The following is a 107,440-nucleotide window of genomic DNA, read 5'->3' as shown; positions in this document are numbered from 1 at the left end:
GTCCGAGCACCTGCTCCAAGAGGGCCTCCACTCTCCCCTTTTGCCCTGTACCTCCATCCCAGCCGCCGCCCTGGAGTTGAGAGCCTGACAGGAATCAGTGCTAGCTCCCCAGACACCCCGCTCTTCTAAAAATACCTGCACCTTCTTACCTTTCTTCAGCTCAGTCATCTGTTCTTCCATTTCCCCCATCAGACTCTGAACTCCCAGGTGCCAGTGTCAATGTCATTTTTACTTTCCAATCCCTTTATCGCTGGGAAACTGTAGATGCGTGTAGACCCTTTCTAAAATGCTTCCTCCTCAGCTAAGTTCAAGTGTGATGTCTGCTTTTAATGAGTTTAACATGTTCCAGCCTCACAGAACACATACTGAGTCCCAGTAAGAGCATCCACCATGGGTAACCACCTCACATGCTCTGTCGTCAGGTGCACTTAGCCCCGCTGAGCTGACCACGTAGTGAATGCTGTGATGAAGATGTGATGAAGATGTGTTCAGAAAGTAAGAAGATCCTCGGGTTCAGGCTGAGGTCTGTGTAAGAGGCTTAAGGGACAGCACCACAGAGCTGAGTCTTGGAGAGGGATTAGGAATGCATCATGGGGGCTGAAGCGGTAACCAGTGGGTGGTAGAGCACAGGCCTTTCAAGTCTGAGGCCCTGGGTCCCTCGATCCTCCACACTGCATGAAATGATGCAGCAGTGCTCTGCTCACTCTTGGGCATACAATAAGAAAACTCCACACGGGGGGTGGGGGTGTCAGGAGGTAGCACAGCGGGTTAAGCGCAGGTGGTGCAAAGCACAAGGACTAGCGCAAGGATCCCAGTTTGAGCCCCCGGCTCCCCACCTGTGGTGGGGGGTCGCTTCAAAAGCGATGAAGCATGTCTGCAGGTGTCTATCTTTCTCTCCCCCCTCTGCCTTCCCCTCCTCTCTCCATTTCTCTCTGTCCTATCCAACAATGATGACATCAATAACAACAATAATAATAACCATAATAATGATAAAACAACCAGAGCAACAAAAGGGAAAAAATAGCCTCCAGGAGCAGTGGATTCATGGTGCAGGCACCAAGCCCCAGCAATAACCCTGGAGGCAAAAAAAAAAGAAAGAAAGAAAGAAAGAAAAGAAAAGAAAACTGCACATAGCATGACCACTCCAGTCGGATGCCCTGGTTGTGCAAAGGCCCAAAGGCCTGAGAGAAGTTAACTGAATTGAATAGACCACCCAGGCCTCGGTGAGTGTCATCTAGCCTGGTGTGAGATCCCTAAACCCCCGGGCCCATCCCTGCTTTCCCTGAAGAAGCAAAAATGCCTTCCCTCTGCCTGGCTGTGGTACACAGAGTGCTCCCAGGAGAAGTGTATTCTCAGAGGCCAAGGGAAGCTGAGCGTGGACATGCAGGGTCACGCTCCTCTGTGGAACAGGCACTGCTGATGCAACCTCCCATCAAAGAGCCACCCCCCCCAACACACACACACCCCAATCAGAGACTCACGTCTGCCCACCTCTTCCAGCAGGACCAGTCTGCTTGGACCAGCCACAAGACTCCTGGCCTTTTGCACCACCAGTTCCTCTGAGAAGTGAATACAGAAATGCCTCCTGTCTCCTTTGCTCACAGACAGGGGCTTCGGCTCCATGTGGAGCCAGGCTAGGCCGCTGGAGACTATCTCCCCAGCCCTGCAGGTGGTGTGGAGGGTCAGGAGGAAGGGGATTTCTGGGGAAGCTTATGAATAGAGGACAGGAAACTCCTGGAAGGAGGCTTTGTGTTCCCCACCACCCCACCATTCTAGAATAGGGAAGTCCTGCTAGGGCTCTAGCTGTGCCTTGGATCCTCAGTGGCCTCAGCGAAGTCCACTATGCTGAGGGAGAGGCTCTGGAACATCACACCAGCCACAGTGGAAAATCACAGCTGCCCACCCCCAGAATATGCGCGCGCGCGCACGCACACACACACACACAGAGACACAGACAGACACACACACACACAGACACACGCACACACACACACACACAGAGACACAGACAGACACACACACACACACACACACAGACACACGCACACACACACACAGACACACACAGAGAGACACAGACAGACACACACACACACAGAGACACGCACATACAGTCTTGCCAACAATTTCCTGGGTTCTGTGAGCACTGAAACCAAAGCCTGAACCCCAGGTTGAGAAGACTGTCTGGGAGCTGTGGAGAGCCAGCACCACCCCCTCTTCGTAGAGCACCTTGGCGGAGGCGGGGAGAGCTAGGGTTGTGTTGTGACCAACCCCTGTAGCCTGAAGAGCCCTCTCTTCCACACACACACCCCATTCCAGCCCCAAAGCCTCAGTCACCTGGGCTTGAGAACGGTTCTGAGGTGGAGGGCCCTCTTTCCACCTCTCCCCAGCCTCCTTCCCTGAGCTGCCAATCCCACTCCAAAGTCACTTTCTACCAGGAAGGAAATTAGCATTTGTGTTGGGACAGAAAGTGACACTGCTCAGCGCTCACTGTCATTCTGCTCTTAATTAATATTTAACCTCAGAGATTGTGTAGCAGACGGATGCGGCTGATGGGAGAAGAAAGCCAGAGCTGGCTCTCCTCTGCAGCTCTGCCTCCCCCTCCGTCCGCTTCTCCCTCAGCCTTGGGCCACCTGGGACCCCAGGACCCAGTGGGGAAAGGGGAGGTGTAGCAGGAACGCCTGGGTGGCCCCTGGATCGCACTGAACAATGTGCTCTGTGGGCTCTTGGATAACAAGAGGCTCTTCTGGAGTCCCAGGCTCCTCTCAGCAACCAGCACCCCATAGGGGCTGGTCCACCTGGAGGAGGCAGAGACAGAGGGGAGAAACACGATGCAAATGTGCCCCTCAACAGATTATATTTAATGCACTATTTTTAGTTGCCTTCAATCCCTTGGGGCTGTCAGGGCGGTTGCAGCCCCACTCCCCCGGGAGAGGAAATGACAGGCATTATTACCCAGCCCAGAGCGCTGGTGCAGGCGTGGTGACTGGGGGAGGCACTGTGTGCAGGTTCCAGAATTTGGAAGCTTAACTTCCAATGGGAAATCGAGGACATGGAAGACACAGAGCTTCACAACAGTCATGGGAACCAACCTTGGCCCCCAGCCCTCCTGCCAGGCCTTTCCCATACCTGCCCCCCCCCACTCTGGGCCCACCTAGGCATGTAGGAGTCCAGCTCCTCAGTCCCCCAGTGTCTGAAAAAGTAGGTTATACAACATCCCTCACTGCCAAGTTCTCCCTGCTCTCTAATCTTAGCGCTGCCTTCAGGCTAAGCCGGTCCCCTTGCTCTGCAGGCAGAGGCAAAGAAGGACAGCTGGCCACCACCCTCGCATGGCAGCCTTCTTGCTCTGTCTGCAAGAGACTGGTTCCGTTTCCTCTGCCCCATCTTCTCTGCAGCCTGACTCACTCCAGCTCCTCAACCCTCATCTCCCATCACCCCCAGAGCCCCGCTGGGAATATCCTCTCAGGTCCTCCGAGCCTGCCTCCACAAGGCGCACAGAGCACGGGGTTCAGGGAGAACTCATCACACACTGCTCCGAAGAGCTATGCCCTGGCCTGGTTTCTGCCAGTTGGCAAGACCCGCCTCTGTGACTGGGCAGCACCTCTGCAGCCTCCCTCTGCTCATCACCCCCAAAACACGCCACTTCTTTCTCCTTCGGTTTTCACCCGAGCACTCCTCAGCTCTGGCTGTTGGTGGTGCCTGGTGTCGAATCTGTGTGCTACCGCTGGGCTATGTCCCCCAACCATAAATATGCCACTTTGCACATGGACTATTCTGTACTAGTCACTATAGACCCTGCAGACTTGGGGGAAGCTTCTCACAACTCCCATAATTGCCAAAGAGAGCCAGGAAAAGAGAGAGCGCCATTTTCTATCGAAAACACGCCTGCTGTCAAGACGCACATTGATCTAGCAAATACTTGCTCTTCTCATTCCCTCAGAGGTGCCCTCCTCCCCTTGTCCCCAAGCTCCGGCCCCCTCCTCCTTAGTCGGGAGGAAGATACAGACCTCACATGGGAAAGTCTGTTTTCCTTCTGTGAGTCTGTCTCAAGTCAGAGCAGCCAGGGGACCCAGCAGGGGAGAAGGACAGCGTAGTCCAGCACATGAGCTGAGGACAAGGCCTAACCACACCTCACCAGGCCTAGGCTAGAACACACACACGTATAGATTTTTTTTTCCTGTAATGTTATCATCACTTGCTTTGAAAGTTACACCACAGCACCTAGTGGTCGCTTTCTGCCTGCAGTGCATGCCACAGACCAAGGAGAATGTTTGGCTTTTCAACCACAGCACCACAAACCCTAGCCTGAACACTGCATGCAACTGAGAACTTACTGAGTTTCTTCTGTTTGTGGGCACTTGTGTTAGGTGCCGAGAGGTCAAGGTAAAGGACCAGATCTAGATCCTATGAAGGACCTGGTGCCTAGTGAGAGAACTCAGATATGCACATGCTTAAGGAATGGTGTCTGCAAACTGGGGAATTGCTCGGCAGTGGAGCATAGGACTCACACACCTGAAGCCCCCGGTTTAATCCCCGACACCTCAGATGTTGGAGCAGTGCTCTGGTCTTTCTCCCTAACTCACAATGAGTCAATACTCTAAAGTGAGGTAACTGCTAGTGAAGTACACTTGACAGGGCGGGAGGTCTAAGAAGGGTCAGGTGACCATGGCTCCTTCCTCTCTGGGAGTCACTCCCCCTCCCCAAACACTGATGTGGGGTGTTTCTCTGCCAGCATCTTTTCCTGGAGCTGTTGAGGTCCTAGCAGTCCTGTTACCTACCCACCCACATGGGGCCGCTCAAAGCCTTTACACAGGACTTGGTCCACAGTCCAGAGAGACTTGGTCTCTTTCATCTGTAGGTGTGGGTTTACCCAGAGCCTCCCTGCCATGCTGAGGGGAAACTGAACACAGAGGTCCATTTCTTCCATGAAGCCGTTCTTCCTCCTCCCAGACAAATGGTCCTGAAGTTCCCTGGATATCCTGAGGTTCAGCTGGCTGCTTGGTCGTGCCAGGAGGGTCAGTGATCGCCAGCCACAAAGGTCAGTGCAGCCCAAGTCTTCTTCACAGAGACTTCCAGGGATTTTCAATTATCATTAGCTCAGCCCGGGAGGTGGTGCATTGGATACAGTGTTGGATTCATGAGTTTAATCCCAACATCGCATGTGCCAGAGTGATGCTCTTTCTCTCTCCTTTTGATTAATACATACATTTAAAAAATATATTTTCAGTGAAGTGGAGTTGGCCCCCAAGGCTGCAGTGGCTTCTATGTGGAGATATGGGATGGCAGTGTTGTACAGAGCAACACAGAGACCAGAGCTACGGAGGGAGGAGGCAGTGCCAGTAAAAATCTCAGCTGCCTGCGACTGGTGATCCCCAACTCCCGTTCCACCCTTGCAGGGAGTCAGCGTGTCTGCCAAGGGAAACTGGGTTCCTATCCCTTCCAACCAAGGGTGTTTTACAGTACAGCTGGTGACATCTTGACATCTTTAGTGTAAAGCAGCTCATAATAGATGCTCATAATAAATATTTGTCACAGAAGGTACTCCTGGGAAAATAGTGTGAAGCGTTCCAAACATATAAAAGTCTTACTCTGAGATAAATTCACACACTCTTGTCTATTAGTATGTGCAGTGCTCCTACAGTAATAACGGCATAATGTATAACAGCAAGTGCTCAGGGCCAGGCAGTGGTACAAGTGGTTGAGTGCACAAGTTACCCATGTGCCTGGACCCAAGTTCAAACTTCCACCCACACCTGGGTGGGGGAGCTTCACCAGTGGTGAAGCAGGGCTGCAGGTGTCTCTCTTTCTCTCTCCTTCTCTATCTCTCCATCCTTATCAGTTTCTCTTTGTCATAGCAAATGAAAGAAAAGGGGAAATTAAGGGGAACAAATGGCTGCCTGGAGCCATGGGTTCGTCTTCTGGGCATTGGGCCTCAGTGATAACCCTGGTGTCAAAAAGGAAGAAAGAAGGGGCTGGGCGGTGGCACACGGGGTTAAGTGCACATAGTACTAAAGCACAAGGACCTGCAGAAGGAACCTGCAGGGGGGGTTGCTTCACAATTGGTGAAGCAGGTCTGCAGGTGTCTATCTTTCTCCTTTATCTTCCCGTCTTCTCTTAATTTCTCTGTCCTATCCAAAAAAAAATTGTTTTAAATGTCCACAGGAGCAGTGGATTTGTAGTGCAGGCACTGAGCCCTAGCGATAACCCTGGAGGCAAAGAGAGAAAAAAAGAAAGTCCCACAAGCCACTCCCACATAGTGGTTAAAAGCAACTCCATTAGGCTGACAAAATATTAATATTCCACTTGGGGATTAGAGAGACAGCATAATAGTTACGTAAAAGGTTTCATGCCTGGGGCTCTGTGGTCCCAGGTTCAATCCCCAGCACCACTATAAGCCAGAGCTGAGCAGTGCTATCTCCACCTTTCTCTGTATCTCTCATTAAAATAATAAAATATGGGGGCGGGCAGTAACGTACCAGGTTAAGTGCACATAGTGAGGAGCTCAAGGACCAGCACAAGGATCCCAGATCCAGCCCCATCCTGTTCCCCACCTGCAGGGGGGTGACTTCATAAGCGGTGAAGCAGGTCTATAGGTGTCTGTCTTTCTCTCCCCCTCTCTGTCTTCTCCTCCTCTCTCCATTTCTCTTCATCCTATCCAGCAACAACAATGCAAAATAGCCAACAGGAGAAGTGGATTTGCAGTGCTGGCACCGAGTGATAACCCTGGAGGCAAAAAAAAACAAAACGTAAATAAATAAATAAAATATAGTTCACTTGGACAGTGTGCTGCTTTGCCATGTGTGCATCCCAGGCTTGAGCTTAGCCCCCACCACACTGAAGGGGCTGTAGTCCCTCTCTATCAATCTCTCTATCCATCCACCTATCTAGATCTGTCTTTAACATAAAACAAAGCCAAGCCACACCCATGTTCTCTGCCATGTCCTCTTGCCATGCCATGGAACCAGCAGAGAATCTCTGTCCTGAGGTGATCTTATCACCACAACCTAGACTGACAACTGCACCTACAACAATGATGGAGTACGTGCCCTCAGCTCCAGAGGTGGAAAAACAAGACGTTCTTGGTGAACACTGCTCTACCTGGGTCAGCCTCTTTCCACTGCTGACTTGGATGGGTTTAATTTTTCCTGAACAAGCTGTGAAGTTCCTTAATTGGGTGCTCTCTGGAGTAAGTGTGTTTGCTGATGTCTGTCCCCTCCCCACCCCCCAAGCCAGAACACCACCCTCTTGGGTACAGATCAACTTCCCATGATAAGGAATTAAGGGACTGCCATCTGTACTTATCAAATGTTTATGAATTTATTTTGGGATAGGGTAGAGTGAAATTGAGAGGGGAGAAAGAGAGAGATAAATAAATAAGCAGCTCATGGAACATGATGGCAGGAAAGGACCTAGTGGGGATTGAGTTGTTATGTGGAGTATTGGGAAATGTTACACATGTACAAACTATTGTATTTTCCTGTTGACTATGAGCCATTAATCCCCCAATAAAGAAATTAAAAATAAATCAATAACCAGGGTTATTGCTGGGGCTCAGTGCCTGCACTATGAACCCACTGTTCCTAGAGGCCATTTTTTCCCATTTTGTTGGCCTTATTGTTACCCTTGTTGCTGTCATTATTATTGTTGTCATTATTGTATTGTTGGATAGGACAGAGAGAAATGGAGAGAGGAGGGGAAGACAGAGAGGAGAAGAGAAAGACAGACACCTGCAAACCTGCTTCACCGCCTGTGAAGTGACCCCTTGTAGGTGGGGAGCCAGGGGCTTGAACTGGGATCCTTATACCAGTCCTTGCACTCTGCGCCATGTGTGCTTAACCCACTGCGCTACTGCCTGACCCCCTCCCTGCCCCTATAACTTTTTTAGGCCAAGACAGATCAGTCACTTGACTAGAGATAAAATGCCCAACTTGATCCAGTCCTCATCTAGACAAGAGCTCATTGGGTCCTCGTCTCTGTTTTAAAGGAATTTTCCTTAATTGTCAGTAATTCTAATTATAGCAAGCCCACGCACTCGACATAGGACAACTGGGAGAGGTTGACTTGATAGCAATCAGGGGACACATCTTTGTGCATACAGCAACATTTATGGCCACTCAGAATTTTAGGATGTTTCCTGCAATAAAGCAGAGCCAATCTAGCACATCCAAGTAAGGAGCCAAGCTATGTGAGAGTCCAGATGCTCATGTCTGAATTACTCCGTGTTCCAAGGTAGAGGTTTCAGGTCTGTTATCAAGGACAATAGGCAGCAGCGGACACAGTTGGCCCCCATCCTGAAAACAGCTTAGTAGGTGCTTTAACCAGTGTACTGGGACACCACATACAAAGTTAGGGCATCCCCTGGATCCAAGGATGCAAATCTCACAAAAAGTCTAAGTGACGACAGATTATGCACATGAGGACTTTCCACCCTCGTGATTCCAGCCCAAGGTCAGTAAGTCAATAATAAGTTGACTTACTGCTTCCTGGTCAAAAGGGAGTAGGCTCTACATGGCAGGTGTGGATTCAAGGCAGAAAGAAGGCTTTACCCTGAAAGCAAAAGCATTCTCGAGAACAGATTTCTCAGTAGCAGCCTGGTTTTCTGTCATTGGTTACACCCAGTCTTGTGACCAGCGAACACTGGGTGAGAAGAAACAGGTCTAAACAGACTCGTGTCAGGTCCAGGCCCTTGACTACCCTGACGAAACTCCAGTTCTGACAGCAAGAGAGAAGGGGGGGGCAGTGCGTGAACACTGCATGCAACCATTATCCACCACAATGTTTTTATGAAATGTATACATCCATACATGGGATCTTAAAGTGGAACTTGTTGCCCAGCAGGTGACACAGCAGAGGAAGCATTAGACTCTCAAGCATGATGTCCCCAACACTGCATGTACCAGAGTCATATTATAGATCTCTCACTCTCTTCTCTCTCAAGTAAGTAAATGAATTTTTTCTCTTTTATCTTTTTTTGCCACCAGATTTATCAATGGGGCTCAGTGCCAGCACTAAAAATCCATGGCTCCTGACAGCCATTTTTTTTTTTCCTTTTTAACTTTCCATTCTATTCTTATTTGACAGGACAGAGAGAAATTGAAAGGGGGAGAGAAAGACAGATACCTGCAGACCTGCTTCACTGTTCATGAAGCATTCCTCCTGCAGTTAAGGAGTGGGGCCTTGAACCCAGGTACTTGTGCATGGTGATATGTGTGCTTAACCTGGGGTACCACTGTCCATCCCCATAAATGAAATTTTTTTTTTTTACCAGAGCACTGTTTATCTCTGGCTTATGGTGGTGTGGGGGATTGAACCTGGGACTTGAGAGCCTCAGGCATGAAAGTCTCTTTGCATAACCATTATGCTATACCCCCACCCGTAAATGAAATATTTTTTAAGTGAAACATTCCTGTTGCTGTAAGCTGACGTGTCTGTCTAGCGAATCATAATGTGGTGTAGCTTCACCAGTCAGTTCCCAGCAAAACAGAACATGCTAACTCTCCTTTAAGAATCAAATGTTTGGTTGGTGAGACAGCCTCATGCCTGAGGCTCTGAGGCCCCAGGTTCAATCCCCAGTACCACCATAAGCTAGAGCTAAGCAGTGTCCTGGTCTCTCCTTCTCACTCTTCTCTCTGTAGTCCACCTGCGTGTTAGCTCTCAAGCTCAAACAAAAATTACTAAAGTCATGGCCCTCTAGGAACATACCTCAAATAGACTTCCTAGCTTCTCCCCACCCTAAAATCCCTATTCTCATCTGCCCTATTCCTACTTTTTGGTTCCTGTTTATTGTTCAATTTTATTGTTTTGTCTTGCTTTGTATCTTGCCACCTTTTATCCACCAAGTTGAAGATGCTACTATGATTCCATCCTGACTTCCCTGGGCAGACAACCTCACCAATGTGCCCCAAAGTCTCACCTCTCCAGAGTCCTACCCCACTAGGGAAAAACTGAAACAGGCTGGAGGTATGGATCAACATGCCAACACTCAGGTCTATCAGAGAAGCAATTACAGAAGCCAGAACTCCCACTTTCTGCAGCCCCCCCCCCCCAGTGTGCTGGTACATACCCCTAGAAGGGGAGCAATGTTAGGAGAAGATGACCAGAGGGCTCTGAACCCCAATTCCACCAAGACCCCAAGACCTGGTTAGAGGAGAGGGGAAAAAAAGACATTTAGAAGTAGCAATAGGTATAAGTGTGACTTAGAAAGGAAGAGGGTGCTGCGTGGTGGTGCACTGGGTTAAGCGCACATGGAGCAAAGGACTGGCATAAGGATCCTGGTTAGAGCCCCTGGCTCCCCACCTGCTGGGGGGTCACTTTCACAGTGGTGAACCAGCTCTGCAGGTGTCCATCTTTCTTTCCCCCTCTGTCTTCTCCTCCTCTCTTGATTTCTCTCTGTCATACCCAACAATAACAATAGCAACAAAATGGAGAAAATGGCCTCTAGGAGCAGTGGTTTCATAGTGCAAGCACCGAGCCCCAGCAATAACCCTGGAGGCAAAAGAAAAGAAAAGAAGAGAAGGCTGACTCATAGGGAAAAAATGGGCAAATATATATAGATATAGATATTTACAGAAATAATAGTCAACCCATATCTGTGACCTTGGGAGAACTGTCGTGGTTTCTGACAGAGGGAGTAGGGACACAGAACTCTGGTGGTAGGTACGGTGTGGAACTATACTTATTGTCTCATAATTTTGTTAATCAATATTAAATCATGGGGGTCGGGTGGTGGCACACCCAATTAAACACACATACTACTATGTGCAAGGGCTAGGGTTTAAGCCCCTGCTCCCACCTGAAGGGGGGTCACTTCACAAGCAGTGAAGCAGGTCTGCATGTGTCTCTCTTTCTCTCTCCCTCTCTATCTCTCTTCACCTCTCTCAATCTCTCTCTGTTCTCTTGAATAAAATGATGGGGAAGAAATGGTCACCAGAAGTGGTGGATTCATAGTGCCAGCACTGAGCCCCAGTGATTGGAGAAAAAAAAAGTAAGAAAAAGAAAAATAATAAATCACTAAATAAAGCATAAAAAACAAGAATCAAAGGTTTTACTCTTTCACTTCTTGAGGAATGTCGAGTGCCTAGGACTTTGTCTATAGAACAGTTGACTCTGTCTCTGGGCTATATGAACACTGCATACCTGCAGAAAGACTAAGCCTGTGAAGGCTTCAAAGTCAAAAGAACAGAGCAGTTTCACCTAGCATGCCTTCTTCCTAAGCACAGTTTCCACTAAAACTCAATCCAAAAACAGCTCATGTTCCAGCACTCCCCACCCTCACCCCACTCCAACACACAATCCCACAGCAGGCAAAGCAAAAATAACAAAAGTGTATCGACCCAAATAACCACCAGTACTTTACTCATTCAACCTAAATCATCCACCCCAACTACAGAATAACAAAAGTTTGTGATTAATAACCCTCCTCATTTTTCAAATGCTTCAGTCTGGCCAAGAGGAGGAAAGAAAAAAAAAAAAAAAAAAAGGTCAAAGAAAACAAAGGTTCCACTCCCTTTCCAAGGTGAGATGTAGGATTAATCTGCCTAAAACCACTCTTATTCTTTACGCAGGGAAAGACTTTTGACCAGATGACCAAGTATCAGATGAGATCAGGTGTGTTCAGGGTGGTATGGCCATAGACCAAATTCTTGTATCAGGATCCTCTCGAAGGAATGTGTGATGTGCCTTTTGTGTTGGGTGGTGGCTTTTTTCTTTTTTTTTTTTTTTTATTGGGGAATTAATGTTTTACATTCAACAGTAAGTACAATAGTTTGTGGTGGCTTTAAGGAAGCTTGCAGATGGCCTGCCACCCGGGCCCTATGATGACTGAGTTCTAATATCTGTTCACCTACATCCTGGCCAGACTGGACAACTCTGCCAAGGTCTCGCTCTTTGGGATTCTAAGACCAGCACTCACCATCATCACAGAAACCCATAAGAACATTTGTAGAAGACTGCCAGTAAAACCATCTCCAGTCAGATGGCTAAGATGAGTGGTTAAAAGGTAGCAAGGACTGATAGGCCCTTCAGTGGCAGGCTCTCCATAGTCCGCCCTATAGGCCACTGGCTTATCTGGTAGGAAGAAGTCATCAATGAATTAATTTGTTTAAGGGAGATGGATCAACCATGTGCTCTACTCAAAGAAAGTTCCCACTCATTAAAATTTTTTATTTTATTTTACTGCCACCAGAGTTATCTCTGGGTTTTAGTACCACTTCTCCTAATGGTCCTTTTCTCCCTTTTTCTTTCTTTTATTTGCTAGGACAGAGGTAAATTGAGATGGAAAGAGACTCCTGCAGGATAGAGAAGAGGCCAGATTCCTGATGAGTAGGCTCTCCCCCTTGGGTTTCCACCCTGAGACTGAGTCTCTGACCCTCCCCAAAAGTTGCCCTGGCATGGCAGAGACAAAAGTGAAATATTTAATAAGCAAGAGGCAAGAAATAGACCAAAACATAACAAGATAGACTGGTGTATAGGCAGGGCTGGCTCCCCAGCCCTCTGCCCTGTCGTGTTCTGCCTTCCTGATGCTCAGGGATGAGGAGCTGACCCCAGCTACCAAGTTCTCCCCAAGTACACACATGGGCCTCTGGTGGCATCATGGCCAGTACATATGCCCTCTGATCACAGAAATACACCGTTCTTTCCTGCTCAATTCCTCCCGACAAGATTATCCACCCACTAATTTGTTCATCCTGTCATTCTAGGTTATTCCAAAACTATTTTTCAAGGTGCTGCCACATTCCAGACACTGAGCTTCAGTGGTAAGGAAAACAGCTCTAACCTCTTTCTCCACAGAGCTTCCAGATGAATAAATAGATTAAGAATAAAAGGTCCTTATGTATCAGACACAAGCTTAAATATTTATGGATACAAAGACAATGGGGAAAGTCACAGGAACTAGAGATGAAATAAATGGGCATGAACCAATGGTTTCATTTGTATATGGACTATAGATAATTAAAGCATATAGACTTGTAAAAAAGAAAAAAAAAAAAGGAACCAAACTGACTCTTAGACTTTGTGATGGGTGTGGGGAGTGGCACAGAGGTTTGGTAGTGGGTGCACTGTGAAACTCTATCCCTTTATTAAATCACTAATAAAAAGAAGAGAAAGTGGGTGATGTGTACAGTAGCACTTATTATATGCTATTTCATTTAATTTTGCATGTGTTCAATTTTTTCTAAAATTACAGTCTTTTAAAAGCATGAGTGCAGGGTAATGGCTGCCAAAAACCAGATGAATCCCAGTTAAGTCCCCAGCTCTCAAGTTAGACTGGGCATGGAGGAAGGGGAGGCCGTGGTATTGGCATACACTACAGAAACACTTGCTCTGGATGATACCTGGAGGGACTTCCTGTAGCAGAGAAGAAAGCACCCCTGGCCTAAGGCAGAGTATATGGGGAGGTGGCCTGAACCTCACCAGACACCGCTCTCAATAAGCCAGACATTCTTTTACCTGAGACTCCAGAAAGAACACCAAAGAGTCCTGAGGTAGATGGAGCAAGGAGACAAGAAGCACAGCTCACAGAAACCTTTTAGAAACCAATTAGGTGGGCACTTGTCTGGACCCACACTGAGATAGCTGTTAGATTTGTGCTAGAGTTTCCTAATAAAATATTGTCTTTCTAGTCCTTTTCCTAACTATGACACCATCTCCCCAGACAATAACTTGGGTCCACCTGCATATTAGATGTCAGGCTCAGAGGAAAACTAGTAAAGTCATGGGCCCTTTGGAATATATCTAAAATAGACCTACTAGCTTCTTCCAAAACAAAGACCCCAAATCTTCATCTACAATATTCTTGCCTTTAGGTTCATGATTACTCAACAATTTGTTCTGCTTTCTATCTTAACTCTTTTTTAGCCACCGGGTTCCAGATGATACCATGATGCTAACCTGACTTCCCTGGACAGAGAACCCCACCAATGTGTCCTGGAGCCCCGCTTCCCCAGAGGCCCGCCCCACTAGGGAAAGAGAGAAACTGGCTGGGAGTATGGATCGACCTGTCAATGCCCATGCCCAGCAGAGAAGCAATTACAGAAGCCAGAGACCTTCTACCTTCTGTACCCCATAATGATTCTGGGTCCATACTCCCAGAGGGATAAAGAATAGGAAAGCTATCAGAGGAGAGGATTGGATACAGAGTTCTGGTGGTGGGAACTGTGTGGAATTGTACCCCTCTTATTCTATGGTCTTGTCAATATTTCCATTTTATAAAAAATAATTTTAAATACATGGTTAAATTAGTTGTTTCCTGGGAGTGAGAAGATAGTTCAGTGCATTTGGAAGCACAGGAATTGCCAGTCCAAGGGCCCAGGTTCCACCCAGGCCCTCTGTATGCCAGAGCTGAGTAGTGTGCTTGTCTCTGTCTCTCACAAAGACAAATCAATACATCTTTGTAAAAGGAGGTTGGGGGGGCAGGCCGTGGTTCACCTGGGTAAGCACACATAATACTAAATGCAAAGATCTGGATTCAAGCCCCCAGCTCTCCACCTGCACGGGGGGGACACTTCACAAGTGGTGAAGCAGGTCTGCAGGTGTCTGTCTCTTTTTCTCCCTCTCTATCTCCCCCTCCTCGCTCAATTTCTATGGTGTCCTATCCAATAAAATGGAAAAAATGGCTGCTAAGAACAGTGGATTCATAGAGCCATCACTGAGCCCCAGTGATAACCCTGGAGAGAAGAAGAAAGAAGAAAGAAAAGGAAGAAGAAGGAGGAGGAGGAGGAGGAGGAGGAGGAGGAGGAGGAGAAGGAGAAGAAGGAGAAGAAGGAGAAGAAGAAGAAGAAGGAGGAGAAGAGGAAGAAGAGGAAGAAGAAGAAATAAAAGAAGGTTATCACCCTGCTGTAAATACTGTGCTGTCTTGCCCAGTGGTTATGGGAAGGATATGGACACCACAGGAACATACAAGCTTCTATTTGCAGGAAAGGTGGGGGTGTGAAGGCAGTGGGAAGGAGGGGACACAAAGCAGATGCTTGGGGCAATTCAGCAGGGGCCAGGAGCAAACCACACCCAGGACACTGAGCTCCACTCCATGGGCCAAGGCCAAGGGGGCAGAAAGCAGAGCCGTACATGGTGGGAGCAAGGGGAGGCTTGCATCAGCTGGCTGTACAGCAGTCTTGTGTCCCCACAGGTCCTGGGACGCTCCAACCCATCAGCTGATCGACCAACAGATGCTGAGCTGTGGCCACAGCGCTGGGTGTGAGCAGGGAAGCTAGCTGTCCTCAGGGCCTCCTGGGCAGCTCCAGCCACAGTGATAGGGGTGCAGTGCAGGGCTGAGAGGCCCTTTGCCCATCCCCGGCCCTATCCCCAGTACTGCCGAGTCCTGTTCTTCCTCCAGCCCAGCCCCACAAAGGAAGCCCTCCTCATCTTCCAGACTCTCAGCTGCCTGCCCTCTCCCCTTAGCTCTAGAACAGGTACTGCTTGCACCATTCCTCCAGCATCTATCACTTACCACTTTAGGAAACATAAGCACAGCTCGCAGATTTAAATACCAGCTATCTACATCTACACACACACACACACGTGTACAGACAGAACTATGCACATGCACCCATCTCCACATACATATTTATGTGCAGAGCTATAGATACACCACGCAGCCACAGGATGAATGCATACAAACCCACACACACATATATGTGCTTTCATCAACAGGTAAAAGACTCCAAGGGAGAAAAGACAATGTCCCATTTGCCATCCATGATAATCCAGTCCACCAAGCCCTGAGCCGGTGCTGAGAGCTGTACCAAACAATTTAGAGATGGAGCACACAGAATTCAAAGGGGATGTTTTAGACAGAGCTGTGCAATTCACTCACCCACGGGCTAATGCCAGACAAATATGCTCTCCTTGGACAAAGGGGTTAAAAATATTAATACAGGAGTCGGGCAGTAATGCAGCAAGTTAAGCACAGGTGGCACGAAGCGCAAGGACTGGCGTAAGGATCCCGGTTTGAGCCCCCGGCTCCCCACCTACAGGGGAGTCGCTTCACAGGCGGTGAAGCAGGTCTGCAGGTGTCTATCTTTCTCTCCCCCTCTCTGTCTTCCCCTCCTCTCTCCATTTCTCTCTGTCCTATCTAACAATGAAGACATCAATAACAACAACTACAACAACAATAAAAAACAAGGGCAACAAAAGGGAAAATAAATAAATATAAAAACATTTTTAAAAATTAATGCTAGGGGGCTAGGCAGTGGCGCACCTGGTAGAGCACATATATTCAACATGTAAGAGCCAAGGTTCAATTCCCCAGTCCCCACCACAGGGAGGAAGCTTCACAAGTAGTGAAACAATGCTGCAAGTCTCTATGTCCCCCTTCTCTCTCAATTTCACTCTCTTTATCCAAATTTTTTTTAAAAAATTTAAAAAGAATAAAATAAAATATTTACTGTGGTCAGAGAGCTATCTCACAGGGCAGGGCACAAGCCTGGTCGTGCATGCAACCCAGGTTGGAGCCCTGGCAACACTTGAGAGTGTCATAGCTCTGCGGGAAGGTCTAGATGGTGTCACTCCCTCCCTCTGTCCGTCTCTCCCTACCTGAAGAAAAAAGAAGTCAACATAAAGCATGCACAAGGCCCTATTGATCCAAAGGGGGGGGGGAATCAATATTTCTTTACAGTGTGTTCAAGGGCACAGGTGAAATCCTGGGCACAGAAGCCCCTTATAAAGTGCCACTCTGATTAGGGTTGTGCTATTGTGCTTTGATCTTTAAGCTGGACTCTTCTGTTTAATGATGGTGTGATGCAGGGTCAAGTGTTCAACCCCTAGAAGCATCTGCTTCCTCCTACGACACAGGAAGCCTAGTTTGCAGGGCTCTCATAGCAGTCACTCACAGTATGTATTTCCTGGGCATGGAGCACCAACCCCGAGCATCTCTCCCAGTACAGAGCCCCCTACACACACACCTTCCACACTGCCTCCCCAGAGCAGCCTGTATGCAGCATGAGTCCTAGAAGACTAACTCTGAGAACTGACCCCAGGACGACGTGTGCCAGTGACAAGTGATGTTAATGGTGCCCTAAACCTAGCAGACCTGAAGTTTCAACATGGACACTCTGCTTGAGCCAGGCCTTCTCCCCTTCTCCTCCTCACACATGGGGTGAGGGTAGGAGGAGGCCTCCAGCCTGGCAGAGGCCCCTTTAAAAATGTACCCGGGCTCCTCCTCTGCCAGCCAAGCTGCTAAAAATACTACAGCAAAAGCTGAATATTTGCAGAAAAAGCTGACTTTCTTGATGCCCCCTCCCCTCAGTGGGTGAAAGCCTGACCTCAGAAGACCCAGGCACCCCTGATGGCACAAGCCTCCCACTTGCCCACCCTTGGAGGCCTGCTGTGGGCTGCAGCAGGTGTCACACTGGAGTGGATGCCACAGCACGGCAGCTGGAGTGCATGGCACCCGGTTTTCCCTCTTAATGGACTCTCTTCTTTCCAAAGCCCCCTCCACCTGTCGTTAGAAGACCCCAGAAGCACCTGCTCACTCAGCTTGGATTCTGTCTGAAAACTCCTCCTCCATGGCTGGGGCTTCTAGGTGCTGTGTTCCACATGGGCTCCCTGGAGGAGCAGGCCACCACACAGCCCACCCCAGCTCCCTCTCCAGCCAACCCTCAAAGAGCTCACACATCTCCTTCCCAAGCTGCAGGGGCCCAAGACCTAGAGATCAGGGTCTAAACATTGAGGAGTCAAGGACAGCCACAGGGCCTACACCCAGCTGGTTCAGCGGTGCCATCCCAAAATGATGTGGGTGCCCAGGTCCTCGGCCAAGCAAGCTTCCTAAGGGAGTGTCGCCTGGCACTGCCTTGTCCCCCTGAAGCCTGGCAGAGTGAGGCATCTGGCCTCTCTATACAGCCAGACTCAGACCAGAAGCTAACTCAGTGCTACAGCACAGGATTTGCATACTTGAGGTCCCAGATTCCATCCCATGTACTGCATATGCCAGAGCTGAGCAGTACTATGCACTCTCCACCCCTGCCCCCCCACCGCCACCACACACACACACACACACACACACACACACACACACACAATCTTGGAAAATAAAAGATATGGAAGAAGCCAGACCCTGAGTATCCAGGGCTCCAACTCCACCAATGTGCTGGCCAAGCCTGACCCTGAGTCCAGAAGTGCCCCTCCTCTTACCAGGAAAGGTAGGTGTTTAGGGGAAATTTGCCTGGTAACCCAAGGCTCCACAGCTGCACCTGTGCTCACCTTGTGGAGGCCAGCCCCCAGTCCCAGAGCCCCATAGTTCTGCATGTACGCCTAGGGGTGTCTGCTCTCCCAGGGCCCTGTGTTTAGACACCCTCACCCCACACAAAGGTGTCTGAGTTAGAGGGAGGACTGCGCTGCCTATGTGGGAGTTGGGATGTGCTGTGAAGCTCCCCCCCCCCCCTTCTGCTCTGACCAGCAGGAAGAAGGGCCCAGAGGCAGCAGCAGCCTGCAGAGGGATGTTGCCTAGCAACTTGGGAGACTTTACTGCAAACTCACTAAATCCCGAATTCCTAGGCTCTAATTTGGGAAGAGATAGGCAGAGTCCAGGCCAGATACCCACTCCAGTCCATGTCCTCCTCCCCTCTCTCCTCTGGCCCCTGGAGTTGGCACCCAGCAGGAATCGGCACAGCCCCCACCCCAGATGTGCCCATGGGTGAGGCTGGCTGGGCCTGAGTGCCCAGGACATGCTGCCATTTGCCAGAAGCAGGGGTATGGAGAACTTGCCAGAGACAGACTGGGGAACAGATTTTCAGTTACAAGGGTGGGTGGGTCCCAAACATGTTGGGAGAGACACCCCTACACCCCAAGCCCTGGAGTCCCAGTTCAGTAGAGGGCCCAGCGTAACCTGCCTCTGAAATGCCCTCCCACTCATTTCCCTTCAGCAAGCAAAGCCTATGGCCCAAACAGGGCAGAAAGAAGCAGGTGACAGCCAGCTTGGGGCCAAGCTGCCTCAAGATTCCCTGGAGGGTCACGCAGCCAGCTCGGCAGCAGGGCACAGAACTTGTGCACATACAAGTCTGATCCCTGGCACTGCACATGCAGAGTTGAGTGGTGCTCTGTTCTCTGTCATCCATAAATAAATAAATATTTTTTTAAATGGTGGGGAGGGAGAGTCAGTGGTAGTGCAGCAGGTTAAGCGCAGATGGCACAAAGTGCAAGGACCTGCATAAGGATCCCAGTTTGAGCCCTGGGCTCCCCACCTGCAGGGGAGTCGCTTCACAGGCGGTGAAGCAGGTCTGCAGGTGTCTATCTTTCTCTCCCCCTCTCTGTCTTCCCCTCCTCTCTCCACTTCTCTCTGTCCTATCTAACAATGATGACATCAATAACAACAACAATAAAACAAGGGCAACAAAAGGGAAAATAAATAAATAAATAAATATAATGGTAAAAGAGCCCCCATACCCACTAAGACCCTCAGAGCATTTCCCCTCCTTGTTCTGCTTCAGTCCACAGTCATCTTTGCTCTGGGAAGGACTTGCTGGTCCACAACCACCCACCACACTGCCGGCGCTGGTGTCCTGACCAACAAAAACATGCCTGGAAGCCATTCTCAGCTGCTCAACCCAGTAACCTCTTGCCAGCCTCTACAAGGTGCACATTCCTCCTCCATGTTGGGCCATGCTGCTGATGATTTCTGACATCCCTCTACTTGGATGTGAGGTAGTTTTCTCCTCGCCAGGAGCAAGGATGAGAATGGCCAGTTTTGCCTTATTCTGAAATTGCTTACCAATAGTTTAGGGAGAGTCTGGTGTTTGTGGGAGCAGAAGATTTGGTCTTAAGGCTGTGTCCCATATAAATACTTAGCAAATGGGTGCTGTGCATATATGACTTTGTTTAATGCAGGGCATACAGATGATAGATGAATAAATGAATGGACAGATGCATGGACATGTGAGTAGGTCAGTGAATGGACGGGTGGGGTGATGGATGGATAGGTAAATGCACGTGTGAGTGGGTAGATGGCTAGATGATTGACAGACAGGTGGATAGACAGATAGGCAGGTACATTTGCAGAAGGATGGGTGGTCGCTGGGTCTACCAGATAGGACTGGGATGTGGACATCTTGAACAGGGTATGTGTCCACGTTGTACACATGAGTGCGTCCAGAACGCAGGGCCTGTGTTCACTTGCACAATGTGGGCAAAGGCCTGCGCTGCTATTTTGGCAGGTTTTATCTGTAGTGCCTGCATTTGCTGAGGCACTGAGCTGTGCTGGGTGAGCCTGCGAGTCTCATATCCCGCCATGTGGTGCATCTTCAGTGCGCAACAGCCTGCCAGGCTGGCTACCACAGCTTTCTCCTCTCTGGGCTGGGGCAGAGAAGATGGCACTTTTCTGTGGCATGTCCTGGGTGGGTGGGAGCGACTGGGAAGGAGGCAAATAGCCATCTTGCAGACTGGGGAGGTGGGGGAAGGGTGTCAGGGTTTTCTCTCTATTTTTATTAGTGACTTAACAGTGATTTACAAGATTAAAAGATATAATTCTATACCACTCCCACCACCAAAGTTTGTGCCCCCACACCTCTCCGACGGTAACCACCCCACCACAGTTCTCCCAAGGTTCTAGGGTTTCTTCTGTGGGTGGGAGGGCTGCTGCGCCCAGATGTGACTGTTTGTGCCGGGTTCTTGGGGGCCTCCTCCTGCCCGCGCCAGCAAACATCTGCCTGGCAGTCTGCCGCCTCAGCAATGGAGCTGGGGGTGCGATGCGGAGGCTGGGGTGCGTAGGAGGAAAGGATGGAAGCGAGTGGGCGAGGGGGTTGGAGCGGGAGGAGGAGCCCCCAGGAAGGCGGCGAGGGGCGTGGCCTTCCCTTCACTGTCCCCGCCCACACACCCTCCGCGCCTCCTGATTGGCTTCTCGGCCGCAGGGCTCAGGTTACATTCGCGAGCCGAGCAGAGCGCGGGAGAGAGGACCCAAGAGCAGCAGCGCGGCAGGTGCACAGGTTGGTGGGCGCCCCGCCGCCCCGAGTCCCCCTGCACCAGAGCCGGAGCCGCTCGACCCCGGCCCCGCCCTGCGCCAGCCTCCGTCCAGCCAGAGACCCCAGCCCCAGCATGGACTGCTGCACTGTAAGTCGGAGGGCCTGGGAAGGGACATCTGCTGCCGAGGGGCTCCCAGGACCACCAAGCCCGCCGCCCCCGTAGGACGAGCTAGGGATGCAAGTGGGCGCGGAAGACCCAGGAGCAGCCCGGGGCGCCTGCTGAGCCGTGGGTGGTGGGTGGTGGATGGCGTCCGCCTGATTTACAAGTCCAAGGAAAAACGCTCCCCAAATGGCGGGGGCATCAGGGCCCCCATCCCCAGTCAACCTGAGATGGACCGGTACCTGGGGCTCTGCCACAGCCAGCCTCAGACTAAACCAAACCCCCCTCCCCGACACTGGGAACCCACTCCCTGCCCCTGGCTTTAGGTCTGCATTCCCATTCCTCAGCCAGGTCGGTGGGCGGCTCCTGACCCGCACCCTGCACAGGAGCGTGGGATGGTCTTCAGATGGATTCTCTCAGTGCCTGTGACAGGCAGCAACAAAGCTCCATCAGTGGGGCTCCGGGGAGGGGGGCCCTGCCCCCTATGCTTCCCAGTCCTGGGGGTGGGGAGGGAGTGACCTCGAGAGCCAGCTGGAAGGGCTGGGCTTTTGCTGGATGGGCGCCCACAGGCAGACTTGAATGGCCAAGTGGGTTACTGCTAAGGCGACTCGGGTATGAAGGCACCTGGCATAGAGATGCACACTTATCCTACAGCTACACAATCTGTTTGTCCCCGTTTCTTTTCAGCCCCTACCTATGGCAAGTCCTCGTATTCTCACTCACTCAGCCAGCCAGCCCCAGCTAATGACAAGAGCTGATTTTGCCCACTCCCTAGTCCCCACCCCCACAGTTTATAAAAAGGAAAAACAAAGTGAGGTTTGGAAGGAAAGACCAGCCCAGGCTATAGGAGGTGAGACCACCCTCTGCCTGCACAGTCAGAGGCAGAAAGAACTCAGGGCAAGTCTTTGTGGTTGTTGTTATGATCTGGCCCTTACTCCTTCATGATGGCTGTCAGCTTATGAATGCTCACTGCATTCCTGGCACTTCCTATTTCCCCATTCCAGCAAGCCTGGGAGTAGATGCCACTTTCCCCATCTTACAGATGTGCAAGCTGATGTTCATGGAGATGAAATGATTTGCCCAATGAGGCTCAGCTTCCAAGTGGGATTTGAACATGGTCCAGTTTTTTCCCTCCCTGGAATGCTTCTCCAGAGAGTGATTTGGGGTTCTTACAGAAAAAATTAATTCTTAAGTGAGACTTCTGGGCTCCACAGAGGAAAAGCTCCAGATCGCACCCTACTTCCTTTTAAGCAGAGACAATACATGAGTGGTGGGTGCCGGAAAAGAAGGGGGCACACATGGGAAGCATTGCAGAGATGGCAAGGAGGATGGGGAGAGGAGAGGTGGCAGAGCAGAGATGCCCAGATGCCACCGAAAGGCAGTGGCTGGTGCTTGTATGGCACCTGCAGGGGCGATTAGGGGAAGACACAGGCTCTGCCTGCAGGCCTTCATCTGCCCAGACCCCATTCTCAAGCACCCAAGAACCAGACCAAAGGACCCCAGAGCCTAGACATGGCAGCCCAGGCCATGGCAGCCTTCCTCTCAGATCTGCCCAAGGTCTGCAAGGCCAGAGGACTGAGCAAAAGACAGAGACCTCTTCCCCCATGGTCAGACTACACATGGAGAAGACAAGGGAAATGGGCGGCTGGAGACATGACATAGCAGTAGCATGCATAACTTCTATTCAGGAGGTCCCAGGTTTGATCCCCAGCACTGCCAGTAGAGCAGAACAGTGCACTGGTCAAAATAAATAAATATAATATATATTTATTAGCAGATAAATATATATTATAAATATATTTATAATAAATTTTCATATAATATTCATAATATATTATAAATATAATATATATTAGAGAGAGGGGAGTGGCAGGAGCAGAGTGAGCTGGCAGGACTGGAATCACCTCCCCTCCCCCATTCCATGGAGGGTGTCTGGGTGCTGCAGGGAGCTGAACCTCAAAGAGCAGGGTGCATCTGGAAGCCCAGCAGGGCCTTATTCACCTTCCTTTCCGGGGCCCTCCTTGCTGACCCAGCTGGTGACTGGGAACCTTCTGGCCTTACCTTATTTCCTCACTCATAAGGAGGCTCAACCATAAATGAGCAGAAGAAGAGAGATATGTTGTGATCGTTTTTTAAGAAGCAGAACTGTTGGTTCACACGTTGCTATTTCTGACTTCCACAGTCTGCATGACTACCCTGTGGTCACTGTATCTGCAAAGACAACAATCTGGGGGCTCCGACCCCTTTCTCTGGCTTGGTCCCACAGACTCAAGATCTTGCTGACTGTCTGAGGCACCAGCTGCTGTGTGGCCTCAGGGGAGCTGCACAGCGGTGGTCTTGGCCTATGAAGTGTGTGTGGGGGGGGGGGAGAGAGGAAATCCAGGAGCTGACATGTGCTGAGTGCTCAGCCCACCACTTGGCACAGGCACTATGGGCGGGGACATCCATCCAGCTATTGAGATGTAGGTGCTGGAGGTGGTGGCCTTCAGGCAGGCCACATTCTAGATGCAGTTGAGGAAAACAAGACACTTGGAGCTGGCATGATCTCCCTGGTGGGGACCAGAAACCAATGACTCTTGCTGTGCCCACCCCTAGAGCCACCTCCCCCCAGGACACTCGGCACAACTAGGCACACACTCACAAATCTTGGATTTGGAAGGCACCAGGACCAAGGAAGCCCCTCCTGGACCTCTGTCACCCTGCTCCAGTTCTGCTCCCAGCATCTCTGGCTCAGACCCCAGGTGGGAGAAGACTAGACTAGGGAGGAGTAGTGGGGGGTGGGGGTGGCTTTGCCTGTTTTCTGGGTTCCCATTCTGGGTCCAGCTAGCATGGTGGTGACAGCAGGCTGGCATTAGCATGGTTGGAGGAAAACTCCCCTTGCCCTATTCACCTTCCATGGCAGCCCAAGAGAGGAGGGGCTGGGGTGACTTTTTCCAGCAGTTTCATCATTTCCCAAGGGCATCCCAGGAAAGGCTTGAGCTCTGAGGGTCCAGGAACCCTCAGAACCAGGTAAGGAGGAGGTGTCAGAGAGGGAACTAGACTTGGGAAAGACAAAAGGGAATGTCCCTCATGGTTGCAGGGGCTTGCCCGCCGCTGCTCTTCCCACACCTGGGTCAAATGTGAGCATCTCAAGCACATACTAGAACTGTGAAGCCGGAGGGGGGGGGGCACTTTGTCACTATGGGCAGGGGCATCTGGGGTGCAGGCCTGTGCTCCTGGGGCACATGCTAGTCAAGGAAGCCCCTTACCCTACCCCACTCCTATTAATGTGGGTGGATGTTGTCAAGGAGGGAAAAAGGAACTGGATTACTATTTCTACATGTGACTCGATCACTTTGCGCCTAAGAAGCAAAAACAGGGGAAGTGCTCTGGGGAAAAGTGAGGATGAATTTCTAGAATTCTGAGGTCCAGCTCAGGAGAAATGGCCGTCTAACTCCACAGCAGATTCAGGGATCAACCTTGTCCATTCTAGAGTCTTACTTCTGAAATCAATGCCATCAGTCCCCTAACCCTTTCTAAGCTCAGACTAGGCAGGCTGGGGGTTTGAACAGACAGGTTATTAGATGGTTAAACTTTATGAATTTGGTTTATGTGGCCACTTTTGACCTACAAAACTATCTCACATCAATATTTATTATTTAAAAGAATCACAGCAATCACTGCCACTAATTGGGTGATTGGCTTGTGCCAGGAACTTGATGCATGCTATACTTACTTCCCCCACTGCCTATCTGATTCCAGATGAAGGAACTGAGATAGGAAAGGGTTAAGTCACTGGTAAAAGCCATGCATTTAGCTGGGTCTCTCTTTCCTGTCCTTTCTTAGCCTGTTGTGCAGGGATCAAAAATACACTCAGGTTTTTGCTGCACTGGGGTTTGGGTCCTAGGTTCACTGCTGACTGTCTCAAGAACCCAGGGAGGTACGTAAACAATCCTAGTAGGCCTCGGCTTCATTATGGGTAGAAAAAGATGGCAATAACAGGTACGTCACAGCTTTGTTGCCAGGCCTGAAAAAAATTATGTCTATAAACACTGAGAGGTGCTTGGCACAGGGAAGTGCGTCAGAGGTAGCTATTGTCATGACTCCTTCGCAAGGCATCATGAAAGGACTTCCTTCTTCAGCTCACCTTGGCTCTGCCCTTTTTTGGCATGAAGGCTCTCCCTGTGGCTTCCCCAGTCCAGGTCCTCTTCTGATGGCCCATCAGGGAGAAGCAGAGTGGACAAGCCATGGGGAAACATCTCTGGGCTTCTAGTGATGGGAGCAGGCAAGGAGGCAGGGTGCCCCATCCTCACCCTCACACCAGCTTTGAATCCTGGTGTTACTACACTGGGCCTGCTGGTTCTCTGGGGAAGGTGGAGAGGGGAGGATTCTGAAGGGGCCCACCTGGGCACAGGGCACCCTCTAAGGACTGGCAGTGGGCAGACCCAGGCAGGAATCCCTGCTGCTGTTTACCTTGGTCCCAAACCCTCCAAGCCCACTTTGCAGTGGGCTGTGAGCTGCTCCCCCCAGCCGTCTGGCTGACCCGCGGGTCCCATCCACCCTGCTCCTCTCCTCCTGAAGCCTCACACAGGGCCCACCTAGTCCAGATCGCGCCCCCCCAACCCGCCAAGCGGCTCTCCACATCGGGGGGTTCCCCTCCGCAACCCCCACCTTCGCGGGGTCCCTGGCCAGGTCACTCCAGCAGCGTCCCCGCCCGCAGGAGAGCGCCTGCTCCAAGCCTGACGACGACATCCTGGACATCCCGCTGGACGACCCTGGGGCCAACGCAGCGGCCGCCAAAATCCAGGCGAGTTTCCGGGGCCACATGGCGCGGAAGAAGATCAAGAGTGCCGAGCGCGGCCGGAAGGGTCCGGGCCCCGGAGGGGCTGGCGGGGCAGGGGGCGCCCGGGGAGGCGCGGGCGGCGGCCCAAGCGGAGACTAGGCCAGGTGAGTGCCCTCGCCACCCCTCACCGCCTCTGATGGGGCAAGGGAATTTGGGGTGGGAGACTTAAACTCTGAGGAGTGGGGGGGGGTTTGAATGGGGATGCCCAGTCCCGAGAGAGCTCACTTGATCTGTGTCTCTTTCCACCCTCTGCTCTGGCCTGGAACGAAGAACTGAGCATTTTCGAAGGTAATGGTGGTTTTTTTTTTTTTTTGGGGGGGGGGTTTAGGGGATGGAGGGTTGCACTGTAGGAGAAAAGAAACAAATGCCCAGTGCCCCTCCACCAGCTGGAGAAATGCACCCTGCGCCCGCGGGGTTTCTGATAGATGGGGCGGGGGGAAGAGGAGTTTCTGGGAGCCTGGAGCCCCTGCGCTCCCGTCTGGGGTCCGGGTTCAGATGCAGAGAAGGGGGGCGCAGACAGGCGCTCACACGTTCTCCGCCCTCAGTTTTCTAGGAGAGATGGATGCCGCGCCCCTTTGCAGTGACGAGACTTCCCTGCCGTGTTTGTGACACCCCCCCTTCCACCAGCCCCTCAACTTGCCCGCTTCCGGAGCCCCCCGAGCCCCGGAGACTCCCCGTCCCAGGCAGTCTCCGCCCGGTACCCTGTGAGTTCATTCTCCGGTCGGGGACAGTTCTCGCGCGCCCTTCCTCCCCACCTTCACCCCCGGGCCCCCAATCTTCCTTCTTTGGCTTCTCGCCCACCGCTCCCGGCACCCAGCATGCAGCTCTGCCCCCGCAAACTCGGGGCGCTTCCCTGCGCACACTGCGGAGGGCGCCCCAAGCCTCACCCAAGTACAATCACCGATTTTTTTTTTTTTTTTTTTTTTGAAAATAACGAAGTCCCTTAGTTTTGTGTACAGGTAAAGGGGGCGCCCTAGGTCTCTACTGTTCCCGCCCCGGCCCAACCCCAGAACTTTGGACCTGGGGCCAGGAGACGGGGAGAGGGTCTAAGTAATGTCGGGTGACCCTTGCTCTGATAGGAAAGAAAGTCCCTATTTCACGTACCCCCCACCCCACGCCTGCCTGTGACGCGCCCTCGCTGCTCCCCAGCGCACCCGGAGAGGCGAGCGCTGCCTCTCCAGCTCTCGGCTGGTTTCTGCAAACACCCAGCGCCGGGGGGAGGCTCGGTAGGAGGAGTCCGTGGTGGCCCCGCCCCCGCCCTGCTGGCCCTGCCCTGCCGGGCTCCTGGGGCTGTGGCCGGCCGGAAGGTTTTTTAATCTGCGTGTGTGCATGTGATTGTGCTGGGTTGGAATGTGAACAATAAAGAGGAATGTCCAAGTGTTGCCAGGGTGCCGAAGGGGAGAGAGTTCGGAGTGCACATGGCCACTAGTTGAAGTTTGAGCAAGTCTCATTGGATCAAGCTAGTGAAGGTGGAAGTGGGGGGCTGGAGAATAGGACTTGGGGGGGAGAGGTTGGGGGTGGTGGTGATGGTGGAGGTGGTGGTGGTGGTGGTGGTGGTGGTGGTGGTGACAGCATCTCCACTCGAATCCCATACTCATAACTCTCTTGAGTTCGCCCAGAAGAATGTGCTATACCCGCAGAAAGGAGACACATGGGCCCCAAAGGCTTTAATTTCTGACATTCCCATCCAGCAGGGATGGGGGCTGAAATCAGACAATCATAGGGAGCTTGGACTTAGTGCTGGTCACCGTGCTGCCAGCAGAAGGGGGCCTCTCCAGGAGCCCCTTGCCAGAGTCCACCCTGGCAGAGGCTTGCTCAGAAATCCCAGGTGCCACGGCATCCTCCCTGTATAGACACGGGCAATCTCTGAGTGGAGACTGGAAACACCCACCCTCTATCATGGGGTGGGGGGTATGTGTATGAAAGTCATCTGTGGCACTTGGTTGGGTAGAAATGACAATTTTAGGCACCAGCACACACACACACACACACACACACACACACACACACACACACACACACGGCTTTAAGAGGGATGGGCAGTGGCTTGCATGTACGTGTTTCATGAGCCCCAGCTGATTCTGCCCAGGTGTCCTGAGGATCAGGCTTTGAGAGCTGCTCTGGCCCCATGCTGGGTCCTGTGCTAAAGGCTCCAGCACATGGTCGTGCTCCCTGGTGGTCTAGTGGTTAGGATTCGGCACATGGCTGAGGCTGGGGCCTTCCCCACACTCACATCTCACCCTTGCCATCCATATCCTGCCAGTGTGTGTGAAAAGAATTTGGAGACTGAAATGGAGAAATTGATCAAATAAGAGGTAGGGCACCATACACTTTGTTCACACACCATCAAACCCCAGAGCAGGGCCACAGCCCCGAAAACTCCCAAAGTATCTCCAAAGATGTCTGAGCTTGAGAGCTATCTGTCGCCTACTCATCCCAGAGCTCCCCTGCTCACCTAAGGTCACTGGCCCCATAAGTCTCCTTGGGCCTCTTCCTCCGATCTTTCTGGAACCTTATCAGGCAGAAGGCAATGATTGACAGGAACAGCACGCCCAGGAGTACCCCGATCACAGCCCCTGCCACTCGGCCTTCAGAAGGATCTAAAGAGACACAGAGTCCAGAGAGCTGGGGTCCCTCCTCAGAAAGCCTCATGCAGCCTCCCCAGCACATGCCTGCCAGCCTGGCCCCCACCCAGCACCTACTGGTCACCGAAAGAGTCAGCTCACAGGATGCACTGCCCATCTGGTTGGTGGCCACACAGCGGTAGGTGCCCGAGGAGGCCAGAGAGAGGTTGGTGAGAACCAGCTGGCCAGACACCTCATCTGGAGGGCAGAGAGGAAGCCTGCTGTGACTCAGGCAGATCAGTGAGCCCTGACCACGAAGCGGGCGGGTGGCCAGGCCTCATGCCATCCCTCGGTGGCCCCACTGGCAAGGGGCTGATGGGGAGACACTCAGAGGAGAGGACCAGCAAAAACGTGCCAGAGCCACCACAGTATCTGTACCCATTCCACCCACCCCACCAGTCACCTTTGGGGGAGGAGATACTGAGTAGACAGAAAGGGCTCAGAATCTGGAAGAGGGGACAGGCAGGCAGACTTGGCTGACTGCAGGTTTTGGGGAGAAACTCCTCTGTAGCAGTCCAAAGCTGCCTCAGATATTTTTTCTGAATGGCCCACTGTCACTTTGGAAGCAGAGAGCACACCAGGAAGTCACAAAGCCACAGGTTCTTTGCATTGACTGAGGGGCTTGCTGGGGCTTGCTGGGGTCAGTGTGAGGACTTCTCCTCACAAGCACTTAGCTGGTTATGTGGCTTTCCCCAACCCCATCAAACTCAATAACCCAGGCCAGTTCATGCCACTCTGCCTCCTCCTCTTTGGGAAGTCTGGAAAGGATTCAGGATTCCCAAGAAACCTAAAAGCAGGAGACAGCTCACAGAGCAGAGCTCACACTTGACCATGCAGGTGACTCAGGCTCGAACCCCAGGCACCACATGCAGCACCATGCAAAGGGGAAGCTTTATAAGCTGTGGAGCAGTGGTACTACAGTATCTCTCCTCTCTCCTTGTCTATCTGATATTGAAAGGGAAAAAAATGTCTACCAGGAGGGGTGACATCATGGGGATACAAAAAGCCCCAACAACAAAAAATAAAAAGGAATTTAAGTACAGGCCAGGGAAATATGGCTCAGCCTATTAGGATACCGACTTGCACACCTTAGGCCACAGAGGCCACAGGTTCAATCCTTGATACTTCATTTTTTAAAATTATTAAATAGTTATCTTTTTGTCTTCACTACTCCTGTCACCAAAGGTCTGTGACCCCATCTCCACCCCCATATATAACTATTATAGTTCTCTCACAGTCTTAAAAATAGGGAGTCGGGCTGTAGCGCAGCGGGTTAAGCACAGGTGGCGCAAAGCACAAGGACCGGCATAAGGATCCCGGTTCGAACCCCGGCTCCCCACCTGCAGGGGAGTCGCTTCACAGGTGGTGAAGCAGGTCTGCAGGTGTCTATCTTTCTCTCCCCCCCCTCTGTCTTCCCCTCCTCTCTCTGTTTCTCTCTGTCCTATCCAACAACGACAACAACAATAATAACTACAACAATAAAACAACAAGGGCAACAAAAGGGAATAAATACATAAAATAAAATATTTTAAAAAAAAATAGGTTGACATTTGTTTTTTCACATTCCTATCCTGATACTTATGTCAGAGCTGACCGGTGTGACTGACACGCACACAGGCCTGAGGCCACAGGTTCAATCCTGGATACCTCCTTATACCACAGCTGAGGAGTGCGCTCTCTCTCTTACACACACACACATACTCTTACACCTGAGGCCATAGGTTCAATTCCTGCTACCTCCTTGAGCCTGCACTGAGAAATGTCTCTCTCAAACACGCACGCCTGAGGTCACAGAGGCCACAGGTTCAGTCCCTGCTACTGCTTTATCCCAGAGCTGAGGGGTTATCTACACATGCACACTCTCTCTTCCGGAAAGTGGTGTCAGCGAGCGTAGGGCTCCCGGGACCTGTAGTCACAGGCTATCCTGGGAGCCACACGCAGGAGGCTGAGGCTGGAGCTGACTGGAAGTCCTGCCATGACACTGCTGTGGTGGGGACAGTCACAAGCCCCGCGCCCAGAAGCCGCTGACCCTTACCTTGCACCATGCCGCCGGGAGGAGGTGTCGGGGCTGCGCCCAGGCGCACCCAGCTGTACACGGGCCTGGGTGCTCCCTCAGAGGAGCTGCAGCTCAGCGCGGTGGAGCCGCCCACTGAGGCCCGGCCACTGCGGCTGCAGGACGGTGTGCTGGGGGGCACTGCGGGACCACAGGAAGCCAGGCTGCGCTAGCCCCGCCCCCGACGTGGCCCCGGCGTGGCGTCCACACCCCCCCCACCCCGCCCAGACAGACACCTGCACAGGGGCGCACACACCGCAGAGCCTGGTTACCCTGTGTGAGGACCTGGGCTCACTTGCAGGGGGGAAGCTTCTTGAGCATTGGAGCAGGCTATTTCTCTATTTCTCTCTGCCTCTTACTATTAATGATTTTTTAAAAAGTGGGAGGACCAGGAACGGTGGAGTTGGGCAGGCATCTAGCCATAATATGGTGGCCAAAAAAAAAAAGAAGTCTCCCAAATCCGAGCTGTAATGTTAGGATAATGTTCACCCGCTGGTCCCAATTCCAGCTCTCCAAGTCTACAAGAAATGAAAACTCTTCCCCCCACTCCCCACCCCAAAACTGGGCTCCTAAGTTCTTTCACACTTCACTTGCTGGTGCTTCTGCCTGCTGTCTCTACACAGGCTCTAGCTGGGGCGAGCTGGAAGCTCTGGCAGGGTGGGAGTTTAGTGATGGGGCCACCAAGCTGGAGAGGGGCAGGATCAGAGCAGCAGTGGGCAGCTCCCCTCCCGTGGGAAGGGTTCTCTGTCTGGAAGCCTGTTAGAGAGGTGCAGGGAGGAGGCAGGTGCAGGACTGTGGAGATGGAAAGCCCCGGGGAGGAAGTGTGGTCATTGGAGTCCCCGTGCAGCTGTGAGCTGGGGCTGGGACTCAGGGTATGGGGTAGCACCCGGCGCTGGGGTGCCTTACCCAGTACAGTCAGGTTGATCAGCCCCAGCCCGTTGGTGTAGAAGTCAGGTGGGTTGTTGACATGGCAGAGGTAGGTCCCAGTGTCTGAGGGGTGGACGTCAGCAAGTTTCAGGGTGGCCACCCCTCCTGTGGGGGGGTACTGAAGCAGGCTGGCCCGTTCTGCTTTAGGACCAGTGGGGTAGAGGTCACCGTTGGTGAAGTACAGGATCTGGGGAGATGCAGAGGACACTTGTGTGCCCTCTCCTTCCAGCCTCAGCGCTCTGGCTCACCCTTCCACCAGCCAGGGAGGCCGGGACTCTGGAGCCAGAGCCATGGAGCTCTATGTTCCCCTCATACCACCTTCTGTGCAGGAGCCAACAGTCTGGAGCCACTGCTACCAGATGCACACACACAGCTCCCTTGATTTGGAAAAACAGAAAACACCAACGTCCCTGGAGAGGGCAGCAGCCCACCTTACTGTTAGGTCTAGGAACCCAGGGAGAAGGGAGAAGGGGAGGCCAGACTCCAGGTCTGCAGGACTCATCTGCACCGTAGCTCTAAGAAGATCTGCAAAAAGTACCCCCCACACCCTTTTTTTTTTCTTTTTGTCACCACTGGGGCTCACCGCTCTGAGCTAACTTGCTTTTCTTCTCAGATGAGACAGAGGGAAAGGCAACAGAGCACTAAAGCTTCACCTATTTCAGTGGGTCCTGAGCAGGGACCTGGGTCATGCACATGGCAAAGTAGGCACCCTCCAGGTGAGCTATCTTGCCAGCCCCACTTACCTTTTCATCTGAGCACACCAACCCCCAAACTCACCTGCCTAACTGGGCACCCTCATTCTGTGGGGGTCCTCTACACCTGCCTCTCCCTGCCAACCTACCAAGAGGCAGGAGGAGGGTTTTTCCCCATTCCGGCCCCACGCACATGCAGCAGAAGAGCCCCCCACTACAATCCCAGCCAAGAGGGTGGCCCCACACAGCTGGCCGCTTGCTCTCAGCTCACAGGAAGGGAGGCTGAGATGGGCTTCCCCGGTGGCACGAAGCTCCACTCCAGGGCGAAGTTGTCTCCCACCGACGTGCTGTAGCTGCAGGTCAGCTTGGCTGTCTTGCCCACTGGTGTGCTCAGGGGCTCAGTGGGCACCTTCACCTCCACAGCCAGCCCCGGAACTGGGGGACACAGACAGGGAGGCCATGATCCGGAGTGTGAGACCCACCACACTCCAGCTTGTACCACTGAGACTCCCCCCCCCACCCCCCCCCACCCCCGCTCAGCTCAACTGTGCCCTCAATGCCTCCCTTTTGGAAACCTGTGGCTTCCGGGAAGGAGGAGCCCTCAGCCCGGTCTGGGTTCTGTGGGTGAAAGGACTAAGTGGAGAAAGGCTGGGTATGAGGGTGTGTTTGTAGCAAAGGGAAAAAAATGATAGCCCCACATAGTTCAACTCACACATTCCAGAAGCTCAACAGACCTGCTGGCTCTGTGCCCCTCTCCTCCATCCTCAGGGCCTTTGAGGCCCCCCTCCCTGACCTCCCTGGGAACCCCAGGGACGCAGACCAGTCCCTCCTCACCACTCAAGCAGAAGCCCAGCAGAGCCCCACACAGGACAGGTCCCATAAGCCAGGCCATGGCAGCAGCTACAGGTCCGCCTGGGTCTGGGGGAGGAAGGAAGTGCCCACAGGGCAGCCGCTGGCATTGGGCAGGAGCCAGCATGACTGGCTATCTCAGAGCAAACAAGGGGAGAGGCCAGGCTTCAGGTAGGAGAGGCCCCTCCCTCCTTGAGCCCCAATTCTGTAATCCTTCTAACTCTCCTTCTCTTCTGCCCTCTCCCCCCAGTTTCTGAAGCTGTCAGACCCAGGAGAAAGTGCTGGGATTGGGGCAAGCTGAAAGGGATCACAACTGGGGGCTGAAGGGCAAGGGGGGCAATGGGGTCCTCCAGAGCTGGCAAAGGTACTCTGAGCAGAGAACCTGTCCCTTCCTGCCCCAGCTCTCCACCGGCACCACTTTGAGGGAGGAGTCTCCATGGAGACCACACCCTTTCTCACTCCCCCAGCCAGAGAAACTGAGGCCTGGAGAACAGGCCCTGGCAGAAGGAGTGTGCCACCGCCAGTTGCCCCAGGGACAGCGAGGCCTGCACACCCATGGTGTGTCCCCAGCTTTTTTGCCAGGAGCACCCAATTTCTATCCTGCCTGCCTCCTGCCTCCAGTGCCCCCCTTTCTTTGCTCCATCGTGGCAGTGGGTTCCCCTTTCCACAGCTCCAGCAGAGCTGCTCCCTTGGGCCAAAGGCCCTCCTGTGAAGAGCCCTCTGTGGCACAAAGCCTGGCAAGCAGTTCTTTAGGCCTCATGCTGAGTGAGACCCAACTTCTCCTGGGAGCAGAAAGTTAGAGAAATCCACTGGACTCTCGACCTCCAAACACAACAGATCTTTATTGATGTTTTACCAGATAAAAACACAAAGACACATTACAAGTTAGTTTTTCAAAATCTTTCCTATTCCCCATCCCAAAAAAACCCAACCTAGCCAGCAGGACAGGCGACATTCATGTGGGGGGCTGGGGTGGGCGTGAGGGTGCTGTTAGAGAGGGGTGGGTACAGGTACAGGGTCTGGAGGACTCACTGCCCTGGGGAGGGGGCCCTCCAGGGCCTGGGGGCAGGTTGTCTTTATAGCTGCTATCACAGGGAAGAGGAGGGAAGCTTTTCCTAAGTCCCCACCCACTTCCTCTTCTCCTTCCTGGAAATTAAGGTCTTAATTATGACCTGGGCTCTGTGTTAGGGGTGACCCTGAGAGGAAGGAGAGTGACTGGATGGATGAGGGGTGGGGCTGTCATACCAGAGAGCCAGCCTGACTCTGGGCAGGCACCATGATGGGGACCCCACCCATGCGAGTCAGTGTGGAGGAGGAAACTCCACTATGGTTGAGGGAGGCCTGCGGGGCCTGGGCTTCATCTGTCCTGGGCAGAATTGGGGAGGACTTGGCCAAACTGGGCAGAATTGGGGAGGGCACTGCTTGACTGCTAAGGCTGGGGCTGGGGGTCAGTGCACCAGGCCTGGGGGGGCCATGGTGTGACCTCAGGGCTCGAGCTGAGGTGACAGAAGACAGAGTCCCGTTCTTAGAGATGGTATCTGAGCCCTTGGGCCACGGCAGTGTCCGGGGCGCTGTGGCGTCCTCCCTAGTCATCAGAAAAGCCAGGGGAGGTCAGGAAGTGGCAGGAGGGCGAGGGCAGAGTTTGTAACCCCCACTCACTTGCCCTTCTGCCTCTTCAAACTTCTCTTTCAAGTGGGCCCCCAAGAGTGACACCCTGTCACAGCCTCCCCTTCCATCAGAGGACAGCTTCTGCCGGGTTAAGCACACATGGCACAAAGCACAAGGACTGGCATAAGGATCCCGGTTTGAGCCCCAGTTCTCCACCAGCAGGGGGTTGCTTCACAGGCAGTAAAGCTGGTCTGCAGGTATCTATCTTTCTCTCCCCTCTGTCTTCCCTTCCTCTCTCGATTTCTCTCTGTCCTATCCAACAACAACAACAGCAATAACAACAACAATAACAACAATGATAAACAACAAGGGCAACAAAAAAGGGGAAAAGTAGCCTCCAGGAGCAGTGGATTCGTAGTGCAAGCACCAAGCTCCAGCAATAACCCTGGAGACAAAAAAAAAAAAAAGAGGACAGCTGCCCAAGTCTGAGGGCCAGTGACAGGGACACTTACTTGATGTCATTGGCTGGCTCTTCTACATTCTTTCCCTGGTGGCGTTGGAATAGGAGGACCAGCCCAACCAGCAGGCCCAGTCCTAGCAGAGTGCCCACCACGGCTCCTGCCACCACCGCCGGCTCAGGCCCTGGAAATGCCTCTAAGTCAGAGCACCACCCCAGCTGCCCCCCACCCCCAACCTCCAACCAGGCTCACCTCACCACCCACCACATGTATGCTCCACAAGGCTGGGCCCAGCTTCTGCCATCACCAAGAGAGATGACAGCACACAGCCCTCCCCCACCTCCCCCAGTGGCCTCCATGCACTTACCCCTTACTGACCTGAGCTCACTTCCATGGTCACATTGCACTGGGCACTGCCCACTTCATTGTGAGCCTTGCAGACATAGACTCCAGACATGGACGTGGAAAGGTTTGTGAGGTTTAGAAAGCCCCGGACCATATCTGCAGACAAGTTTCTGTGTCATTCTGGGAAACTTCCCTCCCCCAAGTCTACCCTCCTCTGGAACATCCTGTACACTCTGATGGCTGGGCTGTCTATGCCTTGGTGGAGGGGACCAGAGCCAGCGTGCTGGGCCCTGCCACCAGGTGCTGCTACCCCTTTTCACAGCACAGTCCTTTCCCATCCCCAGGTCCACCCCACCACCCCACCCCCAGGACCCATCCCCAGGGTCCATCTTCCATTCCCAAGGCTCTCACCACAACCCCACCCCACACCATTTGCACAGTTCATCCCTCAACAGATACTTGAGAGCAGACCAAAGAGGAAGTGACTCCTGGAAAACCAAAGCACTGATTTTCCTTTTATGTCTGAATGACAGTGTGGTGAGAGGGAGGAGGCTAGGCTATTGATCAGAAAACTGGATTCCATAATAGGTCATGTGACTTTCAACAAATCCCATGCTACTGAGGTGGGGGGGAACCTCCATTTCTCCATCTGTGAAATGGGAGGAATGTGACCTATGTGAAGGTGTTGAAAAGACTGGAAAATAGCCTTTGTAACAGTTAAGTTCTGGGCTTTAGGTGGTGGTGCACATGGTAGACCGCACATACTTGTGGAAGGACCTTGATCCTAGGCCCCCAGTCTCCACCTGCTGGGGGGAAGTTTCAGGAGTGATGAAATTTTGCTACAGGTATCTCTCTTTCTCTCCCTCTTCCTTCCTCTTTATTTCTGTCCCTATCAGAAAAGAAAAAAGAAAAAGGCAGGAATTTCCACAGGGAATGGTGTAGTCATGCAGGCACTGAGTTCAGTGATACTGGTGGCAAAAAAAAGTTTAAAAAATTTGTAAGACTTGAATTTTTTAAATATTTATTCCCTTTTGTTGCACTTGTTTTTTATTATTGTAGTTATTATTGTTGTTGTTGATGTTGTCATTGTTGGATAAGACAGAGAGAAATGGAGAGAGGAGGGGAAGAAAGAGAGGGAGAGAGAAAGACAGACACCTGCAGACCTGCTTCACCTCCTGTGAAGTGACTCCCCTGCAAGTGGGGAGTGGAGGCTTGAACCAGGATCCTTAAGCAGGTCCTTACGATTTGTGCCACGTGCACTTAACCCGCTGCACTACTGCCCAACTCCCAAGACTTGAACTTCTTTTTACATGCTAAAAAAATGATCCTTCAACAATTGTATGGGGTAAGTAATGTATTAAAAAAAAAAAAGTTATGGAAGCCGGGTGGTGACACAGTGGGTTAAGTGCACAGACTGGCATCAGGATGCCGGTTCAAGCCCCCGGCTCCCCACGTGCAGGGGAGTTGTTTCACAGGCGGTGAAGCAGGTCTGCAGGTGTCTATCTTTCTCTCACCCTCTCTGTCTTGCCCTCCTCTCTCCATTTCTCTCTGTCCTATCCAACAACAACAACAGCAATAACAACATCGACAATAAATAACAAGGGCAACAAAAGGAAAATAAATGAGTAAATAAACAAATAAATAAATTAAAAGCCTTTATTATTAAAGTGGTCAAATAAAAGACAAAATGACCCCAGGGACTTATGCATGGGAGGCATGTGCTCTACTTGTAAAAAATCTTCCCTATGCCAGTTAATTTCTTTGAGACTGTTTTTAAAATGAAGACTTCAGCATGAATCTCCAAAAATAAGGACACTGTCCCACATAAGTCCAACATGTAGCCATGGAACTATCTGGGCAGGAGAGCACAGGACTTGCAAGTCACAAGCTGGGTCCCACCATACACCAGAGCTAAGCAGTGCTCTGGCCTCACTCATCCTTTATCTGTCATAATAAATGTCATTTTCATTATTTTTTTATTGCCACCAGTATTGTAGCTGGGACTCAGAGCCTGCACAAGAATCCACTACTCACAGCAGCCATTTTTTCCTCTTCCTTATTTTTTTAAAATTAGTTTTTATTTCTTTTATCTGATAGGACAGGGAAATTGGGATGGGGGAAGACTGAGAAGATGAGAGACACCTACAGCATTGTTTCACTACTTGTGAAGCTTCCTTCCTGCAGATGGGAGCCAGAGCTTGAACCCAGCTCTTTATACATGGTAAGGTGTGTGTTCTACCTAGTGTGCCACCACCTCCTAAACCCATAATAAATCTTTTAAAATACAAACCACACTGCCATCGGCACACCTGATAAATTAACAGCAGCTCTCTAGAAGCATTTGGGTCTGTACACTGTGAAGCATTCACTCCTGGTAGCCAGGGAGGCTGCACTGTGATGCACTAGAGCCATGTTCTGGTACATATCTCAGACCCCAAAGGAAATCACAACAAAGACATTTCAAAATGCTCTAATTGTTCCCCAGTGTCTTTTCTAGCTGTGTGTTCCAATCAGGAAAGATGACACCCCCATTTCACAATGAGGACATGGAGGCAGGTGAGCAGCCCTGGCATGTGACTGCAGAAGAGTAGCCCAAAGCTCCGACAGCAACATTCCACAAGGAGAGGCACCACACCCTGCTTCACAAAACCCCAGCATCACCCCCATTCTGGCACCTGCCATTTCAGCACACTGCCCCTCCAGCCACAGGCCCCTGTCCCCAGAGGCCCCTCACCTAGGAACCGTGGACTGAAGGTCTTGGTGTACAGGGATGGTCCTGTCCACTGGTACTGGGCAGGAGGCTTGCTCCTCGGGGACTGGCAGCTTAGGGTCACATTGGCCCCTGCACGGGGCACACCCTGGAGCGTGCAGGATGGAGGAGCTGGAGGAACTGGGGAGGGAAGGGGACACAGGCTACACCTTACACCCCAGGCCCTGCTCACCCAGCCCTTGCCCGCCAGTCTTTGGGGAAGGGCCCTCATAGGAGCCCCCACATACTCAGCACATTCAGCTCTACCATCTTGCTGCTGTCGTGGTCCTTGAAGTCCTTGTTGCCCTCCACGTTCACAGAGCAGTAGTAGAAGCCCGAGTCCTGCTCCTGCAGGTTCTCCAGCCTCAGTGACAGGTTGTGGGAGGGCATGGGGTAGATCAGGGACACTCGGGACTCTTTTATGACATTAGACGTGCTGAAGTACGCCAGCACCTGTGTGGGCACAGGCTCAGTCACTCCCCACCTGGCAAACACCTGGTGTCCGTCCAGGCTGCATGCCCTCCCCAGCCACTGCCTGACCACTCAGGGCCTCTTTACCAGGAGGGCTTTCCCCTCTCCATCCTTTCTGCTTCCCACTGGGGTGTTTAGAAAGGTGGCTAATGGGTGGTGAGGTGCTGCATAAAAGATACTGACAGTGGGGTGGATTCAGAGCAGCAGTTAAGCGTACGTGGCGCAAGGCACAAGGACCAGCGTTAAGGATCCCGGTTTAAGCCCCTGGCTCCCCACCTACAGGGGAGTCACTTCACAGGCGGTGAAGCAGGTCTGCAGGTGTCTGTCTTTCTCTCCCCGTCTCCCTCTCCCCTCTCCATTTCTCTCTGTCCTATCCAACAACGAAGACATCAGTGACAACGGCAATGATGGCTACAACAATAAAACAACAGGCAAAAACAAAGGGAAAATGAATAAATAAATATTTTTAAAAAGAGAGAGAAAAAGATGGGGGGGGGGGCTGGCACACTTGACTGAGTGCACATGTTACAGTGCACAAGGACCGAGGTTCAAGCCTCCAGTCCCCACCTGCAGGAGGAAGGTTCACAAGTGGTGAAGCAGATCTGCAGGTCCCTCTCCCCCTGTCTGTCTCCCTCTTCTCTCTTCATTTCTCTCAGTCTCTATATAATAATAATAATAATAATAATAATATTAAATAGATGAGCAAAAACAAGATCAAATGGCATGGTGAACACACTTTCCAGGGCCTTCGAAGGAGCCTGGGCAGGTAAGGGGTTCTGTGGAGGGCTCACTGGCTTCTGGATGCTGAGCTATGTCTCTCTCTTAGCTGAGTCTGAGCACAGGAATGGGGGGGGGGGAGGGACAGGAGCAGGTGTCCCTTGCTCTTCTTGGGGGCACAGACTGATACCGATCATTTGGAAGAGAAGTGAAGTGGCCTGTGACCATGTCTAAATAGAGTGAGGACAGAGCCAGTTCTAAAGTGTGTGTTACTTGCCCTTAGTCCTTCAGTCTTCATCTCACTCCCCCAACCCCCACTCCTCAGAGCTTTTTAGGCTGGATTCCAACGAAAAGTTAGGGAAAGAGAATTCCTGTGGGAAGCCACCAAGATGAGGACCAGAATGTAGATGGTGAGGACCTTGCTCTCCCTGAGGCCCCTAAGGGGTTGCCAGCTCTTCCCACCGCTGCCCAGGTGGCCAGCCTCCCACTACCTAGCCCCTCACCTGTTTAGTCTTCTCATCCTTCTTTTGCAAGTACCAGATGGCAGAGAGCACTTTCCAGGACGGGTCGGGTGACTCCTGCCCAAGTTTGGTGTACCAGACAGGGAGCACCACGTCGGAGCCCTCCACCACTCGCAGATTGGAGAAGCCTGGAGCCACTTGAAGCTGCAGCTTCGTGAAGGTGGGTGGCACTGTGGGGGGCGGGGAGGGGGAAGTGCAGGGTTGTGAGAGGGCTGAGTGGCCCCAAGACCCTGCAGGTCTGGCATCCAGACTAGCATCACTGCTTCTCGCCAGCAAGGCCAGGTTTGCCACAGGGATGCACACACCCAGGGGTGTTTTTTAGCCAGAGGCTTGGGTTGCAGGAAGAGGGGGAGTCAGGGAGGAAGCCACACCTTTCCATTTACATTCAGTGCATCCCACTTGCACCCCCATTTTCCACGGAGGACAGGCTGTGTGCACCTGTGGATGGATCAGGTGGGCCCTGCAGCCCCTTCTCAACTGTCCAGTGGCCACAGGGCACCTGGCTTCCCCTAGTGCTGACCCCAAATCTTTCCCAGGGAAGCTGAGGCACAGAAAACCACCAGGGTCTCTTCTGCATACCAGGGGCTCTTGGCAGAACTGGGGACTGGAAGGAAGGAAGCTGGTGCCCAGCCTGGAGGTGTTCCTGGCACCAGAGTGTATGTGTGGGGGGGTGCCCTGTGGGACCCTGGGGACTGTAACCTGCACAGGTAAGCAGCCAGGGACATCATCCCCATGTGTGTGTGTGTGGGGGGGGTGCCACCCCAAGGCTTCCTGGCCATGTCTTCACAGGCCCCTACCCCCACCTAGCTCCTTAGCTGTGCAGCAGCCTCCCTCCCGTTTCCTGGCTGGTCCCTGCGGAAACTTGTGACCAGTGATAAGGCTGAAGACAATGACTAAGGGGAGGGGGGGAGAACCTGCGGAAACAACCTTCGCCTCAAGGAGTGCCCCCCCACACACTGCTTCCTCTCCCCCCTGCCCCCCAGCCCAGGAGCTCAGGCTGGGTGAGGCCTGGTGCCCCAGGTCCCATGTCTTTGATTGACCTGTGGCGAAAGGAAAGGCAAAGCGGGTTAGACTAGAGGGCACGAGATCACCCTCCCCCAGTCTTTGAACCCAGGATGAGTGCAGCCCCCCCTTTGGAGTCTGAGGGAGCTTTTGCTTGAGTCCAGTCTCCGCACCCTGGGGCTGGGAGCCAGCAGGGTGGTGGGGTGGTTGGGTCTCTGCAGACTAGGGCAGCCCAAGAAAGGGACCCTGGGCCTGTCTGAGAGCCCAGCAAGCAGGGAGCCCAGCAGCCAGCACTCCCTAGGGCGACTATTTTTAGTCTCCCCCTTCTCTCTGAGAAACTCCCCCCGCAGGCTTCTCACGCCCCAGGGGCAGCGCCGGCGCCCTCCCAGTGGACAGAATGCAGAGCCTCAGCCTGGGGGCAGAGCCAATGCCAGCCTTTAGGGCCTAGGCCCCAAACTATTCAACCTGAGGGACTAGCTGTGGAGGGAACAGTGAGGACAGAAAATGGGTGGAGGACAGTATTATTAGGTAGATTTTTGGAGCAAGGAGATGAAATAGGAAGGAGCTTGCTCCTGTCACTCCACACTGATAAAATATAACGGAAAGGAAAAAAAGAGAGAGAAAGAAGAAAGAAAAAACAAGCCGCAGGGCAGAGGAGATAGCTTAGTGGTTAAGTGAAAGGCTCCCATGCCTGAGACTCCAGGTTCCAAGTTCAATCCCAGTGCCGCCATGAGCCAGGCTGAGCAGTGCTCTGGCAGAGACAGAAAGGGCAGAAGGCAGTGGTGGGGATGGCTGCAGAAGGTGGCAGGGCTGCACTCTGGACCTTTCTTTGCCTTCCTTTGAGACAGACGCCCAGTAGAAGGGGGTTGGGGAGCAGATGGTGGAAAGCAGGATGGAAGGAGGCACTGAGATTGAACAAAAGAGGGGGGGCTCAGAAGTTCCTGAACCCTGGAGCAGTCTCCCACCGCCACCCCCACCTACGGGGAAGGAATCTGGCCCGGCAACCAAGGCAGGTTAGCAACCAAGGCAAGAGGTCCTCTGTCTGGGCCCCTAAGACTTCCTTCCCCACCGGGTAGGGTGGGTGTCGGGCAGCCGCCCCTGAAGCGGGGTGAGGAGCCGGCCTGGGAGGCAGACCGCATAACTGAAGCGGGGCGGGTGGTCCGCTCTCCCAGCACTTGTTTCCAGGAGCGCCCTTGCTCCAACCCTCTTCTCTCCATTTCCTCTGTGCCTCTGGCCCCGGGAGCCCACAGGGGCTGGTGGACCTCTGGGAGGGGGTCACAGTGCTGCCCCTCCAGGCCTCCGAACCCCTCCCTCGTTTCCTGTGTCCGTCATGACCTCAGGGTTGTGCTTTTGGGGGGGCTCCTCCCGTGCCCCGCAGGGCAGGAAGCGGAGGGTCTGAGCTGGGGGGTTGAAGAGCGCCCCCGCGTCTAGGGGGCGGGCAGGGGATTCCCTGGGGCCGCTCCATCCTCAGCGTGTGCGGGGCGGGAGCGGCCAGAGGGGCTGGAGTTAATCCTTAAGCTCTCCTCAGCCCGCGGCTCGGCTCACGCAGCGGCTCATCCTGCTCTGCGGGCTGGAGGTGGGGGCTGGGGGTGCGGTGTGCGGTGCCCCATGCGCCCTGAGGACCCGCGCACAGCGGCCTGGGGCTGGGGGGCGAGAGTCCTGCTCCCTCCCTGCAGCTCAGCGGTTTCCCGATGTCCCCCCCACCCCAGCCCGAGGCTCGGGGCTCCACTCACCGAGGGCACTGAGCCCCAGGAACAAGCACCGCAGCAGGCTGGGGGCCGGGGGAGTCATGGTCGCCCAGGCCCGACGGCGCGGGGACGTGGGGATGACACGTGTGGAGCCCAGCGAGTGCGCGGAGCCGGCGGCGGAGGCCGAGTGCGGAGCTGGGCTGCGGGCGGCGGGCGGGGCCTGCGGGGGGCGGGCAGGTCGGCGGCCTCCGGGGCGGGCGGGGCGCGGCAGTGACCACGGGTGTGAGGCCGTGTCCCCCGCCCCCCAGCGGCCAGGCCGGGGGAGAAGAGGAGGACTTGCGGGTCCCCGACGTCCAGGGGCCCCGGCACCCTAACGGGGCGTCCCCAGCCCCGCGGAGCCACCCGTCCCGAGGCGTCTACCCCAGAAGGGCGCCAGGAGAACGGCTGTCCGAGCTTGGGGGTGGGGAGGGGCAACACTCCTTGACAGCCAACCCCGAGACCCCCGTCTTGTGTCCCGCACCCTATGCGGAGGGGAGATGGGCGCCAGGAGACGTCCCGGCCGCGCGGGAAACTGAGGCGGGCGCGGTGCGAGCGCACCGCCTTCAGGCTGCGAGGCTTCGGGCTCTGGCGTCGGGGCTTCCGGCTGGACACGGCCCTCCGTTGCTTTCCTCCCCGAATATTCGCGGGTCCCCAGTGGCCCGGCCCGGCCCGGCCCGGCCCGGCCCGCCATGGTCCTTTAATTCCCAGGACGGGATCTTGAGCGCAGGTTTGATTTAGCCGCCGCCCCGCACGCTGCGCCCCCTGGCGGCTGCGCCCGCGCGCAGATCCACCTGCCGCGGGCTCCGCGTCCAGCCCCGCCGCGCCGCCGCCCGCAGAGGGCGCCCGGGCGCCGGGAGGAACCTGCCGCGGGCGGCGAGGAGAGGCAGCCTGGCCTCCCGGACTGCACCAGCGCCACCCAGGGTGCTCGCTCTTAGCAGACGTCTAAGGGGAACCCTGCGCCTGCACCCCACAGGGTCTATTTTTCCGGGGTGCGGGTGAGGGGGCCGGGCTTCCTGGTGTGATTTCCTGGCCGCTCTCCCAATACCCGCGCTGAGCGGGTGTTTGTGCCAGGGCTCATGCGGCCCCTGGAATCTAAACACCGGGACGGCCAGCCTCGTCCCCACACGCATGCAGAGACCTACAAAGTCAAGAGAGTGTGTGCGTACACACGAAGAGAAGGAAGAAGCTGTTGACTTGGTTTCTCTGTTAAATCACACAAATTTTTCCTTTTTTAAGTTTTTTTTTTTTTTTTTTTGCCTCCAGGACTATCTGGGGCTCTGTGACTGCACAATGAATCCACTGCTCCTGGTTGCCTTTTTTTTTTTTTTAATTTTTTTATGGCAGAGAGAGATTGAATGGAGAAGGGATGAAATACTTTATTTATTGGATAAAGATAAAGGAAAAAGAGGGAAGGGGAAGATAGGGAGAGAGACACCTGCAATACTTGCTTCACTGCTTGTGGAGCTATCACCTGCAGGTGGGGAGCAGGTGCTTGAACCCGGGGTTCTTGCATAATGACATCTGTGCTTAACCTGGTGCACCCCCCCAGGGTCCCCGTAATTGAGTTCTAGCCTATTTAGTACTGGGGATGGAACATGGGACCTCACACCCACAAACCAAGCTCTACAGCTAAAACCCTACCCCATCTCCAGGCCAACAAATGTCTCTGAACTTCACAGATCGTCTCCTGTGAACATCCTTTTTTATTTCCAGACCAGAGCTAAACTGCTCCAAGGACTTGGGTGCATATGTTGCCATGTACTGGACCCAGGTATAAGCCCCGTTCCCATTTGCAGGGGGAAATTTCATGAGCACTGAAAACAGAGCTGCAAGTGTTTCTCTCCCTATGCCCTCTTCCCTCTTGATTTCTGTCTTTATCCAATAAATATTTAAAAAGACGATTTCATCTTTAAAAAAAAGTAACTTCTCCCAAGTAAAATGGCATAGAGCCTCTAGTTGCACCCCAAGAATACCCAAGCACCTTGGCACACTTCTGTGCTGCTTAAGCTTTAGTTCAACCCTCATTCTGTAGCTAACTTTTCCTTCAGACTGCAAATCTGCAATTTGACAGTCAGGCAGTGAGCACTCCAGGTGACATGGGGCAGTCCCTCCAGGACTCTCACTGCCCTCACTAAACTGAAGATTGTCCAAGCTAGCTCCAATTCCAACCACTTCTTTCTTTGGACCCCAAGGGGCTTAGGGTGTAGAAGGCAGCAAAGAGCAGCAGGCTCCATGAATTTCTGGAAGATTTTGCCAACATGCATTTTAGAGTGATCATTGGTCTCTGCCACTGTGAGAGGTGAGGTCAGTGGCACAATGGTCTGAGAGTGGCCAGGAAACAGCATAAATATTGTGTGCAAGAGCCAAGTTCAGTTTCATGGTAGGAGACTGAGGCCATCAACCTTTCTTCCAATCATACATCTTAAAGAGTTTCTCCACTGCAACTTTTTCAGTGCAATATGATCTCTTCATTTTTTAGTGTGTTTAAAGGCTTCAATAAGATCTAAATAGCCCACTTTTGACTTTAGCTCATAAAGTTGCCTGACACGCTGTAGTCCCATTTTCTAGCCTGTTCTGGATATCTAGTATGCATGAAGCATGCTGTTAGTTTGGGGTGACACAAAATATCCCTGTAATAACACTTCTCCAGGGCCCTCAGCATGGGCTACTGTGAGGTCATTGCCACTGTACAGAGTGGATCAAGGGATGGGAGACTAATTCCTGAGAAGAGCAAGCTCATGAGCATTTCCGAAGGCCAGGCCCACAGCCCTCCCCGGAAGAAGAGAATGCTCAGTCATTCCCAAATGTACTCTCCCTGAACTAGAGCCCAGTCTTAGCAATCCACATCAGCAAGCAGACAACACAAAGAGCCTAGATACAAACAGCACTGATGAACGTCATCCCTTTGGTTACAAGCTCTCTAGCCATTAGAAAAATAAATAATCAACAATTTGTACGGCTTTGTATGTTAACTCTCTTTTTCAGTTACCAGGTTCCAGATGCTACCATGATGCCCAACCCCAGACTTCCCTGGACAGACAACCCCACCAATATGTTCTGGAGCCCCGCTTCCTCAGAGACCTGCCCCAGGGAAAGAGAGAGGCAGGCTGGGAGTATGGATCGACTTGTCAACACCCAAGTTCAGCAGGGAGGGAAGCAATTACAGAAGCCAGACCTTCTACCTTCTGCACCCCATAATGACCTTGGGTCCATTCTCCCAGAGGGTTAAAGAATGGGAAAGCTATCAGAGGAGGGGATGGAGCTCTGGTGGTGGGAATTGTGCCCCTCTTATCCTATGATCTTGTCAGTGTTTCCATTTTATAAATAAATTTAAATAAAAATAAATAAGCGGTGGGGAGATAGCATAGTCGTTATGCAAAAAGACTTTCATGCCTAAGGCTCCAAAATCCCAGGTTCACTCCCCCACAGCAGCACTGTAAAACAAAGCTGAGAAGTATTTTGGCTAAAAAAAAAAAAAAGAGAGAGAGAGAGAGAGAGGGAGAAGGAAGAAATAAAAGAAAGAGAAAAAGAAGCGCCAGCCAGTTAGAGGTCAGAATGAAAAACTCACTGATTGGAGACTCTTCTGGTTGCAGGAAAGAAAAGAACATTTTATCAGTATGCAATCTTCAAAGGTGGAGAACAGGATGAATTAGAGTGCTTACCCATGTCTGCAGTCCATCTAAAGCAGAGCACCTGAGAGGTTGGGCAATCAGTAAAGACAAATAGACAGCCGACCAAGTTTCTGCCATGATGCCACAGTGGCCCTTGGTCCCCCTCTGGGAAGCTAGTGTAAGCCCAGGAGACTGAGCTCTCAGAATAGCTGGCAAGCTACCAGCACGCTGGTGACCTCCCCAGTGGGTCAATACCTTACCTTCCTAGCCTGTGGAGCGCTTAGCAACATTTAGACCATTTCAACTGGGTCCTCCTTCTTTTTTTAGGGACAGCCTCATGTCAGTTCTCCACTTGTGCTGTGGCAGAGCTGCCCCCTGCTCACTGGGTGTAAGGAAAGGAATAGAAGTCTCTCACAAGCCCATGCACTCAGGATCAGAAGGAATCACCTAATCATTTAAAAAAGAGAGATAATAAAGGAAATGCCCAACAGCTTTTGGCAACAATGACACTGGTCAGTAGGGTAGAGAGAGGAGCTAAAGCATTCCTGTCAGTTGTCTCCATTCTTAGCAGACGAGTCCAAGCGGGCCCATGGCCAGCATGGCCGCACTCTGCCACAAGAATTTCAACTAGTACGCCAGGAGGCCAAAAAGGACTTTAATATTCTTTTTTAAAAAAGAAAGTTTCAATGGCAACACAACCGTAAAATCGGTACATCACAGAAACAGAGGTCTTTGCAGGCAACACTGATTTGTAATAGCAAAACACTTGGTGAAAAAATGGAACTCTAAAATATATACAACAGTAGCTAAGGGTGATATTGAAAAACAGTCTTATATACTGTGACTCAAGACTTAAACTTGCCATTATCTATTGCTTATTTATTCAGGGTTGTAAATATTACTTATATAGAGACATAGAGATGTGTAAAAATGAAACATTGTGAAAAAAATACAATTTTTCAATTTCATATGAAACTCAAAGTATAAGTTTTGTCCAATATGGAATGTAAGTACATTTGTTTTATCAGGGCTCTAAAATCCATTTAAAAATTGGTTTTTGTCTTTAGAAAAAGAAACAGCTGACCCACCATGCAAGTTCGCTGTAGGTCTCGCTTGCTCAAAATGAGCATTTCCAGGAGGTGAGGTCTGTGTTTTCTGCCCATTGTCTGATTTCTTAGAAGTTGTACTGGCCCATGGTGATAAGTTTCCATGAAGAGTTGGGTGGCAGCATCTGGATGAGGGACAATCTGGGTGACAGGAAGTGGATGGAGGACAGGGAGATAAGAGCCCAAATCCTTATGAAGGATGACATTCAGTTGTTAAATTTTAAGGGATAGCCAATGGCTTTTTCCAGGCACTCCACTAAAGAGCCAGCGGAAAGGAAATCCCTCTCTACCTCTACAAATTTGATGTAGATGGATTTGGGGGAGACTCCAGGATCTACGATACAGTTCTGGGACAAAAACCCATTGATACCAACCCAGTCTTTGCTGAAGGTTTTGGTGTTTGCTTGGAAATGCAGAAACAAGCACTGCTGCAGAGTCCTCACCTCAGCAATCCCGAGGTAGCAGTAGGTAATCCGGGTTGGTTCCATCTCCACCTGTAACGAGGCTTGTGCTGAAAGGGTCTCCAAGTCTGGCTGGTCTTCCTTGCCTGGCTCCCCATGGGGAGAGGGGGGCCTCTCCATGCATTCTTCATAGCCAATGGCATACAGGCCTGGACTTTTGGGTATGCCTCCTGGCAATAAATACTGAACCACATTCCCACCGGTTGGTTTGGAGTGGGCGATGGGTATCCAGTCAATTTCCATGTGCAGCTCCAGGCACCTGGCTTCACTAATTGTGATCTCCAAGAACTTGTAGTAAACATTCTTCCAGTTCATCTTCTGCACCCGGGTCATGATGATCCGACCCTCAGGCTTCTCGGAGTTGAAGTACTCTCGGAGCCGCTTGCCTAGGGGCACCTGAGAGCTGATCTCAGCATAATGGTAGCGAATGTCCTCTTTCCAGCGGGTATTATAGCCAATTCCAAAAATGGCCAGCTTATTAGAGAGATGAAGCCTTGAAAAGTCTGTCCAGCTCTGAAACAGTTCCCATTTCAATTGTACCGATTCCAAAATCTGGACAATATTTTGCATAATATCTCTCTTCCTAGAAAGAAATGAAAACCAGGTTCCTTAAGTGTGTATGGTAGCACTATGCAGTGAAGCACTACAGTGATGGAGATGTTCTAGACCTGTGCTGTCCAACATGGGAGCCACTAGCACTTACACTGTGCTTAGTGTGAGCGAGCTGTTCCATTTTCAACTACAGGGCCAGGGAGGTATCTCAGTGCTAGCACACAGGGCCTGCAGAAAAGAAGTCCCAGGTCCATCCTGACACTACTAAAATAAAAAGCCACTGGCTATCCCTTAAAATTTAATTCAGATAGCGGCTACCAGACTGACAGTACAGGTCTAGAAAGTCACTGTTACTAAAATCTGAGAAAGTTTCTAGGAAATAATGACAGACAGCTTGCTAGTACTTTTACACTTTTTTAAATTGTTGTTGTTGTTGTTTAAGTAACCATTGATACATAAGACCCAGGGATCCCAGAAATGTACAGATCTGGACTGAAGTGGTTACTATAATGAAGGTCTTTAGCCCTAACTACCAAAAGCAGGTAAAGGGTACAGGTAGCATTCATCCAACAGCTACACCTATAGCCTAAAAAATCTGAAAGACCATTCATGCCAACTGCATGGAAACAGATGACTGAGGATAATTTATGATGTGGTGCAAAGGCAGCTGACATTTCCCCCCATTTGTCTGAAAGTCATTGTTACTCCCAGCAATAATTAACCGACAGTTTAGTAGAAACTGTCAGTTTAGCACAGAATTCAGATTTGAGAATTCAGTCAGAAAAGATACATATTAGGTTTAAGTCTTGAGAGATTAAAATTCAAGATAATGAACTGAGACAGTTGCAGAAAAATATTTTTATAAAGGGAAGCAAAAGTATAAAAAGTCTTCCAATTTTGATTTTGGGTGTTAAAGTAAGAAACTGCAGGGGAATACTTGTTTCCCACACTGATTAGCTCATGTATTTGTAGCTGGCACTTCATGAAGATTCTTGTCTGTAAGAGCTTATATAATTACGTTTGTTGTTCAGAACTGGCACAACCTTGATACTGAGAGACTTGAGGTTTACTAAATGCTAACTCAGTGACAAACTATTACACTCTATCAGAGACTGAAGCTACAAAAACACTATCACACACATATAATCACACATATGAAAGAAGAGTGTGGAATGATGATTTTCTAAGAGCTCCTCGAAACTATCCTCCTAAATACTCAGGCCTTCCAGGGGAGAGCTTTTTGGAACAACCTGGGAAATCTTCCATATACTCATTCTCAACCTGAGCTTTTACTCTCCTTGCCCCTCCCATCCTGTCTCCTTCTCTCCTTTAGAGACAGAGAAAGCAAAGAGAGTGAAAGAGACCACAGTACCAAAGCTTGTTTCAGTGTGATGGGGGCCAGCCTCAAACCTGGGTTGTGTACATGACAATTATGCAGGTGAGTTATTTAACTGCTCTCTCTTTGACTGTCATTTATTTATTTATTTATTTATTTATTTATTTGCCTCCAGGGTTATTGCTGGGGCTTGGTGCCTGCACTATGAATCCACTGCTCCTGGAGGCCATTTTTTTTTCCCATTTTGTTGCCCTTGTTGTCATTATTATTATTGTTGTTGTCATTGCTGTTGTCGGATAGGACAGAGAGAAATCAAGAGAGGAGGTGAGACGGGGAGAGAAAGACACCTGCAAACCTGCTTCACCACCAGTGAAGTGACCCCCCACCCCGCAGGTGGAGAACTGGGGGCTCGAACCAGGATCCTTACTCTGGTCCTTGTGCTTCACACTTAACCCACTGCACTACAGCCTGGTCCCCTCTCTTTGATTTTCTTTGTGAGGTGACAGAAAGGTCCTATTCCATCACCAGCTGCTTCCTGGAGTCAAAACCTAGCCTAGATTTATGCTATTCCCTTCCCTCTATCTAGAAAGCTTCTCAAGCCTCTGACTGGCCATTCAGATGGAATAACTGTGCCTAGTGTCTGTTCCTCTTCACAGAATATAAAGAAAAACTCTATGATTGCTTCTTAGACATTAAGACAGTGGTACTTGTGAGACTAAGATATCTGACCATGCTTCTGCATATGCTAATGCTTTAAAGAAAAAAATCTTTGGAGCTGGACAGTGGCACACCCCACCCAGTTAAGTGCATATGCTACCATAAATTAGGACTCAGGTTTAAACCCCTGCTGCCCACCTGCAGGGGGATGCTTCACAAGTGGAGAAGCAGGTCCCTTTCTCTCTAGTACCCCCTCCCCTCTCAGTTTCTCTCTGTCCTATCCAATAAAAACAGAACAAGAAAAGAAAAGAAAAAATGGCCACAAAAGCAGTGGATTCATAATGCCAGCACCAAGTCCCAAAAGTAACCCTGGTGGTAAAAAAAAAAAAAAAAAAAATTAAAAAGTCACCGTTCTCCCCTGTAAGTCTTCAAAATGAGGAGGAAGCCCACCAGGAACTGGGGTGCAAAGCAGAGATTGTTCTCTTTTGCTCATTGGGGCCTCCCAATGCCTGACACACAGCAGACAGTAGAGACAAAAGTATTGGGTAAACGGGGTTTGGTGACTCTCTTCAGAGGAAGGGTGGTGTGTTTTACTAGGAGTTCTGTTCAGGCTAATCCCACCTATGCCCACCAAGTGAAAATCCCATGCCCAGATAGAGGATTAGCACTGCCAGAGCATAAAGCATTAAAAAGAAACAGGGCTGCTGGCAAAAACATGCTCCTAGGAGCCTCTCTAAGAACAACGATCCTGAAAAGTGGAGCCTTGGAGAGGACGGCTAGTTTTGCAGGGTCTGTCCAGTTCCTGCTCTGTCCTTTTGTGCTCAGTCCAGGGTCCCAGGCTTAAGACTCAAAGCACCCTTTAGAAGAGCCTCAGAAGGGGCAGGGCAGTGGTGCATCTGGGTAAGTGCCCACTTTACCATGTTCGAGGACCCAGGTTGAAGCTCCTGGCTCCCACCTACAGGGGGGAAGCTTCACAAGTGGTAAAGCTCGACTGCAGGTCTTGGCCTCTATCTCCCTCTCCCTCTCTCCTTCTCTACCACCTCTTTCCCTCTCAATTTCTATCTCTACCTAAAATAAATAAATAAATAAATCTTGAAAACAGAAGAGCCATGGAGGACAATGAGAAATAGACCTGGTTACATAACAGCTCCTAAAAAGTTATAATTCCTGACTCCCAGCTGTGGGGAAAGTTGAGGCAGTCTGAGGCTGGTGATGCCAACTCTGCTGTTTCAGTTGGATCCAAGTTAAATCAACTGCTGCCCCTCCACATCTTATTTAAGGACCCATTTATCCATATCCACGTGAAGTCAGGTACCAAAAACATGCTTATTCTTCATGAAACACATTTATTTATTCTTGTATATGACAGTTTCAACATTTTAGGTGAACCAATGGACAGTGAAGCTAAGAAGATAGCTTCCCTGGGGGCAGGCCTGTCATGCCCAGAGAGCAGGGGCCCCTGCTGCCCTGCCCTTCCCCAGTGGTCACTCAGCTGAGAGAAACATGCAAACCAACTCAGTAGAAAGGTGAAAACTACTTACTGTGCTTCTTCAGAAGACTCCTGTTTTATTTTTAAAGTTCTTTTTGTGACAGGTATTTCGTCTGAAAAGCAGAGATTTTGAAACAAGTTATAGTCTCTTTTTTTATATTTATTTATTTCCTCTTTTGTTGCCCTTGTTTTTTTTTGTTGTTGTTGTTGTAATTATTATTGTTGTTCTTGCTGTCGTTGTTGGACAGGACAGAGAGAAATGGAGAGGAGGAGGAGACAGAGGGGGAGAGAAAGATAGAAATGGAGAGAGGAGGGGAAGACAGAGAAGGGGAGAGAAAGACACCTGCAGACCTGCTTTATCACCTGTGAAGTGACTCCCCTGCAGGTGGGGAGCCGGGGATTTGAACTGGGATCCTTACGCCAGTCTTTGCGCTTCACTCCCTGCTACTGCCCGGCCCCCATAAGTTATAGTCTTTTCTGTGGTGACATACACCTATGTTACAAGTGGCTATGATCACTGCCCACTTCCTATGCCCCTGACATGAGGCTTTAAATCTCACGTCAACATTGCCTAGTGCCAGTCTTATAAATATAACCCATATAATGAGATGCCTACATTTATATGCATGATCAGAAACCAGCTGTACAAGTGTCAAATTCTTCAAGGTCATTAGTGAATTTCTAACTAGGAGCTTATAGCTTAATTTCACTGTAAATACAATTTTTAAAGGAAGAAGACTGAAAATAATTCTGACCCATTTACATTTTCTCTATAGGTTTTACAAAGCAAGTCTTCCCCCAGATATCAGGACCAGTATATTTTGTGTACCATTTCCCCATACTGGTTTGGGGCCCACATATAGTATTCTACACCGAGACCCAGGAAATGGATTCCAAGGTAATTTAGACCTTATTACTGTGCTGGAGCTATGAAGCAGTGATAACTTGATATCTGCCCTTTTCATCTTTCCCTGCTTTTGTGTCTTTCACTGACAATGTGTTAGGTTTACAGTGTTATAGCCTGTCTTCTCTTCCACCCTCTTCCAATACCTCAGATCATTAAAAAAAAAAAAAAAAAAAAAAAGCGTTTATTCCTTTATTTTTTTCTTTGCTTGAATTAGCATTGGTCTAGCATCAGGAATTGTGCAGAACAGCACTCATGGACTCCCACCTGAGATTTGGGAAGCACATTTATGGTGCCAATCCTACTTATACTCCCTGGGGGATACCCAGTAGCTCTCTGGGGCCTGAGGGCTTTTCCCAGAAGCAGGCATACTCATGACAGGGCTTGCTAGTAATGTGCACTGGCTATAATAGAGACCTGCTGGCTTACAAGAGGCAACCATGCACAGGATAGAGTCAATCAAACTAGGAAGACCTAAACTGGGACATCGGATGCAAAAAGAGACCAAAAAACAAATGGAACTATGAATGCCCCCGTAATTAAGCCATGCAAGCTTAGTCGTCCCCCCCTCCCTTGGGGCTTCACAACTCCATGTGACAATCAGTAGCTAGTTGTCATTCACATTGACCATGTGTAGATCTTTGTGAGTGGAGACAGGTACAAGAGTCACCAGTGCAGAGCTGGTTTGGTGACTCTTCATCATGACTCCTCATCCTTCTGGAAAAACACACATGGACAGGGTTGGGACAGCCCTCGTCCCAACCAGCCTTGTCAAGTCTGCTGTCAGTGTGGACAGCTGGAGTGCTACCTCTAGAGGTTTGACTATCTGCAATTTTAAAACTATATACCCTAGTCATTCCAGCTACTGATTCATTCCACAATACATTATGAGACTGGAAGAGGTTGGGTCACTGAAAACCTTCCACTATCAGCTCCTTTAGAAATAAACTGAGGTTTTCCCATCAGTTCTCTCCCCCGCCCCCATACATACACACAGGAATTTAAAAGTATAAGGGCAAAGGAAGAAAAAGACAATGGGAACAATTTTACACTTTTTCATTCCTGTGTGTGTATATGGGGGGGAGAACTGATGGGGAAAACCTCAGTTTATTTCTAAAGGAGCTGATAGTGGAAGGTTGTCAGTTTTAGGTTTTCATACTGTTGGCAGTCATCTCAGGAGGGGTAAGATGTTTTCAACTGCAAGGAGTCTACCTGCCACTCACTTCTTTGTGATGCCATAGCTAGGAATTCTTCTGTCATAAGGCATTCTGGTGCTCAGTCATCAAAGAGCAGCACTAATCACTAGCCAGTGGGTAAAGGCTAAACCAAGGAAGCCCAAATTGCCTAAATAGACTGGCTAAAGTCTTATACTGATGATGGAGAAGACTGTATGTATATTAAGTACCAATGCACATAAAAAGGTGTACATACACACACACACACAGAGGATGGTGTACATTGGCTTACCCAATTCCTGATCTGTTGGATAGCCATGGAGATCCTGACTGTGGTTGCCCCAGTCCTCCTGTGAAAACTCCTCCATAGTGCTGCCATCTGACTCCAGCTCCTGGTACAAGCCACTACTGTTAATAAGGACAGGCTGGCAGGGCTGAGCATCCCATCCTCCCTGACCAAACACCTGTTCCAACTGTTCAAATGTGTAACTGCTCTTTCTTTTCCCAACACCATGTTCTTTCACCCGACTGTAACACCTGCGAAGGGTCTAAGACACAAAGTCTTTTGTTATTCCTTTAAGGCTGTACTTCCTCCTCCAGGGACGGACCACAGATATTAATTACTATTAGACAGACACAGACAGACAAACAGAGACACATTGTTACAAGGATGCTAGATATCAAATTCATTATTATATTAGAAAAAAAAACTAATTTAGCATTTACTTAAACATGTTATAATTCAAACAATTATTTTGCAATTAATTATCAATTAAACAACAAAAAACATTACAACATTATTGCATGTACCCCATACATATACTTTATACCCCCACCCCCACTTAAAAAGAATAAGGGGGGGAAAAAAAAGAAAACAAGAAATACCAGCCAGCCAAGAGGATGCACACCTGCCAGAAGAGAAAGAGCTGCTGTTGTGCCCAGAGTGTGGAAAAAGTGTGGGGGAGGGACAAAGGACAGAAAGGAGAAATTCCCAAAGTAAAGAATAGAAAGAACCTTCCCTGCTAGTGATTAGGGAGGAATATAGGGTAAAAACAATCGCTAGCAAAACATGACTTACATAGTCCATATTCCTAACTCACTCACTCACTCATTTTGTCTTTGAGTAATCTGCTAAGATTTAAAAAGAGGTCAAATTAATAATGCTATGGATTCCCAGCCTCAAATGGCAATTGCAAACCATCCATTAATACCTTCTTCTAAAAGTTAACCGGTAATAGTAGTCTAAACTATCAACCCAAACTGCCAGCTACACAAACCAACCAATGGGGGCAATAATTTCCTTTTCTGGGGGAAGGGAGGTGGAGGGGGTATTATTTCACTTCTTTTTCTACCTCATGGTACATAGCAAATAAACATCATGTCTGCCCACACAGAAACCTGAGGAACTGTATCATCTTGCACAACCCTTCCATTTTCCTCATGTCTTCTAAAGCACAGTTCTGACCACCAGCCCAACATTTTGAGTAGATGGTACATCTTATGCTATCTTCCACATTTCAAGAGAGAAATTTCAAAAGGACTTAGTTTGCTTATATTCTGTCTCTAGCCCATCTCTGCTTCATTTTGTGCTTCCTGTTTCCTTTCAACTTCATCGGATCTCACTGATAATTTTGAGAGATGAGACCCTTCTTCCCTGTTCCAACTATTCAAATGTGTAACTGCTCTTTCTTTTCCCAACACCGTGTTCTTTCACCCAACCATAACACCTGCGAAAGGCCTAAGACACAAAGACACAAGTACTCCTGAACTCAACTGTGCTGTTAGTTCACTGCAGACTTCATGTAGAGTTGGACCCCCAAATTCTCCTAAATGTGAGATTGCACTAAATAAGTCAACAGGTCACCAAATGGAAACAAATCTAAATAGCCTCTAAATGGCCTCCAAGGAAGTTCACTATTGTAAAATCTGTCAGCACACCACACAAATGACTTTCTATAAAACACCTGGCCAAGAAATCTAGATGTATAGAGGGAACAATGCCAGCATAACATGGATGGTGATCTTCCTGGGACACAAACAGTCCCATAAATAGTCACTCCTCTGTGAAGGCAGTTGTCTGTCCCTATGTTAAACACCTGCCTCAGTCTTCCTTTCTGAAGAAAGACTCTGTTGGGACCTTAAAGAACTGAGGTTTCTGATCACACGCTCTTTATCCCTCTTTCTCGCTGTAAAAAAAAAAAAAAGTCACAACTACATCCCATCCAACTTTCCAGAACAAATCAAGAATGTCACTTGGGAGATGTTTCACAGGACCCACTCAGTGGAAGGAGATAAATGCCTGTAGCAGACCTCATTTGACTTTCTCTGTGCTCCTCTTCTCCAGTGAAATCTGAATTGAAAACATCTCTTGCCAATTTATTTTTATCTCACAATGTCAAGTTTCTGCCTCTGAGAACACCCCAGCCATGCTTTGTGAGTCCTCCACGAACCATACATGGTGAGTCCCAGCTGTGTCCTTCTCTCCCTCCATGGCCATAAATGGAGAGGGAGCCTCACACTGCTCACTGGCCACTCACTGGCCGCCTGCAGGAGCACACTTGGCACTCAGCAGGGCCCACTGGGGGTTGTTTCTGAAGCATGGAGTAAAACTAGTGTTACTTGGAAGAAAGGCCACGTTTAGTAGGGCCTGATGGAAGTGTAAGCAAAGCCACCAATCTAGTCTCTGTGGTATATAGCCACAGGAAAGACTGACTTCCTTTGAAACCACCAAACTGAGCTAAGATTTCACTTGGCTATGGGACTGCAAATGAAGAAACTAGTAGTATCTAATAGATGTGGATATAAAGTGGTCATATGATGTATTTTATATTTCATCAAAAGAGGCTAATCAGTCTTAGCATCTCCTACTTTGGAGTATACTAGGGTTGGAGGAAAAAAAATGTTTAGTAATGTCTAAATATACAGGCTAGGAATTTGATGTATAAAGAAATATCAAAAACATTTCCATGGTCTGGGAGGTAGCGCAGTGGATAAAGCATTGGATTCTCAACCATGAAGTCCTGAGTTCAATCCCCGGTAGCACATGTACCAGAGTGAAGTCTGATTCTTTCTCTCCTATCTTTCTCATGAATAAATAAATAAATTCTTTTTAAAAAATTCCAAGTTGGTTTGAACTCTCTCAAAACCTAAATATATACAGAGATCACTTCTGGGTTCAATAAAGACCACAGATCCAAGTATCGGTTATTTAAATTGCATTCATCAACTAAGACAGGCAAAAAGGAAGGACTAAACATCAGCACCATCGCTACTCCAAGAAAGACTAGGCTTTAGTTAAACTGGAGGGAGTTTAAAATGGGACTAGAAGAGTAGTTGGAGACCTTCTAATCCTTATCACTCATAATAAACCAAAGAGGTAACACTTCTCAAACTCTAAAACAATTACCCAAAGCACAGAAGAGTGTAAATGATGTCAACAGTCCCAGATAAACCAACTTTAAAATCTACTCTAAACCTGAAATCAAGATAATGCTCTGGAATCTAGGATACACAATGTCTCATCTCCCATGTCAGACAGTATCCCAAACCTTACCAGGAGCTCAGTGAACATTCTTGAAGACCCATGTCCTGTCTGACACAAGACCTTGCCTCCCTTCCTTATTTCAATACCTCACTCATCTTAGAAAAGCACAGTATCTTAGGTTCCAGTCTCTTGGTCTTAAAATTAAAATCTCTGAAGGGAAAGAAAATGCTTAAAATTATTAAAGACAATTAAAAATAGTGATACTTTACTGTTATAGGAATATATTATTGTTTAGATATATCCACGGTAAATCAGTATTACTGCTTCCTCTCTGAGTGAGGAGCTGTGATAATATTGGATCTTGAATAATATCCTAGGGATAGAAGTCTGGGGTCAAGAAAATATGGATTGAACTAAAGTACAGGTAACAACATAATCAAGTGCTCAAATCCCAGGAGTGCATAGGTACTATTCAATTTGTAAGGAATGCCAGGTGAATGCTTACTAAATCCACCAGGCCAAGTGTTTCATGCATACAAAAGGAAAAGAACCAGAGAAAATACTATAAAGATGTCCCATTACCAAAGTGGGGGTGGGGAGGTGAAGAGATGGGAGTAAGGTAGCTGACAACCAACAATTTATAGCACAGGGAAAGTTTCACCAAAGCTTAAGAGCAGAATGAAAGGAAATGAGAGAATAAAAAGATGACATTCATTGTGGATGAATATGGGAGGGGCAGGCAAACAAAGGTGGGGTTTAGATTGGCAGGATTGGGGGCTTAGGGGCAGCAATGCAGAGAAAGACCCAGGTTACAGTACACGCAACATTAAATACAGTGCACAATGCAGCTATCTTGCCAAAGTAAGTAAATCCAGTATTGGGTTGTATAAGCAGAGGAATCACATGTAAGCTATGAAGGTGGCTCTTCCTCTCTATTCAGCACCGGTGAGGCCACAGCTGGAGCACAGCATTCAGTTCTGGGCATCGAACCAGCTACAAGAGAGGGAAATTGTAGAGTTCAGAAAAGGGCAAATAATATAACGAAAGGCTCGGAAAATAAGATCTACAAGTAGGGACAGTGGTTTCATCAAAGTCCTTCCTGACATTGTATGAGCTACTCTGGGGATAAAAATCAGGTTTATTTTGCTTCTATGTCATTCCATCCCACCTAGGACTTCCAGGAAGTGAGGAGAATCAAATTCTACCCTGGTGTGGCGAAGCAGGAAGCACAGCATATGCACAGGTATCAACCAACCCTTTCACCAGCCCAATCAGTTTCTCCCGCCCCCACATCGGACAATCACAAAATAACCAGCATGATATATTGGCACTTCTCAGAACTGACCACAAGTGGGACAGGGTATCAGACAAGGAGTAGGATCTGTGTCAGCTGTGTCAGCTGTGCAAATGTATTGTTTCAGAGTCAGGCATGATCTAAGATTCAGAAGAAAAAGACAATCAAAGTGCAGGCAAGCAGCACAGTTATCACAGTGGGAAATGATCTTATAAGGAAAAACAAGCAGTGAAACAGATTTTCAAAAGTAGTTATCACAATAGCCATGCTTGAAAGAGACTGACTGCACCTTTGCCAACTAAAACTGATAAATGTGAACTTCTTGTCTCCCAAGAGATCTTGTAAAGAACATACTTTATGTGAACAGTCTTAAAAGTCACCTGTTGTATTCCATAAGGGTAAGGGGAGAGGAATCTGTAGGGAAATCTCCAGTGACTGTTTATGAAGGTGCACACAACAATACCTCAGTCTAGAGCACTTGTGCATCTGAAGCAAATGTTTAAAGGTGCTGTACTGTTTTATTCTATTATACACTAGTTGCTCTTGGTGAACTGAAGCAACAAAGCAATACTGTGTTTACTTCAACATCTTGAAAAATTTCAATTTTCTTTAATTAGTGTTGTTTTCTTACTGTGAGCACTAAAGTAGGAAAGAAAAGATCCTGGGATAGTAGGCATGACTCAATAAACACATTTCTGCATACAGCAAGAATGAGGTAAAGAATATAGTCTAAATTACTACCTACATCTTTCAACATCAACTTGTGGCAAGTACTAAGGAATCACTAAGCTCGACCTAAGGCAAAACCCATCTAGGACAAGCAGAACTTTACCTATTTTCCTAGAGTTGGTTTCTATACATAAAAGGCTGAAAAATCAGCCAAACAAAAATCCCAGTAAGACAAAAACCAAAAATAGCATTTGATTCACACTCTGCTATTCCAAGCAGAAATTTTGGAAAATGAAAATCTTATTACTTGTAAATATTCCTTTTTCTCTCCAGAGCAAAGGTTCTTAACTTTTTGATATCATGGGTGCCCTCCCCAGAAAAGTGCACCCACATGACTGTCTTATAAGATTTCAAGTGGGGCATAGACTCTTCCAAGAGTCCTTTATAAGAACCTTTGGGTAATGAGTTCTGTTGTGTGTGGTTATTATTTTTTTTTTCCACCAAAGAATAAAGAAGGTGTCAGTCAGAAACCCAGATGTAAAGCAAACTTAGTTCATGTCTTAGATTCTATAGGAGATTCTGAAGATTAGGTAACCAGTCTAAGCACAATTTATCAGTTTGTCTATTTTGCTAACTAAGCACTCCCATTTCCTCTAAGATGTAAGTTAACTCAAAGTTCATTTCTGAAAGAAATAGTTTCTATTAATAAAAGCATACAAAGAAAGGTATCAGTGAACTAACTCTTCACAGAATCATAGCATTTTTTCCACTTGCTGGGCAAGAAATCGTTTTCTGAAGTGGCAATTAAGCAATATGAAGTGATTTACTGGTCATGCTTGTTATCCATTCCAATCACATCACTATTCTTTATCATCCATTATCTGACTGGCTTATCAGTATGGATGCTAGATAAAATGCCGGAAGTGACAACTTCAGACAGGGGAATTCCTCATCAGTGTCTATTAAGATTCAACATCTTTCTAATTTAAATCTGCTTGAAGACTAGTGGTTCTCAGATGAAAAGGCAGTATTCACACTAATTCTACCCAAGCCCATAGGGATCTACCTGTTATTCCACTAAAAACTGCTCCTACTCAGATCAGTGAGGACTTTTTTTTTGTCTCCAGGGTTATCGCTGGGGCTCAGTACCTGCACTAGGAACCCACTGCTTCTGGAGGCCATTTTTCCCATTTTGTAGCCCTTGTTGTTGCGCTTGTTGTAGCTGTTACTGTTGTCATAGGATAGGACAGAGAGAAATCGAGAGAGGAGGGGAAGACTGAGAGGAGGAGAGAAAGACACCTGCAGACCTGCTTCACCCCTTGCGAAGTGACTCCCTGTGGTAGGGAGTTGGGGGCTCGAATCGGGATCCTTACACTGGTCCTTGTGCTTTGTGCCATGTGCGCTTAATCCGCTGGGCTACCGCCCAGCTCCCTTCTTCCTCATTTTTAAGAATGGTTCTCTACATTTGTCCTCAAGCCATGGCTATCCTGAAGCATCTGATACTCTTCATGGCCTACCCATGTCACAATGCTTCCTAACTTCTCTTTTGTAGGACTTTCTAAGTGTGTGTGGCAAGAGGTGGGCGTGGAGGGTTGCCCAAGTTTTAGGCAATCCTGGCTCCAATTTCTAAGACATAGGGAAATTTTTTTTAAAATTTATTTTATTTATTTGTTCCCTTTTGTTGCCCTTGTTGTTTTATTGTTGTAGTTATTATTATTGTTGTCGTTGTTGGATAGGACAGAGAGAAATGGAGAGAGGAGGGGAAGACAGAGAGGGGGAGAGAAAGATAAGACACCTGCAGACCTGCTTCACCGCCTGTGAAGCGACTCCTTTGCAGGTGGGGAGCCGGGGTTCGAACCGGGATCCTTATGCCGGTCCTTGTGCTTTGCGCCACCTGCGCTTAACCCGCTGCGCTACAGCCCGACTCCCCCGACACAGGGAAAATTTTTAAAATATTTTATTTATGGGAGTTGGGTGGTAGCGCAGCGGGTTAACCGCACATGGCGCAAAGCAAAAGGACTGGAGTAAGGATCCTGGTTCGAGCCCCCGGCTCCCCAACTGCAGGGGAGTTGCTTCACAGGCAGTGAAGCAGGTCTGCAGGTATCTATCTTTCTCTCCCCCCTCTGTCTTCCCCTCCTCTCTCCATTTCTCTCTGTCCTATCCAACAACGACGACATCAATAACAACAACAATAACTACAATAACAATAAAAAACCAATAGCAACAAAAGGGAAAATAAATATTTAAAAAATACATATTTTATTCATTTATTATTGGATAGAGACAAAGAAATTTAGAGAGGGGCAGGTAGAGAAGCAAAGAGACTGAGAAACACCTGCAGCCCAGCTTCACCACTTGTGAAGCTTTCCCCCTGTAGGTGGGGACCAGGAGCTTGAACCTGAGTCCTTGAAGACTGTAATGTGAGCTTAACCAGGTGCGGCACCACCTGGCCCCTAACATATGGAAATTCTAAGTGCAAAAGAAACTTAGGGACCATCTAGTCCAACTCCCCTGAATAACAAAGGAGGAACAAAGTACCCAAGGCAAGTGTTGGGATTTGATAGATCAAATATCACTGAGGAAGTATTAACACTTCCTACGGACTATTCTTTTTTAAATTTACTTGTTTATTTTTGCCTCCAGGGTTATCACTGGGGCTTGATGCCTGCACTTCAAATCCACTGCTCCTGCAGCCATTTTTTTAAAAAAAAAAATAATTTTTTTTTTTGATAAGAGAGAAATTTAGAGGGAAAGACAGAAAGGAAGAGAGAGAAAAGATAAACACCTGCAGACCTGCTTCACCACTTGTGAAGTGACCCTCACCTCCACCCCCACCCCATAGGTGGGGATCCGAGGGCTCAAACCAGGATCCTTGCGCTTCACATTACATGTGCTTAACCTGGTGCGCCACCGCCTGGTGCCCCCTAAGGACTATTCTACTGGACTGTACACTCCATGAAGCAATGAATGGCTTTCTCTGCCTTCTTTGCTCTTTCCTTTAGCCCTGGACAGTGCCTACCATACTAGGTTTGTTCACTAAGTACAAGTAACGTATACCTTGAAAGTAGTATTTTTCACTAGTAAGAAAATTCAATTCTTCTTAGCCAAAAACCAGACTCGGGGCCAGATGGTGGTGCACCTGGCTCAGCGCACATGTTACCATGCACAATGACCCAGGTTCAAGCCCCTGGTCCCCACCTCAAGGGAGGAGTGTCACAGTGGTGAAGCAATGCTACAAGTGTCTTTCTTTCTCTATCTCCCCTCTCAATTTTTTTCTGTCTTATCAAATACATTAAGAAATTAAATTTTAAAAAACCAGCACACTCATTGTTTGATGGCAAATGAGAGATTATCCTTTTAAAAATAAATCAACAAAGCCAAGGTAAGCATGGTTCCTAAGGCCTTTTAGAATAAGCACAGCAGAAGAGGGCATAAAGTATAGTTATAATTAACAATGCCAACTGATTTATTTATAACTAAAGAGGACTAACTGCAGGTGACAAAGGATCTCTTAAGCAGCCATCAATCTTACTGACACTTTTCTTTGGGAGAGAGGGGTCATTCTGCCTGGTAAACTTCTGCAATCCAAATCTTATTTCTTACGCCTTACACACTGCATCAGTAAATTAAGATAGCTAAGACTACAAAGTGGTACTGTCAAAGGTAGTAGAGGGAAGATTCAGCTGTGTCCTGGATGGCCCTGGACCAAGCAGAAGCACAACCGCCATAAAGCAAGCGCTCTTACCTCTCTGCAGCCCCGGCTCTGCAGGGCTGTCCAGAACGGAATCCTATCAGCACACTTCATGCGAAATCTGGCTACCAGCGCCTCACTCTCAGACTTACAAGCGGCCAGTACTGTCTTCAGGAGGGAGAAGGTCTTCCACAGAACAAAGAATTCAGGAAATGATCATTCGCCATGACTATCAGCTCCTAAGTCCTCTAGGCTCCTCCATGCAAGCAGCTGGGGGTCTTGTTCCTTTGTAGTAGGAGGCAAAAGCTTGCTAGGAAGGCAACACTAACTGCCACCACAAACATGTGCTGCTGCTCGTGGAGCTATACTCACTTGAGCTTTATAAGCAGTGGTTAAGCCTGCACTGTGGGAACACCACATGGACACTCACATGATGGTAACAGCTCATCCTGGCAACCACACTATCACAGTCAATTTCATGGGCATCTAGGGGACAAAAGAATCCTTCTAGATATGGGATTCTTGTGTTTCCCTGTTTAGACAGACAAGTTAAAAAAAATAATAGGATACACTGAACTACTTCACTCTTTCAGACAGAAGCAGCAAAGGCATTATAATCATTAGTGATAAACTACAGGTCTGGAAGACCCTCCTCACCTAAAAAGGGGGAAAGCCAGCTGCTGGTAGAGAAGCGATTCCCTTTGAACATGACTTTCATCTGACTTCATACGCCACACCTCTGAAGTTGCTACAGCAGCACCTCTGCTAAAGCTTGTTCTCAGTATTTCACACCCTTGGGTACCACTTTTAGGTGGTATTCAGACAATATTAAGAATTCTCATTTCTATTAGTGTGATAACTACACACGTTTAGAGTAATTGCCTAAAATATTTCTGGCACAGCAGTGGAGAATCACTCATTTCTCAAGGCCTCCCATACAAACTTCCAGCACCACACACAAATGATTTCATAATCAACTGTGTCTAAAAATTAACTACACATACTGAGCTTCACGAGGTTTAGCATTATAACCTAGTATTCCTTCTCAAACACAAAAAATGCTTCCTATTCTGAGTGAGGGCTCTCAGTTTCTGCTTTTAAATACAAGTCATAAGTATGGAAAGAACACCTCCTCATATGCTGCCATATGCATATCCTTTCTATAAAAAAAAAAAAAAAACCCTAAAAATAATCACTAATCATCTCTCCTTGGTCAACCTGAACTTAACTAGGAAGCTGCTAGAAATAAATTCAGGCAACTAATGCTTTCTATAGATAATGCTTTCTATAGATCATTTGGTAGGTATTTTCTATTTTAGTCTTACATTTATGAAAGCTGCCAAAAGCAATGGGCACATAGGACAATCTGGACCGTGTACAGAAACACAAACATGATCCATAAGGCTTGGTGCCCTGCGTAATGAAGAGGAACTGTCTCCTCCTTGCCTACTTAGTGTGAGCTGGGCTAAACAATCGACACTTATTATTCCTAGGTTTGCACTGAGCTAGCAGACAGGCTTCTAGGAAACACTATGAGGGGGCTACGTGCAGGTTTTCTGGGAAGGACTCTTAGCACTTGTGGGAGTCAGAGAGGCAGGATTGGGGGTCCAACTGTCATAGTTGCAAGAAAGGCCTTAGCTAAACCTCAACTAAGTAGGTATGGAGTCTGAATGACTCTCCAGTTGCCCTTAACTGAAACAAGGAGGCTGGACCTTACTATTTCAGAGCTGAGCGCCTTTAGGTTGCAAAACTGGCTTCATGCTCAGCTGGGGAAGGGGCCCAGCTGTGAGTGAGGCCGCTCCCTGGGGCAGAGAAATTCCTAGGAGGAATTCAACCAGAAGCGAACAGCAGCCCATATCCTGCGGGGAACCAGTCTCCTTCCCAGGGAAGGTTCTGCCAGAGTGGCAAGTACACAGGGGTGCTGTACCTGCACAGCGCACCTGTATTTAACAGAAAACAGACCTAAGACACTGGAGTATCTTTAACGTTAATTCACCTCAGGTTTCAAAACTAGGACCTGGTGCTTTTCTTTCCTTTTTTATTTTTTTGCCTCCAGGGGCTTAGTGCCTGCACCATGCTCCTGGAGGCCATATTTTTTCTTTTGTTGTAGCCTTGTTGTGGTTATTATTGTCGTTATTGTTGTTCGTTGTTGGATAGGACAGAAAGAAGAGAGAGGAGGGGAAGACAGAGGGGGAGACAGACACCTGCAGACCTGCTTCACTGCCTGTGAAGCGACTCCCCTGAAGATGGGGAGTCGGTGGCTCAAACCGGGATCCTTACACCAATCCTTGCAATTTGCGCCACGTGCGCTTTAACCCGCTGCGCTACCGCCCGACCCCCTCAGGTATGCTTTTCTTCAACAGCTAAAAAGTATTTAAAAAAAAAAAAAATCACCGTATCTGCTATAGTAGCTGGGAAGCTCATGGTTCATTTTCTTTATTACTGAAATATGTATGTATGTACGTATGTATGTGTATGTATGTATGTGTATGTATGTGTGTGTATGTATGTATGTATATATATATTATACCCCTTGCATTCTCTGGTTGCATATTTTGTCCTCCTACTCTTTATTTTCTTCACATACAAATACTATCTTTTGTATAAGAGAATCCATCTCTTCCTCACCGTCTGAGAAGAGTTCCCAAACCGTGTACACACTAAGTGAACAATGGCAAACACAGCCATTGCATCCTGACTGCCTTTCCTGTCCAGAAGTAATTCTAAGAGGTAAGGAGATGGTTCACCTTGCTAGAGCGCCAGCTGGCATGCCCGAGCCCCAGAAGCTGCAGGTTTAATCCCCAGCACACCTATGCCAGAGCTGAGCTATATTCAGGCCTCTTACCTCTTGTTCTTTCATAAAATACATGAATAAATAAAATAATACTACAGAGGAGAGGGGAAGGCAGAGGAGAAAGACACCTGTAGACCTGCTTCACCACTTGCAAAGCAACCCCCCTGGAGGTGGGGAGCTGGGGGCTTGAACACGGATCCTTGTGCTGGTCCCTGTGCTTTGTGCTATGTGCACTTATCCCAGTGTACTACCACCCAGTCCCTAAAGGGTCTTTTTTTGTTTTTTAATTCTAGTTCTACTAGTACCTAATGTGTCCTTATTTTAAAAATATATTTTTATTTATTTGTTTTTCAGGGGTTTTTTTGCCTCCAGGGTTACTGCTGGGGCTCGGTACCAGCACTACAAATCCACTGCTCCTGGTGGCCATTTCTCATTTTTATCGGCTAGAACAGGGAGAAATTGTGAGAGGAAGGGGAGATAGGGATAGAGATGGAGATAGAGAGAGATAGAGACAACCTACAGACCCATTTCAACACTTGTGAAGCAACTCCCCCTGCAGGTGGGGAGCCGGAGGCTCCAACTAGGATCTTTGTTTGAGTCCTTGTGCTTGGTACTATGTGCACTTAAGCTAGTGTGCCACCGCCTGGCCCCCTATTGATTTATTTTTAATAACCAGAGCACTGCTGAGTCTGGCTTATAGTGGTACAGGGGACTGAATTTGGGACTTTGGAGCCTCAGGCATGAAAGTCTTTTTGCAGGCCAGTGAGATAGCAAAACAAAATGTTTTTCATGCCTGAGGCTATAAAATCCCAGGTTCAATCCCCAGCAGCACAACCACAAAGCAGAGTTGAGTGAGATTAAAAAAAAGTCTTTTTGGCTAACCATTACGCTATCTCCCCTCATGGCTTCAACTGCTTGCTCCTATTTTCTCTTCTGTAGATACAAGACAACCATTTATAGCCTTACCAAAAACAGTTAGCTGTCACACCAGCATATAGATATAGGGACCCTAACTACCTACCCACTGAGAGTGAGGGCTTAGTCTCACTCATGGGACAATCTGGTTGGTCCTAAGAAGCAAGAGGCAGGCAATGACCAGCATGAACCAAAGATATGAACAACCCACATGTTTTCTCACCGTCTGCTCAAACAAAAAGCAGGTATCATTCCTCTTCTGGTACATGGAAACTTAATGAGACTGAAATCAGATTCACTATAAATTCTCAAAAAATAACAAACATAGTATGTATATGTGGTTGTGAAATTCAAATGTCTCCCTTGATTTTTTTTCCTCTTGATTTTTGTGATATCATTTATATTATTCAAAGGGGGAAATATTTTACATTTCTAGAGGGGCACAGTTTGACCTCCAAAAATTCAACTATTAATCATGTTTCTTAATCTGCATGAGATGACGGACAGTTTGTAGTTCTGCTGAGGGCTGAGCCATTAGGGTGAACACAGACCACTGGTGTAGCTCTCTGCTGCTCATGGGGCAAACCCTGGTGACATCACAAAGCCATGTGACTCTTGCTTACTACAGCAAAGGCACGTGGATTTCTAGGGCTTAGGCATTATGGAAGGTGGAGAACTCAAACTTTCCAAGGCCAGTAAGATAGAGTTTTCTTCCTAGTACTGGTCACTGTTTTGAATAACTTACTGAAAATATAGTGTTTTCTGTCAGAATGCAGGGTCTTTATTTATTTATTTATTTATTATATTTATTTATTCCTTTTTGTTGTCCTTCTTTTGTTGTAGTTATTGTTGTTAATTGATGTCGTTGTTGTTGGATAGGACAGAGAGAAATAAAGAGAGGAGGGGAAGACAGAGAGGAGGAGAGAAAGACAGACACCTGCAGACCTTCTTCACCGCTTGTGAAGCGACTCCCCTGCAGGTGGGGAGCCAGGGGCTTGAACCGAGATCCTTAACCTGCCCTTGCGCTTCATGCCACCTGTGCTTAACCCACTAGGCCACTGCCTGACTCCCAGAATGCAGGGTCTTCTAAGGTGGGCTTTTTTTTTTTTTTTAATATTTTTAACACTGATGCATTCTCAGTACCTAAATCAAGGTCTGACATGCAATAGTGACTCAATAAATTGTTGCCGAGTGACTGGATGAAAATGACTTCGGAACATATGTAGTAGTGGAGACAGCAAGTAGAAAGTCAAGGCACTTTCTGACCTACTGCACTCTTCTTTATCAAAACTCAGTCCCTTCCATTTAAAGAAAAGTGCTGGTAAATTTAAAATAATAATAAAAGTAGTTTTGGTGGATATGAACTTTATTCTGATTTTATTGATATCAATTAAAAACAACATACTTTTTTCAGATAAATGAAATAATCTGGAGGTAGATTAGTAGAGAAACAATACGTAAGTTTCAAAAATTCAAACTATTACAACAAAGATGTGTTACACAAGCTAAGAAAATTCAACTAGAACTAAGTCCCATTCTCTTATCTCAATTTATATTGAATGAAGTATTTTCCAGAAGCTCAAAACATGTAACTTATGCATACAGCCAAGAACACATGTATAAAAATAAAACAATGGCTGCTATTCCTAAAATGTCTGAAAGCCAACACAGGTTTGTATTTTGCTAAGAAATAACAACACATCCCACTACGTGACAAGACAATACTGACTTGATTAGTGCCAAGAAAAAGACCAAGTGTTTCCATTGGCTCTCAAGGATTCTCTGATCTACTCATAAGTAAGAAATTATATACATATAAACACGTGCTTTTTTCCAATAAGGGGACAGTTTTAATTATTCAGAACAATGGGAAGAGAGACTGCATAGATTACAAACGCCAGACAATTTGCAACAATATGCACTGGAGGCAGTGAATCATTAAGTCTTCCTTTTGAACACTGAATGAAGTGTTTGGAATGGTAAACAGCAGGTAGTACACATTGCATGAACCACAAAATGAGAATAAAACCAAAGATACAAGCACTGCAATCCTACCAGTCAACTGTTTAAAACCTAAAGCTCTTTATAGCACATGTTATTTTTGAAACTCTGTATTTTTCCTGCCAATATTTAGCACTTCAGACATGTTAAAACTTCTCTGCTCCCTCAACCAGGGATATACAGCATATCTGAGTGCCAATACCAATGGTTACCATTTGGAACCTGAGACAAGAACTTCAGTTCATGCCCTCTGATAATGTGAGAGGAAAGAAGGCAAGGCCATTGCTTCTGAAGACTTGGGAGCAGATCAGACTCCAGGAGCCTGCAGGAATACCCATGAGTGCAAACACAGACACTGCCATTCCAACACAGTGTCTGAGCTATATAGCTCACTGGGTTCTTTGGACTCTAAAGGGTGGGATGATTTTTGAGGACTAAAACTCTGACCTAACAAGTCCTAGAGGATTTGTAATCTTTACATTCTCCAAACAGTCCCACTGATTTGTGGCATCAGAAACCTGGTCTAGGGGCCAGGCAGTGGCACACCTGGCAAAGCGCACACATTACTATGTCCAAGGACCCAGGTTCAAGCTCCTGGTCCCATCTGCAGAGGGAAAGGTTCACAAGTGGTGAAGCAGGGCTGCAGGTATCTCTCTGTCTGTCTCCCTCTCTATCCCCTCCTCTCAATTTCTCTCTCTGTCTCTATCCAAGAAAGAGAGAAACCTGGTTTATTTCACTGCCACTGTTGGACTGCACCTCTCAAGTGGCTTCTCCACAAGACTTCTGTCCTTCAGTCACTTTCCACACTAGTCAGTTCTAGAACCTAACACAAGACTGTCATTCCCCAGTTTAACATCCTTTTGCCAGCTAGGACAATGACCACAGCTATGTCACCACTTCCCACCTCCTTTCACCCTCTTCTCTCCAGCCCTATGCTCAGCTATCCAGAACCACAGAGTAGAAAACACTCCACCAGAAGACCAAGACATAACCTGCTCCAAACAGTGATGTTTCTGGAATCTACAAGATGGGAACACAAATCAACTTAATATATTCTGTTTATCTTTTATTAACTGCAACTTAAAGTCATTAGTGAATCAGAAAAAGAGAGAGAGAGAGAGAGAGAGAGAAAATCAGTTTTAATTGGCTTCTAAACACCCCAGTGGCAAGCAGAAAGGATGGAGAAGGGAAAGCCCCCCTGGTAAAGACGCCCCTGGGGAGGGCATGCAGCCTGGACAAACACCTGGAGCTTGCCAGGTGGGGAGTGACTGAGCCTGTGCCCACACAGGTGCTGGTGTATTTCAGCACGTCTAATGTCATAAAAGAGTCCCGAGTGTCCCTGGTCTACCCCATGCCCTCCCACAACCTGTCACTGAGGCTGGAGAACCTGCAGGAGCAGGACTCGGGCTTCTACTACTGCTCTGTGAACGTGGAGGGCAACAAGGACTTCAAGGACCACGACAGCAGCAAGATGGTAGAGCTGAATGTGCTGCCCAGTGCCGGTGGGAGCAGCCAGTCCTGTCCACCAAGGCCTTGTACCCACCATTCCTAGGTGAGGGGCCTCTGGAGAAAGCAAGGGGCCTGTGCGGGGGGTGGGGGGGGAGGGAAGGGCTGAGGAGAGGAAGGAAAGGGACGAGGAAGGAGCAGAAGGGAGGCTGTAAGGAGATGGGAAAAGAACGAGATTCTACCTCAGGAGGCTATAAGTGGGTGCTGAGTGTGCTCCTAAAGCTGACACAGCAGTGTGCACAAAGCTAATCTAGAGACCTACAACATTCACGAGTTCATATAGATATATAGATAGAGATATAGAGAGAGATTTTTTGCCTCCAGGGTTATTGCTGGGGCTTGGTGCCTGCACCACAAATCCTCTGCTTCTGGAGACCATTTTTCCCATTTTTGTTACTCTTGTTGTTTTTATTGTTATTATAGCTGTTGTTGTTGTTGGATAGGACAGAGTGAAATACAGAGAGGGGGAGAGAAAGACAGACAACTGCAGACCTGCTTCATCACTTGTGAAGCAACCCCCCTGCAGGTGGGGAGCCAGGGGCTCAATGAGTTAATATTTGTAAAGCACACAGCACAGGCCATTACATATGGTAAATACCACAAGTGTTAGCTATAGACATTAGTTTTTAATCCAGATAAAATCTGTATCAGATACACTTATGTATTATGAGTACTAGATCACAGAGTAAGATAAATTTCTTTTTATTAGGAGTCAGGCGGTAGGGCCGTGGGTTAAGCGCAGGTGGTGCCAAGCCTAAGGACTAGTGTAAGGATCCTGGTTCAAGCCCCCAGCAGGGGAGTCGCTTCACAGGCGGTGAAGTAGGTCTGCAGGTGTCTATCTTTCTCTCCCCCTCTGTCTCCCCTCCTCTCTCCATTTCTCTCTGTCATATCCAACAACAATGACATCAATAACAACAACCATAATAACTTCAACAATAAAACAACAAGGGCAACAAAAGGGAATAAATAAATATTTTAAAAAATGATTTCTTTTTGTTGTATGTTCAAATAATTGATAATGCTTTAGTTTTTCTTTCCAGTATCTGAACTGAGGGATGAGATATATTGTGAATATCTACACAACTATAATTCAACACTGTAAGGAAGCTATTTATAAAAACATTGAAGTTTTCTAGAACTGGTATATCAACCACATGCTATCCCAACCCCTCTGCTCTGCCCTTGGATGGCAACACCAACCTGTCATGGCATCAGATCATTACCAAGTGCCACACACTATGGCAAACTGCTTTCAATCCAAAGTCGTGGGTTCTTAAACAACTGTCCACTCACAATAGCTTTCTTGGAACACCTGCATTATTCAGGAGTTTCAATTTTGGACAAAACAGATTCGACTGTATCAGCAGTCTACACCATTCTAGGTGCCCTGCTCCTGGGCTGTTACTCCCTGTTACACATTTCAGTTCCATTTCACCTTCAAGAGTCATCTCATGAGAGCCCAAGATGACACAGCCTTGCTGGGTCGCCTCCAGAGCCTGTAGCTTACCCACCATACTAGACACCTCAGCCAGCACTCGAGTAGGCTGACTCTTTCATGGGACGGGGTGCTTTGAGCGTGACTGTGTGCTGCTCTGTCCTGGAGTCTGCTGCAGCTATCTACTGGCAAGTAATACAAAATAAGTCAGTACTTCAGATCTTAGTATTTAAAGAACCCTGTGCTAAGTCTATCAGTGGAGGCTAATGAAAGAGAGTGGGCATGACCTTTAAACCCCACTCTAGGACTTTGGTCCCTTCCCTGTTCCTCTCTGGGCTTCCTAAGAGCAGTGGAATTCCAGGGCCCAGACACACTACATCAGTCAAGGAAAATACCCTAATGATGCTGAGTGTTCTAAAGCAGTGGTCTTCAGCAAGGGGACTGATCTGCTCTCTCTAATCAATGACTGAGGCCCCTGAAAGCCTTAACAACTCCTGACATTTTTATCCAGCTTGCTTATGTTTTGGATGTGAAGATGGGCTCCTAAATTTAGAATAACCAAAGTAATATACACAAGGCTGGTTTTTGTTCTTGTTTTTAACCAGAGCACTACTCACCTCTGGCTTATGATGAGACAGAGGATTGAACCTGGGACTTTGGAGTCTCGGGCACAAAAGTCTTTGATGATCACTATGCTGTCACCTCCACTCTGTTTTTTAAAAACCTAAGTAGAATGTGTCTGGTCACACAACTGTCGAGATACATTACATATAACCTACAACTAAGAATCTGGGTAGTTTTTTTTGGACTCAGAGTATAACTCAATATATTCTCTAGCCAATCCTCAGCTTATCCGTATCATACTAGATTTAACAATTCCTAAATCCTACTAATTTCCTGGATACTTTCAGACACCTAATGAAAAAATTTTTAATGTTAGCTTTGAAATGTTAGAGAGGGGGCCAGGTGGTGGCGCACCGGGTTGAACACACATGCTACAATGCACAAGGACCCATGTTAGAGCCCCCAGCCGCCTCATGCGGCAGGGGAAAAGCTGTGCAAATGGTAAAGCAGTGCTACAGGTGTCTCTCTGCCTCTCTTTCTATCTCCTCCTTCCCTCTTGATTTCTGACTGACCAATAAATAAAGATTAAATTTAAAAAAAAATGTTAGAGAGTACATGGATTTTGCAGCTCTTTGGAGTGTGTAAGCAGAACAAGTTTAAAAGTTGTCACCCCAAAGTTATTCCAGCTGATAAAACAGAAACTAGCTATATACGGCTGTTTAAATTTAAATGAAGGCAAATGTGAAATTCAGTCTCACAGTCAAGCTAGCCACATCTCATGTAGCAATGGCCATTTGTGGCCCCCTGACACTATCCAGTAGCTGTTGGATGATGCAGACATGGAACTCTCCTACCACCAGACAAAGCTCCACAGGACAGCACTTTCCTAGAGAACCATGCCCAGTCAGCTGAGATTATACTTTAAGCCTTGCACCAAAAGCCTCTCCTAGAATGGTATACCATTCTTCTCTTTTAGGCTGAGCTGGAATTAGGCACGCCCAATTTCACTGGAGGTGGACAAGTACTTATAGTATCATAGCTTCTCCTGTTACTACGGCCTCTCCCGTATAGTGCCAGGACCAGGTCTGTCTGCTGGCATGGCAAGGCACAAATCCTACCTCTCCTGCCTAGAGCCATTTTTCTTGATTATGATCAATTTTCCTCCTACTCAGGGGTAAAGGAGTTAGGTAGACAAGAAGGAACTTTGGACTCTGTAGAAGTTTGACTATGTAGTCAACAGAATCCTTCCATAAAATGAAGATTTCTTTAGTGCTCTGAATAATAACTTTTCTTTTTTTGGCCTCAAGGGTTATTGCTAGGACTCAGTACCTGCACTACAAATCCACTCCTCCTGGAGGCCATTTTTCCCCTCTTGTTGTCCTTCTTGTTTATCGTTGTTGTAGTTATTATTATTGTTGTTGTTACTGCTGTCATTGTTGTTGGATAGGACAGAAAGAAATCAAGAGAGATGGGGAGGACAAAGAGGGGGAGAGAGATACCTGCAGACCGCTTTATTGCTTTTAAAGCAACCCCCTTGTAGGTGGGGAACCAGGGATTTGAACCAGATCCTTATACCAGTCTTTGCACTTCTGGCCATGTGCGCTTAACCTGCTGTGCTACCGCCCGCCCCCCCCAATAATAACTTTTTATCTAAATGTTTAATAAGGTATCCACTAACCATATGTGACAATTTACAATTAAAATTTTAATTAATTAAATGTAATTAAAAATTCAGCTCTTCAGACACACGCCACATTCCAAGGATTCGGCAGTGCTGTGGCTGTCACCATGGACTGCAGCAGACACAGACAATAACGGTGGTGCGGACAGACACCCCATCAGCACAGAGGTTTTCATTCAACAGCAGTTTGTCCTATGTACTTTCAACCCTGTGCCCTCTGCACAGCCTCTTCATGAAGGAACCAGAGCATTTAACTCTGCTCTTTACTCGACTTCCCCAAATGCCAGCAAATAAGCTAGGAAGCTTATTCATTCACAGCTTTTATGTAATGAATGTTGTATCTCTTACCTCCAAAACTGCAAGCCTAAATGTAAGTGTATGGTTGGGCATCCAAGACGGTCTTTAAGATACACACCAAGCCTCTGTCAGTCATAAGCAGACACTCAAACTGGAACACACAAGCTTGCAGAGACAGTAGCAACAACAGGAACTGAATGTGGAAGAGAGTGAAGGAGACAAATCTGACTAAATCTTTCTTAGAAATTGTTTGAATGGTATGTTGTATTTCTTGGAAGTCCTTCACTAATAGTGCAGAAGGGAAATCTTGTCTGCAAAGGCCAAAAAAAAAAAAAAAAAAAAGTCCTCAGAGGTGGACAGACTAGTAAAATGCTTACACAGGGACAGTGGCCTTGTGGCTCCAATTTATCTTTGTCCTATTGATCTCCCAAACAAATAATGACTGGGTTTAATAGCTAAAGTGAAAGCCCAAACATATTACATTGTGTTTTGTTTGTTCAAATATGAAATTTGTTCCAAAAATTATGACAGATACTGATTTAAGTCCAAGCAAGGGCTCTAAAAAATCCTTTTGTTTGCTAGGCAAGAGACTCCTAGCATTTTTAAATTTTCCTATGAGCAACCAGCACTGATCCAGCAAAAATAAGTTTTTAGGTCATACAGTTACCTTATATTTCATCTTGAGGTAGGGCAAAAAGTACACATCTGTTTTGGAGACATAACGCCAACTCTCAAGAGGCAAATTTTTGGAGAGCATACAAAAATATGGGGCTTGAGAATGAGTTTTACAGTGCATCAGATTAACTGACTTGAAGTGTGAATACAGCATCTGGCTAAGAAATAAATGCTTCCATGAAATCCAAGTCCTGATAGATCTTTTTACTGCTATCATATGTGGACTTTGGTGAGGTTCTGGCATTTTCCGAAGTCATCACACTGTCTGTTTAAGTCAGATGACACCTAATCAAGTACTACGCTGCCTGCCGTGCCTTGTATTGTCCTGTAGCGCTTTTTAACTCTTTGATGCATGTGCACACTTCAGCTGCACTGTAAACTGTGGGACTGTATATTGCAGTTCTTTCATTCACCTAACACCTAGCTGACAGCCCTGCTCACATTAAGCACTCAAGTACTTGGTGATGTAACATATATGGCCTATAGAGAAGGAGAAAAATCATGTGTAGTAGACATAAAGTCACCTAGATTTGTTTATCTGACTCCAAAATTAGGCTGGAATTGTTGGCAGACACATTTTCTTCTGTCAAGCAAACACAAAGCAGAAAAATTTTAGGACCAAACAATAATCTGTGTAGCAAGGCAGTGTCAAACATACCCATTTTATCCAAATGACTGAACAAATGCCAACACACTTCAAAGTGAAACTCTTTGTAGAAATAAATAAATATTTATATCTGATTTTAAGTTAAAGCTTCTGTTAGTTGATAGGTATATTCCAAATGAATTATAAGTATGTGCACAAATATTCATTTGGATGGTATTTAAAATAGTACTTTGGTAGCAAACCCAAGAGTTACTAGCTTCAATATTCTAATGCTTTGTACAGATAAGAGGACTGAGGTGGAGGCTGGAGAAGTAAGTGGTCTGCTTTCAGGTCATTCAGCAAAGTGGTCAGGAAGGCTGGTCTACCATGCAGCTTCCTGTGGCCTTCATATGACATGCTAAAAAACATCCAATTTAGGGGAAGTTTCATGGGAAAAACATGAATGGACTAGATAATTCTTGCCTCTTTTAAAACTTGGAAGGAGTTATTTGCTGAGTTTTATGACTGACTTTTGAGAGGTATTTCAAAGGCTACATTAGACCAGGAATGAAACTGACACCCAGCTGAGTGGTGGTGTTGCTCTAGTGTCTGAGAAGAGCCCATGTTTTAGGGAGCTACATTACTCAGTGCAAGTTCCTCCACATCTATATTTCCCTGCACTGTTTTTTTTTTTTTTTTTGCTTCTGTTCTATAAAATCTAAAGAAAAGGAAATTAATGATTTTTTTTTCCCAACAGTCCTCATCAAACAAAGTGAGGTATTTCTGAATTATACATTCTAAAATAGCATGTCTGACACTCGGTTCTAATGATTTATATGCAGGGGTATGGGATTCTCTGAGGATCTTTAAAGGTTGTGTTCTTATCATGAACATACTCTGTGTTATTTGTACATCCACCTCGTAAGTGTGTAAACTACCACTCAGTGGCCATATTTGCTTCCACACTTTAGTGACAATGAAGCGTCAGAAGTTAGTTTCAATGCAGTGTTCTCAAATTGGGTGTGGAAGTCTCTGTGTCTTTTGGTTGAAGCCGATCTAAGTAACATTGCTCTTGACTTAACATATATAAAACAAATCTTCCTCCTTGGCTTTATTTCAGCACATTTAATAAATGATATATGCAGTGCTCACTGTGTGCTAGGCGCTGGGGACACAACAGTGAATTACAGACCAAAACTTGACCTAATAGAGCTTTCCATTCTGGCAGGAATGACCAACGCTGGTAATGCAATTCCTAAACAGAACTTACTTAGGGAGTAGAGCACTGAAGAGAAAGAGCGATCTTCTCTCAGTCAATTAATTGCTACTGAGAATCAGGGAACCTACCATCATCCATACAGTCTCAAAACAACTAAGTACTTGCACTTTATTTATTATTACAAATTTGGAGACAAGTCAAATGACTCTCTTATGGTTCTTCAGAAGCTCAGTCTCCTAAGGCCTTTCCTGCCTCATGTCCTCATAACTAGACAAAGATGCAACCCAAATGGGTATTTCTTGATTATTTAAGAAACAATTTTACACAAAGAATTATATTATCTGAGGTTTTGATAGCGTACTTCCCCCCTTTGGGAAATTTCTATGGACAGAAGTCAATCAAGTCAGAACAATTACAAAAACTTAAGGTATACTTCTAAACTCAGGAAAAGTTCATGAACAGATATTAAACATAGCGCAAAATGTTCTTCCCTAAATTTAACCTTAATGACCTTGAATAAAACTATAAATGAGATTCAGAGCAATGTTACTTAGATCAGGCTTCAACCTTAAGACTCACAGGCTTCCACACCCAGTAAGCTACTACTTCAGTCCTATCTATATGCTATTTTCATGATGTCCTTGTTTAAAAAAATAAATAAGGAAAAGAAAAAAGGGGAGCACAAGAAAAACTCAAAGTCACATGCTATCAAGTAAGCCGCATTAATTTTGTAACTAAGAAAAGGATACCAAATTACTTGAGCAGTAGGTGTGGAACCAGCATCTTAATTCTGGACCAAATTTTCTAAGTAACTGTCTGTGGATGAATAAAACTTGAGCCTAGATTTCTCCAACTCTGGAGCAATCTTCTCCTCACTGTGATCATGATTATTGTTACTGTGTTTCAACTCCCCCTTCTTCTCAATAAGTCCCCCCTCCAAAAGTGTCATCCCTATCAGAAAAGAAGTACAGAACTACAATGACTATAAGCAAGAAGAAAACGGGAGAAAGAAGTCTACTCAAGTCTTCTAGCTGTGATGAAAAGACTAGCCTAATTTTAAGAGTTAAAAAAAATACCTCTGCATCTGCCAATAATAAAAGTTGAATGCATGCATTAAAAGTTAATAGGAACAGCAAAATGATAACTCATCTTGTGGTTAAAAAGTTTTTTTTCTGGCTCAAATTATGTCTTTGTCTTTAAACATCCAGATACACAATGATTGCCAGATGCACACTGAGAAATTTACTTGTCACCACATCTGGCACAGAAACTATAAAGAGGGAGAAAAAACTTGGCTTTCATGAACAGACAGCAGGGCCTCCAGGCAATCTAACTCTGGAGGCATCTACACTCCAAATTCTATAGTAGACCAACTCTCAGCAAGGCTAACTTTAAGTGTGCTCCTGACTCCATGGTAATAACCTGGCTACAATCAAGCCTGTCCAGCACTCCACAGCATCTGACTTCCTATTTGTCCTTCATCTCTCAAGTTAGAAGCCAGGAGACTGACACAAAGAGGCCAGTCGTCCGAAGGCACTTTCTGTGTGGCTCTGCCACGGCCACGGCCACTCCTTGAAAACACCTAACCTGGGGGCTCACCGGCTCCCTCTCCTACCCTCCTCGATCCCGCCCAGACCGAGTCAGTCTGGGTGCCCCTCGGCCTGGAACAAAGCGAGGGCCCCGGGAACCCCTGGCGGGCGGCACCGGGACCGCCGCACAACGAGAAACTACCAACTTAGAGCAGGGACATCCTCAATTGGCAAGAAAGAGGGGCGGCGGCAGACACGCCCAACTTCAAACTGAGGAAACCTACGGGCTGGCGGCCTTCTGGGAAAAAAAGCCCCTTTCCCAGGGAGAGAAGAAAAAGGCAGAGGGCATGCGACTCGTCCCGGGGCCCCGGAGGGGAGTCCTGCGCTCAGACAGCCCCCGCCCCCGAGGCCCGCTTCCCCGCCTTCTCTGCCTCTGGTTCGCGGCCCCGGGCCGGGCGGCCGGTTACCTTGATGCGCTCCCGGCACTGGGATGGGGTCCGCTCGTAGCCCAGCTCGGCCAGGGCCCGGGACACGCGCTCGTACATGGCTGGCCCGGGGGCCTTGCTGCCGAACACCGTGCCGGCTCCCTCCAGCTGCTGGTACCGCGCCTCCACCAGCCGCTCGTTGCCCCACACGGCGATGAGCGCGTTCGTCTCAGCCGGCGTCCATGACATGCCCCGGCAGGCGGCGGCAGCGGCCGCCGCGGACCCGCCGCCTCCGCCGCCGCCGCCTCCGCCGCCAGGGGAGAAGGAGACCGAGGATGAGGCGGCGCTGCGGGCCCCCAGCCCCAGCCCGAGACCCCCGGACGCCGCTGCCCCCGAGGCCACCGCACTGCCCGGCCCGAGCGGGGAGGCACCCCGAGGCGTGGAAGGGTCAGACAGCGACGGATTCCCGTCGCTCATGCCATCAGGCGAGGCCGGGGAGAGCACCTCCATCTTCGGGATTTTTAGCGGCGAGTTGGCGGGCAGCTCCGAGCCACAGGGCGCAGCCATCTTCCAAGCGGCCGCCGCTGCAGCGCCCGGAAGTGACGCGCCCGCACATCCGGCCACCGCAGTCTCCGGGGTCGCCCGCGGGCCTACTTCGCCCGCCGCCGAGAATCTCGGCTCCCCGGCGGCCGCTCGGAGGCCGCCCGCTCCGTCTCCGCGCGCCCGACCGCGCCGGCCGCCCCTGTCCGGCGGCGACGGCCGGGGCGGAGGCGCGCCGGGGCCCCGCGCCGAGGAGAAGGGAGGGGGCATGAGGGCTCCGGCGGGAGGAACGGCTCGCAGCCTGCCCACTTCCTCTCCAGTCTCAGCCCCCGGGAGGAGGGGGGCGGCCGCGAGGGGCCCCGAGTTAAGGAGGACGCGACCATTCCGCTCGCTCGCTCCCGCCGCCCGCGCGCCGCCTCGCCCCCCGCTCTCCCGGCTGCGCAGCGCCCAGGCTGCCGTCCGGGGCGGGGGCGGGGGCCGGGGCCGCGCCGGGAGGGACCTCGGTTCGGCGCCGCGGCCCGACGGAGAGCATCTCCCGGGGAGGCTTTAAAGGCGGCGGCCCCTCCTGCATCCCGAGCGCTTCGCTGCCAGCCAGGCTCTGGCTCCCAGCTCCCTGGGTCGGCGTGACCCTTTCTTTGTACGCGACTTGGTGTCTTCCGGGCGTGTATGTTTCTCCCGAGCCCAGCAGGAGCCTTACCTCCCACTCCATTTGCTCCTTCCTCCCTAACTTGGAAGTTGCAGCGTTTGCCCACTTTTTCATACTCGGAGTTAAAGGGAGACTTGTCACTTTTGACAGCTCTTGTTTCTCTGGGAATTAGTGTATTCATCGCTCCAGGATGCCCCTTAAAGCACACCAAGCCCAGTGCTTACTGGAAGATAGCAATCTTCTTGTAAGCCAAAACGCTCCTTCTTTATCTTGAAGAACTCAACGGGGTTTGTTCTTTTTTTTTTTTTTTAAATTCAAACAAGTTATGCAGTTTTTTCTTTTTTTTAATTCAAACAAGTTATGCAGTTTTTTTTTTTTTTCTCCCTCCATGGTTATTGCTGGGGCTGGGTGCCTGCACTACGAACCCACTGCTCCGGGAGGCTATTCCCCCCTTTTGTTGCCCTTCTTGCTTATCGTTGTTGTTATTGTTGGATAGGCCAGAGAGAAATTGAGAGAGGATGGGAAGACTGAGGGGGGAAAGAACAAAGAGGGGGAGAGAAAGACACCTGTAGACCTGCTTCACCGCTTGTGAAGCGATCCTTCTGCAGGTGGGGAGTTGGGGGCTCGAACCGGGATCCTTATGCCAGTCCCTGCACTTTGCGCCTTGTGTGCTTATACCGCTGCACTACTGCCCAGCGCCCTAATTTTTTCTAAAATAGCAACCATATATTAGGTTTGAAAAAGAAGGCAGTATGGAGGGGCCCCTGTGGATAGAGCTCAGGACTTTTATGATTTGGGTTCCCAGCACCGCATATATATGCTGGAGTGATACACAGACAACTCCCTCTCCCTTATTTCGTCCCCACCAGTGTCTTGGTTTCTTCATCTATAAACTGACAATAATCTTACAGCACTGTGAGAATTAAATGAGATAATACACTGAAGTCCTCAAAATTTCTTGGTTCAGAGTATATACAGAATTAGCTGTTATTTCAAGTTGTCTATACTCTAGTTAGAAGTTTCCCTGTTACTTTCTCTCCAACTGGTTTACAGTGTTTTTTTTATTAAAATGTATTAATCTACTTGAGAGAAAGCACCCACCGGAGCATCACTGTAGCACATGGGATTAAACTGAATCTTATGCATGACAGTCAACAATTTATCCACTGTATCATCTCCCAGGCCTTGTTTTTAGTATTCTTAACCTTCAGTTCTCTTAAGGACTTGGGTGGGATCTCAGACCAAATCCACTCTCATTCAAACCAAAATCACTCAAACCAAAATCATCAAACCAAATCCACTCTCATTCAACTTAGCAGCACGTTTTGTCATGTTCTAAGACAGTATAAAAGGAAGAGCCATGCCCACATCAGAGACTGCAGAGCTTTAAAAACACTGCTTCTCTATTCTTATTTCTAGGATCCTCACTCCTCCCATTGTTAATTCTAGATGATACTCAAATCTACTCTGACTCATATAGGAAGCCTTCCTAGATAAACAATGATTGAAAAGTATCCCTCTCCAAACTCTTTCTAGACATTATATATACATAATTGCCCTCCCTTTATTCCTACACCCATCAGTCTTAGTAAGAAAGGGTTGTATCAAAAACAAAACTTCCAGGAACACCAGAAGTCAAAACTACACTAGTAGAGAGCTATTGGCATGTGCATAGGCTACTATGTAAGCAGCCAGGAACCCTATGTTTGCCAGTGTTGACTGGACAGGCTGAGCCTGGATCCCAGGGATCATCTGATATGATATTCAAGATTGGATAGTTCAATCAAAAATTATAGAATAGCTACTGTGTTTGAAGCCATATGCTACAGCTTTTATTGTAGGTCCAAATGCTAGTAACAAGTAGATTAAAAAAAAAACACTACTTGAGAGATAATGTATGAAATATTCCAAAAGCAAAATAATGTGCAAGAGTACAGAACAATGGACATAACCTAACTGCGGACTTGGAACTACTACTTTTAACTCTTCTATCTCCTTCACCTATTGGGTCGTCCAAAACTCATTATGCATTTTTGCATAGGAAAACATGGAAGTGGGGGCAGGGTGGTGGTGTACCTGGCTGAATGCACATGTTACAATGCGCAAGGGCTGGGGATGGAGCCCCCAGTCCCCACCTGCAGGGGGAAAGCTTTGGAGTGGTGAAGCAATATTGCAAGTGTTTCTGTTTCTCTCCCTCTCTATCGCCCCCTTTCCTCTTGGTTTCTAGCTGTCTCTATTTAATAAGGATAATAAAAAAAAGAAAAGAAAAGAAAAACTTGGGGGTCAGGCAGTGCTGCATGATAAGTATACATATCACCATGTGCAAGGTCCCAGGTTCAAGCTCCCGTTCCACACCTTCAGGAGGGACACTTCACAAGCGTGTCTGCAGGTGTCTATCTTTCTCTCTCCCCCTCCCCTCTCAACTTCTGTCTGTCCTGTCAAATAAAATAGAAAGAAAAAAGAATGGAAACAGCCAATGGTGATGGTGGACTTGTAGTGCCATCATGGAGCCCCAGCAATAACCCTGATGACAAAAAAAAAAAAGTAATCAGAGACAGCATAAAATATATATATACATATATATATATCATTATTTTTCTGACAGCCCACTATTTTGTCTGCCATCGGGTGTCAAGTGCTCCTTTCCCAGCTTGTCTGTGACACCTCCACTAGCCAATGGCACAGAAGGCCTCCCTGTCTCACCCACTCTTAGCACTTAGCATGCCGTCATGTTTTCTTTGACAAAGGTTTAACTGATTTTGTGTATCCATTCTTACTGTATTTATTTCCTTGAAAAGGAAGACATGTTGAAATTAATTTTCAATTTTAGCAAGGCTATAAAGACTTAAATTACAAAAAAAAACAAGCAAAAAAGGGTTGGGGGGAGTTGGGTGGCAGTGCACCTGGTTGTTGAACACCCATGTCGCCATGCCTAAGCATCTCGACTAATGCCTGCTCCCCACCTGCAGAGAGAAATTTTCACAAGTGGTGAAGCAGGGCTGCAGGTGTTTCTCTGTCTCTATCTCCCCCTTCTCTCTCAATTTCTCTTTATCCTATCAAATAAAATAAAGTAAAATAAATACACATAGAATGAAGTACAAGGAACTGCACAAGGATTCTGGTTCAAGCTCCCGGCTCCTTGCCTGCAGGGGGGGTTACTTCACAAGTGGTTACTTCACAGGTCTGCAGATGTCTTTTTCTCTATCTTCCTCTCCCCTCTCAATTTCTCTGTCCTGTCCAAAAAATCGAAAAACGTGGCCACAGGAGCAGTGGATTTGTAGTACAGGTACCAACCCCCAGCAATACCCCTGGAGATAAAATAAAATAAAATAAGAATAAATATAGTTGAAAAGGGGGGTAGTGGCGCACCAGATTAAGTGCACATAATACAAAGCGAAAGGACACGCACAAGGAACCCAGTTCCAGACCCCGGCTCCCTACCTGCAGGGGGGTTGCTTCACAAGCAGTAAAGCGGGTCTGCAAGTGTCGATCTTTCTCTCCTGCTCTCTATCTTCCCTCTCCCCTCTCAATTTCTCTCTGTCCTATCTAGTAAGATGGGGGGAAAAATGGTCCCAGGAGCAGTGGATTCATAGTGCTGGCACTGAGTCCAGCAATTTTTTGCCCTGGAGGCAAAATTAGAGGGAGGGTCAGGACGTGGCATAGCTGGTTGAGCACGTTATCATGAAAAAGGACCCTGGTTTGAGCTCCCCTCCCTACCTGTAGGGAGGGCACTTCATGAAGCAGGTCTGCAGATTTCTTCTCTATCTCCCCCTCTCGATTTCTCTCTGACCTACCAAATAAAATAGGAAAAAAAAAAAATAGTCGCCAGGAGTGGTGGATTTATAGTACCAACACCAAGCCTCAGGGATAGCCTGGTAACAGTATAAATACATGTGTACATACATACTTTATATGCATACATGCATGCAGCCTGGGAGGTGGTTCAGTGACTAAATTGTTGGACCTACAAACAATTAAAAATTTTTTTCCCTTTTGTTGCCCTTGTTGTTTATTGTCATTGTTGTTATTATTATTGTTGTTGTTATTGCTGTCATTGTTGGATAGGACAGAGAAATGGAGAGAGGAGGGGAAGACAGAGAGGGGGAGAAAAAGATAGACACCTGCAGACCTGCTTCACTGCCTGTGAAGCAACCCCCCTGCAGGTGGGGAGCCGAGGGCTCGAACAGGGATCCTGATGCTGGTCCATGCACTTTCTGCCATGTGGGCTTAACCCGCTGTGCCACCGCCCAGCTCCCTAAAAGCAATTCTAAGTTTGATCTCTGGCAATGTGTGTGCCAGTCAATACTTTCTACACACACACAAATAAATAAATCTTAGAAACAAAAACTATGAAATGCCTAAGTCCAGAATGAGTTCAAATATTTGACCACACGGAATGTTCTCATCTAGGAGGCTGGGTAGTGGCACACCAGTAGAAAAAACACATTACCATGCATGAGGATAAGGGTTCAACTCACCTGTCCCCATCTACAGGCAGGAGGCTTCAGGAGCAGTGGAACAGTGCTGCAGGTATCTCTTCTTTCCGTCTCTCTCTCTCTGCCTCTATAGCTGTTTCTCACTCTGTCCAAAAAATGGTCACCAAACTCCAGTGGTAACTCTGGTTGGGGAGAAGGAGAATGTTAACAGTAGGAATAATAATAAATGATCTATTAAGTAGTTTTTAATCTATAAAGACAATAGCCATTGCCTTTCTTCCTCTTCCTTCCTACTTTTTCTCTCCTCCCTCTTTCTTTCACCAGAGCACAGTTCAGCTTTGTCTTATGGTGGTGTCAATTCCCAGGAATTGAACCTGGGAACTCTGGTGCCACAAACATGAAATTCTTTTTTTAAATAATTTTTTATTTATAAAATGGAAACACTGACAAGACCATAGGATAAGAGGGGTGCAATTCCACACAATTCCCACCACCAGAACTCCGTATCTCACCCCCTCCCCTGATAGCTTTCTTATTCTTTTTTTTTAAGTTTTTAAAAAGTTTTTTTAACAATTTTTTAAAGATTTTATTTATTAATTAATGCGAAAGATAGGTGAAAAGAGAAAGAACCAGACATCACTCTGGTACATGTACTGCTGGGATTGAACTTGGGATCTCATGCCTGAGAACCCAGTGCTTTATCCACTGTGCTACCTCCCGGACCACAAGATTTTTTAATATTTATGTATTTATTTATTTATTTTGTTGCCCTTGTTTTTATTGTTGTTGTAGTTATTATTGTTGTTGTTACTGATGTCATCATTATTGGATAGGACAGAGAGAAATTGAGAGAGTACGGGGAGTGAAAGATAGACATCTGCAGACCTGCTTCACTGCCTGTGAAGGGACTCCCCTGCAGGTGGGGAGCCGGGGGCTGGAACGGGGATCCTCATGGCAGTCCTTGCACCTGCTGTGCTACCACCCAACTCCTAACTTTCTTATTCTTTATCCCTCTGAGAGTATGGACCCAGGATCATTATGGGGTGCAGAAAGTGGGAGGTCTGGATTCTGTAATTGTTTCCCCGTTGAACAAGACATGAAATTCTGTTGCATAAACTGCTGTGCTATTTCCCTCACCCATCTTTTCTTGTTCTGTAACTATTGGTATGTTTGTTGCTTTATCCCCTCCTTTCATTTCTAGATTGTCCTGCTACTTCTATAATATTTCCTAAATACGAGCACTTCCTATTCCAAGTCCAAGCCTCTACCAGGACTTTCATAGACAACTGGACTTCCTGTTTGCCCACTTGCTTGTCCATGCAGTAGTCAACGTGAACTTGAACTTCTAAAACTTTTTTCTTGAGACATATAACATGCATGTAAAGGAGTATGTAAACATGGATGTGTGCCAATTACATGAGTTACTGTAAGGCAAATGCTTCCTAACCACCATCCAGTTCAAGAAATATGATCCAGTCGACCTGTCAATGCCCATGTTCAGTGGGGAAGCAATTACAGAAGCCAGACCTTCCACCTTCTGCATCCAACAATGACCCTGGGTCCATACTCCCAGAAGATTAAAGAATAGGAAAGGTATCAGGGGAGGGGATGGGATACGGAGGTCTGGTGTTGGGAATTGTGCAAAGTTGTACCCCCTCTTATCCTATGGTTTTGTCAATGTTTCCTTTTTATAAATAAAAAAATTAAAAAAATACATCACATACCACAGAGAAAAAAAAGAAAGAAATATGATCCAGGATCAGTGGGTAGAGTGCAACATGCATGAGGCTCTGGTTAAAGATAACTGCCCTTCTTCATAATGTCATTTCATTATGTGTCACCAAAAACTTTTTCCAGATTTTGAACGTTTTGTAAATGAAATCATATGTACGCTGTGTCTGGCTTCTTTCATTCAATATTATGCTTTTAATTAAGATTAACCTATTCTGTATGAGGCTGTAGTTTACTCATTTTTGTTGATGTAAAATACTTTATTTCTACGAATATATCAGCTTTTATTTATCCATCCTACTGTTAAATTTTTGGGTTGTCTCTAATTTAAGATATTATGAATAATGCTGCTACAAACATACTTGTACACATCTCCCAGTGCATATGTGCAAGTATTTCTGTAGAGGGTATACTTTTCTTCCTTCCACTATTTATCCTTCCCTTCTTTCCTTCCTACTTCCCATATGGCTACTCAATTATTTCAATTCCATTTATTGAAAAACAAAAAAGTTCTTTCCATCCCTCTTTTGCAATGCTATCATTGACATAAGTCAAGTGTCCATATGTACAAAGCTGTTTCTTTTTTTCTTGTCTTTTTTAAATGTATATTTATTCTTTTTTGTCGCCCTTGTTGTTTTATTGTTGTAGTTGTTGTTGTTGTTGTTGATGATGATGTTGTTGGATAGGGCAGAGAGAAATAGAGAGAGGAGGGGAAGACAGAGAGGGGGAGAGAAAGACACCTGCAGACCCGACCCCCTCCATATACATCTTACAATTAAATAAAGGCCTACAGAATAATTCCTGGGCGAGGGGCAGGCAGTAGCACGCTGGGTAAAGCGCAGATAGTATGAAGCACAAGGACCCGCTCAAGGATCCGGTTCAAGCCTCTGGCTCCCCACCTGTGGAGGGGGGTATGTCACCTCACAAGCAGTGAATCAGGTCTGCAGGTGCCTATCTTTCTCTCTCCCTTCATCTTCCCCTCCTCTCTCAGTTTCTCTCTGTTCTATCCAATAAAAAATGTAAAAAAAAAAAAAATGGCCAGCAGGAGCAATGGATTCATAGTGTAGGCATAGAGCCCCAGCGATAACCCTGGAGGCAAAAGAAAAGAAAAAGTCCTGGGTAGTTTTTTTTTTTTTTTTTTTTTTACTAATATTGCATTGAATCTATCTGTATCAATTTGAGAACAATCTCACATATTTATAATAATGAGCCTTAACTACCCTTGAGAATAATATATCTACTTATTTAGCTTTCCATTTTTCTCAAGAGTTTGTAACTTTCTGCATAATAGTCATACACTTTTGTATAATTTTACATTTATCACTTATTTACTCATAGGTAATTGGTTGTTTCTTTGATACATGTTTATTTATTACCCAACACAATATTATATTGAAATAAATATTGAAATGCTATCTTATGGGTATTATTGTGAAATATTTATTATGTATCTACTAGATTAATGCCATTTAAATGGGACTTAAAACAATATATTTTCCTGAAAAATAATTAGCAATAAAAGAAACACAAACTGGACTTCCAGAGGCAGAGCTACGAGCAGCAGATGGCTTTCTCTCCTCTCCTCTCCTCTCCTCTCCTCTCCTCTCCTCTCCTCTCCTCTCCTCTCCTCTCCTCTCCTCTCCCAGATCAACTAGGAATACCAAAGGAGACCACCCGGACCGAAACAAGACAGGACTAGAATGACCACAGGAACCCAGTAAATCACCCATGAGTACAAACACGTGTGGCTGGTGACAGAGAGGAGAGAGGGGCCTAAGGAGAGATTAAGTGACTGCTAACAGTTCAACAGTTTATCAGTGGAGACACCACCTCCAGTCTGCTCCACAACAAGGGGACAGCTGAAGGGAAGAAAGGACTCCCCAGAGACTCACCAAGTGCAACTCTGAGTCTCCATTGCTACTACCCTCAGAATCTACCCTCAGAGCAGCAACAGGGAGGGACACCAGGGGACAGAGATCTAACCAGGAAACTCAGGAGAAGACCTATAACTCCATGGCATAGCTGAGGGGCTGTGAAAGTCTCTTTGCATAACCACTGGATTATCTCTGCCACACCCTGCTTTATCTCTTGGTCAGCAGTCAGTGATTAAGCTAAAAAGCCTATTGATAGTTTAAAAGCCCTCAGGCTGCCATAGCCTACAGGGAAAAAAAAAAGAGGCTTTTACACCACTGAGCTCCAACTCAGGGATTGAAAAAACTGTTCACTTCCACCACGGTAAACCCTTTCATTAAATTACTTAGACACAAGTCAATCCAGGCAATAGTGATCAATAATTTGAAAAAGTACTGATAAAGGGAACTCATAACATAATATATAAAATGGTTAAAACAACAAGAAAAAATATTGGAGACTCAAACCAGGACAAGAGTCCAGCTAAAAGTCCTCCAGAGGGTGAAGCACAAAACAACGAGTTCAACATCCAAACATTAGCTAAGGAAATAATAACAGGAAATGAGTAAAGAATTTGAAAAAATTGTAATCAGAAATGCAGGAACAATAAATGAGAATATGGAAGAAAATTCTAATTATCTCATGGTTATTAGAGAGCTGAAAGCTGAAATCGCTGAGCTAAGAAGGCAACTAGCTGAACAAGCTAAAACAGTATCAGAGCAGGGCAACAAAATAGATGAACTCCAGAAAGCAATAGAGGGCAGAGAGAATAGAATCTATGAGGCTGAAGACAGAATTAGCAAGATTGAGGATGAATTAGAGACAACTAAAAAAGAAGTAAGAGATCTCAAAAAGAGATTAAGAGATGCTGAAAACAACAACAGAGTCCTATGGGATGACTTCAAAAGAAACAATATACGCATTATTGGCTTACCAGAGGAAGAAAGAGAAGGGGAGGAAGAAAGCGTTCTCCAGGCCATAATAGCTGAAAATTTCTCTAGTCTAGACAACACCAAAGACATAAAGATTGAAGAAGCCCAGAGGGTCCCAAACAGAATTAACCCAGACCTAAAGACACCAAGACATGTTATACTTAGAATGGAAAGGAATAAGGATAAAGAAAGGATCCTCAAGGCTGCAAGAGAAAAACAGAGTCACCTACAAAGGAAAACCCATAAGATTAGCAGCAGACTTCTCCATACAAACACTACAGGCCAAAAGAGAATGGCAAGATATCTATCAAGTGCTCAATGAGAAAGGCTTTCAGCCAAGAATACTATATCCTGCTAGACTGACATTCAGACTAGATGGAAGCATCAAAACCTTCTCAGACAAGCAACAGTTGAAGGAAGCAACCATCACCAAGCCTGCCCTGAAAGAAGTTCTGAAAGGTCTCCTATAAACAACCAGACCACCACAAATAGGACATACATCAAAACACTCTAAAACTCTACAAGAATGGCGTTAAAATATCTTCAATCTTTGATATCAATAAATGTCAATGGCCTGAATTCACCTATTAAAAGACACAGAGTAGGAAGATGGATCAGAAAACACAACCCAACAATATGTTGTCTACAGGAAACTCACCTAACTCAACAAGACAAACACAGACTTAAAGTGAAAGGATGGAAAACTATCATACAAGCCAATGGCCCACAAAAAAGGGCAGGAACAGCATTCTCATATATGACATGATAGACTTTAAAATAGATAAGATTAAAAAAGATAGGAATGGACACTACTTAATGCTCAGAGGATCAGTCAATCAAGAGGACTCAACAATTATTAATATCTATGCACCCAATGAGAAGCCATCTAAATACATCAAACTTCTACTGAAGGAGCTACAGCAATATATCAACAGTAACACAATCATAGTAGGGGACTTCAACACCCCACTCTCTCAACTTGACAGATCATCCAGGAAGAAAATCAGTAAAGACATAAGGGAGCTAAATGAAGAGATAGATAAACTAGAACTATTGGACATTTTCAGAGTCATTCATCCCAAGAAACTGGAATACACATTTTACTCAAATCCACATGGATCATTCTCAAGGATAGACCATATGTTAGGCCACAAAGACAGCATCAGCCAATTCAAGAGCACTGAAATCATCCCAAGCATCTTCTCAGACCACAGTGGAATTAAACTAACACTTAACAATCAACAAAAGATTAGTAATAGTCCCAAAATGTGGAAGCTCAACAGTACACTTCTTAACAACTTTTGGCTCAAAGAGGAAATCAAGGAAGAAATCAAAATGTTTCGAGAATTCAATGAAAATTAAGACACAAGCTATCAAAATATTTGGGACACAGCTAAAGCAGTCCTAAGAGGGAAGTTCATAGCTATACAAGCACACATTAGGAAACAAGAAAAGGCACAAATAAACAGCCTGATTGCACATCTTAAAGACCTAGAAGAAGAACAACAAAGGAATCCTAAAGCAACCAGAAGGACAGAAATCACTAAAGTTAGGGCAGAAATAAATAACATTGAGACTAGGAAAACCATACAAAAGATCAATGAAAGTAAATGTTGGTTCTTCGAAAGAGTAAACAAAATCGACAAACCTTTAGCCAGACTCACAAAACAAAAAAGGGAGAAGACCCAAATAAATCGGATAGTAAATGAAAGAGGAGATATCACAACAGACACCGCAGAAATTCAACATATCATGGGAGGCTTCTATGAACAACTATATGCCACCAAGCTAGAGAACCTGGAAGAAATGAATGATTTCCTAGATACCTACCAACTTCCAAAACTAAGTAAAGAGGAAGTAGATAACATGAACAGGCCCATCACAGCTAATGAAATTGAAACAGTTATCAAAAATCTCCCCAAAAATAAAAGTCCTGGACCAGATGGTTTTACAAATGAATTCTACAAAACTTTCAAAGAAGAACTAATACCTCTACTTTTAAAAGTCTTCCAGAAGATTGAAGACACTGGAATACTCCCTGCCAGCTTCTATGAAGCCAACATCACCCTGATACCAAAAGCAGACAGGGACACAACCAAAAAAGAAAACTACAGACCAATATCTCTGATGAACATAGATGCGAAATATTGAACAAAATTCTAGCCAACCGGATACAGCAGTATATCAAAAAGATTGTTCATCATGACCAAGTGGGGTTTATCCCAGGCATGCAAGGTTGGAATTAAACTGAATCACTGTATTTCACCAAATACAAAAGTAAATTCCAAGTGGATCAAGTACTTGGATGTTAGACCAGAAACTATCAGATACTTAGAGGAAAATATTGGCAGAACTTTTTTCCGCATAAATTTTAAAGACATTTTCAATGAAACGAATCCAATTACAAGGAAGACTAAGGCAAGTATAAACCTATGGGACTACATCAAATTAAAAAGCTTCTTCACAGCAAAAGAAACCACTACCCAAACCAAGAGACCCTTCACAGAATGGGAGAAGATCTTTACATGCCATACATCAGACAAGCGTTTAATAACCAACATATATAAAGAGCTTGCCAGACTCAACAACAAGACAACAAATAACCCCATCCAAAAATGGGGGGAGGACTTGGACAGAATATTCACCACAGAAGAGATCCAAAAGGCCGAGAAACACATGAAAAAATGCTCCAAGTCTCTGATTGTCAGAGAAATGCAAATCAAGACAACAATGAGATATCACTTCACTCCTGTGAGAATGTCATACATCAGAAAAGGGAACAGCAGCAAATGCTGGAGAGGGTGTGGGGTCAAAGGAACTCTCCTGCACTGCTGGTGGGAATGTAAATTGGTCCAACCTCTGTGGAGAACAGTCTGAAGAACTCTCAGAAGGCTAGAAATGGACCTACCCTATGACCCTGCAATTCCCCTCCTGGGGATATATCCTAAGGAACCCAACACATCCATCCAAAAAGATCTGTGTACACATATGTTCTTGGCAGCACAATTTGTAATAGCCAAAACCTGGAAGCAACCCAGGTGTCCAACAACAGATGAGTGGCTGAGCAAGTTGTGGTCTATATATACAATGGAATACTACTCAGCTGTAAAAAATGGTGACTTCACCGTTTTCAGCCGATCTTGGATGGACCTTGAAAAAATCATGTTGAATGAAATAAGTCAGAAACTGAAGGATGAATATGGGATGATCTCACTCTCAGGCCGAAGTTGAAAAACAAGATTAGAAAAGAAAACACAAGTCGAACCTGAAATGGAATTGGAGTATTATACCAAAGTAAAAGACTCTGGGGTGGGTGGGTGGGTGGGGAGAATACAGGTCCATGAAAGGTGATGAATGACATAGTGGGGGTTGTATTGTTAAATGGGAAACTGGGGAATGTTATGCATGTACAAACTATTGTATTTACTGTTGAATGTAAAACATTAATTCCCCAATAAAGAAATAAATTATCTAAAAAAAAAAAAAAGAAACACAAACTGAACTAAAGAACTCCTTTATTTAACCTTTCAATTTGCAAATAGTTTTTTTTTTTGCAAATAGTTTTAAATGATAGTATAAGCATGAGTTCTTTTTATACTCAGAAGAGAAAAAAGTGATTTCCATTTCTTTTTTTTTTTTCATTTCTAAAGCATTTTGTAGTACTTGCTTGAGAAAAGACTGGGGAAATAAGTGTTCTACCCTATACTGTGAATCAGAGTATAAACTCAAAGCATGGTAGATACATCAACATTAAAGTATGGGAACTTGCATCCTTGAGGCTAAGAGACCACAGATTCAACCCCCAGCACTATCACATGCCAGAGAAATGTTTAGGCCTCCCTTTCTGTCTCTCATAAAAGTAAATAAATCAGCACTGAGTGGTGACACTTAGTACAGTGCACACATTATCACATGGGAGGATGGGTTCAAAACCCTGGTCCTCATCTGCAGGAGGGAAACTTCAGGAGCCATGGAGCAGAATTACAGTGTTTCTCCTCCTCTGTCTCTCACTCTCTAACAAAAAAAAAAAAAAGGAAAAGAAAGGGGCCAGATGGTGGTATACCTGATTAAGCATACGTTATAATGTTCAAGGAGCTGGGTTCAAGTCCCTGGTCCTCACCTGCAGGGAGAAAGCTTTGCAAGCAGTGCAGTGGTTGCTTGTGTCTCTCTTCCTGTCTTCCCCTTCCCTCTTTAGTTCTGTCTCTGTGAATGAAAGGAAGGAAGGAAGGAAGGAAGGAAGGAAGGAAGGAAGGAAGGAAGGAAGAAAGGGGGGCTGGGTGGTAGCACAGCTGGTTAAGCACACATGGTGCCGAGCAAACAAGAACCCATCTAAGGATCGGATCCTGGTTCAAACCCCCAGCTCCCCACCTGCAGGGGGAGTCACTTCACAAGCCACCCCCTCTCTCTGTCTATTTCCTCTCTGTCTTCCCCATCTGTCTCAATTTCTCTCTGTCCTATCCAACAACAACCACAACAAGGGAAACAAAAGGGAAAAATGGCCTCCAGGAGCAGTGGATTTGTAGTGCAGGTACCAAGCCCCAGCAATAACCCTGGAGGCAAAAACAAAAACAAAAATAAAAACAAAAAAAAAAAACAGAAAGAGAGAAAGGAAGAAAGGAAGGAAGGAAGGAAAAAAATTACCACCGGCATTGGTGGAGTCATGCAGGGAAAAAATACTGTAATTAAATAAATGTAAAATATAAGTGGGACTAGAAAGGTAGCATGATGGTTATGCAAAACCATATATCATGTTTAGTCTCACTTAAAAGACTCTCATGCCTGAGCTACCAAAGCTCTCAGGTTCAATCCCCAGAACCACCATAAGCCAGAGCTGAATAGTGCTCTGGTAAAAGTAAAATAAAATAAAACATAACATAATAATAAATATTTTTAGACATTCTCACCAAGAAATAATACTTTAAAATAATATAAACTGGAATGAATTTTTTTTAATGTTTTAGAAGATGTAGTTTCTTGTTTTTATAAGCGAGAGAAACCAGAGTACTGTTCTGCTCTGGTTTATGGTGGTGCCTGAGGGTGAGGTTGGGGCCACTAGGGCCTCAGGCATGCAAGTAGCCAACCCCTGTGTTTTAACACTGAGTTCTCCCTCTACTCTGAACAGTGTGAGTAACTAGCAAAAGTTCAAATCAGAAGAACCCCTTAATCTAATTTATTTACTTCTAGAAACGTATACTAAGAAAATAAGATTTTAAAAAAAAGAAGAAAAGAAAATTCAAGGAGTGTTTAGTGATGAGATGATGCCCCTCACCAGTGTGAGCACCACCAACAATTACAATCACCCCATGAGCCTAGCAGGACGTCTGAGGCCAGCGGCTGGCACACTCAGTAGTGTGCACATGTTACTGTGCACTAAGGTCCTGTTCTCTATGTATAGGGAGAAGCTTCATGAACAGTGGAGCAGTGCTGCAGATGTCTCTCTTTCTGTCTCTCTTTATCTCTTTCAGCCTTGATCAAAGAAAAAAAGTGGGGGGGGGGGAGGGGAGAATGATGACTGGGAGTGATGGCATCATTGTGCAGACACTGAACCCAGTAATAACACTGAAGGAAAAAATAAAACAAACCCTCCATTACAACTGTTAGTGTGTGAGCATGGCAGACTCCATCTGGCTCTCCACATGTGTGCTTCTGCTGTCCTCTCACTGCCCTCTGCTCGTTAGCCTTATCTCCTGGTTCTAAGGAATAGTAAGCAAGGGGCCAATTAAGTACATGTCAGGGGGAAAGGTATTGCTTAATATTATCTCAAAGCTTTACAGAGATCTGGCCATTAGCCTTGTTCATTTCATGTGACAGGATCCCTTCTCCCCCTCTAAAGCACAACCTTTTATAAACTTGATTCTCTGCTCGAGAGTAAGATGCTTGTTTGTTTGTTTGTTTGTTTGTATTTACCATAGCACTGCTCTGCTCTGGCTTATGGTAGTGCTGGGGATTGAACCTGGGACCTTTGGTGCCTCAAGCATGAAAGACTTTTCACACAGACACTATTCTGTCTCTTCAGCAACTTAAGATGGTTTTTTGAGACACAGGTCTGCCATCTTCTCAGGATTGCTAGCACCTGATTAAATCTTCATTTCTCTCATCAACTTTTGGCTCTCTGTTAGTTTTATTGTTGATACTCAATATTGGGTTCTCTTAATTGTCCACAGGAATAGACAGATGAACATACACACACACACACACAACCAGAATCTGGGCCCCCTTTGCAAGGGTACTTTTTGAGGCCACTGGGTGAGAGCTGTCGTAACTCCAAAGGGCTTGTTCTTAACTGTCTCTTCTCTCTGCTAAGTGGGAATGGAAGTTTCTCCATAGTTATCAGCCTCCTATATCAGCTTCTCAATGGTTTTCAGGGTGCCCCCAGGCTTGAACTTCCCTGCACTCTGTCCCAAATGGAAAAAGTCCCCTGGGGGGAGCATGACACTCACCTGCATTCTTATGGTCCACCTGCCTCAAGGCAAGCTGTCTGCAGGGCTGCTTCAGTTGTCTGGGCATTCTATTCCAAGACTCTCAACCCAAATAGAAGGCTATGTCATTGTTCTGACTTGGTCCACAGTTTTTGGCTGGCTACTGTTTTGCTTGTCATCTTTCGGTGCTCTCAAGACTGCATGTGTTCGTTAGTGCAAAACTTGGACACCAGTTCTGAGATGGGTCTCCTGAGTCTCTGAAATTAGATCCTCAATTTTAGTCTCGCTGGGACTGACAAGCTCTGCAGTTCTTTTCCGGTTTGGGAGCTAACAAATAGTGCATTTGATCTATGGCTTCAATCCATGATTTGGGGACTCTGCATCTACGCACTCTGAGGGGATCCAGAGCAACCCTTGACCCACAGCAGCTCCAGCTGTGGTCTGAGTGGCTCTGCTGCTTGGCTGGATGGTCAGGAGATGCTGTGGTGCAGGCAGTGCTTCTCGCCTCATGAATGTCCCATTGAGCCGCTTGTACTCCCAGGAAGAGGGCAGTCCTGTGAACCCTAGGCTCTTCCATGTGGTGTGACTATGATGGAGAGTGGCAGAGGGAGAGCTTCCCACCTCTTGTTTTTCCAGAGGGACACCCTGAGGTGCCCTCCACCATCTCCTGCCCTTTCCTGTGCCTGCCCCCTTTCCCCCCATTGGTGGGTCTCTGCCCCAAATACGCTGCTTGCTGAATGTCTCTATTCAGAAGGACCCAGGCTAAGCTACAGACAGGAGAAGCAAGGGGATGCATTTCACATGTCTTTGACTCAAAACAGCTTTGTCGTAAAACAGAGTCACCAGGATGCACATCCTGCTTAGCTGAGAGCTGAAGGAGCTTTCTGTCATTTCACCAAGGCACCCCTCTCTCTCTAGAATAGGGAGTCATGGGAGCGGCGGCCGTGGTGTTGGAGCTGGCTGCCCTCTGGTAGCCAGCCGGGTGCTGGCACCCAGGACCTCATGGTGGACGGTGGAGCACACACCAGACCAAGCTCTCCAAGGCACAGTCTTCTTCAAGCCTCACTTTGCAGGTGAAGAGTGTAGTCTGGCTCAGAGGTCAGGTGCTGCCTCTTTCCTGTCATGGATGAGTGGTGCATCTGAACTTACGTGCTAAACCTGCTCTGCTCAACCTGTTCTCCTGACGTCAATAAGCACAGTGCTACCCCGATTGATACAAAGTATGTCTTTCCCCAAGGCAGAGTAAGGCTCTCTGTCCAGTTCCATCCCTTCTTGCTCCTCCTGGCCTAATAAGGGAGAAAACAAAGCAGAGAATTTCAGATTAGATGCTAGTTGCAGAGATAACCTGGAACTAGGAACATGGGAAAGGAAATGGTAGGGAGTGACCTAGGAAGTGGTACAGTGGTCAGAGCATTAGATTCTCAAGCATGAGGTTCTGAGGTTGACCCCTAGCATCTCATGTGTCAGATTGATGCTCTGGTTCTTTCTCTCTACCACTATCTCATTAAGTAACAAATCTTTTTTTTTTTCCCTCAAGTCCTGGGAAAGAAGAATTGGTAGGGAACCGTTAATAAGAGCCTCTGAGCTAGAGAGGCTCAGGCTGTGCTAGGTAACTTGGGTTTGTCAGGATGCAGAGGGGAAGTTCTATTTCAGTGTCTTCAGTAGGTAAAGAAGAGTTTGTTAAAGAAGTGAATGGAAAAAAAAAAAGACAGATCTGACTATGTACATACTCATATCCTAATAAAAGTTGTTAAGAACAATAAAAAAACTTGTGAAATATTATGTTTGTAAATTAATTTCTTTTCAAAAATAGTACTTATTGGATAGAGACAGAGAGAAATTAAGAGGAGAGAGGGAGACTAACAGGAAGAGAGACAGACACCTGTAGCACTGTTTCACTGTTTGTGAAGCTTCCCCTCTACAGGTGGGGAATGGGGCCTCGCACCCAGATCCTTACTCTTTGTAACATGTATGTTCAACCAGATGCACCACTGTCAGGACTCTTGCTTGTAAAGAAGCAAGAGGTTTAAGAAGCAAAAGTTGGTTTGGATGGGTCTGCCTATTTGCTTTGAGAGCAGCCTATCAATAAAAGATGAGGTTGGGGAATTGGGCAGTGGAGGCCCTGATTAAATGCACACATTAAAGTACATAAAGCTACAAGTCCAAGCCCCTGGTCCCCACTTGCAGGAGGGGAAGCTTCACAAGTGATGAAGCATGGCTGCAGGTGTGTCTCTGTCTCTTTCCCTCTACCTCCCTCTTCCTTCTCGATTCCTGTCTCTGTCAAATAAATAAGTAAGTAAATAAATAAATAAATCTAACAAGTAAGGTTGGTTTTTGTTTTGTTTTCATTTGTCTTTGAGCCTAGTTTCCTGGTATGAGAGTCCAGAGGATTTGGCATGCCATACGTGTCACCAATGTGAACACAAGTTTATTTCTCGGTGGCATTAATGGCCTAGAACAAGGGCACAACCTTCCAGGTAAACATTTAACTTGGGGTTTAGAAGCTGACTCAATCACTTTGGAAGTTATCTTCACTTTACCTGAATGTGACCTCCGTAGGCCTAAAGCTTTGAAATTCTGCAAAGAGACAAATAAATGTATGTGTATCAAGGGCCGTAAGAGAACAGAGGGAGTGCCTGCTGGGCAGACTGGGAGAAGCTGCCCAGTGCCTACAGGTTGGCCCAGGGCACCAGAAGTTTCTGGTTTGAAATAACTTTTTTTTTTTTTTTTTTTTTTTTTGCCACTAGGGTTTTCACTGGGGCTCTGTGATGACACTATGAATCCACCTCTCCTGGTGGCTTTCTTTTTTTTTTTTAGATAGATAGAAATTGAGAGAGGAGAGGATAGGGAGAAGAGAGAAAGATAGACACCTGCAGAGCTGAAATGTACCCACTGTAGGTGGGGAGTGGGGCCTTGAACCTGGGTCTTTGAGCTTGGTGACACATGTGTTCAACTAGGTGGTGCCCCCTGAAGTTACATTCTTTGCATTTTTCTCAGTGAAGTAACCTGTCTTCTTTCTTTCCTTTTTCTTTTTTTCACCAGGACTCCACCACTCCTGGAAAAATCTCTCTCTCTCTCTCTCTTTCCAGATAGAAGATAAAAGAAGTGGAGAAGCCACAGCACCACTCCACCTCTCATAGTTCATGAAGCTTCCTCTGTGCATGGTGCCCCCATGTGGCGCTCAGGGGCCCAAATGTGGGTCTTTGCTTGTGCTAAAGCATGCACTACTCCTAGCCTTCTTCTATAATACCTACAAGAGGGTGGGCCACTTTTTCCAGAAAGAAAAACCAGGACTTTTCTCACTGATGAGGAAGCTCAGAGGCTCACTCAAATGCCCTGCAATGGTTACAAAGGGCTTTCTTGGAGAGTTGGGCAGTGGTACAACGGGTTAAGTGCATGTGGTGTGAAGCTGAAGGACCAGTGTTGGGATCCCAGTTCGAGCCCCCGGCTCCCCACCTGCAGGGGAGTCACTTCACAAGCAGTGAAGCAGGTCTGCAGGTGTCTATCTTTCTCTGCCCCTGTCTTCCCCTCCCCTCTTGATTTCTCTCTGTCCCCAACAATGACAACATCAATAACAATAATAACTACAACAATAAAACAAGAGCAACAAAAATAAATAAACATTAAAGAAAAAAACAAAGGGCTTTCTTTCTTTTTTACAAAGGGCTTTCTTTCTAAGCTGTGCTTTAGCTGCCTCAATTCCCAAGTCCTCACCTTAAAGAACCACCCTTAGGTATCTGGAGAGGTGAGGTTCTAGGAAAATTAAATAAGTAAATAAATCAATCTACCATTAGGAAAAAAGATCAGGCGGCAAGGTTGGGGTTCTCATTAATGAAGGAAAGTTTGCCACCTAGTGGTAAGAAATAAAATGCCACTCCACCTTTCTGCATTATCTGTGCCCCACTTTTAAATCCCATTTTTGCTAGTTTGGCCTCCACCTCTGAGTTGGGGTTTGCTTTTTTGCCATCAGCCAAAGATTCCTCCTATCTGTAAACATGACATTGATACCTTGGTAGAATTTTTCAGCCAATATTTGGAGTGCTCCCGTCTTAAATCACCATTAAGTATTTCAGAACTGCCGAGTATTTCATGTGTTAGAGTTCACCTAAAGAGGAAGGGGAGCATTGATTCATCTGTTTTCAGACAATCGTTTGTGAGTCACAGCTGAGTACCACAGCCCATGTGGCAGTCAATGTGCACACGAATGGAGAGACCACACCACAGTGCTTTTCCTGACAAAGAGATGAGTGGGCAGTCAGAGGCCACTCTGAAAGCTGCAGAGATTACAGACTTCGAGAGTCCAATAGGGGGAGTGCTGGGTCACCAGGAGAAAGTCTGCATGCTGGGCAAGGTTGCCATTCCCTGGGACCTGAGGCCCCCTGGCTTTACAGAGGTAGGACCCTGCCTGAACTACTTCACACACTCTTCCTCTTTCACCAGCTCTCCTTCCCACCTCAGCTGACTGGTTCTCAAAGTGTGCTCTGACACCAGACACCAGCACCCTGGGAATCCACAAATGCAGGTTCCCGTCTTGTCCAGGACAACTGCTCCAGACACTCTCCAGGCATGTTTTAGGAAGCTGAACAGGAGACTGGGGTGCTGGCTGCAGCCTGCAAAGTTGTGGGGGTGTGGAGCAGGCAAGTACAGAGTGGAAGGCAAAGGAAGGGTCCAGGGAGAGTGTTGGAGGAAGCCAGCCCCCCCCCCCCAGCTGGCCCTGGAGAGTGTTGGAGGAAGCCAGAAGCGGCTCCAGACAGACTGGACAGCGGGATTATTGCATTGGTTCTTGCCAACTCGGTTTGGACCCAGCTCAGAGTGGAGTTGTGCGTGGCCAGCCCCATTGTCAACCTTCAGAAACGGCCTGGGGCTCACCTTTGGTGTCTGCTGGTGGATGGTGGAGACTCCCGCACACACACTCCACACCCTTCTAGATGGAAGGAAGGCCTGTCTCCCCTGCAGTCAGCGGTATGCAGAGGCACATCGCACATTTGGACCTGGAATGGGACAGTCGCCCAGCAACCCCGGCTGCCCTGAGAGACCCTCAACTCATTAAAGGAAGATGCCATGGAAACGTAGATGGGGCATGTTCCCCTTTGCTCACCCCTAGCCCACTGCACAGCCTCTGGCTGGTGCTCCCAGCGCTCACAGGCAGTTCAGTCTGGCGGATGCATCCTGCAGTGGCCTTGCCCGGCGCCCGCATGGCTCCAGCTGCGGCCCCAGCGCGGGCTGGCAGCCTCTGCAGGAGCTGCCCCCTTTCCGGGGAGGGGGTCGGCTGGCCCCGGTGCCCCTTCTCCCACATGGGCGCACAAAGGGGAGGACAGGTTCCGGCTGTGCCCAGTCTCGGGTCGCTGGGGCCTGGGCGGGAGTAGTCCCCCCGCCCCCGGGGTGACTGTCAGGCCGCATCTGCTCCAAATTTATAGGCGCTCCCGGCCGCCGGCGGCCTCTCCGCGGCCCCTTGGCGGAGTGCAGCCCCAGCTGAGGCCCCTCCCGCGGGGAGCGAGGGGCCGGCCGCGCCGGGCTGGGGGCGGGGAGCAGGTGCGAAGCGCAGGGCGGTCACCCTCCCGCGCAGCCGGCCGAGGGCGCTTCATTACCTTCGCTGGCCGGGCGCGGGGCGGGGCGCCTGACCGCGGGGCGCAAGGCTACAGGCCCAGCAGCCAGCCTCGCCCGGCTCCTCAGTCTGGGCTCCCCCGGCTACGACAATCAGAGGCCGGGGGCGGAGAGGACCGGCCTGGCCCAGGAGGGGTCCCTGCTCGCCCTGGCCGCTGATTGCCTATTGTCTGCTCCAGCACCCCGCGCGAGCCCCCAGCGACCAGCTGGAGTGCACGCCTCCCCTCTGGGGAGCTCTGGGGTCGATGCGGAGGCAGCTGGCTACAGGGAGGTGCAGCCTAGAAAGTGCAGAGGAAAACGCCCAGAAATAGCAGCAGAGGGACCTGCAAGTGGAGAGCCCCTGCCCTGCCCTACCCTGTCCTGTGCGGCCCAAAGTTTGGCCTCCTCCGCTGGCCACAGGAGCTGCTGGGAGACACGCCTGCATTTCATTCCTTTTCTCCTGGGCAGTGGAAGCCTTTGTCTAGGCCTGGGGGGGGGGGGGGAGTCGCGGCCAGATGTGCACGTCTAAAGGGCTGGGGGGACAGCCCTGGCTCCTTCCTTATGGTGCCTGAGGCCGTTGTGGCTTGTGAAGCACCTTTCGAAGGTCTGGCATGTTCCCCGGGAGAGGGGCACCTCTGGAAAAGAGCTTGTAAAGGTTTCAGAAGAAAAAAAAAAAGTTTGGGCCAGATGGGGGCACACCTGGTTGAGCACACAAGTTAAAATGACGATTGAGCGCACATGTTACAAGGACCCAGGTTTGAGCCTCCAGTCCCCCTGCAGGGGGAAAGCTTTGTGAATGGTGAAGCAGGGCTGCAGGTATCTCTCAGTCTTTCCCTCTCTATTAACCCCCTTCTCTCCTGATTTCTGGCTCTATCCAATAAATGAATAAATAAAAATAATACAAAACAAATTTTTAGATGGGAAGCCAGAGTCAGATAGAAAAAGAAAAACACAAAATCTCCCACCCCTACTCCATGAGCTGGACTGAAGGAGAATTAGGGTTCCCAGGAAGTTAAGGTATCAGATCCAGAGCCATGGACCAAAAAAATGCAGGCAGCAGCCACATTGGAGCCTCCTGTGGAGACATTTAAAAGAAATACCAACACACTGGGTAACCGACACACGCAAAATTAGAGAGGACATTGTGAACACCCATCACCCAGCTTCAGCGTGGGTCCATGCAAAAGCAAAGTTACCCCTTCTCCCCATCACCCCACAAATGCCATTTCTCCTGTGGGTATTTCACTGTCTCCATAGCTCTAAGGACTCATTAAATGACATCATGCCACCAATCCCCATCATCACACCCAAAGTATGTCATCGAAATATAATCAGTGTTCAAACTTCCAGAATTGTCTCCATTATTTTTCTTTGTTGCTCCAGACCCCAATGAGGCCATCCAGTGTGATGTCTCTTTTCACCTGAGCCCTCAAGCCATCTCTTAATTCTTTGTAATTTATTTGTTGAAGAAAAAAGGCCATTTGCTGTGTAGAATTTCCCACAGTCTGGATTTTGTTGAATGAATCCCCGTGGTGTCATTTAGCATCTTCCTCTGCTCCCATATTTCCTGTAAATTGGTTGTTAGATAGGAAGACTTGATCAATTAGTGCTTGATTGTTTTTTGCAAGAAGACTTCTTAGGCGACATTGTTTAATTGCATCCGGAGGGTTGCCAGTTTGTCTGTCTCACTATTGTTATACCACCCTGCAGTAAAGCCCAGGGCCCAGGTCCCCCTCAGAGCCTGCAAACTGTGCAGCTGGAACCCGAGGTTCCACCTCTTCTAGGAGAGGTAGGCTACACAAGCAGTGAAGCAGGTCTGCAGGTGTCTGTCTTCCTCTTTCCCTCTCTGTCTTCCCCTCTTCTACTTCTCTCTGTCCTATCCAACAACAATAGCAATGGCAACAATAACAACAACAAGGGCAATAACAAAGGGAAAAAATGGCCTCCAGTAGCAGTGGATTTGTCGTGCAGGCACCGAGCCCCAGCAATAACCCTGGAGGCAAAAAAAAAAAAGTGGGTTCCTAAGCATGCTCTACAGGGCACTTAGATGGATGCAGAGATTGAAACATATTTCAGGAGTCAGAAGGTAGCACAGTGGGTTAAGCATAGGTGGCGCAAAGCGCAAGGACCGGCATAAGGATTCTGGTTCAAAGGCCCTGGCTCCCCACCTGCAGGGGAGTAATTTTACAGGCGGTAAAGCAGGTCTGCAGGTGTCTGTCTTTCTCTCCCCTCTCTTTCTTTCCCTCAACTCTCCATTTCTCTCTGTCCTATCCAACAATGACGACATCAATAACAACAACTACTACAACAATAAAAAAAAGGGCAACAAAAGGGAATAAATAAATATTTTTTTAAAAAACCTATTTCATGAGGTACACACCAAGCATGCTTTGACTGGGTAGGCACAGAAACATCCGGAGCTGTCCCAGAGCAAGTGCTGAGCTCTGGCTTCTCCTGAGTGCAGGGCATGGCAGCAGAGGAACATGGTGTGAGAGGAGGACTTGGTGTGTGAGAGGAGGACTCGGTGTGAGAGGAGGACTTGGTGTGTGAGAGGAGGACTCGGTGTGAGAGGAGGACTCGGTGTGTGAGAGGAGGACTTGGTGTGTGAGAGGAGGACTCGGTGTGTGAGAGGAGGGCTTGGTGTGTGAGAGGAGGGCTTGGTGTGTGAGAGGAGGACTTGGTGTGAGAGGAGGGTTCAGTGTGTGAGAGGAGGACTCGGTGTGTGAGAGGAAAACTCGGTGTGAGAGGAGGGCTCAGTGTGTGTGAGGAGGACTTGGTGTGAGAGGAAGGCTCAGTGTGTGAGGGGAGGGCTCAGTGTGTGAGGGGAGGGCTCAGTGTGTGAGGGGAGGGCTCAGTGTGTGAGAGGAGGACTCAGTGTGTGAGGGGAGGGCTCAGTGTGTGAGGGGAGGGCTCAGTGTGTGAGGGGAGGGCTCAGTGTGTGAGAGGAGGACTCAGTGTGTGAGAGGAGGACTCAGTGTGTGAGAGGAGGGCTCAGTGTGTGAGGGGAGTGCTCAGTGTGTGAGAGGAGGGTTCAGTGTGTGAGGGGAGGGCTCAGTGTGTGTGAGGAGGGCTGAGTGTGTGAGGGGAGGGCTGAGTGTGTGAGGGGAGGGCTGAGTGTGTGAGGGGAGGGCTCAGTGTGTGAGAGGAGGGCTCAGTGTGTGAGAGGAGGGCTGAGTGTGTGAGGGGAGGGCTCAGTGTGTGAGGGGAGGGCTCAGTGTGTGAGAGGAGGGCTCTGTGTGTGAGAGGTGTGAGAGGAGGGCTCAGTGTGTGAGAGGAGGGCTGAGTGTGTGAGGGGAGGGCTCAGTGTGTGAGGGGAGGGCTCAGTGTGTGAGGGGAGGGCTCAGTGTGTGAGAGGAGGGTTCAGTGTGTGAGAGGAGGGCTCAGTGTGTGAGAGGAGGGCTCAGTGTGTGAGGGGAGGGCTCAGTGTGTGAGAGGAGGGCTCAGTGTGTGAGGGGAGTGCTCAGTGTGTGAGAGGAGGTTCTCAGTGTGTGAGGGGAGGGCTCAGTGTGTGAGGGGAGGGCTCAGTGTGTGAGAGGAGGGCTCAGTGTTTAAGTTCAGTGTTCACCTGGCCTGAGTAAGAGACCTCAGAGCACAGCAAGATAACCTTCCTCCAGACTCTCCAAAACCCTTGGCAGAGACTTTCAACTCTTCCAGGCTCTTTCCTCTTGCTTCCTGTCACCTGCCACACCATATGCACACCTGGTGGTCTCCTTACCACCCCCCAACAGCCTCCTCATTCCTAAAGCTAGCCAACCTGGAGTGGGGGCAGCCTCTGCTTTAGAATTCTTAGTGCTTGAGCAGGGGTAGTTAGCATAATGTTTATGCAAACAGTTCTCATGCATGAGGCTTCAAAGGTTCAATCCCCAATGTAACACCATAAACCAGAACTGATCAGTACTCTGGTAAGGAAAAAAAAAATCCTTAATGGCTCCTAGGTGCCTTCTTGCTGGACCTGGGAGATCCCCCTCCCTGCCTCCTCACCTGCCCCCTGTCATAGGCCTCCCTTCAGCCCGACCAGTTACCCCAGGCCCTGGCCTGCCTTCTAGGATGTTTCCCACTACCTTACCCACTCAGAGAGGAGGCCCCACTTCTGAATTAGCTCTGCCTTGTGTGTGGCTGGCCCTGGCTGTCCTCTCACACCTCTCACACCTCCTGTAGTTTTCATGAAGGGGGTAGGTCTGGAAGCGGGGCTGGGCGGTGAGTGGAGTGTCTGGGAAGGGACCGGGTGGAGTTTGCAGCTCCAGTCCTGGGACAGTGGCTGCACATGGGCATGGCTGGGATTGGGCTGCTGAATGAAACCAGAGGAAGGTTTGAGAACTACCAGGGACAGGAGCACCCCTAGGGCTGCCCACCGCTGGTGGGGCACCCGGGACCCCGCCCTGCAGAGTGTGTGAGTGTGTGGGCACCCGCCTTCTCCCGCTGGGAGGATAATTAAAGTGCCAAGCAGCGGCCAGGCGGGCAGTGCTCCCGGGGGCGCATTTCACAGGCTGATTAATGAGGCCGGAGAGTTAATGAGGAGGAAGCTAAACCAGGAGGCTGCTCTGAGGCCCCCCCTAGGGGGCCCTCCAAAGGCATCTCCCGCCCTCTTCCCAGGAGCAAGCACAGCAGGCCACATGGTGACCAGCTGCCCTGTGCCCTCCCGGTCCCCACCGGGTCCCCTTCGCAGGAGGACAGCCCTGGAACAGGACAACCAGCTTGGCAGGGGAGCTCAGGATGCTGGCTCTTCTCCCCCTCCCCTGCAACCTGGAGGTGGAGGCCCAGGCCACCTGCAGTCATCCTGCCTGCTCTAGGCAGCCTCTGTAAAAAGGGATGGGGTTGCCCGCCTGACAGTGGCCACACAGGTGACAACAGTGCCCTCGGACACCAGTGTAAGTGCTGGCAAAGTGTGCTCCCACTTCCTGTCCCCAGCAACTCTAGGGCTGGGCGGAGGGAGGACACAGTATTGCTCTACCATCCATAGAGCGCCCCCTCAGTATCAGGGCTCAAACCCAGTATTGTGAGCTGTCTCCCTGCCAGACACAGGTCCTGCTGCTATCCCCTTCCTCCCACAGTCTGGAGAGACTACAGAGGCGGCTGACATACAGGGCAGCATGACCAGAAATCATTGCAGAGATGAGCCTTGTCCTTCTCGCTTTGGGAGCCAGGCTAGGGACAAGGCCACCAAGGCTGGTGCTCGGACAGAGAGGGGACAGGCAGCAATAACCTCATGTCCTCACTGTATTGGGAGAGCAGAGTGGAAAGTGACCCCCAGGGCCCCCAAGTCCACCCTCCCCACACACGCACACACCAGCTGTCCCCACAGTGGACAACATGGTGCCAAGGGGTGGCAGCAGAGCATGATTCCAAGAAGACTCCTGTCCCAGCCAGATCTGGCAGTGGCTGGCCCACAGAGCTGGTGAGCTGGTGATGTTCACCTGTCACTGGTGCATGGACTCTGTGCATGTGAAAAGCTGCCGAGACCTTTGGCTATGCTCAGTGTCTAGAAATGGGAAGAAAGAGAGTCCAGTCATTTCGGGGGGGGGGGGACAAGTAAAGGTTGAGTTCCCCATGAAAATACACAAGCCCACACATGCACATGTGCATATGGTCTGTTTCTGAGACACACAGCTCACAACTGATCTCCAGTCAACAGCGATGAGAGACCAGAAGCCAGTCAGCTTCCATCAAGGCCTGATGAGTTTGAATCAAGCCTCTTTCCTCTAGAATCAAGGAAGCTGGGGGGTTGGGTGGAATTTTTCCCCAGCGCTCCCCCGCCAAAGTCTCTCTACACAGGGCCCAGAAAAGGAAGGATCAGCTCCAAGAAGGAGGGGAAGGAGGGGAGATAGCTGAGTGTGGAGAAAGCAATGTCTAACACCCCCATTTACATTGGAAGCGAGGCTCTGATTATGAGATGGTAATGAGGGGATTAGCCGGGAGAGCCCCGCTGCCACCCCCTCCCACTCTCCTCTCCACCACCCTGTACACTCCCCCCCCCAACTCCTAGAGGGGAGGAGTGGCAGGGGGAGCTTCTGAGATGCCAGAGCAGGGTAGGGGGCCTCCAAGCCTTCAGCTCAGCTCCTGGTTCCTGTCCCAAATCAATCATCCTCAGAGGGGTGGGGGGTGCTGTGGGTCTGCTGACACTGAGGCTCCCGGCCTCCTCTGCTCCCCTCCTGCCTGGCCTAGGGATCTGGGGGATTTGGGGAATTTTGTCCTGACTCCTGACTTCTGTGCTTAGCCTCAGACCTGCCCCCCACACACACTGAAACCCTAAACTCCCTGCTCTCTAAAGCAGCAGCCTTGTTGCCCTTGCCCAGACCTGCCTCTTAACCAGGCGGGTAGTTTATCTTGGCCCTTCCTGTGGGGAGAAGTAGGGGTGGCGAGAGCCCAAGGGGGCCACCCATCCTGAGGCCCCGTGTGCCGCCGGACAATTGCACATAGACAGGATAATTCGGTGTGTGATTGTGGTCACGCCCCCCCTTTTGTGCCCCTTTCAGAGCCAATCTCCCAGGCCCAGATGGGTTAATCCATAATGCAGACGAGCAAGTAATTGGCTGTCAGCCTGGCCCCCTGCACCCCCTCCCCTATTAGCACCAC

The 107,440-nt window shown here is 48.1% G+C and overlaps 4 protein-coding genes and 2 long non-coding RNA genes across 13 annotated transcripts; 2 read left to right on the top strand and 4 right to left on the bottom strand.

Moving 5' to 3' along the window:
* The first annotated feature begins 20,849 nt into the window (after positions 1–20,849).
* On the top strand, positions 20,850–27,252 carry NRGN (neurogranin). Its single transcript, XM_007520658.3, has 4 exons — positions 20,850–21,036; positions 25,748–25,974; positions 26,141–26,158; positions 26,416–27,252. Exons 1-2 carry the CDS (start codon positions 21,022–21,024, stop codon positions 25,967–25,969), a joined length of 237 nt encoding a protein of 78 aa, XP_007520720.1. The 5' UTR covers positions 20,850–21,021; the 3' UTR covers positions 25,970–25,974; positions 26,141–26,158; positions 26,416–27,252.
* Positions 27,253–27,511: 259 nt separating this feature from the next.
* Positions 27,512–33,097, bottom strand: VSIG2 (V-set and immunoglobulin domain containing 2). The gene is made up of 7 exons (XM_016187087.2): positions 33,001–33,097; positions 32,438–32,601; positions 31,454–31,661; positions 30,530–30,688; positions 28,573–28,692; positions 28,326–28,470; positions 27,512–27,715 (listed from the first exon to the last, which is right to left on the bottom strand). The coding sequence occupies exons 1-7, from the start codon at positions 33,056–33,058 to the stop codon at positions 27,580–27,582; spliced, it is 990 nt and encodes a 329-aa protein (XP_016042573.1). The 5' UTR covers positions 33,059–33,097; the 3' UTR covers positions 27,512–27,579.
* A 741-nt stretch (positions 33,098–33,838) lies between these two features.
* On the bottom strand, positions 33,839–42,752 carry ESAM (endothelial cell adhesion molecule). 2 transcript variants are annotated; one of them, XM_007520688.3, is made up of 7 exons: positions 42,620–42,752; positions 39,867–40,054; positions 38,424–38,628; positions 38,161–38,316; positions 35,460–35,582; positions 35,136–35,265; positions 33,839–34,600 (listed from the first exon to the last, which is right to left on the bottom strand). In XM_007520688.3, exons 1-7 carry the CDS (start codon positions 42,675–42,677, stop codon positions 34,255–34,257), a joined length of 1,206 nt encoding a protein of 401 aa, XP_007520750.1. In that variant the 5' UTR covers positions 42,678–42,752; the 3' UTR covers positions 33,839–34,254. The 2 variants fall into 2 exon arrangements, with proteins under 2 accessions (XP_007520750.1, XP_060035812.1); XM_060179829.1 differs by lacking the exon at positions 33,839–34,600 and having other exon boundaries at positions 35,140–35,265; positions 35,449–35,582.
* A 4,107-nt stretch (positions 42,753–46,859) lies between these two features.
* Positions 46,860–79,890, bottom strand: MSANTD2 (Myb/SANT DNA binding domain containing 2). Of its 7 annotated transcripts, XM_060179825.1 has the most exons (5): positions 78,712–78,727; positions 58,292–58,381; positions 54,197–54,296; positions 51,878–51,938; positions 46,860–48,374 (listed from the first exon to the last, which is right to left on the bottom strand). In XM_060179825.1, exons 3-5 carry the CDS (start codon positions 54,270–54,272, stop codon positions 47,537–47,539), a joined length of 975 nt encoding a protein of 324 aa, XP_060035808.1. In that variant the 5' UTR covers positions 54,273–54,296; positions 58,292–58,381; positions 78,712–78,727; the 3' UTR covers positions 46,860–47,536. The 7 variants fall into 7 exon arrangements, with proteins under 7 accessions (XP_060035808.1, XP_007520717.2, XP_007520718.2 ...); XM_007520655.3 differs by lacking the exon at positions 58,292–58,381 and having other exon boundaries at positions 54,197–54,452; positions 78,712–79,890; XM_007520656.3 differs by lacking the exon at positions 58,292–58,381 and having other exon boundaries at positions 78,712–79,889.
* On the bottom strand, positions 72,857–74,280 carry LOC132534968 (uncharacterized). The gene is made up of 2 exons (XR_009546734.1): positions 73,338–74,280; positions 72,857–73,302 (listed from the first exon to the last, which is right to left on the bottom strand). It is a non-coding gene; the product is annotated as an uncharacterized LOC132534968 (long non-coding RNA).
* Positions 79,891–96,175: 16,285 nt separating the features above from the next.
* LOC132534902 (uncharacterized) lies at positions 96,176–98,876 on the top strand. Its single transcript, XR_009546663.1, has 3 exons — positions 96,176–96,504; positions 97,645–97,761; positions 98,374–98,876. It is a non-coding gene; the product is annotated as an uncharacterized LOC132534902 (long non-coding RNA).
* Positions 98,877–107,440: the final 8,564 nt, after the last annotated feature.

The sequence above is a fragment of the Erinaceus europaeus genome, chromosome 20, assembly GCF_950295315.1.
Source record: "Erinaceus europaeus chromosome 20, mEriEur2.1, whole genome shotgun sequence".
NCBI lineage: Eukaryota > Metazoa > Chordata > Mammalia > Eulipotyphla > Erinaceidae > Erinaceus > Erinaceus europaeus.
Note: the sequence above shows the minus strand (reverse complement) of the source record. Positions and strands in the feature narration are given on the sequence as shown.

What these genes read in the sequence shown, in the direction of transcription:
- VSIG2 (XM_016187087.2), bottom strand. Translation starts at nt 33,058, where the DNA reads ATGGCCTGGCTTATGGGACCTGTCCTGTGTGGGGCTCTGCTGGGCTTC. An exon ending in CCATCTCAGCCTCCCTTCCT is followed by an intron (nt 31,662 to 32,437) that starts GTGAGCTGAGAG and finishes GCATCTCCCCAG; the next exon opens with ATCCTGTACTTCACCAACGG. An exon ending in TATGGGGCCAGTGACCTTAG is followed by an intron (nt 27,716 to 28,325) that starts GTGAGCAGGGGA and finishes GTGTCTATACAG; the next exon opens with GGAGGATGCCGTGGCACCTG.
- ESAM (XM_007520688.3), bottom strand. Translation starts at nt 42,677, where the DNA reads ATGACTCCCCCGGCCCCCAGCCTGCTGCGGTGCTTGTTCCTGGGGCTC. An exon ending in CTTCAGTCCACGGTTCCTAG is followed by an intron (nt 35,583 to 38,160) that starts GTGAGGGGCCTC and finishes ACTTGTCTGCAG; the next exon opens with ATATGGTCCGGGGCTTTCTA. An exon ending in GACCATGGAAGTGAGCTCAG is followed by an intron (nt 35,266 to 35,459) that starts GTCAGTAAGGGG and finishes AGGCATTTCCAG; the next exon opens with GGCCTGAGCCGGCGGTGGTG.
- MSANTD2 (XM_007520655.3), bottom strand. Translation starts at nt 79,479, where the DNA reads ATGCCCCCTCCCTTCTCCTCGGCGCGGGGCCCCGGCGCGCCTCCGCCC. An exon ending in TCCAACAGATCAGGAATTGG is followed by an intron (nt 51,939 to 54,196) that starts GTAAGCCAATGT and finishes TCTGCTTTTCAG; the next exon opens with ACGAAATACCTGTCACAAAA. An exon ending in GAGTCTTCTGAAGAAGCACA is followed by an intron (nt 48,375 to 51,877) that starts GTAAGTAGTTTT and finishes ATTTCTTTCTAG; the next exon opens with GAAGAGAGATATTATGCAAA.